The 112,624-nt window shown below is 44.6% G+C and overlaps 4 protein-coding genes across 5 annotated transcripts; 1 reads left to right on the plus strand and 3 right to left on the minus strand.

Annotated features, from left to right (window-relative positions):
- Window positions 1-579: 579 nt before the first annotated feature.
- On the plus strand, window positions 580-3,976 carry LOC311517023 (tubulin beta-1 chain-like). Its single transcript, XM_084621515.1, has 4 exons — window positions 580-737; window positions 1,630-1,738; window positions 2,026-2,136; window positions 2,709-3,976. Exons 1-4 carry the CDS (start codon window positions 681-683, stop codon window positions 3,767-3,769), a joined length of 1,338 nt encoding a protein of 445 aa, XP_084477641.1. The 5' UTR covers window positions 580-680; the 3' UTR covers window positions 3,770-3,976.
- Window positions 3,977-4,106: 130 nt separating this feature from the next.
- Window positions 4,107-36,103, minus strand: BPHL (biphenyl hydrolase like). 2 transcript variants are annotated; one of them, XM_084621518.1, is made up of 7 exons: window positions 35,863-36,103; window positions 28,497-28,600; window positions 19,941-20,107; window positions 12,880-13,033; window positions 11,345-11,476; window positions 8,291-8,414; window positions 4,107-4,463 (listed from the first exon to the last, which is right to left on the minus strand). In XM_084621518.1, the coding sequence occupies exons 1-7, from the start codon at window positions 35,979-35,981 to the stop codon at window positions 4,376-4,378; spliced, it is 888 nt and encodes a 295-aa protein (XP_084477644.1). In that variant the 5' UTR covers window positions 35,982-36,103; the 3' UTR covers window positions 4,107-4,375. The 2 variants fall into 2 exon arrangements, with proteins under 2 accessions (XP_084477644.1, XP_084477645.1); XM_084621519.1 differs by lacking the exon at window positions 35,863-36,103 and adding an exon at window positions 33,962-34,040.
- Window positions 36,104-45,899: 9,796 nt separating this feature from the next.
- Window positions 45,900-82,707, minus strand: RIPK1 (receptor interacting serine/threonine kinase 1). Its single transcript, XM_084620069.1, has 12 exons — window positions 82,265-82,707; window positions 73,891-74,093; window positions 70,053-70,206; window positions 68,771-68,908; window positions 66,091-66,331; window positions 63,416-63,565; window positions 62,074-62,150; window positions 59,206-59,302; window positions 53,879-54,487; window positions 50,892-50,969; window positions 48,740-48,892; window positions 45,900-46,865 (listed from the first exon to the last, which is right to left on the minus strand). Exons 1-12 carry the CDS (start codon window positions 82,427-82,429, stop codon window positions 46,579-46,581), a joined length of 2,352 nt encoding a protein of 783 aa, XP_084476195.1. The 5' UTR covers window positions 82,430-82,707; the 3' UTR covers window positions 45,900-46,578.
- A 12,570-nt stretch (window positions 82,708-95,277) lies between these two features.
- On the minus strand, window positions 95,278-112,054 carry NQO2 (N-ribosyldihydronicotinamide:quinone dehydrogenase 2). Its single transcript, XM_084620328.1, has 7 exons — window positions 111,939-112,054; window positions 109,096-109,241; window positions 107,647-107,811; window positions 104,691-104,821; window positions 103,269-103,382; window positions 99,448-99,549; window positions 95,278-98,421 (listed from the first exon to the last, which is right to left on the minus strand). The coding sequence occupies exons 2-7, from the start codon at window positions 109,100-109,102 to the stop codon at window positions 98,248-98,250; spliced, it is 693 nt and encodes a 230-aa protein (XP_084476454.1). The 5' UTR covers window positions 109,103-109,241; window positions 111,939-112,054; the 3' UTR covers window positions 95,278-98,247.
- Between the last annotated feature and the right edge of the window lie 570 nt (window positions 112,055-112,624).

A 112,624-nucleotide genomic window follows, 5' to 3' on the forward strand; every position in this document is an offset into this window, starting at 1 on the left:
TCCAGTAACAAAGTTACCTCCCTCCCACCTTGTCTTTACATACATACAGGCGCTCAGCTCATATAAGGCGTGTCACTTAGCTGACACAGCTTGTTACAGAAGGGAAATCTGTCCTCCTTCACTTCTTATTTTTGAACATAGCAGGATCCTTCTTGACTGTTCTGCCCAGGAAACTCGGTGGAGGGTGCAGCGGCTGGGGCCGTCTCGCCAGGGCTGGGGGAGAGCAGGGCGCTCGCTGCTCCTCACCCTGCTCGTACAGCGCTACTCTCGCTCTGCACGGGGGGCCCTGGGGGGAGCAGGAGACGCTCGTTGCCCCTCAGGCTGCGACAAGCCCCCTCCCAGCTGCTGAGGCTGCGGCTCCCCACTCCGCCCCCCGCGATGGCTCCCGCCTAGCGCCCCCCGTGCCCTGGAGACAATGGAGCGGCAGCAGCAGCATCCCCCGAGCGCACGGCGAGGCCCCGCCCCGGCATTACATCACCCGCTTGAGAAGGGCTGCGGGGAGCGGGCTTGTGACGGGAGGGGGCGGAGCTCCGTGGCGCGAGGGGCGGGGCCAGCAGCCCCCCCCATAAAAGGAGGAGCTGGGGGGGCCGCGCGGTTCAGAGCTCACAGCTGCAAGTGCCTGAGGGAGCCAGGGAGCAGCCGGAGGCAGAGCGTGTTTGTGGCCGTGTGACTCCGGCGCCATGCGTGAGATCGTGCACATCCAGGCTGGCCAGTGCGGGAACCAGATCGGAGCCAAGGTAAAGATCGGGGCCCGGTCGGGGGCCCCGCTTGTTGTGTCCCTGGCGCTGGCAGGGGGCGGCTCAGTGGGGTGCGCACGCGGGGGCTGGACAGATGCTGTTGCGGTGTAAAAGCGAGGTCGCTAAGTGGGGGTGGTGCTGGAGGTTTGGGAACAACTCCATGTTTACCTAAAATAATCTTCAGCTGACCCCTTTGAATCAGTGCATCAGCGCACCTGTTTCAGCTCTCCGTTGAGTCGCCACTTCTACTCCATAAAAGATAAAGGGAAGATTGAGCATTGTCTCGGCCGGGCGTGGGGAAGCGTATTCCGACAGCCTGATTGCCGTGCTCTGAATGCACAATGGCGCTCAGTTCCTTGCTGATGCAGCAGACAACTCCCTGTAGGCTCCGGATGCCTCGCCCCCTTACGCGGGGAGGTAGCTGTGCTTGGAGCAGCGTCAGAGATGGTTCAAGGGTGTCACATCTGTGTAGGTTCTTTCCTGTAGTATCTAACTGGATTCCTAATGGGGGAAATTTCCTTTCTAGTGTCTAGCAACGTAAATCACTTTGAAGACTACAACTGATTAGAGATACTGTAATTCTTAAAGCCTATGGTAGCATTTCTCAAAGTGATACATTAACCTAATTGTAACAAGCATTTGCTTACTGCCTGATGCTGCAGTTTCCTGCTATTCCTTCTTAATCATAATTGCAGCTCTACCAATTCTTAACTGCTTCGGGGGCAGGGGGTAAACACCTTGTCTGTGTTTGTCTCATCAAGGTGCAGTTATTGGTTAGGGCCCTGGGCAGGGGCTAGGTCCATGGACCTAGAACAGACATGTTGACAGCATGTTGGATCACCCCGACAGCCTAATGCAATTACTAAGTGCCCTTTTCAAAACCCTATTTCAGTTCTGGGAGGTCATCAGTGATGAGCATGGCATCGACCCCACTGGCAGCTACCATGGTGACAGTGACTTGCAGCTAGAAAGGATCAATGTTTACTACAATGAAGCTGCTGGTAATTATACACCACTTATTTCTTCAGACCTTCATAATTTTACTAAGTAAGCCAAAATAAGTCAGGTGTATAGATGTACAGTTCATTATAGTTGGGACAGCTACCGTAAAGGAATTTGCTATTGACCCTTTGTTAAAGGACACTGAGTCTTTCCAAGATGGCTCTACTTAATACTCTTTCCCTTCTGTCACTGCAGCAGTCTTTCCAGTGAGCTGTGTTGAGCCTGCTCAGAGCAAAGCAGCCTGCTGACTGCAAGTCAGTTATACTGGTTTTTGTTCCTTTTACAGGTAACAAGTATGTACCCCGTGCAATCCTTGTTGATTTGGAGCCTGGCACAATGGACTCTGTCAGATCTGGACCATTTGGCCAAATCTTCAGACCTGACAACTTTGTCTTTGGTATGTAACATTATGTATAGCTGCAGCTGCAGTAGTCTTTGGCTCCTGTGTTGAGACAGGTTTCAGAGTAGCAGCCGTGTTAGTCTGTATTCGCAAAAAGAAAAGGAGTACTTGTGGCACCTTAGAGACTAACCAATTTATTTGAGCATGAGCTTTCGTGAGCTACACGAAAGCTCATGCTCAAATAAATTGGTTAGTCTCTAAGGTGCCACAAGTACTCCTTTTCTTTTTGTGTTGAGACAATGAATTTGAAACATCCCTGTAGAGCTGCTTATATTAACGCCTCTTACTGCATACATTCAGTGTGCCCTCTGTTTTTGGGTTGTTTGCATGAAACTTAAATGGAATAATTTAGCTTTTAACTTGTGGACTTGTAAAGTCCAAACATAAATGGAATCACAGTATACACAATAGTCCATTAATTGTAGTAAATTGATATAGCTTGGTAAAACTATTCCCCTTTGTCCATAAATTAAGATTTAATAGCGTTTGTGCCTTGTACACCATATCCTAAACAGAGTATGTGAAACTAAACTGGTGACTAAATCAGCATATTCCATTCCGCCTTCCAGGTCAGAGTGGTGCTGGAAACAACTGGGCAAAAGGCCACTACACAGAGGGAGCTGAGCTAGTGGACTCTGTCCTGGATGTGGTAAGGAAGGAATCGGAAAGCTGTGACTGTCTACAGGGTTTCCAGCTGACCCATTCTCTAGGTGGTGGCACGGGGTCTGGGATGGGAACTCTCCTCATTAGCAAAATTAGGGAGGAGTACCCGGACCGTATCATGAACACCTTCAGTGTAATGCCATCTCCGAAAGTGTCAGACACTGTGGTTGAACCCTACAATGCCACCCTTTCTGTCCACCAGTTGGTGGAAAATACGGATGAAACCTACTGTATTGACAATGAAGCCTTGTATGACATTTGCTTCCGCACGCTGAAACTCACAACCCCTACCTATGGGGACCTCAACCACCTGGTCTCCATCACTATGAGCGGCGTGACGACCTGCCTCCGGTTTCCCGGACAGCTGAATGCTGATCTCCGCAAGCTGGCAGTCAATATGGTGCCTTTCCCCCGTCTGCACTTCTTCATGCCAGGGTTTGCCCCGCTAACTAGCCGTGGCAGCCAGCAGTACCGGGCTCTGACGGTGCCAGAGCTAACGCAGCAGATGTTTGATTCTAAAAACATGATGGCAGCCTGTGATCCCCGCCATGGCCGCTACCTGACTGTGGCAGCAATATTCCGTGGCCGAATGTCCATGAAGGAGGTGGATGAGCAGATGCTCAATGTCCAGAACAAAAACAGCAGCTACTTTGTTGAATGGATCCCCAATAACGTCAAGACGGCTGTCTGTGACATTCCCCCCCGCGGCCTCAAAATGTCTGCCACTTTCATTGGGAACAGCACAGCCATTCAGGAGCTGTTCAAGAGAATCTCTGAGCAGTTCACGGCCATGTTCCGGCGTAAGGCTTTCTTGCACTGGTACACTGGTGAGGGCATGGATGAGATGGAGTTCACTGAAGCAGAGAGCAACATGAATGACCTGGTATCAGAATATCAGCAATACCAAGATGCCACTGCTGATGAGCAAGGGGAATTTGAAGAGGAAGGAGAGGAGGATGAGGCTTAAGGCAGTTGGTACCAGAGGAACTCTACCAGGCATGTGGTCAGAATGAACTCTGATAATGGTGATAAAGCATGTTCTTCTTGGCCGTGTAGTTGATTATCCTCTGTTGGCATTATGTAACCTTAACAAAGTTCTCTATGTAATAATTGTAAAGTCAAGTTTGATGGCTTTGATCTTAACTTTAAGACACATAAAGGCATGTGTTCAAAATGTCTCCTGGTTTGTTTGTTTAAAATAAGTCTCCAGTTCTCATCCAGCATATCTCTTTATATAGTCTTGTTAACTGCACATTCAGTGCTTCCTGATATGGAGTTAAGTACTTGCTAGATAACAATCTTGATCCAGTCAGACACATTTAATGCTGCTTCACTAGTTACTTTTTTACAGACAGATGCATCTCTGCCATGCACTACTTTTTTACCAAGCAAGATATAGTAAGGATCTTAATCTACCTCTAACTGGCATAAATGCAAACAATTTCCTTTTACAGTTTCTTATAATGGAGAATCAAACGGCCAATAAGTCAGTGACATGACTGGGATGGCCAGAGAGGGAGAATATAATCATTAAATATACTAAGATAACCTTACATACTTAATTTTTTTAACTCTATTGTAGGAAATCTTCTACTAATCTGTTGAATTCTTCTGCAAAGCGTAAATGTAGATTGTGCTTTCCTTCTGGCATCAGAAACAACCTAAAAAAAGATAGTCATGTAAACGCTAAACATATACTTGCATATAAAACACATAGGGCCATTATGACCATGGTAACCAAGTGCAAAATCTGAAGCAACTCCTGTGGTTTTTTCTTTTTAAACACTATCTAGATTTCCTTTGGTGTAAAGTCAGAATCTGGCTCCTCCATTTAATAATTAGTTGAGTTATTCTTAAAATTGAAACCTTGACAGTCTATAGCTAGTGCCTACAAAGCTAAATGCCATCTCTGGGGAAGACAAATTGGTGCTGGATCAGGGAAAAATGTGTTAGATGAGCTGTAATTGTGAATCTCTGGGAAATTTTCTCTTTAAGTCAGCTACTTGCCAGAAGCCAGATACTTGGTTCTCAAACTTTTGTACTGGTGACCCCTTTCACATAGGAAGCCCCTGAGTGTGATGACCCCCACCCTTCACCTCCTTATAAACTTAAAAACCCTTTAAAATATATTTAACACCATTATAAATGCTGGAGGCAAAGTGTGGGTTGGGGTGGAGGTTGACAGATTGTACCCCCCCCCCAACGTAATAACCTTCTGACCCCCAGTTTGCAAATGCCTGCACTAGCGGCTGTAGAGGGTTAACCTTCCAGAGGTAGCATGAGATGTTACAACATCTCACTAATGTCTCCTATGAGGCAACACTGGAATAGAATCTACAGTACTTGCCTTCAGGGAAAAGAGCAGGGTGATGGTCATGAGTTGAAGTGATCCTCTGAAAAAGGGGAGGGAGTAACAATGCTGGAGTGGATGGAGGAGACTTTTGTGGTGAGGACAGTGTGACACTAAGTGTGCCAGCTAAGTAACTAATGGGTTGGGCTGGGTATTAAGTTTTGCTAATGGAGCAAACCTGTATGAATTCTGTATGAACAGGGAAGCCTGTAAAGTAAACTCTAATTTTCATTTTGACAGAGGTTAAACCAGCTAACTAAACAGAATTTACCTGTTTTGTCTTCATAAAAATGGCTTCGGTTTTCCTAATCCTACTCTATTGCTAGTGTGCACTGTGTGTTGGAAATAGTAATAAAATGGAGCTCTAGTTGACAGACTAGTCACAGCTAGGAAGAGAATGAACAGCTGTATTCCACATGCTAAGAGGATGCATTGCCACAGTTTCTAGATGAGGTGAGCACTGCTTCAAGATTTTGGGTAAAGGGGTTGAGAGTAACATCTCTGGACATATTTGTATTCTGTACCGTTCATTATTCCAAAAACACTGATGCACTTGAGCGAAATAGTTGACTGTCACTTCATGTTTATTATGAGACCAGTGCCCAGTAGTAACGTCTCAGTAAAGGTGTAGATAGAGCAGCTATGACCTTAGCATTCAGTGCTAACTGGGCTTCCTGCTCCAGCTGTAGTATTTCAGGGCTTTGTTAGCTCTGCTGAAGGGGATAGCGATTAGATATCATATGGCACAAGGAGTGCAGGGGCAGTAATTCAGATGGGTGGAAGTGGTCTTAACTACATGGTTTCACTTTTAGATTAACAGATTCCAAGGTGAGAAGGCACCATGGTATATAGCTCAGAGGCCACAGACCTTCCCTAAAATTAATTCCTAGAGCATATATCCTTTTATTTAATAAAAATTAAAAAAAAATCCAGTACTGATTTAAAATTGCTAGTGATAGAGGACCCACCATAACCCCTGGAACACTATTCCAGTGGTTAACTACCTTCATTGTTAAATTTACACCTTTATTTCCAGTCTAAATTTGTCTAGTTTAAACATCCAGCCACTGTATCGTGCTACACCTTTCTCTGCTAGATTGCACAGCCCATTTAGACTGTAATGAAGTCACCCCTCAACCTTCTCTGTGAGCTCCTTGAGTCTATTTATCTTAAACAATTTCACTACAAGACATGCTTTCTAATCCTTTAATCATTCTTGTGGCTCTTCTCTGAACTCTCTCCAATTTATCAACATCCTTCTTGAACTATGGGCACTAGAACTGGACATGGTATTCAAGCAGCAGTTGCACCAGTGTCAAATACAGAAGTAAATAATCTCTCTACTCCTATTCAAGATTCTTCTATTCGTGCATCCAAGGATAGCATTAGTCCTTTTGGCCTTGGTGTTACACTGTGAGCTCATTATCAGCTGATTATCTGCCCCCACTCCCAACTCTTTCAAAGTGACTGCTTCCCAGGATAGAGTCCCTATCTTGTAAGTATGACCTGCCTTCTTTGTTCCTAGATGCAGTTCCAGGTTTACAATGGGGCCAGAGATCAGACACCCTCCCCCCTGAGCCCCAACCACCTCCCCTGCACCCAGACTGCACACCTCCACCCCTTTTCCCCCAGCTGCTGAGCTCTAACTACTTTCACTTGGTCTCCCTTGCAGACTCCTATTGCCCCTGCACTTGGAACCTCCCTCTGCATCCAGATCCCCCACTGAGCTGCCTGCACCCAGACTGCCCCACACAGAACCCTCTTACTCCTATCTGGATTCCCCCCACACTAAGTCCCTCCGCACTTGGATCCTGCTGCGAGGTTGAGCCTCCCTGCCCGCATCTGGTGTGCCTGGTGCAAAAGGGGCAGGGCCCCAAGGAGTTTCTGTGGCAGACATGGCCCTTGTGCTGTGTCAGGGTCAGGTTCAGCCTCACTACCAAGTCCCGGTCCCAGGGGGCTGGGGGAGGCTGCAGGGTATTCTCTCATCTTGGTGGCCGGTGCTTCTCCCCTGCCATGATGGAGCTTCCACGTTTATTTATTGTTAAAAAACAAAAATTGCAGAATTTTAAAATATTATGCACAGAATTTGATTCGGAATTCCCTCAGGAATATGTGGTGCTGTAATGGTGGGACTGTGAAGGGGGTGCTGGACAATAGGTGATCTGCGAGTGAGGGAGCTGGGCAGGGGGTATGGTGTGCAGGGTATTGTGCAGTTGTGGTGGGAGGTCAGCGGGAGGGGTCTCTGGGCAGGGGGTGCTGGGCATAGCAGGTCTGGGGGCATTGGGCATAAGGATCTGTAGGGGAGGTCTGGGCGAGGGGGCGCTGGGCGTAGGGATCTGTGGGGGAAGTCTCTTGGTGAGGGGGATGCTGGGCATAAAGGCAGGGCGCTGGGCAGGGGGCAGTGTGGAAGGGGCATGCTGGCAGCACAGGGCTGGGCGGGCCAGGGTGCGTCTAGCAATTTTGGGTTTGTAAACATTGCCCTTGTGCTTGGCTGAGAGGGACCACTCCGGCTGTGCTGCACCTAATTGCCCCCAACTGGCCCCTCGCTCTGCAGACTGCACCCCCATCACATGCCCTACTTCTCCAATGAGGGCCCACAAATATATTTGGGGCCGGGCCCACAAAAAGTTAATCTGGCCCTGCCTAGATATGCACCTTTACATTTGGCCACATTAAAACAGGTACTGTTTGCACCCACTCTGCTCTAATCAGTGACCCGTCCTCTTCATTATTTACCACTCCCCAAATCCTTGTCACCTGCAAACTTTATCAGTAGTGATTTTGTTCTCTTGCAGGTTATTGATAAAAATGTTCATAGCATAGGGGCAAGAACCAATCCCTGTGGGATGCACTAGAAATGCATCTGCTCAATAATGATTCTCCATTCTCAGACATTTTGAGACCTATCAGTTAGCCAGCTTTTAATCCTTTTGGCTCCTTACTCCTTTTTAAAACAGTACTATAATGTAAAAAGGATAGTCTGCGCTGCTCTCAATGTACCATTCTGGGGATGCTTACAAACAACTCCATCCGTGTCTGAGAAATTCTGCCTAAAGATTTTCCATTTCCATATTGTGTGTTCACTTCTTCCCTTCCCAAAAGGTGCTTCAAAACTGTGCAGCTGAAGGCATGACTCACCGTGACCCTTTGATGTGTGCATGAAGATAGTCCGCGTGAAACTGTGGTACCAAAGGGTCTTTTCCACCATGTATTATAAATGTTGGACACTTTATGTGAGGCAGTAAATGTTGACAAATGTTACCTGAAAAACAGAGGTTAAGGTTATGCTCTTTATTTTAAAATATGAAAGTTTAAAACTGAAAAAACTGTTAGAAACTAGGAACTTCTATTGTAGCTCTGATCACTAGTACCCATTGGCATATACAATGTAGTCACCCTGCCACAGAGGGATAATAAGCAAGTGCCAAACGTACGCTGCCTAGCATCAGTACACAAACCTCTTTCCCCAAAGATGAAATACATAATATATTTCTACTTCTGTGTGATGAGCTGTTGATTAATGAACCATCACTACATAGCAAAGCCAGTGCATGAAATATTTGTGGCACGCACTTTTCTAAACATTCTAACTGCACATAACTAGACAATGCATGGATTGCTTGGCTATAATTCATCTCTTCCGTCTCTGAGGTCTATGCCATCTCATGTTTATGCTACTGTTGGTTATTCTAGGTTATCAAGCTGCAGGTTACCTGACAATTTTTTTAAACCTACGGTATAAAAATTAAGTATATAAATATACAGTAATATCTGCTCATAATGGACATTTCTCTTTGTAATAGGTGTCCACCTAATCTAGAATTACCCAAACCAATCAAAGGTTTTTTTTTCTGTTCTTTCATTTAAAGTAAACCTGAAAATAATGTGCATTCTGCTTCCCTTTTCCACACATCAATACAGTTTATGCACTCTTTTTGGCTAGCTTTCCATTCTTGGCTTTGACTCGTGCTTTCATGAGTGAGTTTGTGGGTAAATCAAGGAGGCGAGAAACTTTCATTTGATATTCCAGACATTCTCAAACAATTTTTGCTTTCAATTTACAAGGCTTTCCTCACAGATATCGGCAGCCTTAGAACCCAGTTCAAGTGTATATATTCATGCTGTCCCAGCTCTCAAGTCACTCGTTGCTAGTTTTAAATAATGATGCCTCCACCTCACCCATTACCTTACTTTTTTTCAATTATTGCCCAGTAATCATTTTCACTTGGTACTTTTCATCCAAGGATCTTAAAGCACCTTTTCAATGTTGTTTAAGCTTCAGAACAGCAAGTACAGAAAGGTGAAGTCGCTTGCCCAAGGTTAGAGAGTCAAGAAATAGACACAACCGTCCTCTGCTTTAATCACCAGATTGTACTTCCTCCCTTAGCACAGTTGGTACGCTTTGCAGGAACATTCTTCAGTTCTGCAGCTTTAAGCCACTCATGCAGCATCGCCTTAAAAGTCACCATCCTCAGTGAGTTTAGAATTTATTTTTTAGAGTTTCTTGCGCCATCAGCTTTCCTGCCTATTCATGGCAAATAGTCCTGAGAAATTTTAAGCAACAGGCTGTGTTTGAGCACAAGTTTTTGCTATTCTACTTAAATCATGTTCATGCATGATTAATTCCAGTTTGAATGAAAGAAAATCTAGTGTTTTTATTTGTCCCTTTTCTTGATTTCATCCACTGGTACCTTGATGCATGACTGGCTCTCAGTACAAAAGTAGCTAACTGCCTTTCACAGATGACCTAGCGTACACTGGATCAGATTGTGCAAGATGCTGATGGCTGAGTGCTGCCAACTATTGCTGACTACAGAGGGAGATGAGAATGCTCAGCACTTTCCAGTGCTGAGTCCAGTTACAGCACCTGGGCAAGTCAGCTAGTTGTTAAATGTTTCCAGGTGGTCTTTTTCCAGGGAGACTTATTTCCACACGTGCTGAAAATTGTGGCCACTAAAGGATGTGACTACTGCTTGCAGATGGCTGTCAGCCAAGGTTTCACTGCATATATACCCCAGACTTATACTTACCCCTATCTAAGGGGGTGCTATTTTTTAAAAAAAATGACAAAAGAACTGGAATACAACTTGTTAAGATGCCTCCCTACTGGGAGAAATTATGGTACCAGCTGACTGGCATCTTTCTTACAAGTCTGTCTCTGGATTTGAAGAAGTAAAATGTAAGGAAACACTTTCCTTGCAGTCATTTGATGCCTACTGTCTATTCAGAACCATTGTCAGATATTTACTATTTTGGTTTTAAGGACTAAAGGAACATACACATAAGGGAATCTTGGGCTTTTTGCCTTGTGTGCACCATATGTACTGTATATATTGTTTGCATTCAGCAATTTAAAAGCAAATTTGCTATGAATTAAAACAGAAAATTGCTGTTTAGCATTTAGGGTCAATCTTATTTGCAAAGTCTATAGGAAGAGTTTATTCCCAAAGATTTTTAAGAGTCAAGCTTAAAAATAACATAGTTGTTCCTGAATTGTAACTGACTTATTTTAGATGCTTTATCTTTGGCTGCATTATTTTAAATATGCTTTGTTAAATCTGAACCACAAATCTTTAAAAATCAATCTTCCCTCCCTTGCTTTCAATATCTGCTGCTACCTGTAGAAACCATAAAACGAATGCTCTTTTGGGCTATGTCATATCTCTCAAGTGGAAAATATTTCCTCATTGAAAGAGAACTGAAAAGGAACCTGAGAAGAAACTCTCCAACTACATCTATTTAAAAATGATATTTTTAGTAACTTGGGGGGGGAGGGATAGCTCAGTGGTTTGAGCATTGGCCTGCTAAACCCAGGGTTGTGACCTCAATCCTTGAGGGGGCCATTTAGGGATCTGGGGCAAAAATTGGGGATTCGTCCTGCTTTGAGCAGAGGGTTGGACTAGATGACCTCCTGAGGTCCCTTCCAACCCTGAGATTCTATGATTCTATTCTAGGCTTGTGGCAAAACAAAGGCAGAGAAAAGTCTCAGCTAATGACTTCCAAAAGCTCTTTCCTCCTGTTCATCACTTAGATTCTGTGAAGTGTCTGCTGTATTCATGAGCGCGAGTCCGCTGGTTCATAACACTGTGCGGTGTGTGCATCTCGTTCGTTCTTCCTCTGCTGGCTGCTAAGAGCAATGTTGAGAGATTTTTAGCTGCAACTTTTCTGCTGCTGCAGTTGCAGGAATCTTACCATCTGGCTTGTCAGCAAACTGAGAGATTCCATCCACCCAGGCCTCACAAGTTTTTGCAAAATATTCATGTCCATACACTTCTTCCATTGGTTTCCTGATCTTTTCACTCCATTTTGAAACATCTCGGATAGCTATGTAAAATGGCATTGAATACATTAGACCCTTTTCAATAAACAAATAGCATTCACATAAATACTTGAGTGTGCATTTTAAGAGCCAATTACAAATTTACATTTCAGATGCAAAATTCTGTCAAAGGTTTTTTTTTAAAAAAACTATCCGTGGAAGGGGCAAAAAATAACAAATTAATTTCAATGTCTGTATCAGAGTCCTTTCTGAGTTCAAGTTGCAAATTGTTGCTACTGTGTTTGCAAGGGGTGGACAAATACGCTCTCTGCCTGCAGTGGGAGGAAAGGAGGAGGGAGGTGTGCTTGCAGGATGAGACCCCAAAGCATGTAGAGTCTCTTTGGTGAGGTGAGGGAGAAGAGTGTTTATCTAGAGTCAAAGTTCAAATCGTATCTATTTTTATAGAAAATGGGTAGGGTATAAATGCCCTGCTCTAGGACAGCTTTCTGCTCTGGCCTCTGGATGGAAGCTGGCACCTGAGTTATTCACTAGTGTTCAATGTCAGGAAGTCTTTACTAAGGCGTTCCAGTATGCTGACATTATAGTACATTTGCCACATTCTTAGAGGAAACCAGGATCTGCCTACTCAGTGGAGTCCTGCTGACTCACTGCATGTTACTCAAAGCTGTACAAATAATCTGGAATTCTACTTTACTCCCGTTTGCCAGGTTTAGAAATTTTGTATCTCTCCAGCTGACAATAATGCCCATAAAGCAAATGTCCCCAAGAGTGACAACTACCATACAGCATCAAATTTGGATACAAAGCAAATTACAAATAATTTTCAATAAACAGCAATATGCAATTTCTAGAAGAAATAATTTTCCCAGACATTTCTCAGGTCACTGAAATCAGATTTTTTTTCTGCGTGCTAAGTTTCTTTCTTTAGGTTTTTCAGCTTTTGTTTTGCTGGAAAAGTTGCAGTTAGCCAGAAATCCAGGGTCTATTTATAAAGCTTTTTTTTTTTTTTTGTCAATAGAGCAAAGAATTTCAAGGGAATTAAAGTGGAAAAGGAAACATGGGTGATTCATTTTTTTCCTACACACAAATGAATTTTATTTGTCATTATTTTCTGATTGTGTATTCTGACCTCAGGAGGGGAAAAGTTCTTGTTCATTATATGCTAGAATACTAGATATTACACATTTTTAAAAAGTTTTGCTCTCGTTCCTAAGGAACGTTTTTCCTTCTGTTTTATTGCACGTATGGTGGTTTGGGGGAGGAGGGTTTGTGTCATTAAGATTTTTTATCTATTCCTGTATTTACTAAAATAGGGAATTCTGTGATGTGTTATTTCCTTTAAATTGTTATGTGTTTGTAATTATTTTAAAGGATCAATACAAAGATACAAGAAGAGACTAAGTTATTTGCCATCAGACATGTCTCCATTCATGCAATTAATACTTACCATTGTAAAGCTTCAGATCCTCTTGAGTAACAATGGTGTTTGCTCCCCAAACAACTAACTTATGGATAAAGGTTGGATATTTTGCAGCTGCTATGAGAGCAGTAATCCCACCATCACTCCATCCCAGCAAAGAGAACTTCTTAAACTTCAATGCCTTGATTGGTGTGACAAAATCACAGTAAAAATCACTGGCCTTCACTACTAAACAACTGTATCTACCTGCAGTTAACTGTTTCTTGAAAACTAATAACTTCAACCAAAATCTCAAATTTAGTTAAATTACAATTAACACACACAACTAAAATGGAAATACAGACTCCTTTGCTGAATGGTGGAAGACTTAAGGACAAGTTCAAATATCTAGAAATTATATTTCCCTCCACTATGGTTTGGGCTATTTAATGGAGTAAAGGCTAATTACATTGACAGTAGATTTTACATTAAAATGGGCAGCAATTGAAAAAACCCTATTTAAAGTAAAAGTGAGTGTGACGCTGCTAGAGATTCTTGGATTGCCTTCCTGTAGATTTGAAGAATCTGTATGGCAGTGGGTGACTGCATCTTAGATGAGACTGTGCCCTGGTCTACACTGGGATTTTACACTGGTAAAGTAAGTCTCTCAGGTGTGAAAAATCCACATGCCTGAGAGATGTAACTGTACCGAACTAACCCCCAGTTTAGACAGCAGTAGACAGAGAAGAACAATTTAGCTACCGCTTCTCGGGGAGGTGGATTACCAATACCAGTGGGTGAACCCCTTCTGTTGGCATAGGTAGTGTCTAGACTGTAGCACAGGGATTGGCAACCTTTCAGAAGTGGTGTGCTAAGTCTTCATTTATTCACTCTAATTTAAGCTTTTGCGTGCCAGTAATATATTTTAACATTTTTAGAAGGTCTCTCTCTATAAGTCTATATTATATAACTAAACTATTGTTGTATGTAAAGTAAACAAGGTTTTTAAAATGTTTAAGAAGCTTTATTTAAAATTAAAATGCAGATCTTATCAGTTTAGTGCAATGGTTCTTAATCTGGGGCACGCACCCCCTAGGCATGCGAGATGCCCTTTCTGGGGGTGTGAAACATGCGAGATTTTTTTAGAAGGTAAACCATACAAAACACAAATTAAGCACAGGCACATAAGTACAACTACTTTGTTTCATCAAACCTATGTATTTCTTAACATTATACATTTTTTAACTATTACTGTAATATACAAAGTTTTTTCAAGTTTTTAAGCTAATTGTAGTGTAATTTTTGATAAGGGCTGCAGAGTGTTGGGCCCCGGCCAGGAGCAGAGCCCTGGGCTGGCTGCTGGTACGCCAAGCCAGCAGGAGGGCTGAGCAGGGCCGGGCAGCTGGAACCCCAGACCAGCAGTGAGGTGAGCGGGGCCGGCAGCTGGTATCCCAGGCCTGCAGCAGGCTGAGCAGGGCAGATGGCCGGGACCCCGGCTGACAAGGGGCCAGTGGCCGGTACCCCAGACTGTCAGCGGGCTGAGTTGAGTGGCGGACAGAACCCCAGACTGGCAGCGGCTCACCCGCTGCCGATCTGGGGTTCCGCCGGCCCCGCTCAGCCCGCTGCCGGCTGGGGGTTCCGTTCACTCAGGCCAGCAGCGGGCTGAGTGGGGCTGGAGGCCAAGACCCCAGCTGGCAAGGGGCCGGCGGCCGGACCTCCAGACCGTCAGCAGGCTGAGTGGGGCCGGCAGACAGAACCCCAGACCGGTGGCGGGCTGAGTGGTTCACCCTGCTGCCGGTCTGGGATTCTGTCCACCAGTTCCTGCCATCCGGGGTCCTGGCCGCCAGCCCCGCTCAGCCCGCTGCTGGCCTGGGGTTCTGTTCACCCAGGCAGGCAGCGGGCTGAGCAGGGTCAGCAGTGGGGACCCTGGCTGGCAGCAGTGTGCCAGTAAAAATTGGCTCACATACCACCTTTGGCACGCGTGCCGCAGGTTGCCGACCCCTGCTGTAGCATTTTAAGTATAGACAAGCCCTGAGAAGCAGTTACTAAAGAGTCTTAGAAAAAATAAAGGTTAATAAAACCTGGAAAACAAGAGCTGGTTTGTTGACACTTGTTAAATATCTATTGTGGGTTTTAGAGAGTGTACATGTGTGAGAGCTACCTAAACTGGCTGAACTTTTTAAAAGCATCCACTAATTTACAGTGCTTCAAATTTTGAGTGTCCAACTTGAAACAGCTAGGGCCTGATTTTATGAGGTGCTGAGCGCTCATATTATCAGCTAGAGTCAATGTAAGTAGCTGTGGGTGCATTTCACCACTCAAAACTAGGCTTAGAGGGTCCAAGTTTTTAAAAGTAACCAGTAAATTTGTTCCTGCAATTGCGTGCACCCAAAATCTGAGTACTTCAATATCTAAGCCAGGGGTCGGCAACCTATGGCATGCATGCCAAAGACAGCACGTGAGCCGATTTTTAATGGCATGCTGCTGCCTGCCGGGTCCCAGCCGCCGGCCCCGCTCAGCCCGCTGTCGAACTCAGGCCGACAGTGGGCTGAGCGGGGCCGGCAGCCAAGACCCCAGCAGGCAGCCATGTGCCATTCAAAATCCTGCCTGCCCCAGCCCGCTCTTCTCCGCCCCCCGTGGGGAATCATAGAATCATAGAATATCAGGGTTGGAAGGGACCCCAGAAGGTCATCTAGTCCAACCCCCTGCTCGAAGCAGGACCAATTCCCAGTTAAATCATCCCAGCCAGGGCTTTGTCAAGCCTGACCTTAAAAACCTCTAAGGAAGGAGATTCTACCACCTCCCTAGGTAACGCATTCCAGTGTTTCACCACCCTCTTAGTGAAAAAGTTTTTCCTAATATCCAATCTAAACAGGGACAGGGTGAAGAAGCTTGGTCCGCAGCTGCTGCTGCAGGGCTGGCAAGCTTCTCCCCTCCCACATCTCTTCCCCCAGCATGCTGGGTTCCTGCCCCTCCTCCTCTTCCTCCCTGCCTCCAATCAGCTGATGGCCCTTGTGCGGGAGGGGGAGAAGCAGAGCTGTAGTGCGCTTGCTCCGGGGAGGAGGCGGAGAAGAGATAGGGAAGGGAGCTGGAATCAGGGCATATCCCCTCCAGCCCCCTGCCATGAGCCGCTGGGCAGAGGGCTGGGAGCACCCCCACAACCCTAGCCCACACCCCCAGCCCTCTGCCCTGACCCCTGCATCCCCCCAGGACCCCAGCCCCTCCCCATGCCCTGACTCTTTCCCCCCCCACATTCCCAACCCCACCCTGAGCATCAAACAGGAGCTCCTGCACCCCCCAACTCCATTCCCACCTGCACCCTCACACCAAATGGGAGCTGCCCAGGTAAGCACTCCACACCCAAACCTCCTGCCCCAACCCTGAGCCCCCTCCCTCATTCTAGCTCCTGGCTAGACCCTGTACCCCAACCCTCAGCCTGCTCCTTCACCCCCAGCCCTGTGCTCAGTGCACTCCCATCCTCAGCTCAGTGCAGAGAGAGAGGAAGAGAATGGGCTAGAACCAGGGAGAAGGTAGGTACCCACTCTATGTGGGCAGGGCCGGGAGCCCAGACCAGCAGCGGGCTGAGTGGCAGCAGGCTGAGCAGCTTAGCCCACTGCTCGTCTGGGGTCCCGGATGTTGGCCCCAATCGGCTCACTGCCGGTCTGGGGTTCTGGCTGCTGGTCCCTTTGCCAGCCGGGGTCCCGGCCGCAGGCCCCACTGAGCCAGCTGCCAGCCTAGGTGAATGGAACCCCAGGCTGGCAGCGGGCTGAGCAGGCCTGCGGCATAAGATTAGCATTTTAATTTAATTTTAAATGAAGCTTCTTAAACATTTTGAAAACCTTGTTTACTTTACATATGACAATAGTTTAGTTATATAATATATAACCTATAGAGAGACACCTTCTAAAAAATGTTAAAATGTATTACTGATATGAAAAACCTTAAATTAAAGTGAATAAATGAAGACTCGGCACACCACTTCTGAAAGGTTCCCGACCCCTGATCTAAGCAATCTGGTACAAATCCACCTTTTTTTGTGCTTAGAGGCATGGTTTTGGCCTGTTAAATGTGAAGCTGGATTGAAGCCACTTAGAAAACATGATCTGAAATTTGAACTGTTCTTGGTTATAACCGTATACTTTAAATACTGCTTCATGATGAGTTTCAATTAAAAATGTTTATGTTGAAATGATTGCCTTCCCCTAAGGAAGCAATATTGTAGCCCACAATGACCTTAATTTATCCTATGTACTACTTTCCCCTAGAACTTGGCAGATTCTAGGTCACATTCTCTGCTGCACCAAGATCCACTAACAGCAGGAAGAGAGTAGTGGGGACAACCACGGAGCCAGTTACGGCTTCCTATTTCTGTGGGCTATCTTGTGCTGGCTCCGGTCCTGTAGTATGACAGCATTTCACTTGAAATTACCTCCGTCCAGGGCCCCATACGTAGTGTGGCCATGTACGGTCTGACACAATTGCAGATTCTTTTTAAGTTGCTGTATAAAATAAGCTTTCATTTGAGTCAAATGTAAATCAACACAAGTGATGTCTGCCTGAGTCTGCAGTCAGCCTGAAACAATAATTCAGAGACATGTGAACTGATCCCTTTTGGCTCAATGGGATGTTAAAACGGAAGTATCAGAAGGTTTTAAATATCAATATTAACTATCTCATTGCTGAAAATTTTAGAAGCAATGCTAACGTGCTTATTGGTCATTGCTGGATGTAGTGGTAGGCATCGGAGCAGGGTGCAGTGAAGCAGGCTTAAAATGTTCTTTTCCCATATTAAATTCTGCTAGTAGTTATAAAGAGGTCTTTATTTCAAAAAGAGATTTAATTCAGATGGTAGATGGTGACACCTGTCTTGCACTGTTATCTTGTTCTTCAGAATCTCAGCTTTCATTTTATTAAGAAAAGCTTATAGCAGTGAGTTGGGAAGAAAATTTCAAAAAATATGAACCAAGTCTAACAGACACAGATGCAAGCTAACAAAGCTATTCCTGCAAAACCCCCAGACTGGCCACAACTACGCTGGCAAAAGAGTGCTTCTGTTGGCACAGCTAATGTCATTTGGGGAGATGGTGTATCTATGCCAGCAGAACTCTGTTGGCATACACTGCATCTCCACAAGGGGGCTTGTCAGAATAGCTAAACCACTATGTGCCAAAGGATTCATAGTGTAGTCAATACAAGTCTGTAGAAAGCCAATAGGTCTGAGGGCTTGTCCGCACAGGAAAGTTATACTGGTATAAGCTAAGATGAGAATTTAAACTGATATACCTTATGATTCCCCATGTGGACACACTTATTCTGGAAATCCTAATCTTCATTACTAGGGCTGAGTCTTTAGCTACTGTGCTATCATACAGTATTTGTGAGAATGTATAAACACGTTAATCCATGCTTCATAAGTAGGTTTGGCAGAATTTGTTTGTTTTTTTAAAATAATTTCAATGGATAATGTTTGTTTTAAGCATTTTTTAATTTTTATCAACTTAAATTTTCAGTTGTGGGAAATTATGCGAGGGGGGTGTCAGACAATTATTTAATGACAGTGGTTGTTGATATTCAAAAAGATAAAGCTTTACAGCCATTAAAACACAAATTGTCAACATCACATGTCAAAATATACAAAGTAAACAGCCTGAATTAAAACTCTAATAAGTTCTCAAGCAGCATTTTTTTCTTTGCCTATCTGTAAATTTCTGTTGATTGAAATAATTTTTTTCATCAGTTTGTATAAAGTGAAATCAATGTTTGACATTCCATAAAAAAAACCCAACCCTAATCCTTCCAAGCCTATTCATAAGAGAGATTTCAATAATCCTTTAATATACGTACTTATAAACATACAAATCTTCAAAAGCGGAAGATATGCTACACAGTTTTCTGTTGCCAAAAAATCTAGTCAGTTATACTTTTAACTTTAGCACTGATTAAATGTGAATGGGATGCTGCCCTGCATTCTACCCAATTGAGTATAAAGTATTGGATTATGTACTCCTTTTGAGGACAGCATCTTTTTTTTCTGTCATGCATTCATTAACTGTTTGAAGAGAAGCAGGTAAAAGGAGTTCCAACCTTTCGCATTTGGAAGCCCGTCACCTGCTCATGATAGCATTTTTGTCTTGGTTAGCCAGAGTGGTACTGGCTTTGTACATTAGTCTGCATATACTGTAAATCAAGGGGCAACCAGATTTCATGACTAGGGAAAAACATTTCTCCTGTGTTTCTTGTCAGACTTATTTTGGATCAACTAATCTCCTTATGCAGCGTACTTTAAGAAGGCTGCATTTTCAATTTCCCATGGGTCTGCAAAGTTGCTGCTGTTAAAAGAAATAACTGGCTTTGCTGTCCAAACCCTATCTGATATTTCTGGAACATATTGCATTGTCAGGATTCTTAACATGACCAAAGATTCTGTGTAGTTTAACATAAGGAATTCCATTTACAAGTTGCCAATATGGTAGTTAATATTTTATTGTCAGGCTTTCCTTTAACATTAATTTGGCACAATCATTAACAAAACAACGGGACAACATATTTTTCACTTTATGATTCTACAAATCAGGCTTAAAAAGCAGGAAAAACAATGACAGACATGAGTCATGTTCTTTGTACTCACAATGTGTGTAAATTATATTTGGTGTGGATTTAGGAAGCCTCTGACTCCCCATTCTAACTATTTCAGGAATAGACCTTACAATGGAAATGTCAGTTTAGTTTGCAGGGATCAGATGTTAAACTCGTAGCTAAGACATTTTGCAAGAACCTATCACCCACTAGAGAACCTGTCAGCTACAATCATTAACTGTAGGTCTTGTTTTTAATATATAGTTTTCCTGGACTTCATTCAACTATAAAGTCACAAACATCCTCAGACAAAATATTTGGAATAAGAACGCGCTGCTTCCTTACATAATTAATTCCATGGCTAAATCATCTGTGTGATAAAAGGGAGAAGGAAGCAGAATGTATCTCCATCCATTTTAAGCACTTTTGCATAATTTAATATCAGCAATTACTACTGTAAACATATAATCCTTGACTTCATCCCTCCCCACCATCATTAAGGAAAACCAGACTTTATCTCAGAACAGATTTACCTGCATCAGATCAACAGCATCTCTTGCATCCCTTTCAAAGAAATCTGGAGGAAAATCTCGAGCTGGAGGGATGGAATGTCCATAGCCCCGAGGATCCCAAGCAACTATTGTGAACAGCTGCTTGTTCATAGATTTGAGCTGTGGTCCAAAATCAGTTTGACTACTCCCTAAAAACATTATGTCCTGATAAATTAATCACCACATTATACAACTACCCTATACATGCTACAAATGGAGGTGAGGGAACCCCTCCTTCAAATAATGTGAAAGTTGAGACCAATCCACAAAAGTGAGGTACCTTTCTCAGCCTTATTGTAAGTAGGAATTGCAACTAGCAGAGGATCAGTTGTGCATTAAAAACCTTTAGTAGTATTCTAATACATTTAAAGGAAATTACTGCTCAAAAGTATGCAATCTCACCGAATCAGTAGGACTTCATAAATTCACTTAGTTGGGACACCTACCAGTGAAGAGATTTAGATAAATGGTATGGACCAGGACCACTGCTTAATCACAACAGTATGAATAAAAATTTTGCTGAATTAAGATGTTTTCTTCTAAGTGGTATCAATAGGTAAGTGTTGGTTAAGCAGGTAATATACCCATTTTTAGAGCACCCACTACTGTAGGATCTAAGAAGGCCTTGATTTGGCAATATTTTTCAGACTTACATTTTCAGACATTTTTTAAATTTGGTGGGGTGTCAGCAAATCAGTTGGGCTATCTGAGTATAGAGGATTCTATTGGACTATAATCTCTATGAACACAAGGGTTGAGATAGCAGTTTTGTGATCAAACTTATTTAGCCCTAGTATAATGTATTGAAAGAATGTAAATCAAAATCTTGTCCCATAATGGCTTTACACTTCTTCTAGAATTTAAAAGGGGCTGTTAAAATACTTTTAACATTCCGATTAGAATACCCCAAATTCCTCCTTTTACATCAGTAATAGTAACTGGAGACATAACAAAACCAGTGGAAGTTTGTGGGAGCACATGGGCTCTGAAAAAGAATCCCAATACCTCCATCATCTACAGCATGGTGCAATTAGGTGATTAGGGTATGTCTACACTACGAAATTAGGTCGAATTTATAGAAGTCGGTTTTTTAGAAATCGGTTTTATATATTCGAGTGTGTGTGTCCCCACAGAAAATGCTCTAAGTGCATTAAGTGCATTAACTCGGTGGAGCGCTTCCACAGTACCGAGGCAAGCGTCGACTTCCGGAGCGTTGCACTGTGGGTAGCTATCCCACAGTTCCCGCAGTCTCCGCTGCCCATTGGAATTCTGGGTTGATATCCCAATGCCTGATGGGGCTAAAACATTGTCGCGGGTGGTTCTGGGTACATATCGTCAGGCCCCCGTTCCCTCCCTCCCCCCGTGAAAGCAAGGGCAGACAATCATTTCGCGCCTTTTTTCCTGCGTTACCTGTGCAGACGCCATACCACGGCAAGCATGGAGCCCGCTCAGGTAACCGTCACCCTATGTCTCCTGGGTGCTGGCAGACGCGGTACGGCATTGCTACACAGTAGCAGCAACCCCTTGCCTTGTGGCAGCAGACGGTACAGTACGACTGGTAGCCGTCATCGTCATGTCTGAGGTGCTCCTGGTCGCCTCTGTGAGGTCGATCAGGAGCGCCTGGGCAGACATGGGCGCAGGGACTAAATTTGGAGTGACTTGAGCAGGTCATTCTCTTTAGTCCTGCAGTCAGTCCTATTGAACCGTCTTATGGTGAGCGGGCAGGCGATACAGACTGCTAGCAGTCGTACTGTACCATCTTCTGCTGAGCAGCCATGAGATGTGGATGGCATGCAGTCCTTCTGCACCGTCTGCTGCCAGCCAAAGATGTAAAAGATAGATGGAGTGGATCAAAACAAGAAATAGACCAGATTTGCTTCCCCCCTCCCCTGTCTAGGGGACTCATTCTTCTAGATCACACTGCAGTCACTTACAGAGAAGGTGCAGCGAGGTAAATCTAGCCATGTATCAATCAGAGGCCAGGCTAACCTTCTTGTTCCAATAACGACAATAACTTAGGTGCACCATTTCTTATTGGAACCCTCCGTGAAGTCCTGCCTGAAATACTCCTTGATGTAAAGCCACCCCCTTTGTTGATTTTAGCTCCCTGAAGCCAACCCTGTAAGCGCCCCTCCCAGCGTCAGAGCAATGGCAAACAATCGGGCATCTGAGAGTGCTGTCCAGAGCACTCACAATGGAGCACTCTGATGGGGCTAAAACATTGTCGCGGGTGGTTCTGGGTACGTGTCGTCAGGCCCCCGTTCCCTCCCTCCCTCCGTGAAAGCAAGGGCAGACAATCGTTTCGCGCCTTTTTTCATGAGTTACCTGTGCAGACACCATACCACGGCAAGCATGGAGCCAGCTCAGGTAACCGTCACCCTATGTCTCCTGGGTGCTGGCAGACGCGGTACGGCTTTGCTGCACAGTAGCAGCAACCCATTGCCTTCTGGCAGCAGACGGTGCAATACGATTGGTAGTCGTCCTCGTCGTGTCCGAGGTGCTCCTGGCCACGTCGGCTGGGAGCGCCTGGGCAGACATGGGCGCAGGGACTAAATTTGGAGTGACTTGACCAGGTCATTCTCTTTAGTCCTGCAGTCCTATTGAACCGTCTTATGGTGAGCGGGCAGGCGATACGGACTGCTAGCAGACGTACTGTACCATCTTCTGCCAGGCAGGCAAGAGATGAGGATTGCTAGCAGTCATATTGTACCATCTTATGCCAGGCAGGCAAGAGATGAAGATGGCTAGCAGTCGTACTGTACCATCTTCTGCCAAGCAGCCATGAGATGTGGATGGCATGCAGTCCTTCTGCACCGTCTGCTGCCAGCCAAAGATGTAAAAGATAGATGGAGTGGGTCAGAACAAGAAATAGACCAGATTTGTTTTGTACTCATTTTCCTCCTCCCCTGTCTAGATCACACTGCAGTCACTCACAGAGAAGGTGCAGCGAGGTAAATCTAGCCATGTATCAATCAGAGGCCAGGCTAACCTCCTTGTTCCAATAACAACGATAACTTAGGTGCACCATTTCTTATTGGAACCCTCCGTGCAGTCCTGCCTGAAATACTCCTTGATGTACAGGCACACCCTTTGTTGATTTTAGCTCCCTGAACCCAACCCTGTAAGCCGTGTCGTCAGTCGCCCCTCCCTCCGTCAGAGCAACGGCAGACAATCGTTCCGCGCCTTTTTTCTGTGCGGACGCCATACCAAGGCAAGCATGGAGGCCGCTGAGCTCATTTTGGCAATTAGGAGCACATCAACCACCACACGCATTATCCAGCAGTATATGCAGCACCAGAACATGGCAACGCGATACCGGGCGAGGAGGCAACGTCAGCGCGGTCCCATGAGTGATCAGGACATGGACACAGATTTCTCTGAAAGCATGGGCCCTGACAATGCATGCATCATGGTGCTAATGGGGCAGGTTCATGCTGTGGAACGCCGATTCTGGGCTCGGGAAACAAGCACAGACTGGTGGGACCGCATAGTGTTGCAGGTCTGGGACGATTCCCAGTGGCTGCGAAACTTTCGCATGCGTAAGGGCACTTTCATGGAACTTTGTGACTTGCTTTCCCCTGCCCTGAAGCGCATGAATACCAGGATGAGAGCAGCCCTCACAGTTGAGAAGCGAGTGGCGATAGCCCTGTGGAAGCTTGCAACGCCAGACAGCTACCGGTCAGTTGGGAATCAATTTGGAGTGGGCAAATCTACTGTGGGGGCTGCTGTTATGCAAGTAGCTCACGCAATCAAAGATCTGCTGATATCAAGGGTAGTGACCCTGGGAAATGTGCAGGTCATAGTGGATGGCTTTGCTGCAATGGGATTCCCTAACTGTGGTGGGGCTATAGACGGAACCCATATCCCTATCTTGGCACCGGAGCACCAAGCCGCCGAGTACATAAACCGCAAGGGGTACTTTTCGATAGTGCTGCAAGCTCTGGTGGATCACAAGCGACGTTTCACCAACATCAACGTGGGATGGCCGGGAAAGGTGCATGATGCTCGCATCTTCAGGAACTCTGGTCTGTTTCAAAAGCTGCAGGAAGGGACTTTATTCCCAGACCAGAAAATAACTGTTGGGGATGTTGAAATGCCTATATGTATCCTTGGGGACCCAGCCTACCCCTTAATGCCATGGCTCATGAAGCCGTACACAGGCAGCCTGGACAGTAGTCAGGAGCTGTTCAACTACAGGCTGAGCAAGTGCAGAATGGTGGTAGAATGTGCATTTGGACGTTTAAAGGCGCGCTGGCGCAGTTTACTGACTCGCTTAGACCTCAGCGAAACCAATATTCCCACTGTTATTACTGCTTGCTGTGTGCTCCACAATATCTGTGAGAGTAAGGGGGAGACGTTTATGGCGGGGTGGGAGGCTGAGGCAAATCGCCTAGCTGCTGGTTACGCACAGCCAGACACCAGGGTGGTTAGAAGAGCACAGGAGGGCGCGGTACGCATCAGAGAAGCTTTGAAAACCAGTTTCATGACTGGCCAGGCTACGGTGTGAAAGTTCTGTTTGTTTCTCCTTGATGAAACCCCCCGCCCCTTGGTTCACTCTACTTCCCTATAAGCTAACCACCCTCCCCTCCTCCCTTTAATCACCGCTTGCAGAGGCAATAAAGTCATTGATGCTTCACAGTCATGCATTCGTTATTCATTCATCACACAAATAGGGAGATGACTACCAAGGTATCCCAGGAGGGGTGGTGGAGGAGGGAAGGAAAATGCCACACAGCACTTTAAGCACAGCACTTTAAAAGTTTACAACTTTAAAATTTATTGAATGACAGCCTTCTTTTTTTTGGGCAATCCTCTGTGGTGGAGTGGCTGGTTGGCCGGAGGCCCCCCCACCGTGTTCTTGGGCGTCTGGGTGTGGAGGCTATGGAACTTGGGGAGGAGGGCGGTTGGTTACAGAGGGGCAGCAGTGGCAGTCTGTGCTCCAGCTGCCTTTGCTGCAGCTCAACCATACACTGGAGCATTCTGGTTTGGTCCTGCAGCAGCCTCAGCATTGAATCCTGCCTCCTCTCATCACGCTGCCGCCACATTTGAGCTTCAGCCCTGTCTTCAGCCCGCCACTTACTCTCTTCAGCCCGCCACTTACTCTCTTCAGCCCTCCACCTCTCCTCCCGGTCATTTTGTGCTTTCCTGCACTCTGACATTATTTGCCTCCACGCATTCGTCTGTGCTCTGTCAGTGTGGGAGGACAGCATGAGCTCGGAGAACATTTCATCGCGAGTGCGTTTTTTTTTCTTTCTAAGCTTCACTAGCCTCTGGGAAGGAGAAGATTCTGTGATCATTGAAACACATGCAGCTGGTGGAGAAAAAAAAAGGGACAGCGGTATTTAAAAAGACACATTTTATAAAACAGTCGCTACACTCTTTCAGGGTAAACCTTGCTGTTAACATTACATACATAGCACATGTGCTTTCGTTACAAGGTCGCATTTTGCCTCCTCCCACCGCGTGACTACCCCCTCAACCTTCCCCCCTCCCTGTGGCTAACAGCGGGGAACATTTCTGTTCAGCCACAGGCAAACAGCCCAGCAGGAACGGGCACCTCTGAGTGTCCCTGAAGAAAAGCACTCTATTTCAACCAGGTGACCATGAATTATATCTCACTCTCCTGAGGGTAACACAGAGAGATAAAGAACGGATTTTGGTTGAATGCCAGCAAACATACACTGCAATGCTTTGTTCTACAGTGATTCCCGAGTACGTGTTACTGGCCTGGAGTGGTAAAGTGTCCTACCATGAAGGACGAAATAAGGCTGCCCTCCCCAGAAACCTTTTGCAAAGGCTTTAGGACTACATCTAGGAGAACCGCAAATGCCAGGGCAAAGTAATCCTTTCACATGCTTGCTTTTAAACCATGTATAGCATTTTAAAAGGTACACTCACCAGAGGTCCCTTCTCCGCCTGCTGGGTCCAGGAGGCAGCCTTGGGTGGGTTCGGGGGGTACTGGCTCCAGGTCTAGGGTGAGAAACAGTTCCTGGCTGTCGGGAAAACCGGTTTCTCCGCTTGCTTGCTGTGAGCTATCTACAACCTCCTCCTCATCATCATCTTCTTCGTCCCCAAAACCTGCTTCCGTATTGCCTCCATCTCCATTGAAGGAGTCAAACAACACGGCTGGGGTAGTGGTGGCTGAACCCCCTAAAATGGCATGCAGCTCATCATAGAAGCGGCATGTTTGGGGCTCTGACCCAGAGTGGCTGTTCGCCTCTCTGGTTTTCTGGTAGGCTTGCCTCAGCTCCTTCAGTTTCACGCGGCACTGCTTCGGGTCCCTGTTATGACCTCTGTCCTTCATGCCCTGGGAGATTTTCACAAAGGTTTTGGCATTTCGAAAACTGGAACGGAGTTCTGATAGCACGGATTCCTCTCCCCAAACAGCGATCAGATCCCGTACCTCCCGTTCGGTCCATGCTGGAGCTCTTTTGCGATTCTGGGACTCCATCATGGTCACCTGTGCTGATGAGCTCTGCATGGTCACCTGCAGCTTGCCACGCTGGCCAAACAGGAAATGAGATTCAAAAGTTTGCGGTTCTTTTCCTGTCTACCTGGCCAGTGCATCTGAGTTGAGAGTGCTGTCCAGAGCGGTCAGAATGGAGCACTCTGGGATAGCTCCTGGAGGCCAATACCATCGAATTGTGTCCACAGTACCCCAAATTCGAGCCGGGAACGTCGATTTAAGCGCTAATCCACTTGTCGGGGTGGAGTAAGGAAATCGATTTTAAGAGCCCTTTAAGTCGAAATAAAGGGCTTCACTGTGTGGACGGGTGCAGGTTTAAATCGATTTAACGTTGCTAAATTCGACCTAAAGTCCTAGTGTAGACCAGGGCTAAGGGATGAGTTTTCTTCCCTTGCAATAATGTTTAATGGACACATCCAGAAGCAGAATACCAGGCTAGATGGAGAAGCACTGGACACTGACCTGGTATTATAAATCAGCTACTAATTTTATTAGTAGATAGTGCTGTGATCCCAGTGCTTGATACCATTAAAAAGTGGGTTACTTTATTTTTAAGGGCACCTTATGACTAGTCTATAAAGGATAAATGATTAACCACTTATTAAAACAACTATTAATTAATTGACTCCGTGGGTCAATAGGTTGCTTATAACCATCTATAACACAAAGTCCATGTCTCTAATATGCTACTAATTATTTAACATTTTATAAAATGACACCAAAAAGTATATGTCATTTATTTTTTTTACTAAATGTTAAAACATGCCTGTACTAACACATTATACACCAAGCTTCAGCCCAAAGACATTTAAAATTGGTAAGACAACAAAATCTGGCAACTAGTGTTTTAATGGTGGTAATTAAACTATAGCAGTGTACATTTCAAAATAAAACAATGTATACATTGCAAAAAATCAATTTTGAATTCATAAGTGGGCCTTTCTTGACTTCTCTCAGAAACAGGATGAATATCAATAATGAACAATTTAAGAATTATTATTTCTCAGACACCATTAGAATTAGATATTCCCTTTTCTTCCTATTTTTTTGCCATCTCTCCAGAAATGTCTTCCAAATTTATGTATTTTTAAAGTATTTTATAACAAAATATTTTCATGTCAAAAAGAAAAACTGCATCCCACTTTGCATATCTCAACAATCTATGGCCCTGAGCCAGCAACCTACTTATGCATATGCATAATTTTGAGCACCTGGGTAGATCTAACGAGTTCTTGGCAAGAAGTGGCACTAAGCAAATGAGCAGCTGCATTCTGCATCAACTGTATGTATTTTCTGGGCTGCACCATAGTGACTCACTCTGGAGACGACAAAGGTAGCAATTACTGTGGCAAGGTCAGTATCCAAAAAGAGAGGATGCAACCACTAGCTAGACATTCCTGGCCACTGGCACACTCAGTCTCCAAAAGCAGCTGAGAATCGAATATAACTGATGCATTATGAAACTGAATAACCAAAAGGTGAACATACACTCTTATTAAAGAAAAACCAATATCATCTCTGCTATTTTCCCCCTTCATGAGAAAGCTCTTGTTTAAACAAGATGTAAATGCTGCCATCAGTGTTGTTCATTATTATAGCTGGAATTGGAAGGCACTTATACTCTTTTTAGAGATGATCATTCATTCAGTCTTTATATACTAAAATATAAAACAACGGAGCTGACTCGCCATTGTTTGTACCTTGCATAGTCATTTGCACCTGTGAAAAGTGGATGTACAACATTACTAAATCAGAATGGTAGCATTTTACATCCACTTTGTGGTGGTATGAGTGTCTACAGAAAGTGCAAGGCAATGGAGATTCAGGCCTAGAATGTTTGCATTTAGAAGGTCTCTGGTGTTCTAAATGAGTTTGTAAAACTGGTAAATGTTTAAAATAACTGATTTTTCCTAACTCTATTACATGTACCAAATTCTAGTTTTTAAAACGTAATGCATAAACAAAGTAAAAAGCTGCTGAAAAAGATCTTACAAAAAGAGTACAAAATAGCTTTAGAAAAATCAAGAAAAAAGATTCCGATATCAAGTCGTAATATGACAAAAGCTCCTGACCTAACATCCCAGGAAGCAGCAGAACTGCATGATCCCCTTGTCCTGTCTGTTGATAATGCAGGGGCACTCCATTCACTTTGATTTTAGCAGATGTTATTGAAGTACTAGAAGGAAAGAAAATTATTCAACATGCTAATATCTCATTACAGTGCAGTCATTCAATGGACTATGCAGTAATTACTAATGCTAGACACTGACAGCACAGTCATATTTAAAGGGTTCTATTTGCCTTTCTGGGAGGGGAGGGGGGCGTGTTGAGTGTCTGTGTGTGAGAGAGAAAGAATCAAACAGAGTGCTACGGGAAAACAGAGGCAGACTACATAGGAAGTCAGGGATGTGACATTTTTACTTTATAATACTGTGTGGGTCTGCAAAGTGTCTTTTAAAACAATATGTATCTTTTGGAATAAAACAAAATGTTGCAAACCTGCATAACATTATAAAAAGAAACCTCTTACTGAACACCTCCTCCCACCCCCCAAAAAAACCTCAGAAGTAATACTGTGTACCCTCCCCAGCACAGAGGATGATAGGACAATGCTTGGAGCAGGAGCCAGTACTCTGTGGCAAGATGGAACACTGGGAGATCCAAAAAAGAAAAGAGGTAAGTTCTCAGTTCTGAATGACTCTCTTAGCCTGGCTATTGGAGGTGTGTAGCACATTACTAAAGTTACTGGAATTTTGTTAAAATCCTTGGTATATCACTTTTCAGCACTTCGTTCTATACAGTACCCAAATGAAGTGACAGATACAGTAGGAATAAAACCAGAAAAATGGTTAGGTCTAGTTTGTGCACATCCACATAGGGAAGCAAATGGGGAATAAGGCACTCCCCTTGCTGCCCTGACCACACTACCTGAGTCCAGGCATGCAGGTTAAAGGGGCACTGCATTCCTGTTTACTACCCTGCCTTGCCCCTTGAGTAGGTGGGCCTGGAGACTAGGCAGAGAGCCTTAGCTTTGCACCTCCTAGGAACTGGCCAGTATAGGTAAGCCAGCACCCTAGGGTTAGGAATACATTATCTCCCCTAAGTGCAAGGAGGTAACACCTCCACTTGTATGGTTCCTGTGTAGCTTTTGCGGCTGGCATTTTTTAAACTACTGTATCATAATCATGTTAAACTTTGCTGTATCATAATCATGTTAAACTTTGGTGGCTTCGGTATGTCACATGATACTGATGGTAGCACAATAATAGGAGATTTTAAGAAACAATCAGTGTAACTACAGCTTTAAGTGCCTACAGAAGTGTGTTAAAAATAAACAAACAAACATTAAAAAGAAATATCACTGTATTGCTGAACTGCTTCCAAATGGCTGCTGTTGTTGCACTGAACCTCATCTTCTGCTGCTACATAACAGAATGTGGTGTATGGTTACTTATGATTCACAACTTGTGTAATGAAAAAACCTACAGCTGGGGTCAGGGAGAATCACATCATACAATTCAATTCAATGTAATCTGAGCAGAGGGTATTGTTCAATTAGAAAATACATTACTGTGTAAAATGTTCCAACAGGAAGAAGTAGCAAAGTAAGCCTTCAAGATTACACAAAAGTCAGTCACAAGCGGAGGAAAATTAATGGTAAAGATACTTGTATTTATATAGTTTGGAATTCTATTACCATCATCAGATAATTCTTAGAGGGATCATTGTTACATTGACTGTTAGGCCTTTGCTAACCCGCTACATATTTATGAAAATGTAAATTAATTAGATTTTTAATATATATTACTACTTGGAATATTAGTTGGTTTTAGACCCTAAATGTTTCCAAAGTGTAATCCGTGAACACAGGAACATGGTGCAGTAGAATTTGACTTATCCAGAAAAGTGATTATTTTTTTCCCTTGAGTCTCTTTCAACTGACTGTTGAAGCCTGTCCATTTCAAGTGGCTGGAGCAGAGAAAGGAGGTATTAGTGCCATTTTGAGTCATTTTTCTGCTCTGAATAGCAAAAATCTTGCTGGATATTGAGGAAATGAAGTACAAACCCATTTCCCATTGAAGAGGCAAGATAAGTTCATTACTTTTACTTTTGTGTAAACTTCTATTCCAGCCACGTGAGAACTCAAATATGTAAGCGTGGGAGTTTTCTTCTATTCTACTCTCTCTAGGTTCTTATGCAGCTCTCATCACTGTAGTACCTGAGCACCTTATAGTAGTGCATTAAGTGTCGTGAGTAACATTGGTCACTTGTTTTTTTTCTCTCTCTCTCTCTCTCCCATCCTCTCCTCAGGGGGAGAATTGTGTGTGCAGGGTAGTTGATTTTCTTTTTCTTTATTGTATCACTATATGTTGCGTTTGGAGAAGGCAAGACCAAAGAGGTGAACCTTGCACTTGGAGTGGAAGGTGATGAGGTTTATGACGATGCTTAGTTCCTGTGGGAGTTCTTTGCACAGTTACAGACCAGTCCCTGAGAAAGCTCTGCACAGGTGAGCTTTACCCTTCCAAGTTACATCTTCACTGTAGAAAAAGGTGTGTTTTTACATTGAGAGAGCTAACCCAGATTAGCGATGTCAATGTGAAATCCTAGTGGTGACAAGGTACAGGTAGTCTTTTATCTCAACTAGCCTCATCAAGGTAACACTTACCTGTGCCATGTCTCTATTAGGATTTCATATCTAGAAAGCTAATTCAAGTTAGCTAGCTCCACGTAATATCACACCTTTTATTTTGCAGTGAAGACACAGTTCTACTCTCTACTCTATGTTACTACTCTCAATCCTGGCCAATCAAGGGAGCACCTGTTACTAGCAAAAGTGCTTTTTTTAGGAAAGCATTCAAGCATGTGCTTAAATCCATCCCTATTCAGGAAAGCACTTACACACATGCTTAAATTTAAGCATATGTGTAAGTCCCATTGACTCCAGGGGCTTAAATATTTAAGTACTTTTCTGACCAGTATGAGTGTTGGCCCTGAACTTCTGAGCCCTCTTTCCACCCCTGTGTAATTTCCTGTTCCAGGCCAATGGAATAGTCACCCCAAACTACAAGGACAGCTTCCTCAGTGACATGTATGAAATACACAGATGCTCTACCCTCTTTCTTGCTTTTTCTCCATGAGCCTCCCAGTGCTCCATAGCCCATGAGATTTACTTAATTGTACTTCTATTAGTTAATATGTGTAAAGTTGTAATCGTACGTTACGATATGATAGCACCAGATCTGTACTGCACACAGGAATATTTGGATCCAAGGGCAGGCTGCCAACAATCTCTCAAAAAGTCTGCACTTTAACCTGGCATTACTACTGTGTACTGGAAGGTGAGGAGAGGGCACAGGGTGTTTGCAAAGAGATGGGGTGAGAGACTGAGATATTTATTCATTTTCCCATTTAAGCAAAAATGTTTTTTCTAAGCCATAATCAAGGAGGGAGATAACACCATTAGGCAAACAAACTTCTATTAGTCCATTTGCACTTTGTTATTTAAAAAGGATACTGAGTATATTTACACCATAACATTGTTGTAAACTCTGAGGTGGACCCTCATCAGGAAATGTTTTTTGAAAATACCTGCCATTTGGTGCAATCTGGGGCATTCCAAAAGCCAATTCCTGTAAAAAATCTGCTTTTCAGAAGTATTTTATGAGCCTCAAGGATGCAGTCTACAATGTTTCTAACAGTGTCCATAAAAGGATGAACACCACCAAAAGCAAGGACATCACTTCAACCATTCATTCAACTAGTTAAAATTGAACAAAGGGCAATTTTAACATAGTCACCATGTGGATGACTGAGAAAGCACTTTAGAGATAGTGATAGATCAGACATGAGGTATTAACCTAAGTAGGAAAGGACAGTTGACTGAAGTGAGACATTATTGTAATTCCGTATTTTATCCACTGTGAAATGATGTCAATGGATATCATTAAAATGAGCTGCGAGAATAGTCCTGGCAACTGGACTTTTAAATAATTTTAAAAGTCTTTGTTTTTTTGGCAGTAAGTCATGTCTCGCTCAAGAGGATAAAAGACCAATTTCTAAATCTCAGTTTAATACCATTCTTTTAACTGTACTAAATATGAAACAGCAGTGAAACTAATGTTTTTCTACACTTTGTTTTCCTTACAGAATGTTGTACTTCGACGTTGTTAATTATCTTTAAATACAACACTGTTCTATGATTTCACTGTATGGTTCTTATCTTCTGGCATAGCTCTGTATTACACACTTACCTCATTCAAAAACAGGCATACGAGTTTGCATTTTGTCTTCCAATTAATTTATAACCTAATAGTTACAGTTCTCTTCTGACTAACTTATCTCACTTTAAAAAACAAAAAACACATATGGACATTCACCATTTGGTTACCTAATGGTTAACCTTTATTCATTTTACTACTTTAATTGCCTTAAATATCATGGGTGAAATCTTTGCCCCATTGAAGCCAATGAAAGTTTTATTTGCTTTTTTGTAGGAATGTTACTTTAAAGCATTAAGGTTGAGAGAAACTTTCTTTCTATGCCACTCACAAAACAACTTCATGATTTAGTGAGATTGTTGTGTTATTTATTAAGCTTTGACATTATGCTTATCTCTGTGCTAAACACAGAGGTAAGCGGTTGACTTAACCCCTGCCACATAGTTTACATTCAGGACTGAATTACTTCTACTTTAAATCATGTTTCATAAAGCAACCCAAAATGAACAAACAAAGGCTGTACAGACTCCTATTCCTAATTTATGGTAGTGGGAATTAAATTGCAGCCCTTTGTTCACAAGAAGGCAGCCCAGACTGTACATAAACTAAGTGTTTATGTAACACAATACTGTAGTTGGTAATGGCACTTACCAAACTAAGGATCTGATCCTGCAATTAGATCTATATGATCCATCTACACAGATCCTTTGAAGATTGGGGTGCAAGTCCAGAACTGGTTTTCATGACTATGGCTCAGACTGGAAGAGTCATTATGCCATTTATAACTTAATGAATTTTGACTATCTGTTATGGGGATATGTTTTAACAAATTAATTTGACTATTAAAACTGATCAACCAAGCTTTTTTGTACCTACCCTACTGTAAATATCTATGCATATAAACCAAGTTTCATAACCAAATATGATGCAGCTAAATGTTTGAGCTTAGGGTAAGAAGTATGGCACATCCTTAGATCACTTTTTGAACAACACTTAATAGAAAGCACAGCTATATTAAAAAAAAATAGTAAAACACAGCACTTGTCTTTTGATTTAAAAATTTCATTCCATGAAGGTTATTTGACTATATCCTTCACCACGGTAATGAGCAGCTCAACTCAATTTTAACTAATCCTTGTAGGAACATTTAATATCCCATTGCTTGAAACCATTTTAAAAATTGCAAAAAACCCTATCTTTACTGACAAAACACAATCACTACCCTCCTGTTGCCTTTTTTTTAAGTGGGCAATGAAGTGGTGTTTTTACAGACCTCTGGGGGAAAACTATACTGCTTTCCTTTTTCATGTTGCACTTACACATTGTGTAGCCTTTCCCTCTGACCAGTTATTAACTGCATGTGAAGTAACCTTCTGCTGAATGTGTGATGCTGCCTCACACTTGCTCTTGAGCCATGTAAAAAGACACTGTTGGAATTTCATAGCCAATATATACAGACCTTTTTATCTGGATGAAGACCAAGTGAGGGGCTGCACCACAAACTCAGCAAATCATCACATTTCTGTGAAGTTAATATGTAATCAGTTAGGAAAAAGGCTGTAGAATCAGCAAATCAAAATGTGAATCTTAAAAAATTAACCACTCTATTTTTTTCAGCAGGCCTGAGATACCCCATTTCACTCCCTACTTAGAATAGGTAACACTCAGAGTGTTACCGGTTTGTCAAAAAACATTAGGCATAGTATAGAAATGTTATTGAAGCATGTAAAAATAAGAGCAATACTATTGCCTTTGCCAAACAAGCCCTTGCACGTCTTTTATGACTTCCAAAATAAAATTTGCAGTTTTGTTTGTCCCGACTACGCATCTAAGAGATTCTCTGCTCCTTGTATCTTCCTCCTTGATTTTGACAGGTACAAAGGTCTTTTGTTTTGGAAAAGCTGAAAGTATGCACAAGATCAGATAGATCAGTGCCCCCTAAAGCCATGGTAGCTTGATAATGAAATGGAAATGATTTGCCGTGTGTGTGTGTTAAATGGGACAGAAATGTCACTAGGAGGGATCCAGCACAATGGATGGAGAAACTGCAATCAGCAATGTATGGACTGCGAAGTATGTTTTATGACTATACTATAGAGAGGGTAAGTCTGTACAACATAATTTTCAGAAAAATAAAATTTCAGTCCATGCTGGTCAGAAATTGTGCTAGAATCATGCTAATACAGATTTTATCCCCTTGACTGCATCTACCGTAACTTGTGGAGGCTGAGACGTCAATTTTCTGCCTGGTTATGTTGGTCAGCATAAACAGGGCATTGGAACAAGATGTGAACAGTGTCTGAAACCTGTTTTAAAGAATGTATGCCTCATTTCACACCACTCAACACAACCATATATGTATACAGAAAACTTGTTTTTAAAACAATGTTTAAAAACATTTCCTATCTGTAATGTAGAGAGGGCCAAAGGCTACAGGCCCATAGTCCTGAACTGGGAATTACATTCAATCAGTAGTGCGCAGCAGCCTGTGCTGGTGCATCTACTTCTAGAACAGTAGTTTTCTGCCTCCCTAAAGCCTGGCTCAGCCTTGCACCCTCCATAGGCTGAAACCACATTTGTACTGTATCCACAAATCATGCTGCAGCATTGTGCTTTGCAGAAATGGGATGCAATTTGTGAAGGACAAGGGAAGGACACTTCAGTTACAGCTACACCACAAATCCAAGCTGGGCTTTGGCTGGGGGCAAAGGACTGTGGCATGAAAAATGGATTTGCAGGGGCAGCTTTTAAATTCAGCTGCCAGCCTTCCCTTTTCCTTTCTCAGTCTTTCTTCCCTACCACATCCCTTAGCAACCCTGGCTGCTTCCAGCAGGCCGCGGGGCCCCTAGTAGAGGGGCTAGGGGTGCAGCCTGCCACCTATGGCGGGGGGACGGACGGGACAGGGACTCAGCCCAGAACTCAAAAAGAGGAGAGTGGGGGTGGACACTAGTGACAGCTCCTTACACCAGAAAAGAAAGCTGAGGAAATGCAGCGCCCTCCCCCAATATCCCTACATAGCCTACTGCCAAAGCCCAACCCACAAATACCCCCCGCCCCAGCCTTCCCCAAAGCACTACACCACTCCTTCCTCAAAACACCACCCTCCCCACTGCACAACCCCCCGCCGCCCCAAGGCTCCCCAGCAGCGGGCTGAGACGCCCTGGGAGGCGGGGGCGGCTCCGCGCTGGCAGCGCCGCGGCCTGGCCGGGGCTGACTTTACCCGTAGGAGGCAGCAGCAACAGGTCCCCGGAGGCCGAGCGGCGCCGCCTCCCGCGCGGCCGGCGGGAGCTGGGAGAGGAGAATCCGCAGCAGCGCCCCGCCAGCGCCCGGCCGAGCCATTCCCCTCCCCGCAGCTGCCAGCCGCCCTGCCTCGGGCGCAGGGCGGGCCGCGGTGCTGCTGCAAAGACCCTCCCCGGCTCCCGCGTCGCCTCGGGCGGGCCGCCCCCAGGTGGCTGCGGGAACAGAGCGGCCCCGGGCTGCTGGAAGCGCGGCGAGGCTGGGCGGGCCCCCAGGGGGAGCCCTGGTGCAGGAGCTGCTCCCTCGCTCGCCCCCCTCCGTCCGCCCGCTCCTCCTGCAGAACGGGGGCCCCAAAGCTGAGTGAGTGGCTTTGCGACCTGGTGCAGGGGCCACCGTGCCACGCGGGTGCAGCTGGAGGGGCAGCGGGGCTACCCCTGAGGGACCCCCCGCATGCTTCTCCTCCTCGCTGGCCTTGGGAAGGCCCAGTGCTGGTGACTTGGCGCCCCTGCCCCTTGGTGGAATGAGTGTATGGCCCTGGGGGCCACTGCCCCACACCTAACAGCTCACCCTCCGGTGATGGCTTTGGGGCCCATTGCATGGTGCTGTGCCCATATCACTCACACACGGGGATAGGTGGTCTGTGCCATCAGGCAGCCAGAGCAAGATAGGGTGACCAGAGAGAAAGTGTGAAAAATCAGGATGGGATGGGGAGTAATAGGCATCTATATAAGAAAAAGCCACGAATATCGGGATTGTCCCTCTAAAATCAGAACATCTGGTCACTCTATACCAAGGTGGCCCTCCCCAAGGAGAGTGAGGCCTGTGCCACACACAAAGTTGCAGTGGTTTACCTTGAGATGTGATTTTTTTAAACCAGGTTAGTTAAATTGAGCCATCTGTGCATGGGGATACTTAGGTATGGCTGCACTGAAAGTGCTTCAGTGTAAACACTACCTATGCCAATGGGCGGGGTTCTCCCATGAGCACAGGTAATCCACCTCTCTGCGAGATGGTAGCTAGGTCAATAGAAGAAATTCCATTGACCTATCACTGGCTACACCGGGGGTTAGGTGCTTGGCATACCTAAATCTCAGGGATGTGGACGTTTCACACCCCTGAGAGACATTGCTATTCAATGTAAATTCTCACTGTAGAGCTATGTCTACACTATAGAGCCCATGCCTGCATAGCTATGGCACCATAGTCCCCTAGTGTAGACACTGCAGGTATGTCTACACTACAATCACTACAGCGTCACAGTTCCAGTGCTGTAGCTGCACCACCATAGTGTGGTGCTTACTACGGAGAGGGAAGGGGTTCTTCCGTTGTTGCAGTAAATCCACATCTCTGAGAGGCAGTAGCTAGGTTGATGGAAGAATTCTTCCATCAGCCTAGCACTGTCCACACTGGGACTTAGGTTGGCTTCCTTACGTGTCTCGGGGTGAATTTGTCGTCCTGAGCGATGTAGCTAAGTTGACCTACGTTTCTAGAGTTCTTCTGTCTACTTAGTAACTGCACCTCTGACAGCATGCTTCACTGAGGTCCTGCTGACATAGGTATGTTGCCTGGAGTTGTGAATTTTGCACATTTCTACATGACATAGCTATGCTGGCAGAATTTTGTAGTATAGCCCCGGCCTTATATAGGAATAAGAGTGTCTATGTGGGAGTTATATGGGTATAACTATAGCAGTTTAAATTCACATCTGAGCTTATACTGGTATACCTTTCTCATTGTGAGGGAGTAGAGAAATTGCTGTCCAGCAATGGTGACCCCTGGGGGCAGGCCCTGAAGGGTCACATGACCCTCCCCACAATGCCGGGGGAGAAGGACAAGGCCCGCAGCTGGGAGATGAAGGGGCAGGGCCAGAGCCGGAAGGGAAGACGGTGGGCCAGAGCCTCTCCTAGTCCAGCCTCCTCTTCCGGCGATGCTGCCTGGTGCGGCACTCTCCCAGGCAGTCTGCGGCTACACTGCTTGCTTGGCACAGCCCAGGCAGGCAGCGTGGCCAGAGGCTGCCTAGGAGAGTGCATTAGTGGCTCCACACATCAGGGCCGGATTAACCTTTTGTGGGCCTGGAGCCAAACTTTTTTGTTGGCTCCTGTCATAAATATAAAGGGAAGGGTAAACCCGTTTGAAATCCCTCCTGGCCAGGGGAAAGCTCCTCTCACCTGTAAAGGGTTAAGAAGCTAAAGGTAACCTCGCTGGCACCTGACCAAAATGATCAATGAGGAGACAAGATACTTTCAAAAGCTGGGAGGAGGGAGAGAAACAAAGGGTCTGTGTGTCTGTCTATATTCTGTCTTTGCCGGGGATAGACCAGAAATGGAGTCTTAGAACTTTTAGTAAGTAATCTAGCTAGGTACGTGTTAGATTATGATTTCTTTAAATGGCTGAGAAAAGAACTGTGCTGAATAGAATAACTATTTCTGTCTGTGTATCTTTTTTGTAACTTAAGGTTTTGCCTAGAGGGGTTCTCTATGTTTTTGAATCTAATTACCCTGTAAGGTATCTACCATCCTGATTTTATAGGGCGGATTTCTTTATTTCTATTTACTTCTATTTTTATTAAAAGTCTTCTTGTAAGAAAACTGAATGCTTTTTCATTGTTCTCAGATCCAAGGGTTTGGGTCTGTGGTCACCTATGCAAATTGGTGAGGCTTTTTATCCAACATTTCCCAGGAAAGGGGGGGTGCAAGTGTTGGGAGGATTGCTCATTGTTCTTAAGATCCAAGGGTCTGGGTCTGTAGTCACCTAGGCAAATTGGTGAGGCTTTTTACCAAACCTTGTCCAGGAAGTGGGGTGCAAGGTTTTGGGAAGTATTTTGGGGGGAAAGATGTGTCCAAACAGCTCTTTCCCAGTAACCAGTATTAGTTTGGTGGTGGTAGCGGCCAATCCAAGGACAAAGTGTGGAATATTTTGTACCTTGGGGAAGTTTTGACCTAAGCTGGTAAAGATAAGCTTAGGAGGTTTTTCATGCAGGTCCCCACATCTGTACCCTAGAGTTCAGAGTGGGGGAGGAACCTTGACAGCCTCCATGGGAGTAATGGAGCATGGCACAGAGAGGTCAGTTCCCAGAGTGAGGGGCCAGCCAGGGGCAATGGGCATGGCATGGCAGGGGCGGCCCAGCTCCGCCCAGCCCAGTAGCGAGGGTGCTATTTACAAACCAGCAGGTACCAGACACACACTAGCTCGCCCGGCCCTGTGCTGCCATCATGAACCTTCCCCTCAGGGGTGGACCCATGCCACGCCATGCAGCCCCCCTCCCAACATCCTCCTGACTCCCTATGGCCAGAGCCCCCCGCCCCAGACCTACTATGCCCAGTGCCCCCCCAATCCCTCTCCACACAAATGCATAGTGCCCTGCACAACACCATCCCGGCTCAGCACCCCCCTGCCCACAGCCCTACCACGACTGGCCAGCACCCCCCACAAAACCCCCACTCCCTAGTGCCCCAACACATAGATCTTCCCTGCCCTCTCACAGCCCAGCACAGTCCCTGCAAGAAACCCACTCCCCCACGCCTTGCCTCTGGCCACACTCACTGGCCCTGCTGGAAGGCAACTGTGTGCCAGCAGTGCAGCCAGAGCTGGTACCAGGGCGGGGAATCGCTCCAGTCCCTCAGGAGTGGTGTGATCAGCCAGGCCAGGACCTGCCCTGGCCAGGCTCCCTCAAGACGCACTTCTCCTGGAGGGGCCCAGCCAAGCTCCCTGCATTGTCCCCGCCCCCCACCTGAGACTGGCCAGGCTTCTGCACCAGTCCCAGGCGGGGAGACAGGTGGGGTCTCACAGGTGGTGGGAAGCAGAGACTGCCCGGAGCCAGAAGTGCACTGGGGTCTGGCCAGGGGGCAGAGAGGAGCAGGGGGTGGTGTTACCAAATATGCCCATTACTTTGGGGTATGCTCATTTATTAGGGTTATTCTTCGGGGGGGGGGGCAGGATTCTGTAATTCTATTAATGTACTACTTATGTCACTTGTGTGGTCTACTCCTTCCTTCTGCAAATTCCCTCCCAATGGAGATATCCTGCAGGACCTAGGTTCCCCAGGACTGGGTCCCTCCAGCCCTAGAATTAGATGAACACACACACACTAACAGAGCAAGTCTGAGCGGACAGGGTCAATCAGCACTCTCAAGCAGATCCCCTTATCTGTCAGTGTACTCAATGGGCTGGGTCAAGCAGCACTTTCAAGCTGTCACCCTCATGTGCCCTTGGGCTCAACAGGCTGGGCTGAGCAGCAATTTCAGCTGCCCACTCCTTATGTGCCACAGGTTTAACACGTCCCTATCCCACTTTCACGTTACACTTGTACTGATAGTAATCCACTTGATGAGCAAACCCCACAGTATTTTTGGGCACTACAGGGATCTTTAGCTTAGGTAAAAGAAGCGTTGCTGCAGAGTAAATGGGGGAAGCTACAAACACAAAAGAGTAGAGTTCAGAGAGAGAGAGAGAAGCAACCAGCTTAACCATAAAAGTTATTTATTAAATAATAGTGATAACTACACAAGAAGAGCCTAAACTAACATAAGAAATTATTAAAGGTTAATACCTGAGGTAGAAAGGAAGACAGAGAGAGAGAAAGAGGGGGATCTCACCCACTCCAGGAGGCTTGGACTGGTCAGGGTTCCCAGGTGATGGTGGTAGCTCAGGGTCCTGAGGGCGGGAGACAGGCAGAGTTCCCAGCACGATCAGTCAGGAGAAGATGGAGTCCCAGTGGAACTGATGCATAGTTTGGATCTAAGCATCAGAACACTGACTGGAGGGTGAGTAGGGATTTTTGTAGAGAAAATACAATGGTTCAAGGGAGAACACTAGATTTGTTTATAGGTAAACTGATGACTCAAGGGTTTTCTTTAGTCGAGACAATAGGAGCTGATCACTCTTGGCTCTGGGTGGTGTTTTCTTCCAGGGAGCTCAAAATGCAACTAGGCTGCTTCAGTATTTTGGATATCAATAAAGGATTTATTACTAGAATTGGTCTGATAATTCTTGAGCTGGGTGTGTGCAGGCATAGGTCCATTAACACCTGGAGCAGAGATTCCCATGATGCAGTGCGTCCCTGCTTTTCTGATCCCAGAGTTCAGTGTGGTTCTCTGTTCTCCATTCTGTATGCAAACTGAGATGTCCCCCTGTCCCATCTTTCATGCAGATGAGGCTAGGGGAGTTGTCTCTGTTTTCCATTCTGTATGCTAATGGAGATGTCTTAATCTTGTCACCCTTGTCAGGAGGGGTCTAGGTGTGTCTCCCAAGGCCCTTCACTGCTCTCTGCAAGCCTTTTCTCTGGTCGGTTTTGATTCAAGCAGGGAGGGGGTGGGGGTGTGTTTTTCATGAGTCAGACAGGCTAAATACTGTGCCAGGCTTTTGCACCAGTCCCAGGTGACTCAGCTCCAGGGAGACAGGTGGGGCCCCACAGGTGGTGGGAAGCAGAGACTGCCCGGAGCCGGAAGTGCACTGGGGTCTGGCCAGGGGGCAGAGAGGAGCGGGGGGGTGGGGCTGAGGAGGCAGCAGGTGGCCAGGCCAAGAGGAGCAAGTGGTGGGCGGGGGGAGCTAGAAGGGTCTCAGGGCACAGTGCAAGCGGAGCAGGCCAGGGCCCGTTCTGAGCATGGGCCCGGCTCCATGGAGCCACTGGAGCCATTGTAAACCCAGGACTGCTACAGATGCCAGGAGGACTGGAGCAGAGCCCCCACCCACAGGTAACATGGGATGGGGAGGCGCTGGGGAGAGCGTGGGGCGCCCCAGCTAGGAGTGGGGTGGGGATGAGTTATGTGGGGGGTCACATGGGGAACAGGGCGGGGATGAGTCACATGAGGGGGTCATGTGGGGGGACGGTGATGAGTCATGTGGGGAGTCACGTGGGGAGGTCATGTGCCCCCTTTAGCTGGTGCTCCCTTTGTGTCCCTCCCACTAGTCGCCTCTCCCTGGGTCCAGCATAGTGGGAGTTAAAGAAAACCTTTGGGTTCAGCCAGCCCCGCCCCACTATACCTGGAGACAGTGCCAGGCCTGGTGGGGAGAGAAAAGAAGGGAGCCTAACTCATTGGGAGCTGACTGGTGATGAGGTATGAGTTCTCTGCCTGCCGGAAGGGATAGAGCAATAACCTGCCAGCTAGCACAGCCACTTGAGGTAAGTAAAGCCTCCCCTGCCAAGGGGAGGCTGCAAATAAGCCCCAGCACTTGGGGCAACTGAACTAGTGGGGTCATGCCCCAAACTGAAGAGACATGTAGGAAGTAGCCCAGGGAAGCAGGTCTTGACTCCCTGCCCATCTTCCCTGTTCAGGGGCTGATTTACACAGGGCCCTGTGGAACTTGGTAGAGAGGTAGGGTTTGGGTCCCCCTACCACTCTCTCTGGCATTACAGACTGAAAGACCAGCAATCTAGCCACTAGACTGCCCAGCCCCAGAAGACCGTATCACACCCATAAAGACAAGTTCTTTGGCTTTGTCTATCCACAAAAGTTTGTACCTCTTTAACTGTATCAGTATAGTTTGTTTCAGAGTAACAGCCGTGTTAGTCTGTATTCGCAAAAAGAAAAGGAGTACTTGTGGCACCTTAGAGACTAACCAATTTATTTGAGCATAAGCTTTTGTGAGCTACAGCTCACTTCATCGGATGCATACTGTGGAAAGTGTAGAAGATCTTTTTATATACACACAAAGCATGAAAAAATACCTCCTCCCATCCCACTCTCCTGCTGCTAATAGCTTATCTAAATTGATCACTCTCCTTACAATGTGTATGATAATCAAGTTGGGCCATTTCCAGCACAAATCCAGGGTTTAACAAGAACGTCTGGGGGGGGGGGGGTTGTGAGGATACAGCTACACTGGTATAAATGTGCTTCTACTCAGGGGTGGCAGGTTTGTATAATTTTTGGTGGTGTCCAGAATGGGTCTAAGTCCCACCCCCAACACACCTGCCTTGTAAGCTGATACATACAGAGAGGACTCCCCCCAGATCTCTTCCTCCCTGGCAGCACACTCACTTCGCACCACTGTCACTGCACATGCTCCTAGGGCCCCTCTCACATTTATACCAGGCCACCTCCCCTGTGGTGGGTACCAGGGGAGGGGGACTGCCATTGTGCGCCTTCTCCCCTACTACTGCCCCTCACTGTAGCCTCACTGGGGGTGGGGGATGGGGCTGCCCCTTGCCTAGCATGGGGCAGGAGTTGTGACTGCGGGAAGGCCCTGTGCTGGTGGAGGGTCCTGCCAGAAAAGGGAAGGGTCCGTCCGTCCGAGGCGGAAGGGCAGGGTCAGCCTGCCCTGGCACTAGTGTGGGGGATGCTAGGACCCTGCAGTGGCAGCTGGTGCCGGGAGCTGGCAGAGCAGAGCGTAGCAAGCAGGTGCAGGGGACAGCCGCCTGCTGCCAAGGGTGCAGGCAGGGATGTGTGGGGATGGCAGGCGGGGCCGGAGGAGAGACTGGGTCCTGAACATTGGTGGAGCTGGTTCCCCATGCACTGAATATTGCTGGAGCATGGGCACCACAGGCTCATATAACTCACCACTCCTGCTTTCAGTGATATAGCTTATTCCTTATATGGGAAGGGGAATAAGTTATATCAGTATAGCTGCATCCACACTAGTGGTATAACTATTTTGGTAAAAACTCACACCCCTAGTTGATATAGTTATACTGGTACAAAACCTCTGTCCAGACCAGGCTGTAGATAAACCAAAATAAGTTGAGGTCAACTGATATAAGCATTTCCACATAGCCTTTTGCACTGGTGTAACTAAATCAGTTTAAAACCTACACTTTTAATTAAATGGTGCAGCTTTCTGTGTAGAAAAGTCCTAAATTTACAGGCACAAGTTAGTCTTATGAGTGTCTGCACAGGTGCTTGCCTGGGGTTAATGAAACCATTTTTTTAAAACTGATTTAAGTTATATCTGCAACTTCTGTGTTTAGACAAGCCCTAAGTTTCACATTATCTTCCAATGCAGAATGAAGCCTGGAGGACCAAATTTTCAGAGGTGTGCTGCATGCCCTCTGACTCCTACTGGCTTCAATAGAAGCAGCAGGGCCTCAAAGAGCTAATTTATTTTTTTTCAAAATTTCTCTTAAATTTTTCCACAAAAAACTTTGAACAATTTTCACGAAGAAGTCAGTTTTTTTTTTAACCAGATCTCATGTTCAGCACTCCTGAAAATTTGGCCCCTAGCCTTTATGGTTGCAAAGTCAAAGATTGAAAACAAGTGTAACCAATGCAGTGATATCGGCTCAAGCCTGTTGAGATACTGAAACAATACCTCTCAGAGGAGTGAACTGCCCCATTCAGTGCAATGTGTTACCTCTGAAGCCTAACAATGACATTTACATGTAAACATGGAGAAATATTTTGGCATTGGTTAGTGTGTGCAAGAAAGAAGGAATTATCTTGTTATGCACAACTACTGCTGTGGTTTTCCTTTGGGCGACAGGAGTCTGGTTTGTGGGCAGAATGTAGAAGTGTACCATTGTCTTTATTTATTTTCCCCAATGATTCCTTGAGTGGACATCCTGGTTTTACTGGGTTGTCCCTGTTTTGTGTGTCAGCCTTTGGGCCTTACATAATTTGTCTGAAACCAAAGTTTTGTCCTGGTTTTGATACAATGCACAAATTCACTCTTGTGTTGGTTTGGCTTGCCTGTGTCCCTAGGAGGGATCCTGCTCCTGGAAGTTGGAGGGCGGCTAGCATGGGTGGGGCTGGACAGCAGAACAGAGTCCAGGGAGATCCATGTGGACCCTAGAGAAGCTAAAGGTTAAGTGGATAGAAGACTACTCCTTTTTAGCAGGGATAGGAGTTAGACAAACGACACCCAGCAAATACGATGGTAGGAAATGCCACAAGTTGAAATTCTTGAGTTTCCTCAGAAAGAACAAGGAGTACTTGTGGCATCTTAGAGACTAACAAATTTATTTGAGCATAAGCCTTCATGGGTTGGTGCCACAAGTACTCCTCGTTCTTTCTGCTGATACAGACTAACACGGCTACCACTCTGAAACTTGAGTTTCCTATGAGTTTTATTCTCCTTTACCCAAGAATGGAGCTCTATTTAGAAACAATAGGAACAGTCAGCACATTGCCAGTTGAAAACTATAAATGATCATAATACATTTTCAGGGCTACTAATCAAAGGTTGTGTAGCGAAGGATATGTCTACACTGCAATCAGGTGTGATTGCAGCACAAGTTAATTTTGCTAACATGACTAAAAACAGCAGTGAAGATGCGTGGGCTGTACAAGCATCCCAGGGAACTTGGGTACATACTCGCATTGCTAGTCTGCACTGAAGCCTGTGCCACCACATTTACGCTGCTATTTTTAGTTAGGTTAGCTAGATTTAAAACTAGCATGGGTAAGCCTAGCCATGCTGCAATCACACCTCCAATTGCAGAGTGTGTCCACCTTTTATTTGAAAGATAGTGGGGTTCAAAGCCTGTTAAGATTTATTGGAATTCGTATTAGCTTTTTTGTCCTGATGGATAATTATTTTTGCCACTTGCCAAAAGGAGAATTATCTGATCCAAAAAGTTGGATGGAAGTTCATATATTTGTGGTTTTGGTTGAGGTCACAGCCACTGCCCTTCAAAGAAGGAGTAGTTTGACCTAATTATTCTTAGTGGATGCAAATTTGTGGGCCAATAATTTTTCCTTGTGGGTTCCATACTCCAAGAAAGTCTGTAATTTGTACGCTTTATCTCCAGTGTGACTAGAAAGTTCATGCCTCCATTTCTGGTTAATTAGCCTGAAATGAAATGCCTGACTGATTTTCCAAACTTTCCAAGTTTCAAGGCCTTTTCTTTGGCTCAGGTACATATTAGTTTTCCTTTCCCTTTTCATAAAGCATATATTCCCGAATTTACTCCCATCACAGAATGAAAACTAAATAATAATAAACACATTATCATAATCCTGTGAGAAGGCAGTTCTTGTAATGTCAATTTACACAGTGGTTTCTATACTTGATAATCATTATTGCTCTTACACCAATACTTTGTATCTTTTTATACTTCTGTATTTTTATTATAATATTTATTTTTTATTAAAGTTATAAAAAGGACACTTTAAAAAAATAAGGTGATGAATCTATAAGGCAATCCGAGTTATGACGATCTCCTGTGGATATTGGCTGTGCTTAGAAGAGTTGAGGCGTTTGGTTTGGTTTTCAATCCAGGGCTTCAATATGGTGTGACAAAATCCATGATATGCTCTCATTGATGTGAGTTTTGCGTAAATGCCATGCTTCTTTTAGGCAGTAATGAATGAAGGCACTTTAAACACAGCTACGTGCATGCTTTGAGGTAGCAGTCCAAAAGTTCTGTGAAAAAATTAGATCCAAATGCCCACCACCACCCCTTGCCAATCCCTTCCCTTCCATGTTATTTTTCATATCATACACAATTCAGATTTTGTTTTAACTTTTTTTGTCCTTGGACAAAGTTTATTAGATAAACCTATTATCTTCACTGTAAAAGGAAGAGCTTCTTTCCCCTTCCTTCTCCCCTGCCATTCCCCCCAGGACAGGCTTTTCATAATTGTCCTGTCTTCAAAAATTAAATGTTTTGAGCTACAGGATACTGTATACTGCTTGACAGAAATATGTGCATGTTCTAGACAGGCGTCTTTCATGCAGCACTTTTACAAGATTGTTTCATGTTCTCAGTAAGAGGATCTTCAGATAAAATATCACAGCCATTTCCATTAAGTTTCCAGTTCGCCTACTCCTGGTTCATTTTTATCAAATCATTAAGGAGATCTATTCTCTTGCAGTCATAGAGGGCTCTGGCCAGCTTTCCTACTGTAGGTCCTTTGTAGCCTTCACTCATAACCCATTTCTGCAGCATTTGGTAAACTTTTTCTTTGAGTCCATCTCGTTCGTAGTCATGGTCAATTTCATCAATCTGTGGCTCACTAAAGCCCAGTTTACGAGCACAGTGTTTCCACTGTTTAGCCAAGTTCTCTCTCACTAGATTCAGGTGTTTTTCAGAGAGGATAGAGGTGCTATCTGCAAAAAGAAAGACAAGTGTAAGAAGACAGCATTGTTTAAACTCCACTTCTCTTTGAATGTCTCCCCCCAAAATATGGTCACTAGTAATGAATGATAGGATTATAGGTGGCTTTCATATAAGCAATTGGTCTAGTGATTAAAGAAGAGGACTGGATGTCAGACAGAAATCTGATGAGGTTCAACAAGGACAAGTGCAGAGTCCTGCACTTAGAATGGAAGAATCCCATGCACCGCTACAGACTAGGGACTGAATGGCTAGGCAGCAGTTCTGCAGAAAAGGACCTAGGGGTTACAGTGGACGAGAAGCTGGATATGAGTCAACAGTGTGCTGTTGTTGCCAAGAAGGCCAAGGGCATTTTGGGATGTATAAGTAGGGGCATTGCCAGCAGATCGAGGGACGTGATCATTCTCCTCTATTCGACATTGGTGAGGCCTCATCTGGAGTATTGTGTCCAGTTTTGGGCCCCACACTACAAGAAGGATGTGGAAAAATTGGAGAACGTCCAGTGGAGGGCAACAAAAATGATTAGGGGACTGGAACACATGACTTATGAGGAGAGGCTGAGGGAACTGGGATTGCTTAGTCTGCGGAAGAGAAGAATGAGGGGGGATTTGATAGCTGCTTTCAACTACCTGAAAGGGGGTTCCAAAGACGATGGATCTAGACTCTTCTCAGTGGTAGCAGATGACAGAACAAGGAGTAATGGTCTCAAGTTGCAGTGGGGGAGGTTTAGGTTGGATATTAGGAAAAACTTTTTCACTAGGAGGGTGGTGAAACACTGAAATGGGTTACCTAGGGAATTGGTAGAATCTCCTTCCTTTGAAGTTTTTAAGGTCAGGCTTGACAAAGCCCTGGCTGGGATGATTTAGTTGGGGATTGGTCCTGCTTTGAGCAGGGGGTTGGACTAGATGACCTCCTGAGGTCCCTTCCAACCCTGATATTTTATGATTCTATGACACTCCTAGATCTACTACTGTTTTGCTTTTTTGACCTGGGACATGTCACAATGTCCTTGTGTCTTTCTTTAATCATATGTAAAATTGAGAAACTACCTCACAGTGGTGATATGAGGCTTAATTAATGTTTATAAAATGCTTTGATATCCTTGGATGAAAGATACTGTTATGACTTCTCAATTAAATACATTAAAAATATGCAGTAGTGATTTAAGCCAGTATATACAAATACTATGACTAGGGTGACCAGATGTCCCGATTTTATAGGGACAGTCCTGATTTTTGGGGCTTTTTCTTATATAGGCACCTATTACCCACCCCATCCCCATCCCGATTTTTCACGCTTGCTATCTGGTCACCCTAACTACTACCTTTTAAAATAGTCCTGCCCCTCCTGTACTGAAATGTTTGAACTCTCAGTCAGGTCCACTGATCCTAGTTTTGCTTCCACTGCTCTTTTTTTTCCTCTGTCTTTATGTACACATCCACAGGTGCTGTGACTTGGTGACTCATGAGACAGTGCACTGTGTTGACATGCTTAATGTCAGCTTCAGGTTTGGTAGAGGCAGCTGCGGGAGAATATCAGCTAAGAGGTGATGAAACAGGGTGGGTGAGGGAATGGTGTAATAATACAAAGCAACGTTAGTACAAACCACCACTCATGATGATAACCTTAGGTATTGCTTAACTGTAATGCTATGTAATAAAGGACCCAAAATGGCTAACTTCTGAATACAACAGGGAGCTAGATGCACGGTACATTCCCCAAAGATGGTTCTCAGAAACAGACTGTCAGCCTTCAGATTGTGCCGAAAGAGTGAGGCGAGCAGGGACTAAGGGGTGGGGTGCACAAGGAACAAAGAGCTGATTGTAAAGAGGAACATTATGAAAGAACGGAGAGAGATTGCTCTTACCAAATATACCTATGTTTTCATAATGTGCATAAGAGTTTTGCATGTTGACTGGAACACTGCTTACATATAGATTCTGGTCTTCAATCGCCATGTGATTGTAGGCTCCAATTTGAATTCCGGTACTGTTATATATGGTGTATTTTGCAGCTTCATCTGTGTAAAGGCAGTTTAAGACGGATATATAATCAAGTACATGCAGTTTAGAATTCAAGAGATACGATGGCAAGGAAGAATGATTTATTTTGTATTTAAACCAAATACAGCCATGATCATTATTTTGTATTTAAACTAGAAACGGCCTTTCTTTGGCCACTGCAGGAACTTTGCCATTATTAATTTATGATACTTCTGTACTGGCTGCTCTTGGTGTGCTTTGGGTTGTACAAATAGAGGAAGTCACAATCCCTGCCCCTAGGATCTTACATTCTGAATTGAATAGGTGATACAGTTCAGAGACATAATTCACTGGGTGAAAGATGAAAGTCAATCTCAAAATATCAAAGTGGTGGCAATGTTCCTTTAAAAAAAAAAAAAAAAAAGGGTGTCCGTGCAGAGGATTGGGGGCCAGGGGAAGCAAGATTAAGAGAGATGGGGAGTTCTGAGTTTGTGACTTCAATGGTGCTACACTGATTTACATCAGTTGAGGATCAGGCCCCAGATCTTTTGTGAAATATTTACTGGATTTAATATTACATGTATCAGATTTAATATATACAGAACCTTATCTTTATATGGCTTCACTTCCAGCTATCTACTGGCCATTACAGCAGGACTGGCTCTCGGGGAGAAGCATGCTGTGCTCCATGAATCTGCAGATTACAACCCTTGCACTTTAGAGAAGTCCTGAGCAGAAAACTTCTAGGTGCTCCCCCATGGTTAGTGTGTCCCTGTACTGTCCCCTCTGAGGGGCTGTACCTTGGAGGCACAATAGATTACTACATTTCTCAATAGGCACGGCTGAGATTTTAAGTGCATAAAGATCAGGAAGTTCAAAAGGGCACAGTCCCTTAATATGCTTACGGTAATCAAGCTAAGAGATGAGGAGGAGACAAACAATATCTCTGAGATCTTTTATAGGTGTAAAAACTGAACCACAATGTTGAATTAGTAGTTCTTTGCATTTAACTTGTATGTAAAATCAGTGCTATTTTAGATTACAACCATATTAGTTCATTTTATATCATGACAATAGTTTCTGGAAGATACTTAGGTAGATGTATTATAAATTGTCTTTGAGTGAGAAGACTGCAAAGCAAGGTTGAACAATTTTCTGTTGTTCAGAATTGACAATAAAATGCTATTCCTGCTCTGAAAAATGGCTATAAATGGCCCCTTCAGATCTGCTGTGTGTGTGTATCCACAGTAACATCTGCATACTTTATTGAAAACAGTCATATTCAGTTTGTAAAGTGTCACATACATTTACATTTCCTTAGACATGATTTTCAATCAGTATCAGTAACAACTAACCATGATAAATATAAAATTAAAGAGTAACGTCCCTGCCATTGGTGAATATGTAGCAATTAGGGATATAAATACTGTTTAAAAAAAGTTAACCATTTAAATGATTAAAAATATGTCATTTAAATGGTTAACCGATTAAATGGCTGGGCCTGCTCCGGCCAACGCAGCTAGGGCTGCTGGGATCGGCCAGCTGGCCAGGGGTTAATGGTTAAGGCGGGTTAACTGGTAAGACTAATTCTCACCTTTTACATCCCTATTAACCGACCACAGATGTGTTTATCGCTAACTACTTCAACAGCTTCATTTTTAGTCAAAAATGCTTTTTTGAACAAAGCCTAAATACAAGTGAAAAATGAAGCTTTTGAAGACTCAGATTTGGCTTATAGTTTCACTTCTCAAAGAAGTGAATCCAGGTATGAAGTCATGATTTCACAGTTCTGTAAGGCCCTGGAAAATCATGCAGTTTGTCTCTCAGAGCCATGATACTTCATATCTCTGTGCTTTATAACACATCTACATGGTGCTTAATGATACCCTGTAAAACAAAGAGAGGTATTTCATTAACGGTTTTTAGAGGTAGAGATTTCAGTTTCACTTTTTAGTAAAGCTGGTCCAAAATTTTTGAAATAAGGTTAGCATGCATTTAGTGTTAGTCGTTAGGAAATATCAATGCTACAGCATTTACCTGTGATTTTGTGTTGTACAGGTGTAGTAGGAGTATATGCAAAATTCCCCTTCTTAAAAGGATTGGATTCCGTTTTGCCTGAATAATTACAAAACACACAAATGCAAAAGTATTTGGTCATCAAAAACCTAAAGGCACAAGTACTTCAAAACTGTTATATTTATAATAGTATAAGAACACAGTTAATGCTCCTAATACAGAGTGGGGGAAAGGTGCTGTTACCCCAAAAGCTAAGAAGCTTTATAACAAATCCAATAAAAGTATATTTAATTAAACAAATCATAGTTTAGTGAAGTGCCTAACAACCTTACTCCGTGTCAAGATCCTCTAGCGTAGACCCTGCATCCATACAGAGTCTGCGAAGTGCCAGTGTGACCAGCGGGATTCCACACAGATGTAAGAGTTCCTTTGCAAGCAGATTCCAGTGCAGGATTAGAGTCTAGATATGGATTTAGGTACCTAATTTTAGGTACACAAATTTGAAAATTCCAGTCTAAGGTAACACAACAAGTTAACAGAAGAGCTGGCAGGTCATCCGATTCTCAGGGCTTGCCTATATGGAGCCTTAGTGCGCAGCAAGCCAGGGTATAAATATACAGCACACTAGCATGCCATGCCCTAAGTCACCCTGTGGACCCTGCTGCCATGCACTAACTTCTATAGTGCACTTTGACTTACTGCTGTTTGAAACACTAAGTATGGAATTTTTAGCACGTGGCAGCAGCGTCCATAGGGCAACTTAGGGCACAGCAGGCTAGTGTGCTGTACATTCACATCCTGGCTTACCATGCACCAAATCTCTGGGTGGCCATGCTAGTAGTCTGGTATTTCTCCACTATATCATGCTGCTTCTCAGTAATCTCTTCTGCATTTCTTTTTTCTTTCTATCCAAATATTTGAACATTAGTGATTTTGAGAGTTAGTTTCCACCTGCAGATGTGACAGTCACAGCTCTCACGAACTCCTCGCAATCAATATATTGATGTAGACAGCAATCGCAGACTCCATACAGCGGTTTTTTGGTGTTTTTTTTTGTACAATGAAATCTTGCATTCTGTCAACTCTGTAGCACCTGCGGTTAGCCCACGTGACTAACGTAGCTGAAGTCAATGTACTTAGATCGACTTACTGTGGTGTCTTCACCGACTGCGGCCGCTCCCCAGTCGACTCCACCTGCGCCTCTCGCGGCAGTGAAGTACAGGAGTCGACGGGAGAGTGCTCGGGGGCGATTTATCGCGTCTAGACTAGACATGATAAATCGATCCCCCGCTGGATCGATCACTATCCGGTGGGTAGTGTAGACATACCCTTAGTGTAAAGTGCTGAAAAGGAAAGTCATACCAGGAAAATCCAGCATTCTAGGGTAAGATGATTAATCTGTATAATACCTTGTCCTTTTCCTAAATGGTATGGGACAACCTCCACTGAACACACGGTTATTGACCTGTTTGTTTATGTTTGTTTTTTGCTAAACTCTCAATATTCTCTCCCTTCTTGAGCTCTATAGCCTTCTGTTCCTAAGGATACATACCTCACCTGCAATTGCTGAGAGGCATTGCCATAGCAGCATTAGATATAACCTGCTCTCTGTGCAGCTAAGAGTATCAGCTTCCTGTTGGCTTGAATTTAGGGACACTTAAGAACATGGATCTTCCATCTGGTAGAGCATTTACCCAATCAAGCCACCAGAGCTGGCAAAGATTCATTTTCTGAAAGGTACGAAATATCCTCACTCTAAGACTGTTTCTGTGCTGCAACTGACCTGCAGTAAGATTCTGACTCCTTTTACACACTTTTGTGAGTCTAAAATCAACTACCATTTGCTTCTAGCACAATCTGGTGATTGTTCTTGTTTATGGTTCTTTCACCCTAGATGGGCTGGGAGAGGTCATTAGTTATTTAGCTGCCCAACTTACTCTCTGGGGAATTTTGTGCGCAGAATTTTTTATTTTTTGGCACAATATTTTAAAATTCTTCAAATTTTATTTGTTAAAATAACACTACATAATCATGCCAGTTTCAATTATTTTGGTAATTTATTTCAAAATACCCGTCAGCAAGTATGTCTGTAACAATACAGACACACACAAAAATTCCCCCAGGAGTAGAGAGTTAAAGAAACTCCTATGACAACCCAGTTCCTGTTTCTCTGCCCACCCCAGAGCCCAGCCGGGGGTCCAGACACTCACACCCCCTCCCGCCCCCACTGCAGAGCCCAGCTGTGGTGCCCTTCTGCTAATATGCCTCAACCCCTCCTCCCCAGAGCTCTACCGTGGGGGCCCCCCCTTGCCCAGGCACCTGTTCCCCTCCTCCCCCAGAGCCCAGGGATCCAGAAGGAGAAACAGCCTGATGCTTGGTCCCAAACTTTCATGGAGTTTCCTGCATACCACCCTCTCCTTCCCTCAGGGCATGCTGGGAACTGCAGCTGCCAGGAACCCTTTAGCTCCCTCCTCCTCCCCCTAGCAGTGTCTTCTATGTGCAAGCTGGGTTCTGCTGAGTCCAGTGGCCCCTAGTGGTGGCTAGCAGCACTGCAGCCCATTTCTGTGGGGGAAAGGAAATTCTGCAGGCACAACATTAATTTCTGCAAAATTCTGCATTGTGCAGTGGCACAGAACTCCCCCAGGAGTACCAACTGGATAATAGCATGCAGTCAGTGGCTTGATTCTTCTCTCTTACACTGATGTAAATCAGGAGTAACATTGACATCAATGGAGTTACACCAATGAAAACAAGCACGTGAGGAGAATCAAGCCCACAGCATTTTAATGAACGGAGTGATATAAAAGTATCACGAAAATGAAGAGCAGTGGACCATAATATGTCTAAAGGAAATCCTTTGCTACCATAGCTTGAAGAGTATGAAATCAGCTGCTTGTTGGTATGTGAGCTACAAATTGATCAGTGGCCATTTTACTTCTGGAAGACGACAAAAGGAGTACTGTTTGTGTTTTAGACAAAAAAAGTAGTAAGACCAATATCTCACCTACCTGTCTCTGTATTCAAACTCTTTGGAATCCAAGGTGTGGATGCTTGTGGCTGCTGGTCTAGGCCAGATTCAGGCACAGGAGGTTTATTCAGACTAAATGTATTGGCTGAATTTGATCCATAGAGATCCTCTGTACATCCTGCTATTGGATCTACAGGCCTTGTCCCATACATAATATTTGGATTGTATGGTAAATTTTCCCATATTGGAGTTGTTGCAGCTGGTGGTGGTGGTTGTTTTAAATGACTGTAACTGGTCACGTTACTATAGCAACTGGCTTTTGATCCTGTGCTTTCAGCTTTCAGATATGATTCATTCATCTGTGGAGCAGCAGGTGGAGTTGTAAATGGATCAAAGGACACCCTTCGTCGTCTTTCCTCCTCTCTCTTTTCAGCACTGTATACCAGAGGTTGGCTTTCAAAATTATCCATCCGGCTGCCATACTTATGATAATTTAATTCATCCTGCAATTTTCTTTCTAGGCCCACAGAGGCCTCAAAGGAGGTCTCACAGCTCTCGACAGGCTGGTTCACCGGAAAGGGAGCAAACATGGCTTCATCCACATTGCCAGTCATGAGACCCTGAGAGCTATGTAGGGAATTGGGCTGATCTGCAGCAGGGAAGGGAAATTTAATACTTGAATTAGCCTATAATGCAAAGATATACCTGTCATTTTCAATTACATCTCAACAATACTATGGTAGAGTCTAGCATTTTTATATTAAACAGCTAAATAATTCATAACTAAAGGTAATCTCTTCCAGAAAAGATAATATATTTTACATTTTACTTAAGACATTTTCATCAGAAATGATCTTTATAAACTGTGGGTCTGACCATACTGAAATCAATGGCAAAAGCTCAGTGACTTCAATGCTACAAGACCAGATCCTATAGACCAGTGGTTCTCAAAGCCGGTCCGCCGCTTGTTCAGGGAAAGCCCCTGGTGGGCCAGACAGGTTTGTTTACCTGCTGCGTCCGCAGGTTTGGCCTATCGCAGCTCCCACTGACCACGGTTTGCCGCTCCAGGCCAATTGGGGCTGCGGGAAGTGCGGCCAGCACGTACCTTGGCCCGCACCGCTTCCCGCAGCCCCCATTGGCCAGGTCCGAACCTGCGGATGCGGCAGGTAAACAAACCAGGGAAGGCCCTTGGCGGGCCGGACCGAACAAGCAGTGGACCGGCTTTGAGAACTACTGCTATAGACAGGTTTCAGAGTAGCAGCCGTGTTAGTCTGTATTCACAAAAAGAAAAGGAGTACTTGTGGCACCTTAGAGACTAACCAATTTATCCAATGAAGTGAGCTGTAGCTCACGAAAGCTTATGCTCAAATAAATTGGTTAGTCTCTAAGGTGCCACAAGTACTCCTTTTCTTTTTGCTATAGACCGTATCTATAGGGATAGTAAACGTTTCAAGCACCACTGAAATGCAGCCACCTCTAAGCGGAACATGGCACAGAAATACAACACAACACATCAGGCCAAGAAGGGAAGAATGAAAGGTCTTGGACTTTAGAGGTCCTGGTTCACTAATTTACCTCCAATGGAGTTATATTGCACAAAATTGGAGAGAGATAGTGGAGAATGAGACTCTCAGAATTTCACTGTAGGTGCTACTTTAAACAGCACTAAAAGTCATGTTTCTTTCAATGATCCTATCACAGCAAATCTCAAATTAGCCTTCATGAATGCATCATTCTGTATTTTTAATGAACTTTGATTTTCAATCTCTGTCTAGCTTGTTCTTCTAGAGTTCAGAGAATATATTTTAATAAAGATCCATTTAATGTCTATGGGCGAAGAGGGAAGTAACCCATGATTTTCACCTAAACCTTACAGATAAATTCTGTCCTTGGATGGTTGCGCACACATAGCTTCCCTTAGAGACAATGAAAGGTTTGCTTGTGGTCTGAACTGGATTGTTTGAATTCTAATCATTCTATAGCATCGCAAGACTGAACAAATAGTTCAAAACCTGCTTTTTTTGTAGTATGGGGCTGAAGAGGATCTCCTATTGAGATTTAAAAGGATTACAGCATCAACATGGAGCTTTGAAATGGTCTTGTAGATGCTGGGCATCACTGAAAATAATGGGGCTCAAAAAGGCCATTGTAGCATTAGAACAAAGCGTATATGGGACTGGATAGTCAGGGGATTGGTGATGATGTATGGAATGTTGACCTTCCTATCTCTAGAATACACGTTTGAATCCAATCTAGGTTGGTGGTGAATGAAAACCGTTACTCTCTGATGGCTGCTCCATGGTAAATGTGACTTGGTTGACTTACTCTGGTGTCAAGTGGATAAATATCACCACTGCAACAGGAAAAAAACAACCCCACCATAGTTGGCAACTGTCAGCACTCGACAGGTGCTAGATTGAATGTCAAGGACTGTGACCGTCTCTACAAATGATCCTCCAGGGCAGGCTTGAGGACTCTTAGGCCATGTCTACAATACCACTTACGTCACTCAGGGATGTGAAAAAACACACCTCTGAGTGACACAAATTATGCCAGCATAAGCGGTAGTGTGCAAAGCGACTGCCACTCATTGGGGGTGGTTTAATTATGTTGATAGGAGAGCTCTCTCCTAATGGCATAATGCAGCTACATGAGAGATCTGACAGTGGCACAGCTGCATCAGTACAGTTGTGCCCCTGTCAGATCTCTAGTGTAGACGTAGCCTCCAAGAATGTCTACACTGAGTTTTAAAACCCAGGGCAACGCATCTGAGGCTCAGGCTGGACCCTGGCCTCTGAAGCCTAGGGAGGCTGCAATGTCTACGCCGTTCTTAATGATCTAGCATGAACCCGGGTCTGTACACCCGTAGCAGGGAGTCTCAGAACCTGGGTTTTAAAAACACAAGCATATACGTGCCCTTACACTACCACGGGCTGCACTGTGTCTATCTGCTGGATAAAGAGAGGACTTTGATTGTCCTCTACAAGGTTGTCAGTGGATCACCTTTCACAAACGCCACATTCACACCAAAGGTTTTTTTTTAAAAGGATGAGAGAGTTTGTAACATGGTGCTGCTACGTTTTAATATTTTTCCTAAGAAAACATAACTTACACATTAAACATGTAGCCCTGCTGCTGCCCGATTAAAATTCATTACCTCTGCTGAAGAACGGTGTGAGTTGCTGCTAACCTGTCTGGGGGGTGAGGTTTGTCAGGCAGATGACAAGACTGATCACATAGTATTATCTGAACTAGATTATCTTCAAAATGGTCTGAGCAAAAGAAAACTTTGCAGGAGGTTTTTACTGGATTTTCTAACATCACTTATGTGTGTGTGTGTGTGATGGAATGTGTAAACCTGCCTGTGATGGGGTGTGCACCGCGCACTGGCCCTGCAGGAGCTGAATTAGGCCAGGTAAGCCCAATCTGTTAATTAGGCTGCAAACTGGAGCTTTTGGGCTGGAGGCAGATAATTGGAGAGTGGCTCACTTGTGCAGGAATGGGGGCAGGGGGTATATAAAATACAGGAAACAGGGGGGGTCTTGGGAAAATCTACAGTCACCGACTGGGAAGAGGGAGGAGTGTTTGGAGGTAGCAGAGATGGGTAGCCTGTAGTTGCTCACTGGGAGAAGAGAGTGGTGAAGCTGGCAGACCCAGAGAAGGAAGGGAGAGCCAAAGGTTAGGACAACTCAGGGAAATGCAGTAAGGTATGGGATGGAACAGACTTGACTGCTGATTAGAGGGTACCTGAGCCAGAACATGGAGTACAGAATGGGCCCAGGTTTCCCAACCAGCCACTAGGGAAGTGCATAGGAAGACTGCCTGAGTCTGTTTGGCAGAAGAGACCTCTTCCCTCCCCCCTCAGAAGGGGAAACCACAATAGTGACCTAGCTGGAGGGGTGAGTCACAATGAGGCCACAGCAACTCCTAGAGCAAAAGAGCAGCTGCACACAGGTGGAGGGATGGTTTGCAGCCTTGGGGAAAGGTGTTGACCCGGTGTACTGTTCCCCAGAACAGCCAGGAGGCAGCGCCAGACCTGCGGTGAGTAGAGCACCCTGTCACACTGCCACAGCTGAAAAGGGATTAACTGGAGCCCGAAAGCTCTATTAGTACTGTCTGGGTACACCTGGAAAGGGTGAATCAAGCTCAAGGAGGCCTTGAAGGAAGGAGGTCAGGGCAGTTGGGAGGAGGCCTAGGAGAGAGGGCATCTAATATGCTCTCTGAGTGGGAGAGGGCTGGCAAGCGCTAGTAAGAGAGGTAAACCAGGAAAGTGCAGAGGGAGGATTAGCTCTGCTAGTCAGTATCCTGAGAACAGGATGAAGGAGTCTGAGAACTAGACAGAGAGCCTATAATCACATGCCCTAAACTGCTGGGAGTGGTTTAATGGTATTCTTTGTTTGTCACTGCTTAGCAGAGAGACAAGGACTGTAGAAAGACCCGAGGAGGAACAGAAGACATTTGAGTTGATTATTTGGGATTTTAAGGACAGTGGTGACCATGGAAGGAGGGTGACACTAGGGGAACCTGGCAAGGTCCCAACACAAGAGACCATCTGAAAGGCCATAGGGGCACTCTAGGATGGTGGACCTGTTACACAGTGCTACAGATTTGAACCCCTGCTAACAGGGCACTTGGGTGAAAGAAGTACAGAGACGCACCTTCCACTACAGACCTAGTGGTATGACCACATATAATTATCTACAACTATATACTTCCTCAAAGCTGTGAAACAAACCAGGATTTGAGCTGATATGTGACAAAGGAGGGAACAGATGAATGGAGTAACCCACGACCAGTCCCATGGTGTCTAAGGCAGAATCAATAAGGAGCAAGATCTTAAAACAAGTGATACATTCTAGTTTTTTTCACTCTAGTTGTTCTCAGGACACTGATAAGGTTGGACTGGAAAGGGGAGATGATTCCAAAAATTGATATAGCATGGTACTGAAGCCTAAAGACCAAGCAAAAGTTTGTTGGTGTGAATCAACAGAGGGAAGGTTAAGGATGTTATCAAAGTGAACATATAATGTAATGGACAAAACAAGTATTGAACAAATGAAGTACAGATGGAAAGAGAAAATACTTTCTGCATGGAAAGACAAAAGCACAAGAGTTTAAAAATAATCTGGTTTTTCAAACTGTAGCGCCTGGAAATAGTGATCAAGAGAGAGTGTTTCTGTGACTTGCATTTTAGAACAGCAGATAAATCTGATCTTTTTATTCAGTACTCCAGATTCTCTCCCGAGTTCTGAACAACTGGGTCTGTTCATTACAGCTTTTAATAATAATGGAATCAATTTTATTTGTCCCCAATTTTGCCCTAAGCAGGCAATATGAAAAAGTATTATGAAGTGATGTAGTAATCACCTGTTTGTGCATGTCCATTACTTGGAGATTCTGCGACAGCGTCTATCTGAAGGGACTGCATCCTCTTCACAAGTTCAGTTGGCCCAGGGTACACTTTCTGTACACAGGAAAAAAATATCATGAAGCAGGTGAAAGTTTAAGCAAAGGAAGTATCTTTACTGTAGAAACCAAATGCATCTCCTCAGCGAGTGGCCCAAGTGAACAGCTTGCATAGATCTCACGTTCTTTGGTGGAATGCTGGTGGACCATGATCCTTGCTTTGTGGGGCTTGCTTACTAGTGAGGTTAAGTTTACAGACAAGCAGTGTCTGCTTTCAAGGAAGGCAGGAATGATTACTATGTATATATAGGGCATGATTCTCTGATCTGGCCAAGCTGTGCCCTTACTCACACTGACTACTGTCTTAGTCCATGAGCTAATCCCATTGGACTAGACAGTGACTCTCTGCACTGCTTCCACCTCAGGGCTGTACCTACAAGTCATAGACTTATCACAATGCAATCTATAGGATTGCTTGCAGAGTAAGATGCTGCTTAAAGGGTAGCAGAATCATGCCCTATTTTATGTATTTACATGTAGAGCTTAACTGGAAAAAAAAAAAAATCCACGGCTATGGCCTTGTTCTGACAACTGTTTATATGTGGGATATAGGGACAGTGAGCTTGGTGAAGATCCTTGGAAGGAATGTTTCATAGTGTTTCACTGCACTTTCACCTTTGCAAATCCTTGTCTTTATTTCTCAAGGCCGAAGAAATAATCATCTTTACCCTGGCATTTTGATGTTCCAGCCATTCATGCCTTTTTGATGTCCTTACTCAAGTAAAACTTGATGTCAAGTGCAGTTTTACCAGATTAAGGACTTTTGTTCTTACTTGCACTTCTCAGAAAGTCATTAGTCACTGTCTTACCAGGAAGTCTTTTCACAAATTAAAAACCAACAAGAATCTCTTCCTGTAAACATATCTTGATCCCAGGTGTTCAAAGTTAAAAACTTCATTTTGGCCTTCTGTTAGGGCCTGATTCCGACACCCTGCTTATGTAACTGTGTATTACCCTGCTCCAGGAAAAGTCCCATTGGTAAAGAGTGCAGCATACTCCACCCTTGTCTTTTTTAAAAGGGATTATTTTCAGAGAAAAGTGCTACTCAAAAATCAAACAGTAAAAAGCTTCAAAACATATTGGTACAGCTTTGTTACTTGACCATATTCATTTGCTTGTATGTTGTATCCTTATCTCCTACCCCTTGTCTGTTTCTGCCTTCAGACTCTCAGCCATTGAGGGCAGCGATTGTTTCTTTTGTGCTTCTGCAGAACCCAGCACAATCCTGATTGGTAGCACCCAAAAGCCCCATAATATAAAATATTTACTACTCAGAATTAGTATGGGTGGTAGAATCAGTTCCAGTAGAATATTTGTCTGTTTTGTCAACTTTATTTTGCAAAGCTTTGCTATCTTGCCAAAGAATACTGGACACGTCTTCAAAGTCACCACATGGATTTCCCAAATCAGAAATGTTTTAATTCCCCATCCCGCAATTTCAGGGAGAGGGAAAGCACCTGACAAAATATGGCTGTGTAGCAGAACGGCAGCACCATGGGGACACTTCCACTTATTAGTTTAAAATATTGGGGATGCAATCCTTGTCACCTGCATATAAATGGTACTTTCATTTCAGGGTTCAGCCACAGCATCAGACCCTTAATGTCAGTAGGACTACTCCAATAAGTAAATGTTTTCTAGTGTGACTAAGGGCTCCACAATCTGGCCCAAAGCATTTGCCAGGAAGTAACTTGCCTTTCATTATTATTTCAGATCAGGAAAGTGTCCTTCTGCACAACAGTTTGCAAGCTACATCCAATGGGAGGAACAGGGAACCAAGTTACAGCTGAGAGAGGACTCAAAACTTTGAATTTCCTGACTTTTTTCTTGTTTAGATTACAGTAATGCTTAGAGGTCTCAACCAGGTTCAGGTTTCAGAGTAACAGCCGTGTTAGTCTGTATTCGCAAAAAGAAAAGGAGTACTTGTGGCACCTTGGAGACTAACCAATTTATTTGATCATAAGCTTTCGTGAGCTACAGCTCACTTCATCGGATGCATACTGTGGAAAGTACAGAAGATCTTTTTATACACACAAACCATGAAAAAAATGGGTGTTTACCACTACAAAAGGTTCTCTCTCCCTCCGCCCCACTCTCCTGCTGGTAATAGCTTATCTAAAGTGATCACTCTCCTTACAATGTGTATGATAATCAAGGTGGGCCATCTCCAGCACAGATCCAGGGTTTAACAAGAATGTCGGGGGGGGGGGGGGGTAAGGAAAAAACAAGGGGAAATAATTACCTTGCATAAGGACTTAGTCACTCCCAGTCAACCAGGTTAACCAGGTTCAGGCCTCTCTGTGCTAGGTACTATATAAACATATAGTAAATTGTATGTATTCAGAAAACTCAGCAATAACACTTCATAAGCTATGAACCAGATTCTGTCACCTTAACTCATGTTGAATAGTAGCTTGCTCAACAAATAGTCTCTTTTAATTTCCATTAACGTCAATGCAGTAACACCAGTATAAAACTAATGTAAATGTGATTTCAGCAGGATTTCTAATGGAGGAAAGTTCTACTCACTGGCGATCAGAATCTAGCTAACAGGGCTTTTTTTACATTTAGCAGGGGCTGGATTCTGCCATCCATACTCACACTAAGTAGCCCTTTACTCCACAAGCAGACCTATTGGAATAAGTGGGAGTGCTTATTGAATATAGTATTACTTAGTGTGAGTAAGGGTGTTAGAATTTGGCCCTGTATGTATGTGTGTGGTTTTTTTACTTACAAGTTACGCTCGGAAGCATCTGGGGTGCTACTTACCTTTATCTTTCTCAAGTCATCTTCAACATCTTTTTCAAGTTGCTCACAGTAAAATGGCTTGTATTTCTGACTAATTTCTGCAGGAAAGGAAGATTTGAGGAAAGTAGTTTTAAACAGCAAATATAAATGACTGTGCTGCTTAGCTCACTTCCACCAAAACATTAACCAGTTAGTTACATAAGTTTATAAACAGGAGTGGGCTCATAAAAATGTAAGCAATGTTAGCAGGGCTGATTTAGTCTTAAAAAAGAATGTAATAAGAACTGAATTCTTGTTCACTTTTAAGTATTACATACACTCAGTTGCATTGGGCTATTTAATAAACACCTCCCTACCCAACTGCAAAGCCCGCACAGGCTGTGACTTTAAGACACGTGACTACAAAGATAGTGAGGGACAGCCAGGGTCTTCCAACAGCATTAGGCTTGGCTTCCTATGTTCTAAGCTCCTGTAGTGTCTTAGCAAGACAAAGGAACACTTCTATCCAGCTTTAGGGTCAAACTCTGCTATATAATCACTGGCCTGAGCCAGGGAGCTCTGGATAACAGGTGTCGCCCACAGCATATGCCCTTTCCATGTTATCAGCTGCGTAATGGAACCCTATTCTTTGAGAGACCCCCGCTAGGGTGCATGGAGGGAGCAGGTTTCTGTGCTCCCCTGAGCACAACGACTGCAATTTGGGACTGGCCCTTTTGCTGGGCATGCAAAAAGAGGGATAAGCCTTCTACCTCATCCATCCCCCTCATATCACCTGTGCCATGGGGAGTCAAAATCTGTAAAGCACCTCATATACAAACTATATCCCAAATGGATTGCCTTCTTCCATGAGTGGTCCCATTGACTGGGTCTGCTATTAACAGCTTTATAATACTACTTACCTTCTCTGAGAAGTATTTTATTATCATTGTCTCCAGTTTCCTGATGAGGAGAAACTGAGGCACAGTACTTCTATAGATCTGATGTACTAGCAGCAGAATATGCAGGTTTGAGAATGGGATAACAATTAGGCCCCTAACATGATACTGAAGAGCTTAAAAAAATGCAGGGGGTGCATGTTTGTGTGGTGAACTTTTAAGCTGGCAAAGCTCCACTGAAGTCAATGAAACTATACCAATGTATATCTACAGAATATGTGGTCCAGAGTTTATTCAGAATTCAGATCACGGACTTGACTTGTGTGTGTGAGGAGATTAATTTTTATTTTGAAAAGAAACCTAAGACACACAAACCTGTGACAAACAAAAGTCATGACTTTCTGAAAGGAAGGATTAAGCTCATTTTGCCATATTTTGTAAAACATTGGATATGTCCAAACAAAAATAATTCTGAAGCCGTATTTTACCTGAAAAGGTTGGACGATTCTCTGGCTTTTGTTGCCAACAGTGCTTCATTAGATCGATAATTTCCTTTGGACAACTGTCTTTAATATCTTCTGTATTTGGCCTGTCCCCTTTCATGATGCCAAAGCAAATGTGTGTTTCATTTATAGCATCTGAAAAACAAAATCTCAGATCAGACTCCTAATCACAGGGTTTTGCTACCATGAAAGGTCATCTTCTAGAAACAGCAAAGAAAGTGCCTCATTTAGAACCACAAATCTGCTGGCACATGAAAATGCTTACTCTATGGATCTGACTCTGAAACCCTCACTCGTGATGAGTAGTACTTACTGTGAGTTCAGTTACTTGCATGAGTAACTCCTACTCAATAGGAGTTAGGGTTATGGAAGTGAACCCCCTAGGGCCTGATTCTCAGTTGCTTTGTTCTAGTGCTTGGAGTAAAAACAGGGATGTGGCCCCAAAGGCAGCTTTAAGCCATCTTACTGTTCCTGTATTCCAGGGCTGTTCAGGGGCCTAGTTGGCAACCAATATAAGTGAGAGCAGCCCTTAGCCTGCTCCAACTTCTGCTCTGCTTCCCATGGCCCTTCTGTGCCAGGGGCTGGGAGCAAGTCTGACACGTATCCCTTAAGCCAGCTCTCCACCAGCAAAGGAGGCCCACTGCACTGGAAGGATTCTCCTGGGGGTTTCTCTGGTTCCTTTCAGGCCCAGAGTGGCAGAACTTAGCATAACTAAGAAGTAACCAGTGAGCAAACGCAAGCTTAGTGCACATAACACTCTGACTATGTCTACATTTCAGAGACTATACTGGCATAACTATGTTGCTGCAACTATGCAGACATAACCCTATAGTGTAGGTGCAGCCTACCTTGACAGAAGTTTTCTCTGTCGCTGTAGGAACACCAACTCCCTGAACAACAATCTCTACATCAGTGGAAGAATTCTTACCTCGACATAGCTGTGTCTACACCCGGGGTTAGGTTGGCATAACTACGTCAGGGAGGGGCATAGAGTTTTCACACCCCTGACTGAAGTAGCTCTGTTGACCTAGCTTGTAAGTGCAGACCAGGTCTAAGTGCAAATGCTGCAGGTAAAACTTGTCTGCCTTTTGAAAATCTGGCCCAGCCAGTATTTAGTATTTTAGTATCTGGTATAGGTTTCAGCACAAACAGGTTTGTAATAGGCAGTTAATGCAGAGTGTAGTGTAGTATAGTCAAGTGAGGTGTAGTATGGCAAGAGAAGGTTATAATCCCCCAGGTGAAATGTGATTGGTAAAACAGAAGTATGGAGAAGCGGAGGAGAGAGAGAAAAACAAAGGTGGTGTTACTGGGTGTGGAATGGGGAAGGGAGTTATATAGCACAAGAATTAATAATTAACAAATTTAGTAGCATCTATGATACATGGGGATCGAACAGAAACCAGTCATTTTACTAGTAAACATCCCCAACCAGGGCATTCATTCAGAGTCTAGAGTTTTACTAATCTAGCAAGGCCTAAGTACAATGGAAAACAACAGGGGTTTAAAATTGAAATGGTTCCCAAACTTGAAATCAGTCTGTTTGGATTTCAGGATGATGACAGAGCACCACCACCAACGCCTGGAAGTGAGGTATTTCAGAAACTAACACCAGCTTTATCGTACGTGGTCAGTTAGGAGAAGCACTCCTAATGAGAGGTCCTGCTTTCAGCTCTGGAGGCCTGAATTCAAGTGTGACTGAACCTCCAAGTAATATGAGCTTAGTGGTTATTTGTCCACAACATGTAGAACCACCACACAGTTTGGCAGAAATCTCAGTTTCTGCTCAGATGAGATCCAGAATTGCAATAGCAGGGATGATGCAGGTCAGGTGTGAGTGCCACTGGGTAAATTATGTGGAGAAGCTTGTACTCTGATGGCCAATCCTAATCGGCTCCAAGCAATGCTCTGAGTTTCCAACACTCACTAACATTCACAGGAAATTCATCAAAGGAAACAAATACAGTATGGAAAAGTAAGATGTGCCTATGTCTGCTATATTGTAACGGAACTGATTTTAAGTGTGTTATGGATGTTACAAATTGGGATTCTACCAAATCTTCGATATATCTTAAGACTGATAAGAGAAGTGGTCTAGTGGTCAAAGCACAGGACTGGGAGTCAGGAATTTCTAAATTCTAATCCTGGCCTTGGACAGTAACTCCTTCCATGGCCTTGGGCAAGCACGTAACCCATCTGCCTTAGTTTCCCCCGAGGATAATGACAACAACATAGGTGCACTGTGAGGATTAATTAGGCCTTGTCTACACTTGGAAATAGCCCTAATTTAGCAATCAGTGGCCAACAATTGCTGTAGCTGCATCAATGCTGATCCTTAAGTGTGGACAAAGGCAAGCCAGGGTTTGCACCAACTGAGCTAATTGGGGCTTACTGCTGCTTCCAGTAGGGATAAACTTCAATTAGCTCCATCAATATAAACCTCTACGTGTCCTTGTCCACCCTTAAAAGGCAGTACTGGTGCAGCTGTACCAATTGTTGGTCACCGATTGCTGAACAGGAGCTATTCTTGAGTAGAGACAAGAATTTATTTAATGCTTATAGGATGTTTTGAAAATGTTATGTGCTAAGTATTATAAGTCTTAATTTTATAGCTTCCTTAAAGCAAACTCATTTAGCAATACAAGCCTCTCCAAGTGACTTACTTTCGTATGGCTCTTTGTTGGCAAAAATTGCCCAGAGCACTATGCCAAAACTGTAAACGTCTGACTTCTCCACAGGTTTTGTGTTAACTGAGAGTAAGTGCTCAGGGGCCATGTAGTAAAGAGTGCCAGCGGCACTCCTGGACGCGCTCTTGGAAGTGCTCTTGATTTTCCTCTGCCGGCTGGTCTCTTCTTTGGTCAATCTACTCCAGTTTTTAAAGCAGGCGACGCCAAGATCTGCAATCTGTAAAACAGGTCAAATCAGAGCTACTGAAAATGGAGGATGTGGCTAATAAAGGAGAGAGATGGAGCAAACTGTTTTCACATATTACTCAAGGTTTGTTAAATATGAGGGAATATTTATTGAAATGACTTAAATGAAAGTCATTTCAATAAACTCAAACTCTTCAATAAGCGTAACCAAAGAGGGTCAATTAAATCATATTTTAAAGATCTCTGTGAATTTGTTGCCTGAATCAAATATTGCCAACTGAGACACACTGAATTTTAACATGTTGAGACACTGTTATAGCCCAACCATGTTATAACACAACTTGGCTTTGCTTATATGTATGAGACCAAACTGAGCTATAATCATGTTAGAGAACAGAAGTTCAGGGTGAAATTCATCCCAGTGCAGGAGGTCAACACAGATAAATGGTGGCTAAGATTAGGATAGGCCTAGATGGGGAATTAATCAATTCCATCCCAATTACAAAGGGGTTTCAACAACGCTGTCTCTTAGCCCCTTTTCTTTTAAACTTTTATATCAATGTTTTAGCATTAAAAGGGCATCAGAATTCACAACCCCCCCCAATATGAATCACTTTGTGTTAGAACCATGTTGTCTGTATAGAATATCTCAAACACCATTGGGACTGAAGCGTTTATTTAAACTCATTTGGTTTATACTGTCAATGGGAGGGCCTCCTGATAGATTTGAAAACTAAAGTAACTGTCTTTAGTCAGAGACAGAGGTTTCATAAATGGAAGATCAATGGGCACTATATTGAACAAGTTAGCTCTTTCTCCTACCTGGGTATCCGACTCTCACAAAATTGTTTGTGGGATAAAAGTGTTCTGGTAACAAAAGAGGGCCTCAAATTCAATGCAAGCTGTGTTACATTTTTCCTGGACTCCTAGGGGCCACTTAATTGCACCACCCCTTAAGAGTATTTTGAGTCTTGGATTTTGTATGGCGCTTGGATTTTATATGGCACAGAAATATGGGGATGGAATGATCCCCACTGCCCCCAGGACTGGAAGTGATTCAGAACAAATTTCTTAGGAAGATTCTTGGTCTCCCAAATAATACCCCTGCTGCTCTTAGACCTGAGACAGTTATGAATTCTATTCTGTCCAAAGTGCAATATGGGAATATTAATATTTGACTTTGCATTCATAGCATGCACCCATAGCGTTTGTCAAGGTTTGACTTAGCAGAACAGTTCAGTAGGACTTTTTTACTTAAATTTGCATTCTCTAGGTTTCTCGGAATTGGAAATAATTAGATTTATGTTTAAAAATGTGAAATCCATAATCTGGTCGAGAATAGAAGATATTAATAAGCAAATATATTTGGTAGTGATTTCTATTTCAAGTAGGTCACCTTGGTTCCTCCTTGTTAAAAAGACTCCTGGGTATGCCAGATATTTAGAGAGTTTGTGTAATAACTTGCTAAGGAGGGCCATTAGAGTTCTCCATTTTCAATCAATGAAGACCGCTTACTTAGAAAGCTGATATACTGGCACCTCTGTCCCTGAGGCTTATGGCATTATTTATTACATTGTAACCTGTATTGCCACTTACGGTCAAAATGGCTTTCTGTGTTTTTGTCCCGGATGCCTTTTTCTATGCCCTCTCAGATCAGGAACTGTTAAGAACTGACAATGTACAAGTGACATATATCAAGCAACAGAGTTTCCTTACAAGGGGCTCATTAAATAACTGCAAGTAATGACAGGAGACTGTTTCAGTAGTTCATCTTCACAGGACATATGTCCACAGGACAAAAGACATGGGCTGCTGCAGAACCTGCTCAGATTTTACTCGGCAGCAGGCACCGTGCATAGGGGATTTGATTCAAAGCACCTGAAGTCAGTAGAAAAACTCCAGCTGACTTCTCTGGACTTTGGATCAGGCCTACAAAACACTTCTGTGAAGGTCTGTGTCGCTGCTTTTCTTCTGTAGCTGCTGGCTGATATCTAAAAGTAAGGAAGAGAGGGAAAGAAAAGCACACACACAAAAAAAGGTTAAAAAAGGAAAATGCAGGAAGAGGGAAAGGGCAGGAAGAGAAAACACAGATGAGACAGGAACAAAGGTGTGATATTTGCCACAAAGCAGTTTCATGTGCCGTTCTGGTATTTCTGTTTTTTCTCAAGTTGTGTTTGTCTAAAATTAAAAACTTGTAAATAAATTAATGAATAAAATAATCAAGTGAGCAAAGCCAGTATTTTCTCTCTACTTTCTATCCCATGTACTTTTGGCAGAGACAGATAATGAACATTTCAGGATCAGCTTGTCGGTGAGCCACCACATTTTAAAGATGGGCTACTAAAATTTGATTTTTGACAGCCCACTGAACTACTAGTTTATTAATCCTTGATAAATTGCAGCCTATATAGCAGGAGCCGCACCCTACAGCCCAAATCACAAGTGTTCTGTGTTTAAATTCTAACAGTACCTTAATGTGAAAGTCGTCATCTACAAGGATGTTTTCTGGTTTCAGGTCTTTGTGTACCAAACTCTGCTCATTTAAATAAAGCATTCCTTCAATGATCTCCAAGATGAACCGCCCCTTCACAGACAAAGGAATAGTGGACTAAAATAAAGAAAAGGAAATACAAATTATCAAAACTATTGCATAGTACATCATAAAATGAAACAAATTACCTTTAAAAGGCTCCCCCTTTTAGCCTCCCACAGTACGTTTACTCAAGGTGGGAATTAAAAATCACTGAAGTCCTTCTTGGAACTAGATTCCACTCAGTTGCACCAGAGTAAATCTAGAGTAACTCCATATTTACACTGGTGGAACTGAGATCAGACACTGGCCCTCTATGATTACTCCTCAGCGGGTGATGCATCCACACAACTCTCATAGATTTCAGTGGGAAATGAACGCATGTACCTGAGGGCAGAATTTGGCCCAATGATTAAAAGACTCAAATGAGTCTATCAAAGGCTACTGCTATGTTAGATCCAAGATCTAACTCACTAGGGGTTAAATGCTGCCCTACTTGCACACACTGTAAATTAAAGGGGATATACAGCAGGGGTCAGAGTGGTTGTGGGAAAGAATATTTTACCCAGCAGCATGGTACCAGAGCAACATTTCGGATACTCTGCTGCCAATACTCTAGCCCTCTCTAGGACCTTGTGCACCACTATATGGATAAGCTAGAGGGATAGTAGGCCTTTGGATCCACAGAATGGCAGCTTCATTAGCCATTCCCAGGCACCTTTCCAACCCCCTCCACGTGCCATGGAGAAAAACTTCCTAGAGTGCACAGGCAATTGCCTATCCCTTCCCCCACACCCTGTGAGAACCAAAACAGTTCTGCTGCTTTTAGAATCTGTTGTACCTGTAGAGGCAGAGGCTGCATTTGGCCCTACAGCAGGGAAAAGGGGATCAGAAATTGAAGATTCTATGCATAGTTATTTCCTTTGGCAACAAAAGCCACATCCTGTCCTTTTTAAACTTCTTATCAACTCTGACTGGAAAGTTTGCTTTCACTTCCCCTTATGAATAAGCTATAAACAACATTTCACCTGTAACCTTCCTAAACCAAAGCTTACACCAAGCAAATCACTGATTTTTTTTTTCTGCCAAATAAAAGCAGAGAGTAAAATCTCTAAAAAGCCCTGCATCTTTTAAGTGATTTTTAAGATATTCAGCAGTATCAGCTTCCCACAGTAATAACTGATGAATGTACATATGAGAGATTATTTACTTCACTACTCACTGTTTTTAGTACTTTCATCAAGTTTCCCTTGTGCACATATTCCATCACCAGAGAGTAGTTTCCATCTTCCAGAATGATGCCTAGTAATTTTACCACCCGATCGTGACTTAGTTTGCGCATAATCTTGCCTTCTTCAAGAAGGGAAGCATTATATCTGTGAAATGGAAACTACAGGATTACATTGTGTACAGGTATCAGACTGGTAAGAGCATAGTAAGGCATAAATATCCTGTTGATTCATAGTGAAAGTGATGGTCAGAAAAGTAAGTCCATCTTCATGACCTCTGTAAGCTGGGCCAGATCTTCAGTTGGTTTAAATCCACTGAATTCGGTTTATACCATCTGAGCCTCTGGCCTAGTAACTTTTATATCTGTTCCCTACTTAGTCTGTCCACATACTCTTAATTTAGGGCCTGATTTTCAGTAAGTGTGCAGGTATACATGCTTTGTGAATGCAGTGCTGGATTTGTGTATGCAGATCCCTGACTTGCATGTAGCTAGCCTGCTTACAAACTTGCTGAAAATTAGGCCTTCAATAGCGTTTTTTTTTTTTTGGTTTTTTTTTTGAGTTTTGGAAAATGGTTTACATTAATCTTTGAGGACATGGCTATTATTTGGCCTAATTTATTACAGACATGTAAGATACCAAACATGGACTACTTTAGATTTGTCATTGCCTTCTCTATAGCTAAAAATATAATAATGTAGTTAGAATCTCAAAGCAAGTTAATCTTTTAAAATTGCATTTTACAAAGTGTTCTACGTACTCTCTTGTGGGGATGAAGAACTAGCCAGGGGAAGGGGAGACACAGACAGACCTCATAATTGTTCTATAGAATCTCTACTTTCATTTAAAAAAAAAGTTAGCCTCTAGCTGTTGTAGGTTTGAAGGAAATTTCAAACCATGACCCAAGTGTAACTGATGCAGTTATATCTGTCGGAGTTTGCAGACAGTATGAACATCTCAGTGGGCACAAACTCAGATGCCAATGAATATACTTTGTAAGCCACTGCTTAATATAAACAATTACGGAGGCAGTTAGAAATACAATTCAACTTCATAACATTATAAAATCAGGGTAGGTCTTTAGCAATAGACAGTGGAGCTGACGGAGGCACAATTAGTTTCTTATTCCCACAGGGGGCTCAGTTTTCAAAAGTTTGTGAAACACTGTCCTATTGGTTGAAAGATCCGTAAGTGAGATGCCTAAAACACACAGCGAAAGAGGGAGACACAGAGAAAGAGAAATGAAAGGGCTTTGGATAGTTAGTGCAGGAACTTGAATGGAGGTATGTAGGGCTTGGTCACCAATTTGTGTCAGTATAACTGTTGCTCCACACCCCTGAGTGACACAGTTATACCGACCTAACCCCCAGTGTAGCCCACGCTATGCCAACAGGAGGGCTTCTCCTGTCAACCTAGCTGCCGCGCCTCAGGGAGGTGGAGTACCTATGCTGATGGGAGAAGCTCTCCCACCGGCGTAGGTAGCATCTTCCGTAAGTGCCACAGGGGCGCAGCTCCACCAGGGCCGCTGCAGTGCTGTAAGTGGAGACAAGGCCTAGGACTCTTTAGTAAAGCGCTAGTATTCCAGGACTGACTTACAAGCTAATTTCAGACAGGATTTATTACAGAGGGATCATCCAACCATGGCTGTGGACAGGGTTTAATTTGTCATGAAAGAGGTGCACAAATTAAGCAGTAGTTGGGAGGCAGGAGAGCAGCGGCTGCTGGCTGGCCGCCCAGCTCTGAAGGCAGCACTGCTGCAGCAGCACAGAGGTAAGGGAGTCATGGCATGGGTACTGCCACCCTTATTTCTGGGCTGCTGCTGGTGCCAATGCAGCCTTCAAAGTTGGGTGGCCAGAGAGCAGTGGCTGCTGGCTGGGAGCCTAGAGGTGCCAGGGCTATGAACTGCCATGCCTGGCGGTGCCAGGACTTAGCCCCGGCAAGCCCAGGCACAAATTAAGCGCTGGCTGTGGATACTGGATGTTCGTAACCCTTGTTATTCTGGATTAATGGCTTGCAACACTGATTGTCCAATGCCACATCCTGCTTGGTCAGCTGGGCCTGTTGGTGATCTGCACCATCGCTCAAGAGTGCACAGCTAGGAACTCATCAAGAATGTTAAAAAAGGAATCCCTGTAAGCATTGGATTAAATGGGGCAAAGTAAAGTTAGTGAGAAGAAAAGGAATTGTGGCCATACTGCAAGAGGAAGTAGCAGCTTTTCTGTAGTATGTTGTGTGCTAGCACTCTCCCAGGCTGTGATTCAAAGGGAAACTGCCCCCTCCCAGCCTTGAATATCATTCTACAGCAGTACAGAAGAGGCTGGGCTGCTTTCAGCTGCTCTAGGCTCAATTAGGAGCTTTTTAAAGGCTTCTGATCAACATTTTAAGTAAAAATAAACGTAAGGATTTGAGATAGACGAGGAGAGAAAAACAATAAAGGCAGCCAGAAGGCAGGGGAGAAAAGCGTTGCAGGCAGCAGTCTGTGGACTATCAGAGTCTCTTCATTCACTTCCCGCTCTTAAAACTAAATTGGGAACCGTTCCATAGTCTCAGTTCAGGTTTTGTACCGAACTAGAAGAATGTGGGTATTTGTGTCCTTTTTAGTGGCTGGTCCACGTAAGAGGTTTACGACTCTACTACTGCTCCCAGCGAATGGACTTAGGGCCTGACCCAAAGTTAATGGGAGTCTTTGTATTAAATGCAGTGGACTTGACCTCAAGCCCTTAGTCCTTCAGTTCAAGGGACAGAGGCTCCTGCTCGTCATGGTTTAGTGCTGGGGTTCAAACCCGGCTGTTGGCCTGGGCAGCATTAGTTAAAATAACAGAAATTGTTTTCCTGTTACTCCTAATTGGACATTTCCAGTTAAGTGCCTGACTGTGTTTTTCATTTACATGCTTAAAAAAAAGTGCCATCCAGTTGAGTTTTTGCTCTCATTTAGGCACACAAGAATTTATTTGCTTTTAAGGACCCCATGTGGAAATGGTTAAATTCCCAGGTAATGGAGAACTTCATTATAAAGATGAGGCAATGCTTTAGAAAGGTTAGCTTTGGAGAAAAAAATAAAAATCTTAGTGGAAAGTCTTACTTGTGCCTGCAATATCCTTATACAACATCTTTCTTCCAAAGATTTTAAATGGTATTTAGTCTCTCTCGCTTCATCTGCGGATCTCAAATTGCTTCACAAATGAGATCAGTATCATCATCCCCATTTTACAAATGGGGAAACTGAGGCACTGAGCGGGAAATGACTTACCCACAGTCACACAGCATATCTGTGACAAAGCAGGGACTTGAATCCAAGTCCGAGTTCAGTGCTCTATCTACTAGGCAACACTGCCTCCCTTTAAAATAAAGTAAATATGCTTCAGACAAATCAATGAAGCAGAGAAGTGCAATGTAGGGATCACAGCAACTGCCGCTGGGGTGCAACACAGCAATGCTGCACACAGAGATAGTACATAATAGTTCAGGACAGCTAGTGAAGACAAATTCTCTATACAGTCCATGCAATATTTCGCTAATGAAATGCAATTTGCTAGTAAAAGATTCCACCCACATAATAACCATAAATCACTCTTAGTCCTAACGTAGAACACATTCTTCATCATCTTCAGTTTGGCAAGTTCACTATACAGCAATGTGCTGCACATGTTATATCCATCCTGAAAATATTCTCTGCACTGAAATGCCATTTACTCCAAGATCTCTTTACACTACTTTGGCAGTGTAAAAGGGCCTCAAAATGGATGTAAATGTAAGGCCCCTGTACACTGTCAGAGTGATGTAAAGGGGTCTTAATATAAATGAGAATCAAGCCCTCTCTCTCCAACTTACTCTGTGCGCTGGGGTCCCGTATACACTGTTTTTAATACCACAAGCCCATGTTTCTTGTGATAACATAAAGAAACCATTCCAAATCCTCCAGCATCTAGTTCTTCCTTCTGCAGCAAGTCCTGCGTGTTCATGTGAATATCTTCCAGTGACATGTTTGTAGCCTCCAAGAGCTTAGGGTTTACAAAAATACAATACTCCTGGATCTGTAACATGAAGAGAGAAGACAAAGAAAGTGTCATCATCCAACGTTCATCTGTCACAGTAAATGAAGATCTAGTTATGCAGGTAGGCCCAGATCCTCAAAGGTACAGCATTTCAACGCCTAACTTCCACTGAAATAAATGGGACTTAAGTGCCTAAATACCTTTGAGGATCTGGGCCCTGGGGCACTGTGTACCTCAAAACACCCTGGAACTCCTGTATTTACCACTGTCATATAATTATGATATGTTTTGTACAAAATATGTCTGGTGAGGTATCATTTTAAAAGCCTTGATCTGTTGGACATTAAGATCCTGTTGGATTGTATGTGCTATCATTGTACAGGAAGTTATGAATTTTTGCTATGTGTGTGATACTGAAATATGCTGTGAGGCTGGGAACACTCACAACAAGCCTTTCCGGTACAACAGTGGAGTAGCCAGACAGGCTGATGGTCCATTAAAGAAAATCCACTATCCCAGGAACTGTATACAATGGAGACTTCTCGGAGGTAGCACTTAGACAATGTAGAATGCTTGACCAATGGAGGCAGATCCCCATGTCACAAGCATAGATCTTTCCAGCAAGCTGGAAGAAAGTATAAAGAAGGGAAGTGACATGACTCGGTCTCACCCCTATACATCTCAACACCTGGAAACATATCGGGAGGACAAAGATTTTGAAATGGGGAGGGAGCCCCAGGCTGGAGGAGAGTCCCAGCCTGTGTATTGAAGATCTGTGACCTGTTTATACCATCTATCAGGGTGAGACACTGCTTGAATCAAATCCTGTTTACTTTATAGAAATCAGATTGCGAATTTCCTTTTATTTCTTAGGTAAGCAACTTTGATCTCTACACTTACTACTTATAATCACTTAAAATCTCTCTTTCAGTAGTTGTTAAATCAGTTTTATATTTTACCTAAAACAGTGTATTTTGGTTGAAGTGGTTGGGAAATCTCAGCTCAGTTTACAAAGGCTAGTTTGTGTCCTCTCCACATCAAGGGAGGGGTGGACTGGATAATGAACTTACACTGGTCAGGCTTCTGACTAGGGCAAGACAGTACAGTTTTGGGGTGCCGAGATGGGGGGAATTGGCTGGAGCCTCTCTACTGTTTTATTCATGAGTGGCTGGGAGAAGCATACATGTAACTCAGTTGGGTGTGTCCCTGTCTGTGGATGTCTGTATAAGAACAATACCTGCCATAAGTTTGTGGCTTGTCACAGCATCACAATGTAAGAGGGATAATCCAAGTTGGTGGGACAAGAAGGCTCAGCAGTCCCACAGTTAAGGTTGCACCCGGGAACCCCATCACAGGCACATAGTATCTTGTTTATTTATCAGCATCACAAAATGATAGGTAAGTGGGCCTAACTCAGAGCTGATTCAGGTTGCGGTGTCCGGTTTTCAACTGGAACATCCGCTCGAAAAGGGACCCTCCCCAGCCTGGTGAAACTGAGCGAGTGAGTGAGAGTGGGGCAGAGCAAGCGACAGAGGGAGGGGGGATGGAGTGAGGAGGGCGGGGCCTCGAAGAAGGAGCGGGGCAAGGGCGTTCAGTTTTGACTGATTAGAAAGTTGGCAACTAAGCAGCATCTCATAAAATCAGGTCCAAAAATCACAAGTGGTGGTTTATGGTGACTTACTGTCACTCTAACATTTAGATCATAATAGTACTTGGTTTTTCTACTGGAGGATCTCAATGCATTGTACAAAAATTGATGAATCAGTTCTCAGCTTGTAATGTACAGCAGTTGAGTATTATTACCCCTATTTATAGACGAGACTATTGAAGGGCAGAGAAGTTAAGGACCAGATTTTCAAACGTATTTAGGCACCTAGAGATACAGATAGACACAGTGGGATTTTCAAAAATGCCTAGCGCCTAATCAATGGGACTACTTGTAGAATAAGGTATTACTCAGTGTGAGTAAAGGTGGCAGAATTGCACCGTTTCTTATTGCTTCTTCACGTCCCTCAGGATCCTCCCTTAACACACTCATGAATTATGAACTAACACTCTGTAAACAGTGTGAACCCTCAACAGAGATTGTGGTTTGTTAAGCACAGAAGAAAATTTCTCTTCTCACAGTATAACAGAGTGTCCTGGCTCTCTAAGACATGCTTAGAGACAGCCCTACCCCAGTTTCAATCCAGAATGGCTGGAATTCTGAAAAATGTAGTCTTAGGTTGATAAGAGTTAGAGGCTGTCAGAGGGTGCCAGGGAATATAAGTAGCCCCTTTCCCTGAGAACAAAGGGAGAGTACAAAAGGAGCAAGAATTCTTGTGAGGATTCCTGCATACACCATAAAGAAAGTCACAGAGTTCTTAGTCTCTTCAGCCTGGGAGAGGCTTTGGAAAAAGCCAGGTAAGAGCTGACGAAAAGGCCTGAAAAGACAGCTGAGTAAAAGTGTACCTTATGACCTTGTCTTCACTATGGGGAAAAAAGGGGTGCGCTCTTATTTGTGCTAGCTAACTTGAGTTAACTAAGAAGAGGTAAAATCCTAGTGAAGACAAGGCAGTTTAGAATTTTCACATTAAACTTTAACTCAACCTGCTAACTTGTGTGAAAACTACAAACTGCCTTGTCTTCACTAGGATTTTACCTTGCGTTTAACTAACGAGTTAGGAACACACCTATTTTTCTTTTTTGTAATGAAGACAGGATTTAAGAGGCTACCTGGGTTTGTGCTAGGTTGCTTTCTTCTCCCTCAAACCCTGGCCAGGGGCTTAATTAATAGGTTTGGATGATTATAGTAGCCCAAGTACACAGACCTGGGAACAGGGTATTGTTGTCAAGGGTTGGCTGCCTGCAGCTGCAGCAGATTAGCCCTTTAAGGCAGCAGGAAACATAACTGCATTAAGGAGTGGGAGAAGTGAGGGGGTGTCTAGAACGTGGCTAAACAAACTGAATGCTGACAATGCTGGCCTGTGGTTGTCTGGCCTTTTTTTCCTCCTCAAGCAGGGGAAGGGCAGAATCAGTAATGGAGCTTAACTTTTACTTGACTGACTAGCACACCAAGGTTCCATAGCAACTGGCCTGCCTTTGAATAGGGAACCTGGAGGAGGAACTTTTTGACTGCAGAGCTAGAAAAACCCATCTTGAACTTGAGTACTTGTGGCACCTTAGAGATGTTAGTACTCCTTTTCTTTTTGTGAATACAGACTAACACGGCTGCTACTCTGAAACCTGCCATCTTGAACTGGAAACTAAGGGAGGGTAAAGGGTGTAAACTTGGGGAAAGAGAAGAAGGGAGAGTGTGTGGCTGCATCTAGTGCCTGCTCTTTTGTCAAAGGACCCATGCTTGAGCTCATCATTCCCTGAGGGCCCACCAGCAGGGTGCTGCTGGATTGACATGGAATCCTGAGGGAGAGCCCATGGCCCAAGAAGAGAAGCTAGAACATATCTACATCAGATTCTTCTCTTCTCACTTGTCATTACTTTGAAAGGATATTGTTTCAGTTAGTTGGAGAGCTATCCTACAAGCAAGGAAACTCGAGCAATGGCTGCATTCAGATGGACAGAAGGTAAGCCCCTACCATACATGGCTATCAGTTTTGGTACATGGGCTAGGCTATATGGTATGCATGTCATTGATCTCATCAGGGAGCTGTGAGGCTTAACTAAACTTGTAAAAACACTTTAAGATCCTTAAATAAAAGGTCCTGCTATGTGAAGACAAAGTATTTGTATTGTATATTTCTGACACCTAAATCTATCTATCATACTCTAGCTGCTCTTACCCTACCCTAAATCTTCCTCAGTCTGGATTTTCACACTTGTGAAGATAATCTCATGGGACTGAAAATCAAGATCTGAGTTCTATTCCAAGCTCTGCCCTAGACCTTGGGCAAGTGCCAACGGCAATGTTGCTAACACTTGATTTTATTGCAAGTCTTGTGACACTTTTAGTGTCCTTTCTTAAGGTGTGGTAAAAATGAGAAAGTAAGCAAGAAATAAGAATGATAGATCGTGGGCTAATGGGATTACATGAAAATCTCAGCTTTCATTTTAAAAATAAAAATAGTTCCTAGCCCTGATGGTTGCGGAGAAAAGCTTGAAAATGTGACCCATAAAGACTCAAACAAGAAGGCAAATAGAAAGTTAATTTTGGAATCTTTTTAAAATCATATCTTTTGGGAGGGCAGGGAGCGGAAAGCTAGCCCTGACTCATGCCTTTTGAACATTTAAGGTTGGCAATATTGTGTCTTTGCCTCAGTTCCCCATGTATGAAATGGAGTGAAGATGCTGCCCTACCACATACAGGTGTTGGAAGGCTAAACTTTTTGAAGTCAGACGTAATATTTTAAAGTTTTACTTCAAAGAATGCAATGGGAGGAAAATAGCAAAGTGTGTAGCTTAAAAAAACCCCAACACCCTGAGAAAACTGGAATCCTTTAATTGAAATAAAAGAAATCCCATGTACTGTAAACATGGGACTAAATGCATTTTAAAATCTATAAACCCATAACATTAAGATCCTAACTCAGTGACAATATATGAGTAGACCTAAAAATACAGTTCTACACACACAAACACTATTCATGGTCTTATATTACCAAGAAATGAATTCATGCCCTCAGGGTCGTCTTTTTCCTTCTACAACAGAACAATTAATACTTAACGTGATGCAGGGAATGCAGTTCCCTATGCTATTTCATAGCCCGACTTTCAAAATGCATGTACACAACTGCACACCTACTCTAACTTGCCTCTCTAAATCAGACATTTGCACATGCAATTGGTCAAGTACATTACTAACTAGTCATTTCTCTTCCACATAGCCAGTATGCACATGCAAGAACTGCATGTACATTTTTGAAAATCAGGCCTTTAAAACTACACCAATTCTGTTGAAATTTGGAATTACTGTTATATTAAGTACTGTAAAACTTCCTGAGTGAAGACAGTTTTTGCCCCAAATAGCTTACAATCTAAGGCCCTGATCCTGTCCCAAATCACTTATGAATGTAAGTAATTGCAGGTCAGCAAATAGTCACGTTGATCAAATAGAACACTGGGCATATATTTTTGAATATTAACAATCCTAAATGTTGAAACAGGACTTGTATGAAATTGTAAGCGTGAAATACATCTTGATTGAGGGCCAACACCAACTAGGGTCCAAATTCTGCAAAGTGCTGAGGACTTCTTGCAATGGGAGTCCAGGGTACTCAGTGTCTCATGGGAGATACTTAGCACCTTTGGGATTACGCACACACGATCAGATCCTAAAAGGTATGTGGACACCTGATTTCAATAGGAGTTAGACACCTAAATACCTTTTTGAGGATGTGGATTTAAATTAGATTTTTGCCTCTTTTGCCAGCATCTAGATGTGAATTAATTTCAGCCCAAGGAAGCAAAATTCCAGGAGAAATAAATGAATTACATTAAAAACCCCAATGCTACAATACTTCATAAGGTGGACATGCAAGTTATACATTTAGGTGTCGCTGCACAAGGAGTAATGCTGCATAACTGTAAGATTATTTTTCTGTAAGGCCAGTTCCTTGTTTTACAACTCAGTATAGTTGTCCTCCTCTCAGTCTGAACTCTACTTCTTATCTCCTCCCCCCTGAGATGACGTGCACAATGTCCTCCTCATAGGGATTCTCACTGGTGCTATGGTCAGTGGTGAGTGATCTATTTTCTGTTAGGACAACAGTATACTGAGCCTGTTAAAACGTAAAATCCAAAGCTAAAATTTCCTGTCACCAAAGCAATTATTTGGGTGTTCAAGTCATTACTTAAAATTCAGTTCTGATTTATTTTTTTAAATGACATTTTTCATATAACTAATCTGAAACCTCATGAAGGATGTACTAGATGTAGATTAGAGCTCATTATGTTGAGGGACTTCTGGTGGTTTCTTGGCATATGTCAATTCTACTTTCTAGTGAAATCACCAGAAGTGAATAACCACTTAGCTTATTCAACACTAAAAGAAAAATAATAATTCTCCGTTTCTTGGGGATCACTAGTGACTTCCCTATTTCATAAATTGAAGGTCCTCCGGTCTTGCTTGGGTCATGTGGGTGGAATGGTGGCAGTACCTTCATGTGGCCTTAATTTCACCCACAAATCAGTGCCTGTTACATCTCCCTTTGAGTATCTTGAGTATTGAGTATTTGAGTATCTTCACCGGTCACTGAGTTCTGCCCCAACCCTTCAGGGGATTAACCATGTTTTATGCTTCATTAGTGTCCTGCACCAATTTCTTGAAGTGTTGAATAAGTGTGGTTGCCAACTTTCTATTGGCAGAAAACCAAACTCGCCTGTCCTGCCCCTTTTCCGAGGCCTCGCCCCTGCTCACTCCATCCTCTTCTCTCAGTTGCTCACTCTCCTCCACCCTCATCATTCATTTTCACTGGGCAGGGGGTTGGGGTGTGGCCAGGGGAGTGGCAGTGAAGGCTCCCCCTGCAGATATGGGCTCTGGAGGTGGGGCTGGAGATGAGGGGTTTGGGGTGCAGGAGAGGGCAAGGGCTCCAACTGTGGGTGTGGGCTCTGGGGGTGGAGCCAGGGATGAACAGTTTAGGGTGTGGGCTCTGCGTGGTGCTTACTTCAGACGGCTCCAGGGAAGCTGCGGGCATCTCCCTCCAGCTCCTTAGCAGAGGCGTGAGCACATAGCTCTCTGTGCTGCCTGTGCCTGCAGGCACCGCCCCCTCACCTCCCACCGGCCGTGGTTCCTGGCTAATGGGAGCAGCGGAGCTGGTGCTGGGAGCTGGTGCTGGGAGCAGGGGCAGCGCACAGAGCTTGTGGCCTTCCCTCTGCCTAGGAGCCAGAGGGAGATGCTGGCAGCTTCCTGGGAGTTGCATGGAGCCAGGTAGGGAGCCTGCCTGCGCTGCTGACCGGACTTTTAACGACCTGACCAGAGATGCCAGGGTTCCTTTTCGACCAGGTGTTGTGATCGAAAACCGGACAGCTGGCAGCCCTATAAATGAGGGCCCTTTTTACCAAAACCGAGGTAGGGTGTACCCATAGCAAGCGCTAGGAGAGCGGGGGCAGGGGTGAAAATTCTCACTACTTCTCCCTTCCACCCGGGGCGTGGGAATGGGGTATGGAAATCCCCACTGCTCTCCCAGCCAGGGAGGATGAGCAGACAGATCCCTGCGCTGGCAGCAGGCCGGGGGCTCCCCACCTCAGGCCCGGGGTGGGACGAGAGGAGATCAAAAATCCTCTTCCTCTACTACTGCCGTGTGCGGACCGAGACCGTCACCGAAAGGAAGCAGTGGCGGAGGCAGCCCAGTGGATGAGATTTATGACCTATGCCTGTCGCTGTCTGGGCAAACAACCCCCGGCAAGGCGCCGAGAACTCTTTCTTTCCTCGCATCACCCCGTCATTCGCACAGACGGCCCCAGGTCTGCTCCGGGACCCAGGTACAAACTGGGGGGCTCCCCCGTGCGCACGCTCCCCTTCAGTTCCGCACAGCAGAGCCGCACAGTTCGGAGCCACTCCCGGGCGAGGTGGCTGTTAAAGAGACCGTCTCCTCTCCTGCAGACCCGCTTCCCCACTGAACCCAGCCGCTTTAAAGGAGTCCCAGGGAAGGACAGGCAGCTGTCTGGGGCTAAGGCCCGTCTGACGGGGGATCCGCTTTCCTCCTTCGGCTGGGGGTTGGTGGGCCGGTTTTTCAAGCACACCAGAAGAAGCAAGTCAATCGAGGGATCAGGACACAACAATCGCGTCTGAAAACCTCCTGTGACAGGGGCGGATGCGTTTGTAAGAGCGAAAGTTTGTCTAAATATTATACAAGCTATTCACCATAGTCTAGGAGGCTGACCTGCGCTGGGAGCTGGAGCAGGGGGAGGGGATATAGAAGGCTTGATCCACCATTAGCATTTGGTAAGAGATTGCAAAAAATCGGCCTCCACAACATGGGGTTGAGAAATTGAAACTAACTCTCCCTCTTCGGCAATAGCAAAGGAAGTCTGCTGAAGAAAGACAATCGAAGAATCCCATATTTCCCCTCCTCTCCCATTTCATCACCCCAAAAGTCCTTGATATTAATATTATTACACCCTAACACATGCAGTATCTATACCCAAACGTCCCGAAAAATGAAAGGGAAGCGGGTTCCAGGCAGACCTACGTGTAACTCAACGAACCTGTACAAACAAACCAAGAAAAATCTAGTCTCCAGTTAAAGACTCACAGAGTGAAAGTGCTCTCTTACCTGCCTGTGTACGGAGCAGTAACTCCAGGGAGATCGAGCCACTGCTGTCTGGGCTTCAGCTCTTTTACCAAGCCTGGATTGATTCCTCCTCGCTGACGCCCGCCTTGCAGTGGGAGGAGTCCTGTGAAACCACATCAACAAAACCGGATCCCCAGCTGCGTACATGCCAGCAGGCTGAGGAAGAGAGGGGAACCCCTGGACAAGCTAATGAAAAACGGTGCCATTCTTATAGGACTCTCTAGCTTCAAAGGTTAAGTTCTGCCCGGATTTACAGACTGTGAAGCCACATGGAGGTCAGTGCGTAAAATGGTGTACTGACAGCCCCAAAAGATAAAAAATCATAAGGGGTTTGAGCCTTAGCCTGCTAAACCCATGGTTGTGAGTTCAATCCTTGAGAGGGCCATTTAGGGATCTGGGGCAAAAATTGGAGATTGGCCCTGCTTTAAGCAGGGGGTTGGACTAGATGACCTCCTGAGGTCCCTTCCAACCTTGATATTCTATGATAATTCTATGATAAGACTGCCTGTCCCAGACCTGAAGAAGAGCTGTAAGTAGCTCAAAAGCTTGTCTCTTTCCTCACCAGAAGTTGATCTAATAAAAGATATTACCTCACCCACCTTGTCTCCACCTGCCATGAGATTTTTTTTTAAAAGGATTTGCAAAGGTTTGTTGATTTGCTATGGCCCTTGTTTGCATCGCAGTTAACCTTATGTTAGCAATACACAAGATAAATTAACTGGGAGTCCACGCTGTAGCTCAGAGTGCAGTGGCCCCCTCACTGTGCAGCAGGAATAAAGGCGCATTGCTGTGTGAACACAGAACATGTTAAGGGGAAAAATCATGGTTGAACCCAGATTAAATCTCCAGTGAAGACAAAGCCTTAGTTTTGCACATTATGCTATAGAGAGCTTCATCCTGTAGTGAGGCACCTGCTGTGGTGAGGTACCTGTTGCAACCTATGGTGCTGACCTTGGGCAAGTCAGTTAATCTCTGTGGCTCAACCTCCATGTGCACAGAATACTTTCCTACCTCACAGATTAAGTTCCCTCTAAACTACGTGGCTGTGCAGCTGCCTATTAAGCCCCACACAGGGGCTCAGTTCCGCAGCCGGGGGAGAGGCACCTCTCCCCCAGCATGGACCTGCCGCAGCTGGGGGAGAGGCGCCTCTTCCACCACCCTCAGCCCCGGGGCTGCTGCGGGGAGAGAGAGAGCTGCAGGGAGTCCTGTAGCAGCCTGCACCCCAAACCCCTCATCCCTGGCCCCACCCCAGAGCCTGCACCCCCAGCTGGAACCCTCTCCGAACCCATCGGCCCCACCTCCACCACATTAATTTTGTTATGTGCACCAATATGGAGGTGATGTGTGACATAACAAAATTCATTCCGCACATGCGTGGAAAAAATAAGAGGGAACACTGCAACACAGGTGTAAGCAGTGTCAGGATGAGCTCCACCCTGACATCTGGTGGTGAGGTGTGGCAAGTTGTGGAAAAGAACTTCAGGGGCCGATCTCATTTGCATAGGCACACCCACCACGCCTAGAATGAGACCATAGCTGCCCAAATGGTCACTTTGGCTGCTGTGGGATCCCCAGTGTCTCTGTTATTGGGGCAGGAAGAATAAATTGCTATTACCCTGATTATGGGAACTGTGCTTGGAACTGTACGTGGCCTTTTGTTATGATGGAGGGATTCACCATCAACTAAGTAGCACTCGCTAGGCAAGGGTCATGGGTTCCAAAACTGTGTGAATGGAGAGAGGCTGGGGACAAGTATTAATACTTGGTGGTATGGGCCCCTTGGTGAGGGCCTTACATGCTGATTGCACTTCCTCCTCTCTCCACTGTGGAATATCAGAGCTAATTTTGATTTCATTAGAAGTCTAGTTATAGGCTGCTGAGCTCACTTTGGGCTGACAGTGCACCAGCACTGGGGCTCCCCTACTATAAGCTGAATTCACCTAAGAGCTGAAATCACTGAGTGTTGTGTTAAGTAGTGGGGGAGCCTGAAGATATATTGTGGAGCAATTTGCGGGACGGCTGGTGAAGCAGTTCGACGCGGAGCAGTGTGTGGATGGCAGGAGCTGCTTGTGGGCCGTGGAGCTGAGTGAAGGAGTTCGTGGGGCGGCTGGCGGAGCGGAGCGCAGCTGAGTGAAGGAGTTCGTGGGGCGGCTGGCGGAGCGGAGCGCAGCTGAGCGAAGGAGTTCGTGGGGCGGCTGGCGGAGCGGAGCGCCGCTATGGAGCTATGGGGCGGTCAGCTTCAGATCACGTAAGGTGCCTCTTACCCCTGTCCCATTTCCACCCAGATTGGGAGGTAAAGCTCCGCCGATAAACTTTCGAACTCTGGGGCTGCCCTGACCAGGGACAGAGACTTTTGGGGCATTGGACTTTTGGGACTTTGGGTGATTTGGGGTTGCTGGACTCAAGAACCAAAGGGAAAAGGGCATGCCCCAATTTGCCTGGGGTGGGGTTGTTTTTGCTCATGGGTTGTGTTATGAATCCTGTTGGTGGTGTTTCCCCAACATAATGCCACATTGTTTCTCTCTGTTATTAAAAGACTTTTGCTACACTCAGACTAGGTGCTTGCGAGAGGGGAAGTATTGCCTCTTGGAGGCGCCCAGCGGGGGTGGTATATATTGGTCCCAGGTCACTGGGTGGGGGCTCGAGCCAGTTTGCATTGTGTTATTGGAATGGAACCCCTAGATATTGAACCCGGCCCTTGTTGCTGCCAACTCTGACGGGCAGAAGGGTTACATTTTTGGGGGCTCGTCCGGGATCGCCTGGGTCAGTACCCCTCGCAAGCACCTGTTGAGTGATCCACTACATTGGGAAACAATTTATATTTTTTTTTGTTTGTGCTTATATTTTGAGGAAATTACTGTTTGTATAATGGCTAATATGTCAGGTTTGTTGGGCCCTGGCTCAGCAGCTTCTAGCTCAGAGGCTGCAGCCTCGGCTGATGATTGGACAAAAGCTCTGGGGCAAATATTGGAAAAGGTTGTGCTTCCCCATGCTGAGTCAGACTCTTGTCGTAAGTTAAGATTATTTGCTGGGGAGGAGGAGTTTGAACCCTGGTTAGAGCATACCACTGAAATGCTGCAAGAGTGGGCCGTACCAGATGCAGAAAAGCGAAGATGCCTTATAGAGAGCCTTGGCGGCCCAGCATTAGATGTGATTCGCACCCTGAAGCTCATTGACCCTGGGGTCAGTGTGAAGGACTGCCTAGAGGCCCTTGAACACAACTTTGGGAGCGTAGAGGGCCCTGAAGACAGCTACTGTAAGTTCCTTAATTCCCGACAACAAAAGGGCGAGAAGGCTTCAGCCTACATACAGAGACTGGAGAGACTGCTTCAGAGAGCTGTCATGAGGGGAGCAGTGACTGCTGAGCAGATGGATCAGACCAGACTGGCTCAAATTGTAAGAGGAACTCAGTATCAGAACCCGATTCTACTTCATCTCCGGCTAAGAGAACGACGGGAACATCCCCCAAGTTACTCCCAGCTGATAAAAGAGGTCCGAGAGGAGGAAGAAAGGCAGGCTGCCAGTGAGTTTTGGGAAGCCCAAACATCGGAGCCAGCCAGCACAACACCACTGCAAATGGCCAGTGTACTGATGGTGAGCACCAGAGAGGAACTTGCCCAACAAATGCAGGTCCTGACGGAACGAATAGCTGAGCTGCAAAGTACCGTTGACCGAGTTAAGACTTCTAGGAATAAGAAGCCTCAAACTGTGGCGATTGAGAAGCCCGCACTTAGAGCCACCATCCCCCCCAGGCGAAGGGGGAAAGGTCAATTCTTCTGCTACCGATGTGGTCAGGATGGACACAGTGCTGCCAAGTGCCGTAATGAAGAAAACCCCTCCTTAGTGTATGGAAAGCTGAGGATCAGTTGGGAGAGATCCGGTAGCTGCCAGAGGGTCTGGGGACGGGGACCCCCCAGGTCTGCAGGATTTGAAGATTCCCCCAGAAAAGACTGTCCAGCTGGGATCCCTGCAGGACTGATAGGGCCTCGAGCAGAGGTCATGGTGAGGATCGAAGGGGTGGAGTGTAAAGCAGTGCTTGACACTGGATCTCAAGTGACTATTATATTTCAGTCATTCTACCAACAGATGCTTAGGCACCTGCCTATACAGCCACTGACTGGCCTTGGCCTATGTGGCCTCAGCATGGATGAATACCCCTATCAAGGGTATGTCATAGTGCACCTGGAATTCCCAGAGGAGGTTGCTGGGGTAAGAGAAGAGGTAGACACAGCTGCCTTAATATGCCCTGACCCTAAAGGGACTTCTGATGTGTCTGTGCTGATAGGGACCAACTCCAGTCTCTTCAAGGTACTCACGGATTACTGCAGAAGGCGGGCTGGGGACCAGTACCTGAATACCCTGATGATCCATACGCTTTGTGCTGAAGCCTATAGGAAAATTGAGAGCGCTAAAAGGGACACATCTGAGCTACCGCTTGGGGCACTGAAGTACGCGGGCACAACCCCCTTAGTAGTGCCTGCAAGGACGGAGCAAGAAGTGCTTGTCATGAGTACCTGTCTGAAAGGCAGTAAAGGGACGTTAGCAATGATAGAGCAGCCGATGGGAGGAGAGCTCCCTGAAGGAGTGCTGGTCCCCAGTGGAGTCATAACCCTACCTGCTGAAGCCCAGGAAAGGGTGACTATATTGATTGCTAATGAAACGAGTCGTGATATTTTTGTGAAGCAAGGACAAAAGATAGCAGACCTCTTTGAGCCTGAGTCGATTGTAAAACCCCAGTATGAAACTCCAGTTTCGGCAATAGACCCAGCAAAGTTTGACTTTGGAGATTCACCAGTGTCCGAGGACTGGAAAGATCGCCTGAGGAAGAAACTTTGTGAAAGATCCAAGGTGTTCTCACTGCATGAGTGGGATGTGGGATGTGCAAAAGGAGTAGAGCACAATATCAGACTACATGACTCTCGACCTTTCAGGGAGAGATCTAGGAAGATTGCTCTCTCTGAGATGGAAGATGTGCGACATCATCTTCAGGAGCTGGCTGCGAATGGCATCATTACAGAGTCCCGCAGCCCATACGCCTCACCCATTGTGGTAGTCCGCAAAAAGAATGGGAAAATCCGGATGTGTATTGACTACCGCACCCTAAACAGCCGTACTGTGGTCGACCAGTACACTATGCCTCGAGTGCAAGACGCCTTAGACTGTTTGCTGGGAAGCCAGTGGTTCTCTGTGTTGGATCTTCGAAGTGGATACTACCAGATCCCTCTGGGAGAAGAAGATAAGGAGAAGACAGCCTTCATCTGCCCATTAGGGTTTTATGAGTTTGAACGCATGCCCCAAGGGATTTCTGGAGCACCTGCCACCTTTCAACGTCTCATGGAGAAAGTTGTGGGAGACATGAATTTACTGCAAGTGTTAGTTTATTTGGATGACCTGATTGTGTTTGGAAGAACCTTAGAGGAGCATGAAGAAAGACTTCTTAAAGTGCTTGATAGGTTGGAGGATTATGGTCTGAAGCTTTCAATTGACAAATGCCAGTTCTGCAGAACCTCAGTGAAGTATGTGGGTCACATTGTGTCCCAAGAAGGTGTGAGTACTGATCCTGATAAAATAGAAGCACTCACTACATGGCCACGTCCAAGTAACTACAGAGAACTCAAGACCTTCCTTGGATTTAGTGGCTACTACCGCAGATTTGTGAAAAACTATGCTACGATTGTAAAGCCTCTGAATGATCTTACCAGGGGACATCAGTTCAGCAAGAACAAATCTAAGTCCAAGAATAAGGGGAGGTCCCCAAAGCCTCCTGTGCAGAGACACAATGGCCCCTTTGCACCATTTGGGCCACGGTGGGATGAGAGATGTGAAAGGGCTTTTCAAGAAATCATTACTTGCCTAACTCATGCTCCAGTCCTAGTTTTTGCTGACCCAAGCAAACCATTTATCCTGCATACTGATGCCAGTTTGGAGGGTCTGGGAGCAGTCCTGTACCAGGAAAAGTGGAAGGCAAATGTAAACCTGTAGCCTTTGCCAGCCGAGGATTGTCTGATAGTGAAACTCGCTATCCCACCCACAAGCTGGAGTTTTTGGCCTTGAAATGGGCCATCACTGAGAAATTTCGAGACTACTTGTATGGTGCTCAGTTCCAGGTGTGGACAGATAACAATCCACTGACTTATGTGTTAACAAGTGCTAAGCTGGATGCTACAGGGCAGAGATGGGTGGCCGCCTTGGCTAGCTATGAGTTCAGCATTCAGTACCGATCAGGGAGAAGCAATGTAGATGCAGATGCATTGTCCAGGCGTCCGCAGGCTCCAGAAGTTGCTGTGATACCCACAGATGGAGTGAGAGCTATTTGCAGTGTGAGTCGCCGAGAGCCAGAGGCCCGTGAAGACTTTCAGGGATGTGTTGCAGAAGCTTTGGGCCTGCCCCCTGAATGCATGCCTTCTGCTTCGGTGAACTATATTGCATTAGACCAATCTCCTTTGCCCATGCTCAATGCGGCTGACTGGCAAGAAGCCCAGCGGCAAGATATTGACATTCGTGATACACTACTTGCCAAAAGGGAGGGGCGAAGCCCAACTGCGGTTGTCCCACCTAACCCGGAGGGTAAACTACTATTGAGAGAATGGACCAAACTAAAACTGATTCAGGGAGTGCTACACCGAATGACCACTGACCCTTTACAAAAACAACGAGCACAACTAGTACTGCCAAAAAAGTACAGAGCCCTGGCCATGAGGGCCCTGCATGATGACTTTGGGCATTTAGGGATGGAGAGGACCCTGGAACTTATTCGTAGTAGGTTCTATTGGCCCCGAATGGCTGAAGATGTTCGCAGGAAATGTGAGACTTGCGCTCGATGTGTTCAAAGGAAAACTCTGCCCACGAGGGCTGCATATCTCAAGAACATCACCAGCAACAAACCTTTGGAGTTGGTATGCATTGATTTCTTGTCTGTAGAGGTAGACAAGAGGAATGTTGGAAACATTCTAGTAGTGACTGACCATTTTACACGGTATGCACAAGCATATCCCACACGTGATCAGAGGGCCACCACCGTTGCTCGAGTATTGTGGGACAAATATTTCTCAGTCTATGGATTCCCGGCTCGGATACACTCTGATCAGGGGCGGGATTTTGAGAGTCACCTTCTGAAGGAGGTGCTGAAGATAGCAGGAATTAAAAAGTCTAGGACAACGCCTTATCACCCCCAAGGTGATCCTCAGCCAGAGAGGTTCAATCGAACCCTATTAGATATGTTGGGAACTTTGCGACCAGAGCAGAAGGCAACCTGGAGCCAGCATGTCGCATTTCTGGTGCATGCCTACAATGCCACAAAGAACGATGCTACGGGAGTCACCCCATATCTCTTGATGTTTGGGCGAGAACCAAGATTACCCATAGACTTGTGCTTTGGTGTATCAGAGGATGGAGATAGCTATGAAACTCATCAGCAATATGTATCCCGACTAAGAGAAAAGCTGCGGGATGCTTATCGCTTAGCTACCGCTGCGGCTCGGAAGAACGCAGACCGCAACAAACATCGATATGATGCTAGAGTGCGTTCGCAGGAGCTCCAGCCGGGGGACAGAGTCCTGCTGCGAAATTTGGGTATTGCTGGCAAACACAAGATAGCTGACAGATGGAAGGCAATACCTTACCTGGTGATGGAAAAGCTGGGAGATCTGCCGGTCTACAAGATCAAACCTGAAGACGGTCCAGGGCAAATAAAGACGGTGCATAGAAACCTTTTGCTCCCTGTGGGGGAATTGGTAAGCACCCCTTGTGAGATGGGCCACGGCAGGGCCGCCGGGCAGAACAGAGGTGCTAGACCAAAGCCGCCATCCAACACAGACAGTGGGCCCCCTGCAGCTAACTTACCCCTATTCTGCACATCTGAGAGTGAGTCTGAGGAGGAAGACACAACCCTGGTGTATCCTGGGATGGAGACAAGATTTCAGTCTCGATCAGCTGAACCAAACGAGAGTTCTCCCTTTTCCGCCCTAAACCCATTGGCGGAACTATTTAGGCCCCTTTCTGATACCCCGGTGCTGCTGATGAGACCCCCCTGTGATGACAAACACAGGTTATTGGACAATGGGGACAGACAGGTAGAGGATGTCCTGGGCACCTTGGACCCTCCAGCGTTAGAACTAGGAGTGCAGGGGCCTACGCCAGTAGCCGAGGGACCCTCCAGGGAAGCCTCTCCATCCGTCACTCAAGAGGATGTTCCCCTTACTTCGGCAACAGAGATTCTCAATAGACGAGACAGGGTGATAAGACCAGTGAAACGGTTAACTTATGATGCACCTGGGGTGACTAGTGAGGAGCCAATACATTTAGCACACAGGCTTGTGGAAGCTAAAGTGGGCTTCCTGAGGCCCTTTGGAGGAAACCAATGAGTTGGTATAAAGGGAGTGTGATTTGTCGGGACGACAAAGTCTCGGCTGGGGGGAGGATGTAAGCAGTGTCAGGATGAGCTCCACCCTGACATCTGGTGGTGAGGTGTGGCAAGTTGTGGAAAAGAACTTCAGGGGCCGATCTCATTTGCATAGGCACACCCACCACGCCTAGAATGAGACCATAGCTGCCCAAATGGTCACTTTGGCTGCTGTGGGATCCCCAGTGTCTCTGTTATTGGGGCAGGAAGAATAAATTGCTATTACCCTGATTATGGGAACTGTGCTTGGAACTGTACGTGGCCTTTTGTTATGATGGAGGGATTCACCATCAACTAAGTAGCACTCGCTAGGCAAGGGTCATGGGTTCCAAAACTGTGTGAATGGAGAGAGGCTGGGGACAAGTATTAATACTTGGTGGTATGGGCCCCTTGGTGAGGGCCTTACATGCTGATTGCACTTCCTCCTCTCTCCACTGTGGAATATCAGAGCTAATTTTGATTTCATTAGAAGTCTAGTTATAGGCTGCTGAGCTCACTTTGGGCTGACAGTGCACCAGCACTGGGGCTCCCCTACTATAAGCTGAATTCACCTAAGAGCTGAAATCACTGAGTGTTGTGTTAAGTAGTGGGGGAGCCTGAAGATATATTGTGGAGCAATTTGCGGGACGGCTGGTGAAGCAGTTCGACGCGGAGCAGTGTGTGGATGGCAGGAGCTGCTTGTGGGCCGTGGAGCTGAGTGAAGGAGTTCATGGGGCGGCTGGCGGAGCGGAGCGCAGCTGAGTGAAGGAGTTCGTGGGGCGGCTGGCGGAGCGGAGCGCAGCTGAGCGAAGGAGTTCGTGGGGCGGCTGGCGGAGCGGAGCGCCGCTATGGAGCTATGGGGCGGTCAGCTTCAGATCACGTAAGGTGCCTCTTACCCCTGTCCCATTTCCACCCAGATTGGGAGGTAAAGCTCCGCCGATAAACTTTCGAACTCTGGGGCTGCCCTGACCAGGGACAGAGACTTTTGGGGCATTGGACTTTTGGGACTTTGGGTGATTTGGGGTTGCTGGACTCAAGAACCAAAGGGAAAAGGGCATGCCCCAATTTGCCTGGGGTGGGGTTGTTTTTGCTCATGGGTTGTGTTATGAATCCTGTTGGTGGTGTTTCCCCAACATAATGCCACATTGTTTCTCTCTGTTATTAAAAGACTTTTGCTACACTCAGACTAGGTGCTTGCGAGAGGGGAAGTATTGCCTCTTGGAGGCGCCCAGCGGGGGTGGTATATATTGGTCCCAGGTCACTGGGTGGGGGCTCGAGCCAGTTTGCATTGTGTTATTGGAATGGAACCCCTAGATATTGAACCCGGCCCTTGTTGCTGCCAACTCTGACGGGCAGAAGGGTTACACAGGGATGCCTACGAGGATAAAGTCACTCAAGTTTGTGAGGCATTCCAACGCTATGGCAATTGGGACCAGGTAAGTAGCGTGGGGGTCAAGGAGATGAGAAGGTCTGTGGACAACCTAGTATAGCTGTACTTTAAGAAGCTTCAAAGTTCTGTTGGCGAATCTGGTGGAGTTTATCAGTTCCTTGGAGGGGAAATAGTTGGCAAGAAATAAAAGTTGACAAAGTTTTCATGATGAAAGCAGAGCTACTCAATTCCAGGAACTAAATAGCTCCTGTTCAAGGAAATTTACAGTTCACGTAGTACTTGTAAAATAGCTATGTATGCATCAGAATCTCTAAAGAATACTTTGACACAGAAATTCTATTGTGAGGTATTAATTGTTTCTCTGAACAACAAAAATATTAAGTACCAAAGAATATGCACTGAAGCATCTGAATTTCCATCTTCAGGTGGTGTTGTACTAAACTATAGTACAGACTAGATACCCATTCTCATGACTTAAGAAACATCGTCATCATTTTAAAGAGGAAATTCCCAGACCTGGGAATGACAAGGCTGCACAGCTGCCCTGGGCTTTCTCTAGGATGAATACAAGGGTTCTGGTTCCCCCAATGTCCTTGAAATATCTGTTGGCAAAACTTTTATACTTTGCTTGCCTGGCCAGGATGTGGCACAGGGGAACTGAATGGCTCTCTCTGCCACTGTTTGTTGTGGCTGACTTAACTTACAAGTAGACACCTGCTCTCACCCTCCCCCCCCCCCCAAAAAAAAAGCTGACAGTTTTGAACTCCTTTTCTTAAAGAGATAACTAGCATTGTATTTTAAAAATATTTCGAGAGAATTGCACTGTCAAACTGAAATTTGATTCTCTCTAATCTGTAGCGTTAATACAAGTCTTGTTTTCATAGATTCCAAGGCCAGAAGGGACCACTGTGACATCTAGCCTGATCTCCTGTATAACACAGACCATGAAATATCCCCAAAATAATTTCTAGAGCTGACTTTTGCAGTTCAACTGATTGGTGGGTCTAGGCATCCTCAGATGGAATAGGCCATTATTAATACAAGCTAATTATTGATAGCCATGTTAGCAAATTGTGAGACATCATGGATATAGTTACCAAATTCTGATTCAGAGTACAGTCGCTTGGTTAAGATTGCTTTTAAAAAGGTTGGATGAAATCCTCACTCCACTGATTTCAGTGGCAAAAATTCTAGACCTCAATAGGCCAGGAATTCATCCATATTTGCTACTTTACATAGCAATGTGAAGGGAAAGGCTGACATCATGGGGCGGTGAATAACTAATAATTTCTTTTCTATCGATCTATCCTGTATATAACCAGGAAAAGGTTTAGTCTGGAGTTCTCTCCAATCGAACAGCTTTCAAAATAATGCAGGGTAATAAAATATATTAGTGCATGTACTCTAATCTGTTTATATAAAAAAAGTGTCTGCACCCTTATTATTATAGCTAGATTATCTATGTCCAAAAAGTACCTAATTGATCTAGTTCTACGCCCTTTTGCAATTTGACTAGCTATAGCCAATTACTTGACTACACTTGCGGTTCAAAAATATTTGAGCGCAAATAGCTGCGCATAGTCAGCTTATTAGTCAAAGGGAAAGCAGCGCAACATAAAAAGGAGACATACATACCACCCTTTCAGAGAAGTAATCTCAGAGCATTCACCTTACATAGGTCTGCTTTCAAAGTATGCACTCAAGACTATGTGTATTTATATTGTGGCTGTTTACAAGCTAAAGGCACTCCATACATAACCCCACTTGTCTCTAGCAGTTTTATACTGATTTTTCTACACTGTCCTGTACTTTTCTTATCTTTGTCTTGGATACCTCCTTCCAGGCACCTCTTAATTGTACCAGGACTTATTAGTCATACATCTCGTTTCTGTCAGGTTATGTATTTGTTTGAGCCAAGACCAGAATTCAGCTGTGCAAAGTGTTATGGGCTACACCTTAGTGTGAGTGAACAAGTGTGAACAGCATTCTGGGAAAAGCATAATACAGAGTACAGGTGTGCAACTTAGCATAACTACCCAGCAATCATACATAAGAATGGCCATACTGGGTCAGACCAAAGGTCCATCTAGCCCAGTATCTTGTCTTCCAACAGTGGCCAATGCCAAGTGCCCCAGAGGGAAGGAACAGAACAGGTAATCAACAAGTGATCCATCCCCTGTCACCCATTCCCAGTTTCTGGCACACAGAGGCTAGTGACACCATCCTTGCCAATATTCATTGATGGACCTATCCTCCATGAATTTATCTGGTTCTTTTTTGAACCCTGTTACAGTCTTGGCCTTCACAACATCCTCTGGCAAAGTTCCACAGGTTGACTGTGCGTTGTGTGAAGAAATACTTCCTTTTGTTTGTTTTAAACCTGCTGCTCATTAATTTCATTTGGTGACCCCTAGTTCTTGTGTTATGAGGAGGAGTAAATAGTACTTCCTTGTTTATTTTCTCTATACCAGTCATGATTTTATAGACCTCTATCATATCCCCCCTTAGTCGTCTCTTTTCCAAGCTGAAAAATCCCAGTCTTATTAATCTCTCCTCATATGGAAGTGGTTCCACACCCCCTTATTGTTTTTGTTGCCCTTTTCTGAACCTTTTCCAATTCCAATTTTTTTTTTTTGAGATGGGGCAACCACATCTGCACACAGTATTCAAGATGTGGGCCTACCATGGATTTATACCTGATAAGGTGTACAATATTAAAGTTCATATAATATATATTATGCACAACACACACACTGGCTACCAAATATAAACATTAGCGTGAAGCTGGGTGTAGGAAGGCTAATGTGTTTAATCTTTGAAATAGAAATGAGAAGGACCAGAATCACGGATGATTTTTTCATCTAATACAGAAATTTAAACTTACTGAGCTGAACCAATAAAGATAAAATGAATAGTTACTTTTTTTTTTTTTTTTAAAGCAGAAATTGCCCTATCACTTCAATGTCCTTATGGGCTGTCCTGAGAAATCAGTAATGTAAAAAATCAAGAAAGGAATATACTGTAGAGGATATTATATGCTTCCCCCTCCCACATGTCGGTGGTCCTTGGATTAATGATCAGACAACGTCCATTTCTATTTTACTCCATGTCTTGAAGATCACATTTCACAGTCAATTCATTGTCAATCTTTTATCAGAAATATTTAGAGAGGTAATTGGATTAAGGGATACAAGATATGTTAGACAACCAAGAGAGAAATTACTAACATATCAGTAAAGAGGACTGTCAAGCTGACTCCAGTGACTCAAGAGAGTGACTGTTAAGAACCAAGACAAAAACCCCTACTTGGCTGTGAGCTCTAAATTTAGATTTCACCAGCTAACTATCAGTCAGTCTCCTTGAATACTCAGATCTGACTCACCACCCAGGTAAGCTTGCCTTTGTGATAGGTGGTCCCTTATACCAAGTATTACAGCAATATTCAGGTTACTCCTAGTCCCAAAGGACCAATCACTTACCCCAGGTCAATCGCACCTTCGATGTCACACCAGAGACAATGCTTGTAGCCAATCCTACAATAAACTATATACAGATTTATTAATAGGAAAAAGGAAACAGTTATTTATAAGGTATAAGCAGGTAAACATGGATACACAAATGAATGACAATTTGTTACAAAAGGTAATAGAAGCTTCTATAACTAAGCAAGCAAGCTCTATATGGCTCTTTGGGCTAACCCAGGCTAAACAGCTGGGGACCTCTTGTTTATACCTAGAAAACCTTGCCCTCCCAGAGTCCAAGTAGCATAGAGATCCTCACTTCCTTCTGTTTAGGGGTTTTATTCCCCCTCCTACCATATGCATTCAGCTGCAAACTCAGCTGATGTGGAAGAATCCACTTGCATGACTCACCTTCATGGGGAAAAAGCAGAGCAACAAAGTTGTACGCTCTTTAATGTTCCACACTAGTCTGTTTGGAGTCAATGGGGTTTCCCTCTTGGAGAGGACATAACAGCTTTGGATGCAGGTAATAAGTTATTAAAAAAAGAAGTGGCAAATGTATTCCCTGCATGTGAAATCATAAGTGTCATACAACTGTGGCAAAGACTCAGGAATTTTATTTAATGCAACTGAACCAGAAACTTTAGTCAAATAAATAAAAATAGTATCCCTTAAAGCCAGAATTTTCAGAAGAGCTCAACCACCATCACTGGGGAGAGCCTTTCAGAAGAGCTCAGTACCTAACATGTTGAGTTTTAAAAAAAATATCTGGCCACTTAATTTTGGTACCTAGTGTGGAGCTGAGCTCTCCTGATAATCTCTCCCCAGTTGCTGATACGGCTCTATATTGCTCTCTCTTCCCGGCACAGTTCCTTCTAGAACCTTCAAGACCCCCTTATGCCTAGCTTCATGACACTTTTTTTTTTTTAAAGTGTATGTGTATCCTGACAATAAGCATCATAGGAGACTGATTAGCAGTTTTGTGGAATTAATCCCATGTGACTTCCTCACAAATACTCCTAGCTAGAATTTCCAAGCATCTGCGTTGTGCTGTAATAGAATTTAAGAGATGTGCCTAATTTTACCCTGACTGCAGTCTATCAATTCCTGTTGACTTTAGTGATTATAGGAGCAAGACTTCTCTGTATACATCCTCTTAATTTTTTGTGAGCAGAATACGCATTTGTCTTCTGAATAACACCTTTGATCAGTCTCCAAACAAACTGAGGATTTTTATTCTGAAAAAGTAAATATGCATGGACAGCAACTGCATTTGTATCTTACTATGTCCACCTTCTTCAGTCTGAACATGAATTTAGGTGACTGGAAACATTGTAATCTGGTATCTACATCTTGCATACAACAGGTAAACATTCACAAAGAAGCATAATAGTATGTTTAACAGTATGTTAAGGTTGTGACAGCGACTGATCAGAGCCAGGAAATACACAATTAAGCATGAAATATACCATATATCTACCACAAAAAAATCAGTTACTTTCCAGAGCCAAATTATCCCACTGAAGTCCATGGCAAAATTCCCAAACATTAAGAGCCAACCCACACCTACTGGTGTATCCTATTAGGCATTGACCCACACTGGGACAGTGGCCACGGCAGATGAAGTGGGCAATGTGCCTCACCAAGCCAGCCACAGTGCCAGAGTCCCCCGGGGAAGCACATTTGCTGCTATAGTATTTAGGGGAAGGTACATCAGGCATTCAACTCCAGGGCTGAATAGCTCTGCTGATTAGTGTGAGGGGCCACAGCAATTGCCCTTGATTCCTCTCTCTTCCTAATGGGGTAGCTAGTGGCAGCGTAAGTGGGGATCAGTCCTTGAACTCAGAAAAAAGTATCCATTAAAATGTATGAGGAGGCAAAAATGGCAGGGGGCTTCACGTACCCTTCCTTGTGTACACACAGAACAATGCAATGGTGAAGGCACCAGTGTTGTATATTCATACTTCACTTTGAATTTGCTTCCTTTATTGGCATCTGAAACTGTCTTAAAGCTGCTTTACTATAGTTCAGTTGTAAATAATCTTAGGAATTTAGGAACCGACACATAGATCTGTTTTGGTATTGAAGGTTAAGGCTGGCTATAGTTCTCATGTAACCTAAATTACTGCATATCCTATATACTCAAACTGTACAATAATTCAAATGTAGACAAAACTTGCTTAAGAGATCAGAGTTGACTGATAACTGGCTGTGACAAATCTTATTTATCACAGGATATTTCCAGGTCAATTTAACAAAAATGGCAGCTGGTGCACAAAAGTGTTGAAGTAAATCTGGCAATATCTTTCAGGTGTTTTGCAGGTCACCTGTGTCTTAGGGCAATAGCCATTATCTGTGATTCAATCCTATGCTTGTATGAACAGGCACTATTCTAAAAAAAAAAAAACCACAAACAACCTGATTGTATAGTAGGCACTAATATTTACTAGTTAGGGAGCCATGTCCCACACAGCAAGGAGCTGCACCACTCATCATTACACTGTACTCCTAAGAAGACAGGAAGATCGAGGCCATATTGCTAACTGAGCTATTACCAATTGGCTGTCTTTAGGTGTAATACAATCCAGCAAGTTTATGAGACTGACATTATGCATTGTGACTCCCCCCCCCCCATACATGGTAAGGTACAGCATGAAGGAAAGAGAAAAGATACAACTGAGACAATTCCTGCAACTTCCCCGCCCCCATATCTCTCTAGTGTTGTGCCTGAACATTACTTAAAATACAACTCAGGAGTGCAGTTTATAGGCTTTTCCTCCCAGATAGTCTTCAGTCGCTGTGCCCAGGAGGTCAGCATCTCCTTTCTTTTCTCTTCTGTCACGTACTTGGGAGCAAAGCAGATCTGAGGAGCAAGGACTTTGAAACCACAGAAGTGCATTATACCATGCTAGAGTCAAAGGACAAGAGACACATGTCAGAAAATGGTTCAACTCCATTTTTGCTACAGTTAAAGAATTCAGATTTTAAAATATTTCTCCTACCCTATGTGGGGCATGTTTTCTTTGATAAAATAGCATTGCTTTAAACTATCCATGTGGAGGGACAAAAGGATGCGGGAATGTACCTTTGCAACCACACTTGTGGACAAGTGTTGAAGGCTAGCCTATGATGCTTCTGAGTTTGATTAGTGTACGTTGTTCCCCAGTTCCTGGAACAGTTTTGAAATGCTATTGAAGCTATATAACTAACTTACCCTTTCAACTGTCATACACTTCCACGTTTGATGGCTGAACATTTAGGATACTATTGACTCTTCTTGGATTGTTCCTGAATGAAATTCATGTTTCATCCCTGTACTTCTACATTTGTTTTAGGCACTTCTGAATCTAGCTGAGTCATGCAATTCTGATTCACACAGTTCTGAATGAGTTTTAATGCCCTCTGAGTGAGCTAAATTCACTAACCTTCCTCTTTTCCGAACTTCAGAATATATTTACGATTAGCACCTTTCCATTAGTTGCCTTTTAAATGATGCAGCCAAATGGGCTTAGTAATGTTAATGAGTCTGCCTAGCTAGAAACTGCAGAAGAGTTTGTTAGAAGATGGAAGTGTTTCTGGAAGATCTAGGACAAGTGATTCAACTAGTTTATGTCAGCAGGTAGATGTCACAGCACACCATGCCAGCCACACAAAGATTTCCCAACAAGCTGGCTCTTCCCTAGTCATGCTATTATATGCAAATCTCTTCTTTAATTTTTTTTTGCCCTAATAGCGGCAGAGAAACTGGAAAACATGAAACCTACGTCTCAAATCAAGAGGAAAATAAAGACCTAACATTGCTCTTTCAAAATCGGATGGATTTTTTTTAAAAGGAATCATGATTTCTGTGGGGCCTGTCTCCTGACTTTGAATGCTTGGAGTTGGCAGTACTATGAAGGTGCACAGTTATTGAGCAAATATTCATATATTGTACCTGGATGGGCCACAGGAGATAGCGAATGTCACCACTGACCCCTCCTTTTGAAAACATTTCTTCATCTCCTCCAGTGGTAAATGAAAGTAGGGCTAGTTTATTCTGGAATGAAGAAAATAAGACTTAGGCACATTAATTTAAGAACAAGTGACCCGGTAGCCAAAAAGGACACTTCAGAAACACTAGATTAACTTGGCAGAACAGAGATGGCTGAGGAAGCTGACCCCCTTTTCTGTCCTCCTCATACCCTGGTCTTTTCACACAGTACCACTTACTGCATCTCTGGTACACAGCTTGTTGATATATGGAGTAGTAAAGTGTGTGAAAATAGCTCTGTGGGAAAACATACATAAAAATGCATGTTACTTGGGCCCTTACCTTTTGCCATCTGTAAAATGGGGAAGATGCTTGCCCTTCCTTGTAAAGTGCTTTGAGATCTATGGTTGGAAAAATTGAGTGCTAAGTGTGTTTATGCTCCTCCCTCTCCCCCAGATGGAAACTGCATCCTGTATACATAGTAGTCTTCATTTAAAGCTTCTCAGTTGCCTGAGAATAGATTAGTTGGGTATTTGTTATGTTCTTTAGGTGTATTCCTTGCACTAAGTATTTTACCAGAACCATGTTTCCTCAGATTCTATAACCATGGGATCTGACACAGACTTGTACCCCAGCATCTAACTCTTATTTATGGCTGCCAAGGGAACCTTCCAAATGTGAACTGAACACAACGGATGCAGCAGCCTCGTTGTCCCAAATTTGCAAACAGGCCAAAATGACAGCTTTTAAAGGGTCTGAATCACCTGTGTTTGTCTCGTTGGACTATTTCTGAAATCTAATAATGAAAACTTAAATGTTGGCATTGTTAAAATGATCAGCAAATTAAATAGTCAAGTAATCTACATATCCATCATTGTGGGATATTGGACTTGAGAAATAAGCATCTTCAAATCTTCAGCTAATGACTAGCTCTGCTATTCACAATGCCAAGAACAGCTCAAAAGTTATGAATTGGTGTCTGGACATGCCAATCTTGCTTGATTATAGGGTAGAAAGTTAAAAAGGGCAAAAGTGAATAGCTAAGACAGGAGGTCACGAAAATCCACACACACGAACCACAAATAATACTGAGCACTCCATTTATAATACTCCAAATGAGATTTTATAGCCTGAGTCCAACCTCTGGCATTAATCATGGAGCAGAAATCTTTCTACCCAATTCACCGCTATTTGTTATAGATTATCTCAGTCTTCATGCCATAGTAAGGTGGCACAGTTTGAACAATTTAGAGCTATGGACCAACTTAAACTGGTCACAAATTCGGATGACCTTGACAGAGTGGGATCTGTTTGCATCAAATTATGAACTCGTTTTTTATTAGGTGTTGAACACGTCTAAGTTGAATGCAGAGGGGAGCCTATTGTCCTGCATTCCAGACACCTTTCCCAGGTAGGGAAGCTTACTGAATCCTCAAAGGACCAGCAAGACTACAATTTACGGCCACCTACTTTGTCACTCAACAACTTGCCTACTCCTACAGAGCAATGAGCTCTCTATGCAGGTGGGGCAAGTATGACTCGAGGAAGGTTTGGAGCACCCCACTGGAGCATATAATAGAGAGACAGAAGTCTATTTGGTGTCGGATACTGATCTGGATGCGGGGGGGGGGGGGAAGGGGGGAAGATGGGAAGATGACCATCACCACATAGAAGGAGGCTTTGTTGCAGGGCAGAGGGCAGGAAGGACTCTGCCCAGCCTGAACAGTGAGGTACTTTGGACTCACAGAAGGGCTGAGATCAGAAGCGGGGAGGCTGTGTCTCAGGACTTGTTTCCTTTTCAAAGATCAGTAACTCTCTAATGTTTTTAAGAGAAAAGTGATTGTGGTTAAGAAATTCCTTTGCTCAGCCTGTGCTTCTTGCTTGCCTGCCACATGGTTCCTAGAGAGGTTAAACTAGAAGCCCAGAGTGCTCACAGCCCAGGGGAGGCTCTGGGGAAGCATTTGTAAACTGACTGGAGGGATTGGGATGGCAGCATCCTATATTCCAAGAAAGGGCATCAGACAAGAAGTCTGAGCCTGGGAGTGTGTCCTTGGGACCTAGAGCTAGAAACAGTGACTAGTTATGACCTAGACCCAGCTGGTTTGGACTGGGTGGGACCCAGAAATGATCCACTTACTACAGACTGACCATGCAATCTGGCCCCATGTCCCACTGTACTAGTCTTCTTGAAATGCTAGATCCTTGTTCATTTCCTCACCCCACCTTCCTTCAGCTATGTGTGCGCATTACTGAATTAAAAAAAAAAACACCCTAAAAAGTATTTTCTACCATGAAAAATTTTTTTTTAGGTTTGCAATGGGTACAGGGTTTTTTCTTGCCTGTAACTAATTATCGTACTCCCTATTCTTTTGTATTTCTTACTCTCTTGCCCATTAAACAATTTATTTTCAGAGAATAGCAGGGAAAGGTAAAAGAAAAGACACATACATTAGGGCTGACAAGCGGTAGTACTTCCCCTCTGTGCTTAATACGCAACAGCTGATTAAAATGAATAGTCTGTCACCAGTAACTACGTCAAGCATTTCTTCCTGTTACACCAGAACTTTCTAATGCGCTAAAATACATCTATTTTAAAAGGCAGAGACAATAAGCAGCTATAGCAGTATCTTCCAGATAGCTTACTAAGCATAGAGGGCTCCTGCAGGATCTGCGCTGGCTGCCTATTGGTCTCTAGGTGGAGATTAAGATGTTAGTTATGACCAATAAAGCACCAGGGTTTTATGAATGGGCTGGGGGCAGCCTACCTAAGGCACTGCCTCTCTCTCTATGCCATACTGCCACAACTGTGCTTAGCAGGAGGGCTCAAGTTGGATCCTATGGTTGTAAAAGAGAGGGGCAGCTCACAAGGCATTCTCCACAAGATCAAGTCTCTGGAACTTGCTCCCCCCATCCTCCTTGCTCTGATATTGGCAGCGTTTGATGATCATTCAAGCATGCTGCAAAAGACACGTTTGTGTTTTTGGAGAAGGCAAAGGTGTGCTTCCTAGACGATGGAGCGGTGGAAAGGAGTTTTCATCGGTGGCAGGCTGGCTAAGTTCTTGCTGGAGTGATTATGTAATGCTGCTGAAATTTTGAATTGCTTCTTAATGTGTGTGTACCTAAAGCCTAGTACAGGAGGATTTTTAGTTATTTTAAATAAATTGCATGCCCAAGAATGTACTACACACCCCAGAAAACAAATACATCATCCCTCCCCTGCAGATTTTGCAATCCACTTTCAGAAAAACCTAACGTGAGGGTCCCAGCCAAGCCAGGAGGAGGAGAAGGGTGATAATAGCATATGGCTGAGGCTTGCACGCATCTTGATAGTCCTATTTGCATCATCTTTCCCCCATGCACATTTGTCTTAGGCAAGATGGAAGGAGGATATTCGGTGAGTAGAGAGTCTGACCATCTATATGAAATGGTGCAAAGCCTTTCGCTATACAGACACCCTTTTCTATTCCCAAACCACTACCAGCCTTCCACTCTTACCCAAAATTAAACAACACCCCCTCCCCTACGCAGAGTTTTTATTCTGAAAAGGCAGAAGTGCCCGAGACTCCATGATGTTTGCACTCGTATACTAGAGGGCAGTATAAAACTCTAAGGTACAGAGAAGAAATAAGTTTTTAGGAAGGATTTTGAATGATCACTGAGTGCCACTAAAAAGCCTAAATCTCATTTATCCACTTAGATTAAAAATAAAATTACAGCATAGGAACAGACAAGAATTATACAAAAAAAATATTGTTTAGCCTAATGTAACAGTCCAGGGAACATACCTTGAGTAAGCCATCATCATAACACTGTGGGAAATTGTGAGCAAATCCTTGGACCAAGACTCTGTCTATCCAGCCCTTCATGATGGCAGGCATGCTGAACCAATACAAGGGAAACTGAAAAGCAAAGCAAAGGCTCCTGTTAATAGTGAGATGTAATTGGCAGAGGTACACCATTTCCTTTGGCCTTGTTTCTATGCTAAGAACATCTTATCACCTTAATCAGTCAAGCCATTCACAGATCAAGCACTGTAAATAAAGCCTATCATTCAGAGAATGGAGGAACTATATTTGCTTATGGTTGTGGGGTTTTTTTTTGTAATATTCTTTTGAAAAATGCCATGAGATCTCCAAATGTCCGTGAGTTTTCAGAATCTCTTACACCTCAACCAAAAGATGAGCCTTCTGACAGACACTGGATTCATGGGGCAGAGGGACTGTCAATAATTTTCTGTAGCACCTGGCTTTTTTCATTTCTGCTATTGACTAAACCAGAGGTGAGCAAACTTTGGCCACGGGACCATCCTGCCTGGCCCTTGAGCTCCCGGCCAGAGAGGCTAGCCCCTGGCCCCTCCCCTGCTGTCCCCCCTCCCCTGTAGTTACGTGGGCAGTGCGGCTTGCGCCCACCCACCTCCCAGGCTTTCCAATAAGCCAGTTCTGCTCCTCTGAGTGGCATGGTTAGGGGGTGGGGGAGGGGGCTGGATAAGGGGCAGTGGGTCCCTGGGGGGCAGTCAGGGGACAGGGGGTGGTTGGATGGGGTGGAGGTTCTGGGGGGTGGGGTGGTCAGGGGACAAGAAACAGGGTGGGTTGGATGGGCATGGGAGTCCCGGGGGGCCTGTCAGGGGGTGAGGGTGTGGCTAGGGATTGGGGCAGTCAGGGGACAGGGAGCAGGGGGGTTGGATAGGAGGTGGAGTCCTGGGAGGGATAGTCGGGGCGGGTGGTCCCAGGAGGGGCAGTCAGGGGACAGGGAGCAGGGGGGGTAGAAGGGGCGGAGGTTCTGGGGGGAGGTCCTGGGGAGAGGCAGTTAGGGGCTGTGGGGTCTCGGGAGGGGGCGGTCAGTGGACAAGCAGTGAGGGAGAAGTTGGATGGGTCAGTGGTTCTGAGGGGGGCAGTCAAGGGGAGGGAAGTGGGAGGGGGCAGAGACCAGGCTGTTTGGGGAGGCACAGCCTTCCCTACCCGGCCCTCCATACAGTTTCACAACCCTGATGTGGCCCTTGAGCCAAAACATTTGCCCACCCCTGGGCTAGACCTTGTAAGATCACAGCCCAAGCCTTATCTGCATTATCAGCATGAGCAGTGCATTGAAAGTAAATGACAGTGGGAATTAGGTGTCTAAACTTTCCAGCTTTTTATAGTTTCTTTATTACTGTATTTGTTTTAATGCCATATTAAGACCATAAGATTATTAATAAGAAAAATCATGACCTGAAAAATCACTAAATCAGCAACTTGAACCTTCCTCTGTTCCTCAATCAAATCACTAGCCAAGCATCTTCTCTTGTAAGCTTCCCATGATTCCACTCCATAATCAAAGTGTTCTGAGTTGTGCAGACAGCCTGTGGAAAAAAACATGGACATTGTTTATCCCACTTCTAGCATTAAATCCACATAAGATAATTCAATACAAGTCACAATCTGCTGTCCTAGATTGGAATATTTCATCCCATTGATTTATCATGAGCTGCACCATATTGTAAGGAGTGATAGATGAACTGCTGATTTTTTTTTTTTAAAGTGTAGGTGAATCTAGTACTTGCAAAAGTATCAGTACTCGTTTACATTAAGGCCCCTCTGTCCCCCTTTATGCTACCAGAGTGGTGTAAAAGGGCCTTAATGTAAATGAAAATCAGGCCATCAGAGTTTAGGGCCTGATCCTGAGCATCTGCTAAGGAGCTTCATCTCTTCCTGAAGTCCATGCGACCAGAGTGGGTGAGGACTTTCAAAGACCTGACGCGGAGCATGGGTTTGAATCAGACAGTCTGCAACCTTCCTTGCCCACTTCAGCCAGTGCTCTTGTAACATCAGTCTTTCGGTTCTACGTTTTCCTTTAACAGACACTGACAGCTCTGCCAAATTGTGTAATGGCTTTGCGCTTTCACTTCCTAAATTAGGACAGCATCAGGATTAAAAACCTACCTCTTGGTGAATGGCTTTCTTAACTATGATAAACACTTGGAAACCAGTTTTAAATTTAATATGATCTCCACTGGGTTTCTCTCAAGTTTTTACTAAACTAATAAATGGACAATGGCATTACCATATTCCATCAATGTGAATCATACTTAATAGATGACACAAACCCCAAACATACACGAATGAACACTTGGGAATTATTTGCAGAAAGCATCTGTAACCAGACTGCTCCTTGGGAGGAGGTGTTTTGTAATGATGCCTCTTTAAGAAGACACAAACACTTGTAAGTTATAATACACAAACATTTGGGCCCAAAGGCACAGGGCTATTAAAAAACCTCCAGTCTTACTCGTAAGGGCCGAATCCTGCTACTGTTGTAGTCAATGGCAAAACTGTCAAACTCAAGGGTGTAGGATGGATTCCTAAAGTGATATCCTCTAGTACTGTGGTTTTCAACCAGTGGTCCTTGAACCCTTGGAGGCTCTGCAGACTATGGGCAGGTCTACACTACCGATTACGTTGATCTAACTTATCTTGCTAAGGGGTGTGAAAAAGCTCCTCCCCCCCCCCGCAAGTTTCACGCTGTCCACACCAGCACTAAGTCGGCAGGGGCCACTCTCTCACCAACATAGTTTCTGCTTCTCGTCCAGGTGGAGTAATTATGCTGACGGGAGAGCTGTCTCCCGTCGGCATAGCGTGTTTTCACCAGATGCGCTACAGCGACGTAGCTGCATCAGTGCAGCTGCTCTGATGTAGCACTGTAGTGTAGACTTGCCCTATGTCTAAGGGATCTGCAAAAGGTAACTATGAAAATAAAGTTTCAGAGCCAAGAAAAGGCATTTTGTTTTTATAATCAATCAAAAGCATGCGAATACCCCCATCTACAGGTCAAAACCTGGAAGTGTTGTTGTTACCATAGGTTTCAGAGTAGCAGCCGTGTTAGTCTGTATTCACAAAAAGAAAAAGGAGGACTTGTGGCACCTTAGAGATTAACAAATTTATTTGAGCATAAGCTTTCGTGAGCTACAGCTCACTTCATCGGATGCATTAGTGGAAAATGCAGTGGGGAGATTTATATACATAGAGAACATGAAACAATGGGTGTTACCATACACACTGTAACCAGAGTGATCACTTAAGGTGACCTATTACCAGCAGGAGAGCGGGGGTGGGGGTGGGACACCTTTTGTAGTGATAATCAAGGTGGGCCATTTCCAGCAGTTGACAAGAACGTCTGAGGAACAGTGGAGGGTGGGGGATAAACATGGGGAAATAGTTTTACTTTGTGTAATGACCCATCTACTCCCAGTCTCTATTCAAGCCTAAGTTAATTGTATCCAGTTTGCAAATTAATTCCAATTCAGCAGTCTCTCGTTGGAGTCTGTTTTTGAAGTTTTTTTGTTGAAGTATTGTCACTTTTAGGTCTGTAATTGTGAGTGACCAGAGAGATTGAAGTGTTCTCCAACTGGTTTTTGAATGTTATAATTCTTGACATCTGATTTGTGTCCATTTATTCTTTTACATAGAGACTGTCCAGTTTGGCCAATGTACATGGCAGAGGGGAATGCTGGCACATGATGGCATATATCATATTGGTAGATGTGCAGTGAACGAGCCTCTGATATTGTGGCTGATGTGATTAGGCCCTATGATGGTGTCCCCTGAATAGATATGTCTAACACCCTTTCTCACGCTGTATCAAATGCCAGGCCAAGCACGTGCAACATTTATAGTTGAATTCTGTTCAGCCAGTTTTCAGTCTAAGACTTCTATATAGCTCAGTGGTTTGAGCATTGGCCTGCTATACCCAGGATTGTGAGTTCAGTCCTTGAGGGGGCCATTTAGGGATCTGGGGCAAAAATTGGGGACTGGTCCTGCTTTGAGCAGTGGCTTGGACTAGATGACCTCCTGAGGTCCCTTCCAACTCTGATATTCTATGATTCTATAGTAGGGGTCCATGGACCACATGTTGAATTTCCAAAGGGGTCCACACCTCTCTTTTTGAAATTTTTTAAGGGTCTGCAAATGGAAAATGATTGAAAACTACTGCTCTAGTAAATGCCCACAGAAAGAAAAAGTTCAGTCTTACTAATTAGCTATTGCTTTACACCAAAAGTCTCCCTGTTTTTTCTCTATAGAGCACCTGACCCTTACATCAAACAATGCAGCTCTGGTGTGTCAAATTGGTAAAACTGTGTTTACAATCCCAAAGAGAGAGATTTTAAAAATGTACTTCAACTAGTCTCACCAATGATATCATTTCTTGTTGCTCGTGGCTCAAATTGCATTGCGTACAGATCTGATGTGGTGACGTTGCAGCCCTGTTTGCTCAATTCTTCTACTGCAAGATTCTTTAAGGATCCATTTAGAGATTTGGGCTCTTGATGTGCATAAATTATTAGTACTTTTCTCCCTGGAGTTAAAAAGAAAAGAAAATCTCCAGATACCATGGTAATGGATACATCTAAAAATAGTATGCAGAGACAGGGCCTCGTTCTCCATTGTTCAGCACCTTGTTTACTTTCGGACAAGTGCAAAGTGAGGAAAACACTACTCGGTCATAATGGTAGCATTTTATATCCACCTACCACTGGTAAGAGACTATGTGAAGTGCTGGGCAATGGTGAATCTGGCCCACTGAGTTAATCTTTGCTGAAGTGGGCTTCCCTAACTGGAACTCAGTGGACTGAGGGGAAAGAAAAAAACCAAAAGTGCCTGGAGTTACAAGTTAAAATCTTCTGCTTATTTTATGCATGGCCCCACTGTCTCCTGGCAGTATACTCAAGGAACTAAACAAACAGTTAACATCCATAATAGAATATAATTTTTTAATAGAACCATAGCAGTATTTTTGATTCACTGAGCACAAAGAGGGGGTGGGTGATGTTCCTACATACATGAAGACAGTGGTTTATTTATAAAAACTGCAGTGACAGAAACTTTCACACACGGCTTAAAACGGAGGTGAGGTAGACCTGCAGGGAGGAAAAGCTGCATCTCTGAAGAGCCAACACAGAAAAAGGCTTGGTTATCTGATTAACTAAATTTCGGTGGTAGAAACAAGGGATGGATATGCCAGGTCTCCATCAGCCTGATAATTAAGTTGGCCGTTTCAAATATAGCCAGGAGTATCTCAGTTAAGGGCTTGAACAACCACTTTTCTGCTTTATCATCAGTCAATATAAAGAATACTGTAAAGAGCAGATGTTGATCTATTAACCAAGTGTGTTGCTGATTCTAGCATCACATAAAAGTAACAAAGCATCCCTGCCAAGAGGTCATTACAATCCTCAAGCATTGTGTTCATATGGTCGATGTAATAAGAATATAAATCCATTTGAAACAACTATGATCTCACTCAGTAACTTATTCAAGAAAGTAAGGAAGGACAGTCACGCATTTGCTGCTTAAGAGCCTGTTCCTGCAAACACTACATGCTGAATAGTCCGCAAAGTGCTGAGTAGCATCAATTCCCATCAAGCTGAAGGCACTCAGCACTGTAGGTTTGGGGTAAAATTTGCAAAAGCACCTAAGTGCACTGAGATTTAAGAAAGTAAGTGACTTAGGCGCTTTTGCAAATTTTACCTCACAGCCCCATCCAAGCACTGATGGAGCTAGGACATTTCTGATTCCAGCGTGCACAGCTCTGAAATGAGTAACATTCTATCGCTACCAAAGGAAAATGATCTCTTCTTACCTGCCATTTTTTAATAGTCTTCCTCTCTAGAAAATCCACTATAACAGACTCCCAAAAGAGAGATGTGCTCATTGGAGAAACACCATAACAGTGAAAAGGACACGCTTTCCCTTTCAGTACAACCTGGTGGAAAGCGCACACTGAGTCTGAAACAGAAGGAGACAGGTTGCGAAAGAATAATTAAAGAAACAAGAGGTGGTGTAGCTATACAGATTGCATTATAACTACAAGGAGCATATGATGGTGTACTGTGGTATGAAGGTTTTATCAATGTAAATTTTGGATGGCTGCTTTAGTCACTAGTGGTGAAGTGACACATAAGTTATGTACATCATCTCACACAAGTATAGACACATATTGGGCCAGAATCATTGGTATGCTCTGGCTACTTTACACTGCTCCAGCAAAACATCTGTAAACTCACCTTAACTATCTGGTTAAACTGGATTTACAGCTGCTTTCATCAATGTCTACAGCAAATTTTACTAATTTGGAAGGTGCTAATTCCTCTCATAGCTTCTCAAAAAAACACTTCAAAATCATCTCTATCCATAACTCTCCATGCCTCAGCATACATTATAAAGATTTATATTAAATACTCATTGAATTGTGTTTATCACAGGCAAACATTGAAACCTGCATTTCAGCCTCAAACAGCTGCCTTCAAAACATTCAAACCCAGCCTGAAGGCAGCTTAGTGCTTTTGGTTACGACTCTTTGGGTCACAGTGTGACCCCTTACTCACACTGGTGAGCATTTTCTCACACACATACTCATAGCTGTAACTGCTCACCAAGGTGTGTTAAGAGCTTCACCAAATGCCCCTTTGTGTTTGCCTCTCATTAAAATCATAGGCTAAATGCATGCTATTTATGGTGAAGGATGCCTTATATTGCAGGTAGCCTTACTGAAGTCCATGGGACTACCGGCGGAGTAAAGTACTTTTCAATAGGCGTAACAGTTAGACTGGCCCAGAGAGTCCTAATCTGTATACACTACCAGTGTCGTCATTGCCCGCAATAAAACATTTTAAATTAATCTCCATGAAAGCAGATGGGGCTCTGACATCTGCTCACTCTGCTTTTCTTCCCCATTAAAATGTTACAATAAGAGGCATGGCATGCATATGTGTGCGAGGTTTGCCACTTAGCTAGGGTTACCAGATAGCAACTGTGGAAAAAACAGGACAGGGAGTGGGGGGTAATAGGCGCCTATATAAGAAAAAGTCCCCAAAAATGGGACTGTCCCTTTAAAAATGGGACATCTGGTCACCCTACACTTAGTATAAGTCTAATAAATCTGTTTCCTAGCACTGCCGAGTCTTTGCTGAGTTTTTCAAACCATCCTCCTGACAACTTCTATAGTTGTGGAACCTTTGCAAGTCCCCTGCTGCCTGGCTGCTTTAGCGTCTGTGTAAAGTTCAAACCCATCAACACCACTTCCAGACAACCTATTGCACTGGCATAAAGACTATGTCTTCGCTGCAAAAAAACTGTGTACTTTTACACTAAGGTGGGGTGTCAGGGTTGTCAACTTTGGTTGGATGTATTCCTGGAGATTTCATCACATAACTATCTCTAATTAAAGATTAATATTAAATTCCTGGAGGGTTAGCAACCCTAGTCTCAGTGTCAAAAATCACAAGATTTTGCAGTGAAGATGTAGGCTCTAGCTGTCTTTACAATATGCAGCACATCACAAGGAAAGCTGCATGCATCTCGGGCTTGGTCTACACATTACAGAATTAGGTCGACGTAAGGCAGCCTACGTCGATGTTGTTATGTCACTGCCTATACTACAGCCTTGCTGCTGCCCATGTAAGTGCCCCACTACCCCGCCATAATAGTGCCACCTCCAGGAGAGGCATAGGGCTTCTGTCAGTCTAGTTAGGGCAATGCAGTGTCCATATAGACACTATGTTATTCACATCAGCTGTTGGCTGTCATACCTGTCAATTGCATGGCTCCATGCATGGACAATGGGTAGAATAGGCCAGGGGAGGCTAAGCCTCCCCAAACAGGATGAGGTACACCTCCTTTTGGAGGAGCACCGCTGCCAAAAGGGCGCCCGCGGTCTGCCCTGAGACCCTGCTCCCGCATCCCGCTCTTCCCCCATGGCTCTGCCCACGCTCCTCCTCTTCCCGCCCTCACTCTGCCACTTTCCTCCACGCCCCCCCCCCACCCAACGCTCGCACCTCTTCACCCCCTGAGAGGCAGAGAGGAGCTGGCGGCAGGTCGGGGGGCCTCAGAGGAGGGGATAGAGAGAGGCACGAGCCACAGGTGGAGCAGGAGCCTCGGGACAGGGTGGGGGTGGAATGCGGGTGGGTTTGTGGGGGGGAGGCCGAGCGGGGGTGGGCTTCGGGATGGAGCAGGGGGGCAGGGTCATGGTCCGGGCACGGACGGCCCCCCCCTTCTAAGGAGCATCTGGCACTCGGGACCAGCCTCCCCCAATACAGGTGTCATGCGCTGCCCCTGGCTCCATGCCTGGGCCGGTGGTGGGTTCCAGCTGGAGCCTAGCTGCCCCCCATTCTAGCTCCCCACTCCCAGCTGGGCTGCTGCCCTGGCTCCCCTACAGCCAGCTGCCCACTCAGGGAAGCAAAAAGCTCTGGGGGCAGCTGGGCTCCCAGCAGGGATCTGCGCGGAGCTGAGAGCCCTGGCTTCCAGCCCCCCACATTGCCGCTCTTCAGTTGGTGGAAGCGTTCCTGGTGAGGACACACACCACCGACAGGAGGGCAGCGTGGACATCAGCCACCACAGTAACTACTGCAGCGGTTGTAAGTCGGCCTAAGGTAGGTCAGCAGTGTAGATATGCCCCCAGTGTTTTGCAGACTGGGCCCTTTTTACCTGTTGTCTGGGTCAGAAGGGAAGAATCCTGTTCCTGGATGAAAGGGAAGCTGCTGCTCTTTACAGGGTGGGAAAGGACAGTGTGAAGGGCGGGGAGAGAGAGGAATGTAACTAGCTCCACCGACAAATGAAACTCCCACCTAGTGGACACCCTCCACCTCCTCCCTCCTTTCATTGTTACAGCTGCAGAGTCAGACCAATAGGAGACTGTTGGAAGCACTCTCCCTACCTTCAAGAGTGCCAAGGACCCACATGATTGGTTCCCTAATGCTTCTGCTGATTGCTACCTTGTTTCTCTCTGCCCCCTGGTAGCTCGCCAGAGGAGGCCCTCCCCACCCTCTTGTTATGGCCTTGGGAATGCTGTTGATTCACTTTGTAGACAGCCTCTTGTACTGATGCACGATCTTCAGCAGCCGTGACACAACTTTCAAGGCAAGGATGTGAATTTCCACATTTTTGTCTGATCTCACACCCCCTGAAAGGACCCCTAGGATACTGGGAGGCCCCCCCCCCCACAACTTTTCATTAGGGCTAGATCACACCATGCTCCCAATTCCACAGACAAAGAGGGCCTTAGGGAGAGGCTGAACTGTATGTGTGCCATTAACTATTCAGGCTCCATAATGAACTGCTTTCTGCAGACACTGGCAGGGCTACTTCAGCAGCTGACCTGGCTTAAGTGCCCA

Source organism: Lepidochelys olivacea, assembly GCF_965140295.1.
Source record: "Lepidochelys olivacea isolate rLepOli2 genome assembly, chromosome: 2".
NCBI lineage: Eukaryota > Metazoa > Chordata > Testudines > Cheloniidae > Lepidochelys > Lepidochelys olivacea.

Coding starts and splice junctions, on each gene's coding strand:
- LOC311517023 (XM_084621515.1), top strand. CDS start 681: ATGCGTGAGATCGTGCACATCCAGGCTGGCCAGTGCGGGAACCAGATC. Junction 738..1,629: donor GGAACCAGATCGGAGCCAAG/GTAAAGATCGGG, acceptor ACCCTATTTCAG/TTCTGGGAGGTCATCAGTGA. Junction 2,137..2,708: donor ACCTGACAACTTTGTCTTTG/GTATGTAACATT, acceptor TCCGCCTTCCAG/GTCAGAGTGGTGCTGGAAAC.
- BPHL (XM_084621518.1), bottom strand. CDS start 35,981: ATGGCTCGGCCGGGCGCTGGCGGGGCGCTGCTGCGGATTCTCCTCTCC. Junction 8,415..11,344: donor GTTTGCTGACAAGCCAGATG/GTAAGATTCCTG, acceptor TCTGTTTTTCAG/GTAACATTTGTCAACATTTA. Junction 4,464..8,290: donor GCACACATCAAAGGGTCACG/GTGAGTCATGCC, acceptor ATCTTTTTTTAG/GTTGTTTCTGATGCCAGAAG.
- RIPK1 (XM_084620069.1), bottom strand. CDS start 82,429: ATGTACGCAGCTGGGGATCCGGTTTTGTTGATGTGGTTTCACAGGACT. Junction 68,909..70,052: donor TGATGAAAGTACTAAAAACA/GTGAGTAGTGAA, acceptor TCTTTATTTTAG/TCCACTATTCCTTTGTCTGT. Junction 63,566..66,090: donor CAACAAAGAGCCATACGAAA/GTAAGTCACTTG, acceptor TTTGTTTTTCAG/ATGCTATAAATGAAACACAC.
- NQO2 (XM_084620328.1), bottom strand. Junction 104,822..107,646: donor AACAAGAAATGATATCATTG/GTGAGACTAGTT, acceptor TTTTTTCCACAG/GCTGTCTGCACAACTCAGAA. Junction 98,422..99,447: donor ATCTCCTGTGGCCCATCCAG/GTACAATATATG, acceptor CTTTGACTCTAG/CATGGTATAATGCACTTCTG.